This window comes from Oryctolagus cuniculus, chromosome 6 (assembly GCF_051225735.1).
Source record: "Oryctolagus cuniculus isolate XC-2025 breed Fujian yellow rabbit chromosome 6, ASM5122573v1, whole genome shotgun sequence".
Taxonomy (NCBI): Eukaryota; Metazoa; Chordata; class Mammalia; order Lagomorpha; family Leporidae; genus Oryctolagus; species Oryctolagus cuniculus.
Genome location: NC_142872.1, coordinates 120,292,930 through 120,397,764, shown reverse-complemented (window position 1 = coordinate 120,397,764; position 104,835 = coordinate 120,292,930). Strand labels below are relative to the sequence as shown.

The window sequence follows — 104,835 nt, the reverse complement described above, 5'->3', positions numbered from 1 at the left end:
GGTTTGTTGGAATTTGTTATACTTGAAAACCTTGAGTGTTAAATGTAATTTAATCTTTAAATTTTTTTTTTTTTAAAGATTCATTTATTTATTTGGAAGGCAGAGTTACAGGGAGAGAGAGAGAGAGAGAATCTTCCATCCACTGGTTCTTTCCCCAAATGGCTGCAATGGTCAGTACTGTGCCAGGCCAAAGCCAGGAGCTTCTTCCGGGTCTCCCACGTGGGTGCAGGGGCCCAAGCACTTGGGCCATCTTCTGCCGCTTTCCCAGGTGCATTAGCAGGGAGCTGAGTTGGAAATGGAGCAGCTGGGACTCAAAGATGCCGGCATTGCAGCTGGCAGCATAACCCAGTATGCTGTGTTGTCAGCCTTGTAATTTAATCTTTAAATTAAAACAATTATGAAAATGTATGAGCTCTTTCACAGCAGTTTAAAAATATTTGGTTGAGACTGGCGCCGCGGCTCACTAGGCTAATCCTCCGCCTAGCAGCGCCGGCACACCGGGTTCTAGTCCCGGTTGGGGCGCCGGATTCTGTCCCGGCTGCCCCTCTTCCAGGCCAGCTCTCTGCTGTGGCCAGGGAGTGCAGTGGAGGATGGCCCAAGTACTTGGGTCCTGCACCCCATGGGAGACCAGGATAAGTACCTGGCTCCCGCCATCGGATCAGCGCAGCGCGCCGGCTGTGGCAGCCATTGGAGGGTGAACCAACAGCAAAGAAAGACCTTTCTCTCTGTCTCTCTCTCTCACTGTCCACTCTGCCTGTAAAAAAAAAAAAAAAAAAAATTGGTTGACATTTTCCTGTCATCCTACTTAGATCCAGAGTATCCAGATCCCAACTGATCTTTTAAAAAAATTTTTACTTATTTTCATTTTCTTTGAAAGTCAGAGAGAGATCTTCCATCTGCTGGTTCATTCCCCAAATGCTTGCAATAGCCAGGGCCAGGCCAGGCTGAAGCCAGGAGGCTGGAGCTCAATCTAGGTCTTCCATCTGGGTGGCAGGGGCCGAAGTACTTGACCCATTACCTGCTACTCCCAGGGTGCACATTAGCAGGAAGCTGGAATTAGGAGCAGAGCCTGGACTCGAACCCGGGTAGTCCAATATGGAACATGGGTGCTATACGCAGCGTCTTAACTGATGCACAAAGTGCCCCCACCCCTTCCCCAACTGATTTTAAAACTAGCGTAATAATGTGATCAAGAAATTCACTGTTATTCAGAAGCCTCATGGGAATGAACCAAAAGTAACATGCTTTCCCATCCACCCCCCCTCCCCTTGGTGTCTTTGGATGGCCTCTGCTTCAAGGACAGAGAGAAGATAGAACCAAATATAGCATTCAGGAGTCAGTGATGGAAACAGAGAGCAATGCATGCGTTTTAAGCACGACGGAGTTTCCTACAGAACCTTCATCAGAAGGGTTGATAAAGATTCCAGGAGTCTACTGCTTAGTTTCCAGGTCTCCCAGGGCTGACAGGGACATTCCAGATGTCAGGTGTGTTAATTTTCTGTTGCTGCCATAACACATTACCAAAACTCAGCCGCTTCATGCAACACACATTGACAGCAGTGTGAGGCCAAAAGCTTGGTCACCATGTGGCTCAGCTGCTTCTCTCCTTAGGGACACAGCGGGCCAGAATCAACGTGCTGGCTCTCGGGGAGGATGTTTTCTTGCTGGTTCACTGGCATTAGCGGAATTCAGTTGCTGCTCATTGTAGGGCCTGTTGCCTTGCTGGCCGTCAGCTGGGGGCCTCTCTCAGCTGCTTAAAGCCACACACACTCCTCCTTTATTGCCTGCTTTGTTCTAGAACCTTCCCCTCTTTCAATCTCTCAGTTGCTTCTTTCTGCTACATTTCTTTAGCCAGATAACATTCTCTTTTTTTTTTGAAGAAGGGCTTATCTGATTAAATTGGGACATCCAGATAATCCAGGATAACATCCCAATTTTAAGAACCATAATCTTAATTACATCTGCAAAGCCCCCTTTGCCCAAGACAGGGATCCAGGGATTAGGGCACACACACACACACACACAGACACATAAGGGGGAGGGCACCCCATGAGGACGCGGGCTTCTCAGGTTTGTCTGAGGCAGGGACCAACTGCCTCTTAATGGTGAGCCATGTCCTTGGGGACATAGCATGGGGTTGGAGTGGGAGCCCACCTTGGTATCCCATCCCTTATCTTTGCTGCTAATTTTCATCTTGATGGAACTATTCGGGACACATAGATGTTTATCCTGTCAGAGAACAGTGGAAGGACGGCTTGCAGTGGATGCGTTTGATCTGATGCATCACCCATACCGTCAGGTTTCTCCAATCACCAGTCACTTCCCAAGGTTCAATAGGCTGCACCCAGCTGGAAGCTCACTTACAAGAAAGCACGAACTGCAAAAGCAGGTTTTTTCATTTGTTTGTTTTTAAAGATTTATTTGAAAGGCAGAGTTACAGAGAAAGAGAACTTCCATGTGCTGGTTCCCTCTCCAAATGGCCACAACTGTCAGGGCTGGGTCAGGCCGGAGCCAGGAGCCAGGAGCCAGGTCTCCCCTGTGGGTGCAGGATCCCAAGCATGTGGGCCATCCTCCGCTGCTTTCCCAGGCCATAAGTAGGAAGCTGGATCAGAAGTGGAGCCGCCGGGACACAAACTGGGGCTCCTTTGGGATGCCGGCATCGCTGGTGGTGGCTTAAAAAACTGTACCACAACACCTACCCTCAGAGCAGAAGCATTACAGCTCCAGGTAAGGACTTTGACTTCCAAATGTCCCAGGCTCACTGAGCTTGGGCTGTGTGTGGTCAGAGGCAGGACAGGACTGAGTGGGGGTGGACATCCTTAGCCGGTAGAGCCCTGCTCCAGGTGTCTTCAGTCTTACTGCTCTGAGGCTGGGAAACAGAGTGAAGATGGAGGACAAAATGTCTCTTCATTATCGCTAACAGCTTGGTTGATGGGCTTGGCTTCACCTCTGGTACCCCGGAGGGCCTGTTAGTTCTGAAAAAGGAGCTGTTTTCCAGGGGGAGCTTAGCGGGCCCAGTCACCGCAGGAAGGAGGTGGTAATGTTTCCTTTTGTCGTGCATCGGCAAATTTTTCAACGAAGATACAGTTCTCCTAACAAAGTTCACCACTTGCAAAATCTACTCAAGAGAAACTTCTAGAACACATCAGTCATTTTAAAGGTAGAGCTCCTGGGCAGTGAGTCTCTGCCGCTTGTTGAGGGGCGGCCACCGCAGCCCTGTTCCAAGCTGTGTCACTGCTCCCAGAGAAGCCTTTGTCCCAGGGCTGGGGTGAGTTGGTACCAACGTGGCCCCTTTCATCTTCTATGTCAGCAGCAAGGGGAGGAGGAGGACCCAACACCTGAAGTCCTGCGGAGGCCACCCTGGGTGCTGCATGGGGATTCTGGGTGCGCTCCCCTCCCCACTGCCAGCTCTGCTTATCAACAAATTCTAGTGGCTCCTGGTGCGGGATGGTTTTATTTATTTATTTATTTATTTATTTATTTATTTATTTGACAGGCAGAGTGGACAGTGAGAGAGAGAGAGACAGAGAGAAAGGTCTTCCTTTGCCGTTGGTTCACCCTCCAATGGCTGCCGCGGCCAGCGCGCTGCGGCCGGCGCACCGCGCTGATCCGATGGCAGGAGCCAGGAGCCAGGTGCTTTTCCTGGTCTCCCATGGGGTGCAGGGCCCAAGCACCTGGGCCATCCTCCACTGCACTCCCTGGCCACAGCAGAGGGCTGGCCTGGAAGAGGGGCAACCGGGACAGAATCCGGCGCCCCGACCGGGACTAGAACCCGGTGTGCCGGCGCCGCTAGGCGGAGGATTAGCCTAGTGAGCCGCGGCGCCGGCCGCGGGATGGTTTTAACACCATTTGTATTAGGGTCCTCCAGAGAAATAGAACCAATGTGAGGCCTCTCCCTATTTTTAAAAAATGATTTAATTTATTATTTATTTGAAAGGCAGAATTACAGAGAGACACAAGGAGAGATAGGGATCTTCCATTGGCTGGTTCACTCCCCAAGTGGTTGCAAGGGCCAGCACTGGGCCAGGCCAAAGCCAGGAGCCAGGAGCTTCTACTGGGTCTCCCACATGGGTGCAGGGGCTCAAGAACCTGGGGCATCCTCTGTTGCTCTCCCAGGCCATTAGCAGGAAGCGGGATTGGAAGCGGAGCAGCCAGGACTTGAACTGGCACCCATAAAGGATGCCAGTGCTGCAGGCAGTGGCTTAACCTGCTGTGCCACTGTGCTGGCCCTTCTCCCCCTCCCCCTTTTAGAAATTTATTTTAAGGAATTGGCTCCTGCGGGGCCCAACAAGTGCAAACTCTGTAGGATGAGCTGGGAGTCAAGAAATGCAGGCTGGGGCGAATGCTGTGCCTCTCTGGATGGGAACCTTGGTCTCGGCCTTAAGGCCCTCAATAAGCTTCCCTTGCAGGCAGCTGCTTGTAAATGGTGATCACATTGGAAACACCTTCACTGCAGCAGGCTAATGGAACAGACACAGACCCGCTCACTGCACCCTTCCTCCCGATGTACCTAGTACACAGCACCTATGTTGCATTCACTATGTGCCTGGGACTTCTTTAGGTCTCCTATGAACGTGAACTCATGGAATGTGTACGGGCTTATTTACAAGGGCCCATTGTGTGCTCCTGAAGACAAATCTTATGGTGTAAATACAAAGCATGAATTGTTGGGTTGGTTCCCCACATCCTCGATTTCTCCCTGTTTGCCTGCCTTCTGCTCGTTCATAATCTCAGTCACTTCACTCTCGTCTTTGGAGTTGTTCCTCTAGCTGTCCCCCAAGGGGACTGTCTTGGGCTGTGCTCTCCCTCCCGGCATCCCCAGATTCCCTGCCGCTATCCTGTGGCTGCCGTTGTCAGAGAACCCCAGGTGTAGGCTTCAAGGAGGCGGAAGCTCGAGTCTCAGGTCAGAGTCTGGCTCAGCAGCCCAGGCTGTGGTGCTCATTTTCATCTGAGTCCCAGGCCCCTGGCTTGTTACTTCTCAGCCCTCATTGAGCGGCTCCCATTGTCCTGTCTAGGCTGCTCCTGCAAGTGTATCTGAAGCCGACAGGATAGGCTCATTCTCAAAAATGCATACCATACTTCCACTTGCTTCCTGTCCATCAGAACTGGTCACCTGCCAAGGTGGAGCTATTGATAATTTACCAATCAGGGGCCAGGCATTTGGCCTAGTGATGAAGACCCTGCTTGGGGCACCTGCATCCCATATCGGAGTGCCTGGGTTTCAGTCCCCAGCTCCACTCATGATTCCAGCTCCCTGTTGATGCACACCTGGGAGGCAGCAAGTGACGACTCAAGGACACGGGTCCCTGCCACCCACTTTGGAGACCTGAATTGAATTCCAGGCTCCTGGCTTCAGCCTGGCCAAGCACCAGCTGTTGTGGGCATTTGGGGGAGTGAACCAGTGGATGGATGATTCCTGCATATCTCTTTCCAATGAATAAAATAAGTAAAAATTTAAAAATTTACTGATAAGTCATTCCTTTCAAGAGAGTCTCTGGGGTGAATGAGGGAGCAAAGAGAGGCCAGGAGTTGTGAGAAGGGAGCTCTCTTCCCCAGAGGGTGGGCAGAAACATGGTCCCGTGAGATTGGAAATCGGCACAATTCTAACAAACATCAGTAGGTTAGAACCATTCCCTGGACAGCTGGTGTAGGTAGGGAGTGGGTACCCAAGAAGCTTTGAAAGGGTGGTTCAAAAGGGGCCTTGGCACAGAAGGCTCATGCGTGCAGGCTGTTTCCGGGGAGGGTTTCTTTCCTGGCGTTGTTAAATACGTTTTCAGGTTTGGACTGCATGTGATTATGACATACATGACTGTTAGCTAATCGGTCATAATGAGAGCAGCGGTAATGCAAATAGCCCATGGCTTAGAGCAGCACTCTGGAGATGTCAGCCCAGCAATGGCTGTTCTCTACCGTTAGCTGTAACTGTCCCATCCCAGTAGGGCTCACGTTGCCCTCTGTCCGCTGAATCCTGTTCAGATTTTTAAATTCATTCACCAACAAGGCGGGCACTGATGGCTTTGTTATACCGAGCCAGCTGCTCTAATCGGTCCCTCTTGAGTCGTTCAAACCCCCTACCCTGGGAGGAGACCACTGAGAAGTAGTGTTGTGCTTTCATCGTGAGGCGTCCTGAACCATGATCAGGATGGAAATGCAGATGGGTTCCCCCCGGGCTGGCTTTGGGGACCAGCAGACGATGCTCTTTGCTGACCTGTGTGCTCCCTTGTACTCAGAGGCCGGGCTCGGTGAAGACAGCTCACAGGTTACACAGGTGCCCTGCAGCATGAGGAGGGGCCACGGCCCTGGCACAGCCCAGGGCGTCCCAGCTGGACTTGGTGCCTTATCGCTCAGAGAAGCCACTGTCCCGCTTAGTTTCAAGATGGATGGGACATTCCTGCGGGGAGAGGTTGGGAAATGACAAGTGGACAAGTGTAAGAAAGCAGAAGGGAGGTGCAGGGCGTGGGCCAGAGCCGCTGCTCAGATCCCAGTCCAGGGGCTCATTTACAAAACCAGGCTCTGGGTGTTTGCAACCTCTGGCCCGATCTCAAGGCGACTGCAGTGGTCTCTGGAAGGCCCGGTGGCCGTGCTCACCGTGACGGATGCAGGGCACCTGGTCCTGGGCTGTCCACTTTAATAATTTGTTAATTTTGCTCTTTACTACCAAAGGAAAAAATTCATTTCCTTTTCTCTCCAGGCTTCCCTCACTTGAAGTGTGCATGCTGACAGCAGCCTGCAGTCCCAACCTGGTCTGGCCCAATGTTTCTGACCTCATCTCTCCCCAGCTAAGTATTCTCCATTACCATGCTCTCCCTTGCTATTCCTTGAGAGCCAAACATGCTCCTGCCTCAGTTTCCTGCTAAGTGTCCTTGAGCCCGGCCCAGGGTGAATAGATGCTCAGCAAGTGGTTGGAGGCTGGTGTTGAAGGAGGCAGTGGCTGATGGTCCTGAACCTTTCTATGGTGACAAAGAGAGAATGTGGGACAGAAAGAGGCATTGGAAGAGTTCCAGGACTTCGTAGTGAGGGCACTACCAAGGGCTGTCGAGATCAGATTCACACATTGTGCCATTGTCTCTGGGGAGAAGATTCTTTTTTTTTTTTTTTCTTTTTTTGACAGGCAGAGTGGACAGAGAGAAAGGTCTTCCTTCCGTTGGTTCACCCCCCAATGGCTGCTGCGGCTGGCGCGCTGCGGCCGGTGCACCACGCTGATCCGAAGCCAGGAGCCAGGTGCTTCTGGTCTCCCATGTGGGTGCAGGGCCCAAGGACTTGGGGTCATCCTTCACTGCCCTCCCTGGCCACAGCAGAGAGCTGGCCTGGAAGAGGGGCAACCGGGACAGAATCCGGCGCCCTGACCGGGACTAGAACCCAGGGTGCTGGCACCGCAGGCGGAGGATTAGCCTATTAAGCCGCGGCGCCGGCAGAGAAGATTCTTAAGTATGTGTTTTATGCAGAGACCACTTCGGTGTCTTCAAATGGGAAGGAAGTTGCTATCAGGTGCTGGATGGACGTCCAGTGGACCTGATGGTTTGTAGAGTTCTGGGCTTAGAAGACAATGATGTAGCAATTTTCTGCCTACCCCTAGGGAGCCAGATCCTTTCTATTAATTAGACAAATAGCGTGTCAGCATCATTACAATGTGATGGTCAAAGCACTTGGCCTGGAATCCGCAGATCTGGAGGTTCTAGGAGAGTTCCCCCACTGATTTGGCTTCTGATGGGATGGAAGTCACTCACGTTTTGCACTTGCTTTTCATAATAATGAATTATCCACTGGCTGCTTACTACATGCCAAACACTCTGCTTACTGCTTTAAATGAGTTACTTTCTTTATTCCTCTTGACAATCGAAAGCTGTGGGTATTATTACCTCCATTTTACAGGGGAGGAAACTGAGGGCTAAAAAGGCTAAGTACTTCCCAAGAACATGATGCTAGCTAATGCCTGGTAGAAAGCCTGGTTGATGTGGCTTTGGAACTTGCTTGTAGGCACCAGCCTTAAACTCACAAATTCAGTGAGAATTGAAGCAAGGACTTAGAGGCTTATAAAGAAAAATGTAGCAACAGAAGACGTGGAGCGAGGTTAGGCCTATTTTTAAAAGAAAAAAATAATTATGTATAGTAGATTTTTACCAGCTAGTTGTTATGGCGGATGCCTATGAAGGAAACTTGTTCTATGTAATTATTTGTCCTGATTAAAGAATTTGGTGGTCCAGAAAAATGCATAGAGGAGTTGGAAACCAAACGGAACTAAAAGGAAGGGGGGGAACACCATTTCGTGAGGCTGACCTGCTGGGGGCAGCAGCGGATCACCACCACGGCATCAGGAATGTGTGTGAGACAGCGCACGGCTTCCTGCTTTATAAGATTCAAATCACAGGCTGCTGTTAGGATAGCTATAAAAATTGGCAAGTCATGTTAGCTATCAATATGGCTGGTAGTAGTATTTTCCGCTACATTTTGTATTACCAGGGATTTGCATGGTGTGTGTGTGTGTGTGTGCATGTGTGTGTGTGTAATTATTTATTAAATGAAGAGCGAGCATACCTTTTAAAATTGTTGACCATTGGTGCTGAATCGGTACCACCTTACTTATCAACTTCTGATTTTCTCGTGAGATGAATGTAGGCTTACTAACCAACTTTTGCTGAAAATGAAGTCTTTGTTATTGTGTTTGAAGAAATCTCCAAGGGCTTTTCAGTTCTTCTCACTAAACATTACTAACGGATTTTTGCCTATCAAAATGGCTTTGAAAATACAAAATCATTAGTGTCTATTCCACAAACAGTAGAAAATGACAGTACGTGTTCTTGTTGCTCTGTTTATGCCCGAGGAATCTTCAGGTGCTGTGTTATCTGAGTCTGGCTGAAGACCAGCTTTTGGGCCCTGCAGGATTTGTTTGATTTTCAGCAGTGGCTGGGAGGCCCGGGTGTGGTAGTCAGACGGGGAAGTTCTACCTGGACCCTGGACATTCATTTCTCTCTGGGTGCCTTGGGCCCCTTTGTGTCTCCACCTCTGAGCCTGGTTTCCGATTCTAGAGTGAGATGAGGATTCTGAGGAAGCGGAGATGGGAGAACCATCCTTTCTAACTGAGCGGTGCCAGGAGACTGCATCTGGGCTCTGCTCATGGATCAAATACTGAGATTTCTAGGGTGCTGGGTACCTTCTAGGTGAAAGGGCATCTGTCCCCAAGCTGGTTGTGGCTGGATCCCTTGTCAGGAGAAAGGTGATCTACCTCCCATGGCAGGTTGATTCTCCTTTCCCTTGGAATGTTGATGGCATCAAGCTGGAATCCAGATGCATTAAGTGGATACATGGACGAGTCAAACAGCTAATATAGTAAAATGCAGGAGCACTCCTTTCATTTCTTCAGTAAGGAGCCCTGTGTCTCATGTCTTAATTTACTCATTCATTGGCCACACTGAAACCAAATCCTACCTACCCCAGTGCCTTTGAAATAGACTTTCTCAGGCCATAGTATCTCTCCCTCAAGCTGCAGCTCCTCTACAAAGAGTAACTCTTTCAGTTAAGGGAGTGACAGAAAGGTAAGGCCAGAACCCAGACCCTGAATCACAGTGACTCAGATTGTCCCTTGCTAATCTCTCTGGTTTGCATTTTGGGTACGGGAATATTAGTATTTTGTTGCCGCACCTGCAGGATAAGTTATGTAGAAAGTGCCTGGGCCAAACTCCATCGTGATGCAGAGAATCTCCTCAGGATAAGCCTGGGATGAAAATGTTCTTAAAGGAGAAATGCCTACAGCTTCCTTCCAGTTTTGAAAATTCCTCTTCCACTCCCTGTCAGTAGGAAGTGGCTAGAATGTAGGTAGCCAGGAAGTGGCTAGAATGATCACTGCTCTGTATACCTCAAGAGTGAGGGGGAATGAAGCTGAGCCCTTCTGCTGGTGCCTTTTTTTCCCCCAAAGATTTATTTATATTTACTTGAAAGGCAATTACAGAGGGAGAGGGTGAGAGAGAGATTGATTGATCTTCCATTTGCTAGTTCACTTGCCAAATGGCTGCAATGGCCAGGGCTGGACAAAGCCAAAGCCAGGAGCCAGCAATTCCATCCAGCTCTCCTACGTGAGTGGCAGGGGCCCAAGCACTTGGGCTGTCATCCATTGCCTTTCCTGATGCATTAGCAGGGACCTGGATCAGAAGAGGAACAGCCAGGAATCGAACTGTTAATTCTTATGGGTGCTGGTATTACAGGTGGTGGCTCAAACTGGTGTGCCACACCACCTGCTCCTCTGCCAGTGCCTTCGGTGTAGACTTTATCAGACTGCTGCTAGCTCTTCCACAACTTGAAGTTCGTCTGTAAAGATTAATCCATAAATTAAAGGAGTGACCCTTGGGTCAAGTCAGTTCCAAGACCATGAACCACAAAAACTCAAATTGCTCCTATAGGTAGCATCTCAATGCCAGCCTACATTCTGAGACTTTCTCAGGCTCTCGTAGGCCCTGAACAAACAAAGTAATTTCCAATCTACCCTTAGACTCAGATATACTGGAGCCCACCTTTTTCATTTTAAAAGAAACAGGCTGGTCACTGTTATTAACCAATCAACAGACGATCACGTGCACTGCTGACCAACCAGAGGTCCACACGTGAGATGGTCCCACACTGCTCACCCCCGCTTTAAACTGTAAGATGTGTGCTCTCGTCGGCAGCACATATACTAAACTGTGGGATGTGCAGCTTTAATCCCTTGGGAAGTCTGGGAATTGAGTGCTAGTCCTTGCCTGGTCCCTCACAGATAAGCTGCTTTCTTCCACCAGCCCAGGGTAACGTGCTTGCTGCACACTGGGTGGGTGGACCCAGCTGTGGTTGTTCTACAACAATTCCTCCAGCCACTCTTGGGGTATTCTAGAACAATGCAGCATTTGAGAACTAATGATTTTTTGGGTTTGTTAAATGTTTATTTAGGAATTTTTAAAAAAATATTCATTCACTTATTTGAAATTCAGAGTTACACACAGAGAGAAGGAGAGGCAGAGAGAGAGAGAGAGAGAGAGAGAGAGAGAGGTCTTCCATCCGCTGGTTCACTACCCAGTTGGCCACAATGGCTGGAGCTGTGTCAATCCGAAGCCAGGAGCCAGGAGCTTCTTCCAGGTCTCCCATGCAGGTGCAGGGGCCCAAGGACCTGAGGCATCTTTTACTGCTTTCCCAGGCCATAGCAGAGAACTGGATCAGAAGTGGAGCAGCCAGGACTCGAACCAGTGCCCATATGGGATGCTTTTTTTATATTTTTAAATCTTTATATAAAGTAAACAAATTTCATGTATTTCATATAGACAATCACACAATGATACTTTCTACCCTATTCTCCCTCCCTCATTCCCACCCTCTATGCTTTTTCCTTTCTTATATTTTCTTTAAATTTTTTTAATTTTTAATTTTTAATTTTTTGACAGAGTGGACAGTGAGAGAGACAGAGAGAAAGGTCCTCCTTTGCCGTTGGTTCACCCTCCAATGACCGCCGCGGCCGGCGCACTGCGGCCAGAGCGCTGCGCTGATCCAATGGCAGGAGCCAGGTACCTATCCTGGTCTCCCATGGGGTGCAGGGCCCAAGCACTTGGGCCATCCTCCACTGCACTCCCTGGCCACAGCAGAGAACTGGACTGGAAGAGGGGCAACCGGGACAGAATCCGGCGCCCCGACCGTGACTAGAACCCGGTGTGCCGGCTCCGCAAGGCGGAGGATTAGCCTAATGAGCCGTGGCGCCGGCCTATTTTCTTTAATTTGTACAATGACATACTTTTTTTTAAAAGTTTTAAAAAGATTTTATTTATTTATTTGAGAGGTAGAGTTACAGACAGTGAGAGGGAGAAACAGAGAGTAATGTCTTCCATCTGTTGGTTCACTCCCCAAGGGTTGCAACAGCCAGAACTGTGCTGATCTGAAGCTAGGAGCCAGGTGCTTCTTCCCGGTCTCCCATGTGGGTGCAGGGGCCCAAGGACTTGGGCCATCTTCTACTGCTTTCCCAGGCCGCAGAAGAGAGCTGGATTGGAAGAGGAGCAGCCAGGACTAGAACCGGCTCCCATATGGGATGCCAGCGCCGCAGGTGGAGGATTAACCTGCGCCACAGTGCCGGTCCCTAAAAGAGATTTAAAAGTATTTATTAGAATCACAGACCTCTATCCAGAGTGGCATGGAGGGGGACTTCCAAGAGAGGAAAACAACAAAAAGCCTCATAGCATTCTTTTTTTTAAAGATTTATTTATTTACTTGAAAGTCAGAGTTACACAGAGAGAAGGAGAGAGCGAGCCAGTGAGCTTCCATCCACTGGTTCACTCCCCAGATGGCCACAATGGCTGGAGCTGTACCAATCCGAAGCCAGGAGCTTCTTCCAGGTCTCCCATATGAGTGCAGGGGCCCAAAGACTTGGGCCAGCATTCAGGTTTTTAAGTACAGTTTTGAAGGAAAAAAACTTGACAATTACATTGGCATTCAGTTACCAGGTGGAGGGGCAAAAACCATCAAAAGACCTCCTTTCCAATTCTCCATCCTGGCTGGCCTGCTCAGGGTAGGATAGGTCACTTGTTTGCACGATGAACTGTGAGCCCAGGAAGAGCTCCCTTGCTGTTCTCATAGTGAATTGGAGATTCTGAAGGAAGGAGAGTGGCCTGTTTGTTTTGCTAAAAACATTTTTGAGAATGAAGCAAATATTTTACACCCCAAATTCCATTGGGATCCCCTGACTACCGATGTACCAATCTGACTCCTCACACCTCCCCCCTTTACATGCATGGACCCTAACATCTGTTGGGGGGACTAGACAATGTTCGCTCTGGCTGCTTCATGCTAGAAAGGGCTGTCTTTGGGAAGGGGAGTCATGATAGGGTTCCAGCAGGGGCTGGCTTCTCCAGGGGCATGCAGTGCCAGCTTGCAGAAACTGCTTCATGTGCATGGCCACCTAGAATTTTACTTTCTTAAGTCTGTAGAAAACGCATCCAACAAGCAGTTTAAACTCACAGGATCTAAAACCAAGGATGGAGTCATTATTAGAGGCCCTAAGAACAGTGTCTAAACCACAAACAGGTTTTTCATTGAGAGGCAGATACACACTGACAGTAAGGGCTTGAGAATAATCAGGTGGGCTTAAGGCCTTGCCAGTTATGAGGCTCGGACCTGTCTATCTCTTCACATGTGGTGCATGATAAGCGAGGTACCCTGTTGACTCTCATTACCTAGCTGGCCTGGGAGGAGAGTTGGCTTAAAGAGAAGGTAGGTGGCATTTCTAGAAGGAAGACATTTTTAGTTAGCATATAGTTCTGCCTGCAATGTTGTTGACTCTACTTGGCCATCCCCTCGACAGCAGTGGTCACTTTGGAAGCTGGGCTGAGTGGAGGGCTTTTCAGCTCAGAGTGAACAAGGTCTATGATTCTGACCTGGAGCCCTTCGACTCCAGGGCAGGTCCATTTCCAGGGACCAACTCTTGGCTGTCAGAGCTGCCAGGGCTCTTCACAAGCTGACTTCTGCTGAAGCCCTGGCTTACCACATCGAAAACCAATGCAGTGGACTGGCCTCCTGTGTCTCCTTGATGGCAGACCACTGTGTAAAGCAGCCATTAACTGGCCTGCCACCTATGGTGTTTTTTTTTTTTTTTTGACAGAGTTAGTGAGAGAGAGAGACAGAGAGAAAGGTCTTCCTTCCATTGGTTCACCCCCCAAATGGTTGCTACGGCTGGAACTACACTGATCCGAAGCCAGGAGCCAGGTGCTTCCTCCTGGTCTCCCATGGGGTGCAGGGCCCAAGCACTTGGGCCATCCTCCACTGCACTCCCGGGCCACAGCAGAGAGGCAATGTTTCCACAGAAGAGGAGCAACCAGGACTAGAACCTGGTGCCCATATGAGATGCCGGTGCCACAGGCAGAGGATTAACCAAGTGAGCCACGGCGCCAGCCCCCTGCCGCCTATCTTGATATTGCTTCTGCAGCTTAGCTTCCTCTTCCTCCTCGTTTTGTTAAAACAGACCAGAGGAAACCTCTAACAGAATGCAAGTCAGGGGGGTGCTCCGACCCTAATCTTTGGTGGCCTAAACTAGGACTCTGTAGTCACAGGCAAGTTCTGATAGTGGTTTTTCTTTGAGGTCGACAATGCCCATGAGGAAAGCTATGTCAAAACTGATGACCAGCTTATTCATTAAATTTTAAGTCATTAGTAAATCTCTCTCCCTTTGTTTGGTTCAAAAAGGGAGGTTTTGCCTATTTACTGTCCCCCTGACAAAGTAAATCTAGCTGTGGAATCATAACTTAAGCTCTCATTTTAGCTATGCAGAAAAGTGTTAAGCCATCCGTTTTATAAGGTCTAAAGATCAAATTGTACATTTTAGAGAATTCTTCAGAATAGAATTAGTTTCCTATCTTAAAGAGAATAGAGAAATGAGGGAACAAGTCAGGCTTCCCAGATTGCTTACTGACAGTAACAGTATCAAATGAAAACTTATCAAACAATTTTGACTTTTTTTTTTTGACAGGCAAAGTTAGACAGTGAGAGAGACAGAGATAAAGGTCTTCCTTCCATTGGTTCACCCCCCAAATGGCCGCTACGGCCGGCGCTGCGCCAATCCAAAGCCAGGAGCCAGGTGCTTTGACCTGGTCTCCCATGCAGGTACAGGGCCCAAGCACTTGGGTCGTAACCACTGCACTCCCGGGCCACAGCAGAGAGCTGGCCTGGAAGAGGGGCAACCGGGACAGAATCTGGCGCCCCAACTGGGACTAGAACCCGGTGTGCCACAGGCGAAGGATTAGCCTAGTGAGCTGCGGCGCCGGCCCAATTTTGGCTGTTAAGTAACAACTTATGAAAACATTTACCTGAAGGTCCAATGCCTTCTATAAATTCAAGAAAATAGTGTGTATGTATTTGGAAACATTGCTTAAACATCTAACACAAGTGTAACTTGTTTGACCAGTAAACCCAAGTGCAAACACATGAATAAATTTAAAACATTTGGTGCCAGCGCCGTGGCTCAATAGGCTAATCCTCCACCTTGCGGCGCCGGCACACCGGGTTCTAGTCCCGGTCGGGGCGCCGGATTCTGTCCCGGTTGCCCCTCTTCCAGGCCAGCTCTCTGCTATGGCCAGGGAGTGCAGTGGAGGATGGCCCAGGTGCTTGGGCCCTGCACCCCATGGGAGACCAGGAAAAGCACCTGGCTCCTGGCTCCTGCCATCGGATCAGCGCGGTGCGCCGGCTGCAGCGGCGGCCATTGGAGGGTGAACCAACGGCAAAGGAAGACCTTTCTCTCTGTCTCTCTCTCTCACTGTCCACTCTGCCTGTCAAAAAACAAAAACAAAACAAAACAAAAAAAACATTTGGTACAGAAATTTAGGATCACATGAACCAAAAAGTTATCTTTGATTAACTTAGCAGTTTGCATTTATGAGGAGTATTTTATGTATAAGCCAATTAAAACAGAGCTCTTATTAAATTTCCCATGTAGATATACAGTATATGCACACATGTACCATAACATGCATGATAGATCAATAAAGCTACTTCAGTAACAGTTTCCTAAAATCTTTAACTTTTTTTTTATTACCATCAATCAATTAGAATTACTTTCTGCTCTTAGCAATCTGAGTTAACCATACTTTTTCTAAGTTGGAACCTGTAGTACATTATTGGTTTTATCTGTTTACAGACTGTCTTAAGAGTATTGAACACATTAGAGGTCAGGGAAAAAGAGGTCCTTTAGAACCTAAAAGGACACATTTAAACACAGAACCAACAGTGTTTTAACTTCATGAGCAGTAAATCTGATTTTCAAGGTTAGGAGAATGCAAAACTGTGGATGAAAAAGGCTTCAAATAGCCATGTTTAAAATTATAAACTCATTAACCAAAAGAATAGGCACTTGCTTATTCCACGCAGTATTTTTGAAGGCACCTGCAGGATTTTATCAAACATTTAATCCTTTTGGCCTCTGGGCCTTTTTCATTAAGATTATCATCCTGTCAGATAACACAAGGTCATTAGACGTTTTAACTTTGGACATTTGTATCAGTAGCATTTTACACTACCATAATAAAATTTACCACTGCTTCACATCTTGACAGTACTTTAATGTAATCCAAATAGCCATATTAGTTGGTATCTCTACAAGATGAGTGATATATCCTTTGACAGTTCCAGAGGTGCAACTGGAAATATCAAAGTCCAAAATTTTGGAACTTCTGGTTTTTTTTTTTTTTTTTTTTTGAATGCCTGTCAAAGATGCCAAGGAGGCTCAAAATACCTGGTTGAAATAAGATCCATTTACATTATGACATAATATGGACCAGATTTGATCATTGATACAAAATGATTGCTCAAATGCTTTAAAATAAGCATATTTAAACAACCCATAACTCATAATAAAAGACTCAGCTATTTTTAAACAATTAGAACCTAACAGAGACATTAAGAGACCACAACAGATTACTTCAACAGAACACAAAATCTGAATTTGGTCATCCCAAGAACTGTAAATAAAACTTAAATTAGTTAGCACATGGAATTATCCCATAACTTAGAACAATTTTAACAGTCAGAGCTAGGGAAGAGAAAATAGCTTACTGGAGCCAGATAGAAAACTGACAGTCACCAATTCAACAAAGCTATTAAAGGAGATGCTGCAGTTGTTTTTTTTTTTTTTTAAACAGATTTTTAACACTACTTTAGAATATTTACCAACATGCATTGCAAAACCCTCATTGCTTTAACAGAGGATCAGTTTCTAATTCTATGTCAAATAGACTAACAGCTTTTGCTTTCTGTCTGCTGATTTCCTTGATTTACATTTTGAAATAACCCTTTAGAAGTCTCCAAATTAAGACATTTCCTAAATAAGATAACACATCAAATTCCAAGCTTAGTTACTTCCAAGTGGTGCTGAACTATTTTCATATGGACAATTTATGAAAACATGTCAGCAAACCGAAATAGCTTTTCCATAGAATATAGAGTTTACATTTAGACACATTTATCTCATTTGCTTTACCCAATTTACATTTAGCAATTACACCTAGATGACTGAAGGTGCTGTTATTAAATCATACCTCTGTCTTAATTAAGGTCAAAGTTACATTTATATAGAATTCTACTCCTTTTTATAAAACTCTAGTTATAAATCAGTGACATTAATCAGATTGTAAACTTCACCTTAGGGGGGCTATAACAAACATTGATTACCCATTGCTATCAGAAACCTGTTAAACCAAATTGTAAAACAAGTTTGGCAAGTTACAAAGCAATATATTTTTTAAAGATTTTTTTTATTTATTTGAAAGACAGTTACAGAGAGAGGTAGAGACAGAGAGACAGAGAGAGAGAGAGAGGTCTTCCATCTGCTGGTTCATTCCCCAGATGACTGCAACAGCTGGAGCTGAGCCGATCCGAAGCCAGGAGCTTCTTCCAGGTCTCCCATGTGGGTGCAGGGGCCCAAGGACTTGGGCCATTTTCTGCTATCCCAGGCCACAGCAGAGAGCTGGATTGGAAGAGGAGCAGCTGGGACTAGAACTGGTGCCCATATGGGATGCTGACGCTTCAGGCCAGGATGTTTAACCCGCTGTGCCACAGTGCCAGCCCCACAAAGCAATATTTTTAAAGGCAGTGATATTCCTAGATTCAAGAGAAATTTCTTTAAATCTGGTGTTCCATTACAGTTGAATCAAATTCTATTTATCAAAGACATCATTTTAGATTCTAATTGAATTTGAGTCTAGTTTCCTTTTACTCAAAGAAAAAAAAATACCTTGGGCCATGGATGCCAGGTCATCAGTCAGCTACTTGGGACGGCCTCTGAAACAGAAGATTTAGTGGCTGCGAGATGGCTCTCAAGGGTGACTGTAGGCTAGGGACCCATGTGCCAGGGACAGGAAGTCTACTGGAGATTGCTCACCATTGTTAGGTTTTAATGGGAGAGGATATCCACCAGAGCTGGTGGGCACCCATTCAGAGATTCCTAAGGAGAATCTGATAGGTGATAGAATAGAGGGCAGGGTAGAGAGAGAGAAAAACTGGAGGCCCTGCAAAGAGACACTAACCGTATCCTTCAAAACCAAAAGCCAATACTGGACGTGTCTAATCGTGAGGCTGTCAGTCAAGCCAGGCTCAGGGATGAGGAGTCCGGTAGGGAGGTGTCTCAAAAAGCCATCATATGGATTAATCCCTATGTATTTAATAGCATCTGAAGCTATTGGGCCTGGATCCTTGCCTGGAAACCTCCAGGCAAATGGGGGCAATTGTCACCTGTTAAAAAAAATTCCTCCACTGGGATTAAAATCTCAGCAGTCACAAGCTTGAACAGAAGAACCCTGGTGGCTCACTGAATAGACCCAGGACCCTGTGACACCCAGGAGAAGAGTTTGATGCATACCGGAGCACATGCAGGGTGACAGAGGCAAGAGGCCTGTTAGGAGAGAGTTCTGAGAAGGGGAGTCAGAGCAGAGGGCTGGCACTTTTTGTAACACACTTAAGCTAACTTCTCCATCCTAGCTTGTAAGCAGGCCAGGTAGTGGTGTGGGAGTGACGAGGCATTTTTCTGTAGGCTCAGGGGCCAAAAAAATAAAATAGATGGTTTGCCTCCTGGCTGGAATGAAAGCATAAAAATGGAAGCGTACTTCAGGTCTTATGTCTCCTGAGTTTGAGGCATCTCTCAAAACTGTCTCACAGCCTGTGGCGTCCAGATGTGCACTGAAGCCCACAGGGAAGGGAGGAAGGTAAGGGTAGGGTTAGCACGTGTCACCCACTCTCGCTCAGCCTTCCATGCCTATAGCCTAGGGTATATACTTGTCAGAAGAGCAATCAGTTCCCTTGCTGGTGGTGTGCTAGATTGGGCCTCCCCTGGTCAAATATATACTGTAGCTTTGTTCTTTTTTTTATATTTTAAAAAAATTTTTTAAATTTATTTATTTATTTTTTGACAGGCAGAGTGGACAGTGAGAGAGAGAGACAGAGAGAAAGGTCTTCCTTTTTCCGTTGGTTCACCCTCCAATGGCCGCCGAGGCCGGTGCACTGCGGCCCTCGCACCGCGCTGATCCGAAGGCAGGAGCCAGGAGCCAGGTGCTTCTCCTGGTCTCCCATGGGGTGCAGGGCCCAAGCACTTGGGCCATCCTCCACTGCACTCCCGGGCCACAGCAGAGAGCTGGCCTGGAAGAGGGGCAACCGGGACTAGAACCTGGTGTGCCGGCAACAGGCTAATCCTCCGCCTTGCAGCGCCGGCACACCGGGTAGGCCGGCTCTGTAGCTTTGTTCTTATACATAAGGAAACAGTTGTTCTACACCTCTCCTTGAGTCTTGTCTAATAGGCCTGATTTTGACAATGAGCTTTCATGGTGAGAGCCTTATCAAAGGTGTTTGTAAGCTGGAGAGCCAGCCCTGGCTATCAACTACATTGGTGACTACGCAGGTGAAGTCACAAAGAAGCAGATTGGGGGGGAGTATAATTCTCCCCAGTAAAACTCCTCTGAGGTAGCTGACAGCGGGGACCCAAAAGAGCGGACTTGAGAAGGAAGGTGGGGGATACCAGAGACATGCTGAGAGTTGCCTACAAAAGTTTGGGTCACATGGGGAGCTGCATCTAATGGGAGTCTAGATCGAGAGACTGCCTGTCTGCGAACGAGATAGTTAGACTTTAACCTAGAACTAATGAACAAAATTTCTAGAAAATACCCACTAATGAGACCAGGAAATCGAGGTTGTAGAAATTGTGGAGACTTTACAAGGTATAGAAAGCATTTAGAGAAGCAGAGAGGGAGAGAGAAGGACACAGAGATCTGTCGAGATCTGGGGTAAAGGGAAAACTCACTGAGGCATGGAGCCCGGAGCCCATGGACTCACTCCAGGCTGTGCCTAGCCTCCCCGACAGGTTAATCTCCAGGAAGGAAGGAAGAAGAGAATGCAGTTTTCAGCCGACATCCTAACGGGCCACTGGGATCTGGTGTCCAGTCAGGGAGTCCTTAAAAAATGCCAGAGAGTGGCCTTGGCCTTAATTTCAAGGTTACTCCAAACCTTTCTCCCAGTCCTGTGTGTCGGGTTGATGCCCACAGAAGGAAGCCGAGTTGGGCCAGACCATCATTCCCAGAGCTGAGACGAGAAGTGTGAAGAGTGGAGCCTCTGGCTTTATGGCTCACGAAGCTCCAAGAGGGCTGGGGACTTGTTCTCTGCCAGAAAGTGCATTTCTCGGCCCAACACCGTTCCGGCAGTCAGAGCCTGGTGCCCAGCCAGGAGACTTCTGAAAACGCTGGAGCGTAGCTCCAGCCAGAATCCATCAGTTGTCTCCAGGCCTTCTTCCAGCCCCATGTGAAGGGCTGAGCCATGCAAGAGAGAGGGGAAGTGTTAGGATAGAGTCCCAGCTCCAGGGGATTGATCTGGCCTTAGTCAGCAAGCCTCACCCCTAAGTCTTAAGCCCAGCAGCTAATCGCTTTTAACTGGCTGACAGGGACCCGGTGCTTTAGGGAAAATGCAAGTTACTATGAAGGAGAGCAAGGCTCTCTGAAAAAAAGCGACAGCAGTCTGCATGCTCACCGGTCCAGCGGGATGCTCTGATGTTGGGTCTGCAACATGTTGGAGTTGCAGTCCGAGTCACAGCACCAAAAATGTTATGGAAAAATGGCAGCAGAGAAATTATTGTTACCTCGGTTCTTTGTCTCACATGGAAGAATTTCCAAGTGGATGGCAAAGAGATTTAAGAGTATTTATTAGAGTTACAGACCTCCAGCCAGAGTGGCATGGAGGGGGGCCCCAGTGACATACTATAAATTTACTTTATATTCACAAGCTTAGCCATCCACTCAAGAAATCAAGAAGTAGTAAATAGAAAAACCACTGTTCCTCGAGAATGTAGACAAGGGCTATAAACAGTAATAAAGTTTCACATGTCAATTTTGCTCATTACTTTTTAAATATACTTTGCATATTATCATAAATCAGGGATAATATATTTTTCTTTTTGGGACTGGCTTATTTTACTGAGCATAATTGCATCCGTTTTGTTATGGAAGACATGATTTCATTCTTTTTAATGGCTGGGTAGTATTCCATTATGTATATATCATAATTTATCCAGCCATCAGTTGATAGACATTTGTATTGATTCCATATCTTAGCTGTTGTGAGTTGAGCTGCTATAAACATGGGGGTACAAATAAATATTTCATATACTTATTTCATTTCCTTTGGATAAATTCCCAAGGAGTAGAATGGCTGGGTCATACAGTAGATCTATTTTGAGATTTCTGACAAAATACCATATGGTCTTCTATAATGGTTGTACTAGTTTACTTTCCTACCAACAGTATACTAGGGTACCTTTCCCCCCACATCCTCACCAGCATTTGTTATTTTTTGATTTTTGGATGACAGTCATTCTAATTGGAGTGAGGTAAAATCTCACTGTGGTTTTGATTTGCATTTCTCTGAAGTCTGGTGATCTTGAGCATCTTTTCATGTATCTGTTGGCCATTTGTATTTCATCCTTCAAAAAAATACCTATTTATATCCTTAGCCCATTGGATTTTTTTGTTGCTGTTGAGTTTTTTGAGCTCTTTATATATCCTGGATATTGATATGTTATCAGATGTATAATTTGCAAATAGTTTCTCCCCTTCTGTCAGCTATCTCTTTACTTTGTTGAGTATTTTCTTTGCAGTGTAGGAGCTTCTTAGCTTGATATAATCTCATTTGTCTAGTTTTGCCTTTATTGTTTGTGCTTCTGGGGTCCTACCCAAGAAGTCTTTGCCTATGCCAATGTCTTACAGTGTTTCCTCCCAGTAATTTGATGCTTTCAGGTCTTAGATTTAAATTCCTGATCCACTGTGAATTGATTTTTATATAAGGTGTATGGTAGGGGTCTTGTTTCATAGTTCTGCATGCAGAGATTCAATTTTCCAAGAACAATTTGTTGGAGAGACTATCCTTTCTCCAGGGACTGATTTTAGTCTGTTGGTCAAAGATTATTTGGTTATGGATGCATGGATTAATTTATGGGGTCTCTAAACTATTTCATTGGTCAACATGTCCATTCTTGTGCCAGTACTAGGCTGTTTTGATTATAACTGCCCTGTAATATGTCATTAAAAAATTTTTAAGCCTAATGCTTCTTCTTCTTCTTCTTCTTCTTTTTTTTTTTTTTTTTTTTACAGGCAGAGTGGACAGTGAGAGAGACAGAGAGAGAAAGGTTTCCCTTTGCCGTTGGTTCACCCTCCAATGGCCGCCACGGCTGGCACGCTGTGGCCGGCGCACCGCGCTGATCCAATGGCAGGAGCCAGGTACTTATCCTGGTCTCCCATGAGGTGCAGGGCCCAAGCACTTGGGCCATCTCCACTGCACTCCTGGGCCACATAAGAGAGCTGGCCTGGAAGAGGGGCAACCGGGACAGAATCCGGCGCCCCGACCGGGACTAGAACCCGGTGTGCCGGTGCCGCTAGGCGGAGGATTAGCCTAGTGAGCTGCGGCGCTGGCCCTAATGCTTCTTTTTAAAAAGATTTATTTTATTTATTTGAAAGAGTTACAGAAAGAAAGAGAGAAAGAGAGACTGACTCTTCCATCCACTGCTTCACTCCCCAAATGGTCACAACAGCAGAAGCTGGGCTGATCCTAAGCCAGGAGCCAGGAGCTTCCTTGGGAGCTACCCCATGTGGGTATAGGGGCCCAAGAATTTGGACCATCCTCCACTGCTTTCCCAGGCCATTAGGAGAGAGCTGAATCAGAATTGGAGCCACCAGGACTTGAACTGGCACCCATACGGGATGCTGGCACTATAGGCAGCACCTTCACCTGCTAACCCACAGTACTGGTCCTCTGTAATGTGTCTTTTTCTTCCCTCAAAGAAATAATTTATTTAATGAGTACAAATTTCATAAATACAATTTTAGGAATATAGTGATTCTTCCCATCACACCTGCCCTCCCACCCCCATTGCCACCCATCTCCTTCTCTCTCTCTCATTTCCAGTCCCATTCTCCATTAAGAAAAAACAAACAAAACCAAGAAACCCTGTTCCTTGACAGTCAAGACAAATGCTGTTCAAGTCATTGCTTCTCAAAGTGTCAATTTTACTTCTACAGATTTCCTTTTAGGTGCTCTATTGGTTATCACAGATCAGGGAGAACATATGGTATTTGTCCCTTTGGGGTTGGCTTATTTCATGAAGTATGATGTTGTGGTGGGGTTCCTTGATCTCTTTGTGGATTCTGGTTATTAATCCTTTATCAGTTGCATAATTGTAAATATTTTCTCCCATTCTGTCGGTTGCCCCTTCACTTTCCTGTTGTTTTTTTTTTTTTTTTGTAGTACAGAAACATCTCAATTTTATGTAATCCTAGTTGTTAATTTTGGCTTTGACTGCCTGTTTCTCTGGGGTCTTCTTTGTCGCTCCCCCTCTTCATGGAGGAACGACACTAAACCTGCCTAGGCTTCATATCCGAGTCACGGCACCATTATGTCGCTCCCCCTCTTCGTGGAGGAACGACACAGGACCCTGCGTTGTTCTTTCGTCTGCTCGGCCCTCCCCGGGTTTGCTGCTGGTTCTTCCCGGGTTGGCTACTGTCCCTTCCACCTCCGTGGAAGGGCGGTTCCCCCTGGCCACTTTCCCCACTTCCGCAGGGGAGCGGCACACCGCCGGCCGGCTCTCTCGGGGGCTGCACAGGTGTTCCTCTTAGATGTTCCCCTTAGATGTTCCTGGTGCATGCCGTCTCTCTCCTCCTTTATAGTCCTCTTCCGCCAATCCCAACTTGGCTGCCCACACGCCGAGTACGCTGCTCTCCTCCAATCAGGAGCAGGATCAGCTCCTGGAGGTCATCACTCAAGTTGGCAAGAGGCAGCTGCGTAGAAGCTGTTTTCTCCTCTCCCAGCGCCATATTGTGGGAGAGCAGATGCACAGAACAAGTCTTAATTCCAGTAACTTAGTCTAGTCCGAGTTGCTCCCAGTTGCTCCCCACACTTCTTCTGTGCCTTTGAGGTCTTTTCCTGTGCCAAAGAATTGTTTGCCTCTGCCTATATCTTGCATAGTTCTCTGATGTTCACTAATAATCTGATGGTGTCAGGTCATAGATTTAGAATGTTAATCCATATTGAGTGGATTTTTGTGTAAGGTGTAAGGTAGGGGTCTTGCTTCATACTTCTGCATTAGGAAATCCAGTTTTCCCAGCACTATTTGTTAAATAGACTATCCTTGCTCCAGGAATTGGTTTTAACTTCTTGATCACATATAAGTTGACTGTAGATGTTTGGATTGATTTCTGGTGTTTCTATTCTATTCCATTGGTCTATCCATCTGTTTCTGTACCAGTACCCTGCTGTTTTGATTATAACTGCCCTGCAGAATGTCTTGAGATCTGGTATTGTGATGCCTCCAGCTTTGTTTTTGTTGTACAAGATTGCTTTAGCTATTTGAGGTCTCCTGTATCTCCATATGAACTTCAGCATCATTTTTTCCAGATCGGAGAAGAATGTCTTTGGTATTTTGATTGATATTGCATTGAATCTATAAATTGCTTTTGCAAGAATAAACATCTTGATGATACTGATTCTTCCAATCCATGAACATGGAAGATTTTTTCATTTTTTGGTATTTTTGCTTCTATTTCTTTCTCCAATGTTTTGTAATTCTCATTGTAGAGATCTTTGACACCCTTGGTTAAGTTTATTCCAAGGAATTTTTTTTTGGTAACTATTGTGAGTGGGATTGATCTCAGAAGTTCTTTCTCAGCCGTGGCATTGCCTGTGTATACAAAGGCTGTTGATTTTTGTGCATTGATTTTATATCCTGCTACTTTGCCAAACTCTTCTATGAGTTCCAATAGTCTCTTAGTAGAATTCATGGATTCCCTATATATAGAATCATGTCATCTGCAAATAGGTATAGTTTGACTTCTTCCTTCCTGATTTATATCCCTTTTATTTCTTTTTCTTGCCTAATGGCTCTGGCTAAAACTTCCAGAACTATATTGAATAGCAGTGGTGAGAGTGGGCATCCCTGTCTGGTACCAGATCTCAATGCGAATGCTTCCAACTTTTCCTCATTCAATAGGATGCCGGCCATGGGTTTGTGATAAATTACCTTGATTGTGTTGAAGAATGCTCCTTCTATACACAATTTGCTTAGAATTTTCATCATGAAAGGGTGTTGTATTTTATCAAATGCTTTCTCTGCATCTATTGAAATAATCATATAGTTTTTGTTGAGAAGTTTGTTAGTGTGGTGTATCACATTGATTGATTTGCGAATGTTGAACCATCCCTGCATACCAGGGATAAATCCCACTTGGTCTGGGTGGATGATCTTTCTGATGTGTTGTTGGATTTGTTTGGCTAGAATTTTGTTGAGGATTTTTGCATCTATGTTCATCATCTATGTTCATCAGGGAAATTGATCTGTAATTCTCTTTCTCTGTTGCATCTTTTTTAGGTTTAGGAATTAAGGTGATGCTGGCTTCATAGAAAGAATTTGGTAGGATTCCCTCTTTCAACTGTTTTGAATAACTTGAGAAGAGTTGGAGCTAGTTCTTCTTTAAGTGTTTGGTAGAATTCAGCCGGGAATCCATCTGGTCCTGGGCTTTTCTTTGTTGGGAGGGCCTTTATTACTGATTCAAATTCTGTTTAGGTTTTCTATGTCTTCATAGTTTAATTTAGGCAGGTTGTATGTGTCTAGGAATTTATCCATTTCTGCTAGGTTTCTCTCTCTCTCTCTCTCTTTTTTTTTTTTTTTTGCATACAGCTCTTTGTAGTAATTTTTGATGATTCATTTTATTTCTGTGGTGTCTGTTGTTACATTTCCTTTTTCATCTCTAATTTTATTGATTATTGTTCAGTCTCCATGTGTTTGCATATGCTCTACAGATTCCTGAGTCGCTGATTTACAGTTTCATTGCATTGTGATCTGTGAAGATGATAGTATGATTTTGATGTTTTTGAATTTGCTGAGATTTGCTTTATGGCCTAGTATGTGGTCAATCCTAGAGAAAGTCCATGCACTGCTGATAAGAATGTGTATTCTGTAACTGTAGCATGAAAAGTTCTGTAGATATCTGTTAGGTACATTTGGTCTACAATGTTTTTAAATCTCTATTTCCTTATTGATTTTATGTCTGGTTAATCTGTCCATTGCTGAAAGTGAAGTATTGAAGCCCCGCAATACTATTGTATTGGAGTCTAAGTCTCCCTGTAAGTCCTTTACCATTTCTTTTAAATAGCCCATTGCCCTGTAATCAGGTATTTATCTGTTTATTTTTTATTTTTATTTTTTGACAGGCAGAGTGGACAGTGAGAGAGAGGCAGAGAGAAAGGTCTTCCTTTGCATTGGTTCACCCTCCAATGGCTGCCGCGCTGCGGCCAGCGCACCGCGCTGATCTGAAGGCAGGAGCCAGGTGCTTCTCCTGGTCTCCCATGGGTGCAGGGCCCAAGCACTTGGGCCATCCTCCACTGCACTCCCTGGCCACAGCAGAGAGCTGGCCTGGAAGAGGGGCAACTGGCACAGAATCCGGTGCCCCGACTGGGACTAGAACCGGGTGTGCCAGCACCGCAAGGTGGAGGATTAGCCTCGTGAACTGTGGCACCGGCCCATATCTGTTTATAATAGTTACATCTTCCTGTTGAATTGATCCCTTAGTCATTATTTAGTGCCCCCCTTTGTCTCTTTTAACAGTTTTGGTGTTAAAGTCTATTTTGTCTAATATTAAGATGCTATAGCAGCTCTTTTTTGGTTTCTGTTAGCATGGAATATCTTTTTCCATTCTTTCACTTTCAGTATGTGTGAGTCTTTGTTGGTGAGATGTGTTTCTTGTAGGCAGCAAATAGATGGGTTTTGTTTTTTAATCCATTAGCCAGTCTGTGTCTTTTAATTGGAGAGTTGAGACCATTTACATTCAAGGTGTCTATTGATGAGTAATGACTTGGCCCTGCCATTTTCCCAAAATTATTTCTAATTTCGACTTTGAACTTCCTTCGATCTTTTACTGAGAGATTTTCTTCCTTTACCTCCCTTCATAGTGGTGACCATGTTTCTGTGTTTCTGTATGCAACACATCCTTAAGCATCTTTCGCAGGGCTCGACAGGTGGTGACAAATTCTTTCAATTTCTGTTGTGGAAGGTATTTATTTCACCTTCATTCACAAATGAGAGCTTTGCAGGGTATAATATTCTGGGATGACAGTTTTTTCTCTTAAGGCCTGAAGTATATCTTACCATTCCCTCCTAGCCTATAGGGTTTCTGATGAGAATTCTGCTGTGAGTCTAATTGCAGGTCCTCTGAAAGTAATCTGGAGTTTCACTTGTGCACATTTTAGAATCTTTTCTTTATCTTTCACTGTGGTGAGTTTGATTACAATGTATTATGGTGAGTATCTTTTCTGATCATGTCTTTTGGGAGTTCTATATGCTTCCTGTATTTGGATGTCCTTTTCTTTCTCCAAACATGGGCAAACATGGGAAGTTTCCTGCTATTATTTCACTATGGGCAAACATGGGAAGTTTCCTGCTATTATTTCACTAAACAGGCCTTCTTTTTTTTTTAAAGATTGATTTTATTTATGTGACAGGCAGAGTTACAGAGAGAGGTAGAGACAGAGAGAGAGGTCTTCCATCTGCTGGTTCACTCCCCAGATGGCCACAATGGCTGGTGCTGCGCCAATCCAAAGCCAGGTGCCAGGAGCTTCTTTCAGGTCTCCCACGTGGGTATGGGGGCCCAGGCACTTAGGCCATTTCTGCTATCCCAGGCCATAGCAGAGAGCTGGATTGGAAGAGGAGCAACCAGGACTAGAACTGGCACTCATGTGGGATGCTGGCGCTTTAGGCTAGTGCGTTAACTCACTGCGCCACAGTGCTGGCCCCTAAACAGGCCTTCTGATCCTTTCTCTTTCTCCATGCCTGAAGGAACTCCTAGAACCCATATTTTTTTTATAGTATCCTGTAGATTCCCAGCAGTGTTTTTTAGTTTTCTAATTTCCTCTTCTTGTCTTTGGTTTGACTATACTTCCCCATGCAATATTCTTTCTTCTGCCTCACTGATTCTGTTTTGAAGGCTCTCCACTGAATTTTTTTATTTATTCTATTGAATTCTTCATTTCATTTTGACCTCTCTTTAAGATCTCAATTTCACATTCTATTGAATTCTTTATTTCATTTTGATTCCTCTTTAGGGTCTCAATTTCATAGGAAAAATTTTCTTTCATGTCCTACATGGATTTCAGTAGTTTGTGCATTTCCTTTGATTACTTCTATGAAATCTTACGATCAATTTTTGAGTTCCATTTCTTTTTTCTTCTATCTCATCGTCTTCACAATCTAGTATTAAAGTGTTGTGTTCTTTGGGGGGTGTCATGTTGTCTTCCTTATTCCTGTTTCTTGGATTTGTGTGTTTGTTGTTTGGCATTTGTGAAGATACCCATTGGTTTCTTCTTTTTACTTTAAAATTTTTGCTGTTCTGGCTCTTATCATTGTACTCTGACTCTGTAAATAAGTGGAATATCTGCCTTCAGTGAGTCATTAGAGGCTTGTAGTGAGTGTGGCCAGAAAGCTCTGTTCAGTTCTCCAGGGTTAAGGGTGTGCATAAAGTAACACACCCAGGTTTAACATGATAAAACCAACCTCCCTCCCCCCTCCCTCCCTCTCTCTCTCTCTTAATCACAATGGGGGTATATTCTGCTCAGCTGAGCTCCTCTCCTCAATGGAAGCTAGCGCCTGAGTGCTAGCCCCAGTAGGTGTAGTATTCATCTGCTCTGTCCCAAGGACCACACAAAGGATCTGCTCAGTCCTCAGTGTAAGCTCAGATTCCCCAGCAATGTCTATCACCAGGTAACCAGGAACCCTGAGCTTGTGGTTTCCCACTGAGACTGCTCAAATCTCAGCAACACTGTGAGTCCTCCCACACACCCTCAGTTTTTTCACAATCCTGGTTTAGAAGCTTCACAAAGTCACAAGCTCCTAGTCTCCTGTTAGTTCTCCACACCAGAGTCAGGAGTCTCCCCTCGGCTGGTTTCTGGCACAATATTCTGTATGTCTAAAATGGCATCCGCTCCATAGGTTTGTTATAGTATGCCATTGTAAAGTGATTGGGGAGAGAGAAACGTGTCCCATCCTTTTTTTTTTCTTCCCTGGTTTGGCTGATACACTTTCCCCCACAGGGCTCTAAGCCTAGTTCCCTCTAGGCTCTTCCTGCTCATTTTTTGCCAGCTGCTTGGGCTACTGGTGTCTGGTCTCACCTCACTTCCCAGCACTCGTGCTTAGTCTCTTGGCCATTGGAGTCCCGAGCCATGGGCGCCCATGCCCTCCACATAGGTCCACTGTGTCCCTCTAATTTTGGTAGAGCTTTCTCTGCTGTTTTTTCCCTAACTCTTCCCTGAGACTACACTATCTGCACTTTTTTAAAACTATCTTCTGGGCTAGAGCAGTAAGCTCCCTCCCAACTCTGCCATCTTGGAATCATGATTATGTAGTTAATTTGACATAGTTCTTAGTTTTTTTTTTTAAATGCAAGCATTTATAGCTGTGAATTTCCCTGTTAGCACTGCTTTCACAGCATTCAATAAATTTGGGTATGCTTGTTTTCATTCTTTTATAATTTATCTTATGATTTTTAATTTGCTCCAGTTGTTTAATTTCCAAAAATTGTGGTCTTCGGGCTTCTAAATTTTGGATAAGAAGTCTACTGATGGTCTGATTGAAGCTCACTAATGTGTGATGAGTCATTTCTCTCTTTCTGCTTTCGAAGTTCTTTTTCTTTTTGAAGTCTGGTCATAATGTGTCTCAGTGTGGGTCTCTCTGAGTTCATATTACTTGGAGTTAGTTGAGGTTGTTGGATATTTATATTCATTTTTTCATCACTTTTGGCAAGTTTTGACCCACAGTTGCTTCAAATATTCTCTTTGGTCTTTTCTTTCTCTTTTATCCTTTCTGAACTCCTATAAAGCATTACAGAGGTTCATTCCTAATAATTATGTTTAGTTGATCGTGTCTAAAATGTCCCTTATACTTTGTTGACTTTTTTCTAGTATTTTTCCTTCTGTTCCTCAAAACAGATCATTTTTATTTTCTTTTCTTCAAGGCACTGAATTCTTTTTTCTGCTTATTCAAATCTGTCTTTAAATTCCTCTGTGATTTTAAAATTTTGGTTATTGTACTTTCTATCTTCAGAATTTTTGTTATCTTTTCAGTTTTTCAATATCTCTTGATATTTTCAGTATGTTTATATATCATTTTCATGACTTTGTCCATATCTACCTTTGAGATATCTTTTAGACATTTGTTTTAAAATCTTTGTCTGTAGATCCATCAACAGGTCTTTTTTTTAAACTTTTATTTAGTAGATATAAATTTCCAAAGTACAGTTTATGGATTACAGTGGCTTTTCCCCCCCATAACTTCCCACCCACCCACAACCCTCCCATCTCCCGCTCCTTCTCCCATTCCATTCACATCAAGATTCATTTTCGATTATCTTTATATACAGAAGATCAATTTAGTATATATTAAGTAAAGATTTCAACAGTTTGCCCCCACATGGAACACAAAGTGCCAAATACTATTTGAGCACTAGTCATACCATTAATTCACATTGAACTACACATTAAGGACAGAGATCCTACATGGGGAGTAAGTGCACAGTGACTCCTGTTGTTGACTTAACAAATTGACATTCTTGTTTAAGGCATCAGCAATCTCCCCAGGCTCTAGTCATGAGTTGCCAAGGCCATGGAAGTCCCCTGAGCTTGCCGACTTTGACCTTATTTCGACAAGGCCATAGTCAAAGTGGAAGTTTTCTCCTCCCTTCAGAGAAAGGTACCTCCTTCTTTGATGGCCCATTGTTTCCACTGGGATCTCACTCGCAGAGATCTTTCATTTAGGTCTGTCTTGTCTTGTCTTTTCTTTCTTTTTTGCCAGAGTGTCTTGGCTTTCCATGCCTAAACTACTCTCATGGGCTCTTCAGCCAGATCCGAATGCCTGAAGGGCTGATTCTGAGGCCAGAGTGCTGTTTAGGACAACTGCCATTCTATGAGTCTGCTGTGTATCCCACTTCCTATCAACAGGTCTTTTTAAAGACATTCCTGTTGATTTTTTTCCCATGGTGTGTATCATCTCTTCCTATTTTTGTGTATGTCTTGTGATTTGTTGTTGCTGTAACCTAAACATTTGAATCTAATAATATGGTAATTCCACAAATTATATTCTTTGCCTTTCCCAGGATTTGCTGTTTGTAAGTTATATTTATTTATTTATTATTGTAGACTGTCTCTGGGCCAAGGATTGTACTGAGCTGTAAACTTCAGGTCTTCTCAGTTCTTTTCTGAACGTACTCCTTTTTCTGGTCATATGTTGTCATTTTCTGGTTTTCTCCACATTGCAGTTGGTTTGGAATGTCCCAGTCTTGAATGGGGAAAAAGAGAAAAATGAGAGGGGAAAAATAGGAGACTGACCTTTTAAATCTGCTGGAAGTCATTCCAGCCTAATGGGCCAAGACTTGGAATAGTGAGGAGTGGTACAACAACAAGAGTCATCCACCTCTTTGCCTGTAACTTCTGTGATCAGAAGCAGCAACCAGGGATCAAAACAGACATCCTTGTGTTTGATGAACATATGTAACTCTAGTTCTTTGATTTTTTTTTCTCCAAAGACCTTTTATTTAAGGTATACAAGCTTCATGCATTTCATAAATATAACTTTTGGAACAGTGATTATTCCTACCATATCTGCCCTCCTGCCTGCATTCTCACCCTTATTCCTCCTCCCTCTCTTATTCCCAGTCTTATTTTTTACTAAGATCTATTTTCAATTAACTTTATACACATACAGTTAACTCTATACTAAGTAAAGAGTTCAAAAAATAGTATGAGGAAAAAAAACTGTTTAACTGTTGAGACAAGGCTGTTCAAAGTCATTGCATCTCAAACTATCAATTTCACTTCTATAGATTATCTTTCAGTTGCTCTATTAGTTTCCACAGATAAGGGAGAACATATGATATTTGTCCTTTTGGGACTGGCTTATTTTGCAAAGAATGATGTTTTCTGATGTTTTCCAGATTTATCCATTGTGTTGCAAATGACAGGATTCCATTTTTTTTAACCAATGTGCAGTATTCCTTGGTGTACATATTCCACAATTTCCTTATCCTCTCTTAAGTTGATGGACATTTGGGTTGATTATATATCTTAGCTAATGTGAACTGAGCTGCAATAAACATGGGGATACAGATAACCGTTTCATACACTGATTTCATTTCCCTTGGTTAAATTTCCCAGGAGTGGGATGGCTGGGTCATATGATAGGTGTATATTCAGATTTCTGATGTATCACCATACTGTCTTCCACAGTGGTCATACCAGTTTAAATTTCCACCAACAGTGGATTAAGATACCTTTTCCCCCACATCCTCTCTGGCATCTGTTGTTTGTTGATTTCTGCATGATATCCATTCTACATCTACATTCTACATTCTACATTCTACATCTGCATGATATACATTCTACTCGGGGTGAGTTGAAACCTCATTGTGGTTTTGATTTGCATGTCCCTGATGGCTAGTGATCCTGAGCATATATTCATGTGTCTGTTGGCCATTTGGATTTCTTCTTTTGAAAAATGCTTAAGTCTTTGCCCATTTCTTCACTATGTTGTTTGTTTTGTAGTTGTTGAGTTTCTTGATCTCTTTATATATTCTGGTTATTAATCCTTTATCAGTTGCAGAATTCTTCCATTCTGTCAGTTGTCTCTTCACTTTGCTGAGATTTTATTTGCAGAGCAAAAGCTTTTCAATTTGATGTAAGCCCATTTGTCAATTTTGGCTTTGATTGCCTATGCCTCTGGTGTATTTCCCAAGAACTATCTGCCTATGCCAATATCTTGCAGGTTTTACCCAATGTTATCTAATAATTTGATGGTATTGGATCATAGACTAAGGTCTTTGATCCATTTTGAATGGATTTTTCTATAAGGTGTAAGGGGTCTGGTTTCATACTTCTGCATGTGGAGATCCAGTTTTCCCAGCATCATTTATTAAAGAGACTGTGCTCCAGGGATTGATTTTTAGCTCTGTTGTCAAAGATAATTTGGTTGTAGATGCGTGGGTTGATTTCTGGAGTTTATGTTCTGTTGCATTGGTCTTTCCATCTCTTTTTATATCAGTACCAGGCTGTTTTGGTGACATACTGCCCTGTATGTCTTGGCATCTGGTATTGTGATGCTTCTGGCTTTGTTTTTGTTGTATAAGATTGCTTTAGCTATTCAGGGTCTCTTCTGTGTTTCCATATGAATTTAAACATAATTTTTTCTATATCTGAGTAGAATGTCCTAGGTATTTTGATTGGTATTGCATTGAATCTGTAAATTGCTTTTGGTAGTATGGACATTTTGATGATAATGATTCTTATAATCCATGAACTTGGAAGATTTTTCCATTTTGGGGGGCCTTCTATTCCTTTAGTGTTTTTGCAATTCTCATATTATGGATCTTTGATGTCTTTGGTTAAATTTATTCTAAGGCATTTGATTTTTTTGAGGCTTTTGTGAATGAGATTGATCTTAGAAGTTCTCTCTCAGCCATGGCATTGTCTGGGTATACAAAGGCTATTGATTTTTGTGTGTTTATGTTATAACCTGCCACTTTACCAAACTCTTCTATGAGTTCCAATAGTCTCTCAGTGGAGTCTTTTGGATCCCTTTTATATAGAATCATGTCATCTGCAAATAGAGATAGTTTGACTTCCTCCTTCCCAATGTGTGTCCTTTTGAGTTCTTTTTCTTGCCTAATGGCTCTGGCTAAAACTTCCAGGACTATATTAAATAGAAATGGTGAGAGTAGGCATCTTTGTCTGGTTCTGGATCTCAGTGGGAATGCTTCCAATTTTTCCCCATTCAATAGGATGCTGGCCATGGGTTTGTGATTGTGGGGAGCAATCCGGACTGGACTGAGTTACTGGAATTAAGACTTATTCTATGCATCTGCTCTCCCACAATATGGCGCTGGGAGAGAAGTAAACAGCTTCCGCACAGCTGCCTCCAGTTCAACTAATAAACTGTAGGACTTGCTCCTGATTGGAGGAGAGCAGCGTACTCGGCGTGTGGGCAGCCGAGTTGGGATTGGCGGAGGAGGACTATAAAGGAGGAGAGAGACGGCATGCACCAGGAACATCTATGGGGAACATCTAAGGGGAACACCTGTGCAGCCCCCCGAGAAAGCCGGCCGGCGGTGTGCCACTCCCCTGCGGAAGTGGGGAATGTGGCCAGGGGAACTGCCCTTCCACGGAGGTGGAAGGGATAGTAGCCAACCCGGGAAGAACCAGCAGCAAACCCGGGGAGGGCCGAGCAGACGAAAGAACAGCGCAGGGTCCTGTGTCGTTCCTCCACGAAGAGGGGGAGCGACAGTGATAAATTGCTTTGATTCTTTTGAGGACTGTTCCTTCTATACCCAATTTGCTGAAAGGCTGTTGTATTTTCTCAAATGCTTTTTCTGTATCTATTGAGATAATCATATGGTTTTTCTTCTGCAGTTTGTTAATGTGGTGTATCACATTGATTTGTGAATGTTGAACCATCTCTTTATAGCAGGGATAAATCCCACTTGGTCTGCGTGAATGATCTTTCTGATGTGTTGTTGGATTTGATTGACTAGTATTTTGATGAGGATTTTTGGATCTATGCTCATCAGGGAAATTGGTCTGTAGTTCTCTTTGTTGTATCTTTTTCAGGTTTAGGAATTAAGGTGATGCTGGCTTCATAGAAAGAATTTTGGGGGATTCCCTTCCTTTCAATTGTTTTGAATAACTTGAGAAGAAGTGGAGTTAGTTGTCCTTTAAATGTCTGGTAGAATTCAGCAGTGAAGCCATACGGTCCTGGGTTTTCTTTGTTGGGAAAGTTTTTATTATTGTTTTAATTTCCATCTTCGTTACTGATCTGTTTAGATTTTCTATGTCTTCGTGGCTCAACTTAGGTAGATTGCATGTGCCCAGGAATCTGTCCATTCTTCTAAGTTCCCGATATTTTGGCATACAGCTCTTTGTCGTAATTTCTGATGATTTGTTTTTTTCTGTGGTGTCTGTTGTTACATTTTACATTTCCTTTTTCTTCTCTAATTTTATTGATTAGGGTCTTCTCCCCTTACCTCCTTTTTTGGTTAGTTGGGCCAATGGTATATCAATTTTGCTCATTTTTAAAAAAATGACCAGCTTTTCAGGTCTGGCACTGTGGCACAGCAGGTTAATGCCCTGGTCTAAAGCACCGGCATCCCATATGGGCACTGGTTCGAGACTCAGCTGCTTCATTTCCAATCCAGCTCTCTGCTATGGCCTGGAAAGCAGTAGAATATGGCCCAAGTCCTTGGGCCTCTGCACCCACATGGGAGATCTGGAGGAAGCTCCTGGCTCCTGGCTTCAGATTGGTGCAGCTGTGGCCATTGAGGCCAATTGGGGAGTGAACTATTGGATGGAAGACCTCTCTCTCTCTGACTCTCCTTTTTCTGTGTAACTCTGACTTTCAAATAAATAAATCTATAAAAAAAGACCAACTTTTTATTTTGCTGATTTTTTTGTATTTTTCTTGTTTCAATTTTTTATTCTCTAATTTTGATTATTTTTACCCCTAATTTTGGGTTTGGTTTGATGTTGTTTTTTCCAGGTTCTTGGAATGTATCTTGCCATTCTCTCCTAGCCTGTAGGGTTTCTGATGAGAAGTCTGCTGTGAGTCTAATTGGAGATCCTCTGAAAGTAATCTGGCATTTCTCTCATGTACTTTTTAGAATCTTTTCTCTATGTTTTACTGTGGAATGTTTTACTACAATGTGTCATGGAGAAGATCTTTTCTGGTCATGTCTATTAGAAGTTTTATGTGCTTTCTGTACTTGGACATCTCTTTGATTCTCTTTTCTGTTAATTATTTTACTAAAAAGGCCTTCTAATTCATTCTCTCTTTCCATACCTTCAGAAACTCCTATGTCCTGTATGTTGGGTTATTTGATAATATCCCAAAAATCTCCAACACTGTTTTTTAGTTTTCTGATTTCTTCTTTTTTTTTGATCTGACTGTAAAATTTTTAGAGATTTTCTTAACTTTCATATCCTTTTTTTTTAGCTCATTGTGTCTGTACTCAAGGCTTTCCACTGCATTTTTTCTTATCTATTTAATACTTCATTTCTAATATTTCATTTTGATTTATCTTTAATACCTCTGTTTTGTGGGAAAAATTTTCATTCATGTCATGTATGGATTTCTTTAATACATGGATTTGCTTCTGGTTACCTCTAAGTAATCCTATGATCAAATTTTTGAAGTTCGTTTCCAGCATTTCTTCAGTCTCTTCATAGTCACATTCTAGTGTTGAAGTGTTGTTGTGTTCTTTTGGGGGCATCATGTTGTGTACCTTATTTTGGATATACTTCTTGTTTTTTTTTCCCCCCCCGTGATGGCTTTTATCTTTGGACTGTGCCTCAGTGAAGTGCCTGGTCTTTCAGTGAATACTCAGAGACGTGTGCTGGGTGTGGCCAGAGAGCTCTGTTCAGTGCTCCACAGTGAGGGGAGTGTCCGAGGTGGGGTAAATCTTCTTCTTCTTTTTTTAATCAGAGGGGAGCATTTGATCAGCTCTGTGGTTGGCATTGTCTCACATTCACCTCTTCTCCTCCAAGGAGACCAATGCCTGGGCATTAGCCCCAGTGGATACAATATTCGTCCACACTGCCACAAGAACCACACAAAGGATCCATGCAGTCCTTGTTGTGAGCATGGATCCTGCAGCATTGATCCTCACCAGGGAATCAGGGAGCCCTGAGCATGTAGAGCCATGCACAATGACTGCCCAAAGTTCCAGACACACCCTATGCTCTCCCACACCGTCGCAGTGTCTTCACAATCCCAGCACAAAAGGCTCCCTCAGTCATGAGCACCCAGCCCCCTGTCAGTTCTCCCAGCCGGACTCGGGCATCTCTTCTCGGCTGGTTGCTGGGCACACAGGCACAGTCTGGCACAGCTGTTACGTATGTTCAAAATGGTGCCCTCCCTTTCTTGGCTAGTTACCAAATGCTGGTGTTGTGTGGTCGGTGAGAGAGAAACATGACCCTTTTTTCCTTCTAGGTTGGCAATTTCACTGTCCCCCACAGGACTCCAAGCCAGGCTCCTGTCATGCTCTTCCTGCAGCCTTATCGCCAATGGCTTTGGCTGCTGAAGTCTGGTCTCACCTCTGTCTCCAAAGCTGGTGTTGAGGCTCTCGGCTGCTGGGGTCCCAAGTTGAGAGTGTCCACACCCTCCACATAAATCCACAGTGTCCCTCTAATTTGTGTGAAGTTTCCTTTGCCATTGTCTCCTTAACTCTTCCCCGAGATTGTACTCTCTCCACTTTTTTTTCTTCTTCTTCTTCTCTTTTTTTTTTTTGACAGGCAGAGTGGACAGTGAGAGAGAGAGACAGAGAGAAAGGTCTTCCTTTTGCCGTTGGTTCACCCTCCAATGGCTGCCGTGGCCGGAGCACTGTGGCCGGCGCACTGCGCTGATCCGAAGCCAGGAGCCAGGTGCTTCTCCTGGTCTCCCATGGGGTGCAGGGCCCAAGGACTTGGGCCATCCTCCACTGCACTCCCTGGCCACAGCAGAGAGCTGGCCTGGAAGAGGGGCAACCAGGACAGAATCTGGCGCCCCAACCGGGACTAGAACCCAGTGTGCTGGCGCCGCAATGTGGAGGATTAGCCTAGTGAGCCACGGCGCTGGCCTCTCTCCACTTTTTAAAATAATTATCTTCCCCTAGACTAGAGCAGTGAGCTCTCTCCCTATTCCACCATCTTGAAATTTCCTTTCATTTTTAAATTGAGTTAATAAATCACAATTTATCTTGTTGGTTGACATCTAGATTATTTGCAGTTCTTCAGTTATATACACTGTTACATTGAAAACACTAGCATGTGTTAGAAGGGGACAGATTGTGGGCCTTGTTTTTATCACAAGTTGCTGGATTGCTTTGTACAGTGGATACACCCCAGCGAAATGTGAGATCTCTTGATGTTCCACATGCTTAGCACTGGGAGATTGTGAAGTTCCCAAGATGATGAATGTAAAAGGAGATTATATTTTTGAATTTTCCTGGTCATTAATTGGGATAAGTATATTTTCTTTTTGATTTATTTATTTATTTGAAAGGCAGAGTTACACATACACATACACACAGAGGAAGACAGAGAGCGAGGCCTTCCATCTGCTGGTTCATTCCCCAGATGGCTGCAAAGGCCAGTGCTGGCCCAATCTGAAGTCTGCAGCCAGGAGCTTCTTCTGGTCTCCCACATGGGTACAGGAAACCAAGCACTTGGGCCATCTTCTGCTACTTTCTGAGGTGCATTAACAGGGAGCTGGATTAGAAGTGGAGCAGCTGGGACTCGAACTAGTGGCCGTATGGGATGCTGACACTGCAGGCTGTGGCTTTATCTGCTATGCCACAGCACCAAATAAATCATTTATTTATTTGAAAGACAGAGTTAGAGAAAGGCAAAGGCAGAGGGGGAGAGAGAGAAAGAGAGAGAGAGATTGATTTTCCATTTGCTCGTTCACTCTTCAAATGGCTGCTATGGCCAGAACTGGGCCAGGATGAAGCCAGGATCCAGGAGCTTTTCCAGGTCTCCCATGAGGGTACAGGGGCACAAGCACATTGGACCATCTTCTGCTGCTTTTCCAGACAGATTATCAGGAAGCTGGATTGGAAGTGGCGCAGACGGGAATTGAACTGGTGCCCAGGTAGGATGCCTGCATGGCTTAACCCACTGTGCCACAGTGCCAGACCTAGGATAAGTGTGTGTGTGTGTGTGTGTGTGTGTGTATTTTAAAGATTTATTTATTTATTTGAAAGTCAGAGTTACACAGGAGAGAAGAGGCAGAGAGAGACAGAGAGAGAGACATCGGTCTTCCATCCAATGGTTCACTCCCCAGATGGCCGCAATGGCTAGAGCTGTGCTGATCAGAAGCCAGGAGCCAGGAGCCTCCTCTGGGTCTCCCTTGCAGGTGTAGGGCTCTAAGGACTCGGGCCATCTTCTGCTGCTTTCCCAGGCCATAGCAAAGAGCTGGATCAGAAGTGGAGCAGGCGAGTCTCGAACGGGCACCCATATGGGATGCCGACGCTTTAGACCAGGGCGTTAACCCACTGTGCCACAGTGCCAGCCCTGGATAGTATATTTTAATGTCCTCTCTCTCTGCCTCTCTCTGTAGCTCTGCCTTTCAAATAAATAAATCTTAATAAAAGGTGAGGGGTGCTGCTGCTGTGGTGTACCGGTTAAAGCTGCCACCTGTGGTGCTGGCACTCCATATGGGCACTGGTTCAAGTCCCAGGTGCTCCACTTCCAATCCAGCTCTCTGCTATGGCCTGGAAAAGCTGTAGAAGATGGCCCAAGTCCTTGGGCCCCTGCACCCATGTGGGAGACCTGGAAGAAACTCCTGGCTTTGGATCAGCACAACTATGGCTGTTGTAACCATTCGGACAGTGGGCCAGCGTATGGAAGACTTCTCTCTCTCTCTCTTTCTGCCTCTGCCTCTCTGTAACTATGCCTTTCAAATAAAAAAATAAATCTTTTAGAAAAAAGAAAAGCATATTTTAACGCATTTGATAGACCATTTGGATTTCCTTTTCTATGAATTGCCTACCTCTTTATTGTTTCTTCTCTTGATACATAAAATAAAAATTTTAATATAGTTTAAATATTTAGTACTAATTTTAATATATCATATTTTATCTAGTTACCATTGTAGTTACTACATCTTTTTTCAGAATTCTGTGCTTTTTAATGTATAGAAATCTTAAATTTTAATATTAAATTTATATTTCTCACTATTGATTTGCTTATATATTTATTAAGAAATACTTTATTGTCATAAAGAAGCTCTATAACTTATTCTAAAAGTTTTAAGTCTTGTAAAAAGATTCATTTACTTATTCAAAAGGCAGAGAAACAGATGGAAGGGGGGGAGATATCTTCCATTCACAGGTTCACACTCTAGATAGCTAGATCTGGCCCGCCTGAAGCCAGGGGCCAGGCACTCCATCCTGGTCTCCCACAAGTGTGGCAGGGATCCAAGTACTTTGCTCATCTTCCACCGCCCTCCTAGGTGTATTAACAGGAAGCTAGATTGGAAGCAGAGAAGCCAGAACTTGAATGGGCATCTGATATGGGATGTTGGCCTCACACCAGCGGCGTAACCACTGTGCCATAACACTGGACCCTAAAAGTTTAAAGTTACATGCTTTACATTTAGTTCTATATTCACCTGGAATTTATCTTTGCAAGTGACATGAGATAGGCATCAGTATTTTTTTTCTCCTTGCATGATGAATTGTCCTAGTAATGTTTGTTGAACAAATCATCCCTGGTCTCAAGCCTGAATGCAATGCTGCCTCTTCCACTCAGTCCCACACAGCTGCTGGGATAAGTCCTCAATCCGTGTATGTTTAAAAACTGTAACTGAAACATAAAATGGCCCATATTTATAAGGTACCACGTGATGATTCAATACTTATATGCATTGTGTAATATTCACATTAAGATGTGTCTATCTCCTCAAATATTCATCACTACTTTATGATGTACATTGTTTTTAAAAAGATTTATTTATTTAAAAGTCAAAGTCACAGGGGGCCGGCACTGTGGCGTAGCGGGTAAAGCCACTGTCTGCAGGCCTGGCATCTCATATGGATGCCGGTTAGAGTCCCGGCTGCTCCACTTCTGATCTAGCTCTCAGCTGTGGCCTGGGAAAGCAGTAGAGGATGACCCAAGTCCTTGGGCCCTGGTGCTCATTTTTTATTCTTTTACCTTGTTTCGGTAGCCTCACTGTGAAGAAAGACCACGCTGTCTTAATGCTCCTTGTATTCATTGGTGCATTTTCATGCATTCGTGACTTGATCATTTGCATCACTGTCTATGACTTTATTTACTTTATTTATTACTGTCTATGTCCCCAAGACTACTGCTGTCACTAGACAAGTCCTCAGTGTCTGTGTACACAGTTCTTTCTCTTAAAAAAAAAAAAAAACTTTAAACACACACAAAAGTATCTTATGCAGTGGTTACAGAGGGAATTACTCAAGAACATGCTGCCCCAAGGTGTGTTGTTGGCATACTGACCATTTTGAGTTAATGCACATGAAAAACAGCAGATGCCCGAAGATCACTCTGACCTTCCATTTCTTAAAAGTGGGAGATAAAATTCCCCCGGGAGAGACAGCCTCCCTTCAGCAGGAGAAAGGCAACAGTCTTATCAAGGATGGAGTTGAGAAAAAGGGAAATTAGGACAAATTTTGTTAGATTAACCCTTATCTTGCCAGTTCCTTCTTTACCCAGCTGTTGGTGACAATGAACTCCCTTTTGTCTGTTCAGTAGATGAGGGGTTTCCTGGAGTCTGTGGCTTCTGGGAGACAGAGGTGGTGTGGATTTCCCACACGCTGGCTGTGAACCCCTCTGGTAACTTGTTCAGCTCAGACTGTGTCTGTGGGTCTTCACTGCCTTGCGAAGGCTCCTGTGCCAGGTGGAAATTGTAGTAATAAAGGGTTTGCTCTTCTCCTACTGGCCTCACAGAGTGGAGGTTTGGTTTTGTCTCCCCTACCCAACCTAGGAACAAACGACATGACTTTTCATAATCATAACATCTTGCTGGGCTTACATTAGATCTATCTATCTTTCTTTCTTTCTTTCTTTCTTTTTTTTTTTTTACTAAAAATTATTAAGAAATAAAATCGGGGTGGGCATTTGGTCTACTGATAAGACACCCACATCCCATATCAGAGTGCCTGAGTCTAGCTTTTTGATAATTCAGACCCAGGGCAAACAGTTGATGGCTCAAGAAATTGGGTCCCTACTACCCATTTGGAAGTCCTGGTTTGAGTTTTTCAGACCTGGCCCAATCCTGACTGTTGTTGCCATTTGGGGAGAGAACCAGCAGATGGGATATATGTATGTTTCTTGAAATAAATAAAGTCAGCAAGACAAATGAAATCTAGCAAATACAGTAAAACCCACTCTGGCCCCATTCCTAAAAGCATTTCTAACCTAAGTTGGTACTTACTATCTCCATGCTTGTATTTATCCTATTACTAATATGTGTTTGTCCATGAAGCTTTTTTAAAAAAGACTTACTTATTTTATTTGAAAGGCAGAGTTACAGAGAGGCAGAGAGAGAGAGAGAGAGAGAGAGGTGTTTAATCTGTTGGTTAACTCCTCAGTTGGCTGCAATGGCTAGCACTGAGCTGATCTGAAGCCAAGAAGCCAGGAGTGTCTTCTGGGTCTCCCATGTGGGTGCCGGAGCCCAAAGACCTGGGCCATCTTCCACTGCTTTACCAGGCCACAGCAGAGAGGTAGATTGGAAGAGGAGCAGCCGGGACTTGAACCTGTGCCCATATGGGATGCTGGCACTGCAGGCAGCAGTTTTACCTGCTATGCCACAGCCCCGGCCCCCATAAAGTTTTATTTATTTCTTTATTTTTTATTAGGTAGAGTTACAGACAGAGACAGAGAAAGGTCTTCCATCCGCTGGTTCACTCCCCAAATGGCTGCTATGGCCAGCGATGCGCAGACCTGAAGCCAGGAGCCAGGTGCTTCTTCCTGGTCTCCCATGCGGGTGCAGGGCCCAAGGACTTGGACCATCCTCCACTGCCCTCCTGGGACAGCAGAGAGCTGGACTGGAAGAGGAGCAACTGGGACTAGAACCCAGCACCCATATGGGATGCCAGTGCCGCAGGTGGGGGATTAACCAAGTGAGCCATGGTGCTGACCCTTTTTTTAATTTTTAATTTTTAATTATTTATTTATTTATTTATTTTGCCAGGCAGAGTTAGAGAGACAGACAGAAAGGTCTTCCTTCCGTTGGTTCACCCCCAAAATGGCCGCTACGGCCGGCGCTGCACTCATCAGAAGCCAGGAGCCAGGTGCTTCTCCTGGTCTCCCATGGGGTGCAGGGCCCAAGCACTTGGGCCATCCTCCACTGCCTTCCCGGGCCACAGCAGAGAGCTGGCCTGGAAGAGGAGCAACCAGGACAGAATCCAGTGCCCCGACCAGGACTAGAACCTGGTGTGCCGGCGCTGCTAGGTGGAGGATTAGCCTAGTGAGCCGCGGCGCCGGCTCCAGTGCTTTCAAGTAGACTCATTTTGCTGAGATACATGATTGAGGTCATCTCTGAAAATATTGTGGAGATAGTTATTGAGGTAGAGTTTCACAAGCAGTAAACTGCCTATGTATATTATATGTATATTTTAAATTTGATTTATTTATTTGAAATGCAGAGCAACAGGTGGAGAGGGGAGACAGACAGACAGAGAGAGCAAGATCAAGCTCTTCCATTTGCTGGCTCACTCCCCAAGTGGCCACAACAGCCAGGTCTGGGCCATACTGAAATCAGGAGTCAGGAACCCCACCCAGGTGACAGGGGCCCAAGTACCAGTCATCCTCCACCGCTTTCCCGAGAGCACTGGCAGGGAGCTGGATCAGAAGGGAAGCAGCCAGCCCCTGAATCAGCACTCTGACATGGGACGCTGGCATTGCAAGCAGTAGCTACTGTCCGTGTAGAAAGTGAATGATGTGATGCATTTTGATGCATGAATTTAACTGTGAAACCAACATCATAATCACAACAGTGAAAACATCCATCACTCCCCAAAGTGTCCTTCTAGCCCTTGGTAATCTCTTTCCCTGCCCTCTGTCCAGTCCTGACTCCTCATCCTGAGCACACCACTGGTTTAGCTTCTGCCATGATCATCTAGTTTGCATTTTCTAGAATTTTACATAAATGAAAGCATCACCTATTTATTCTTTCTTGTTTGGCTTCCTTCTCAGGGTAATTGTCTTTTTAAAAAGATTTATTTATTTATTTATTTGAAAAGCGGAGTTACAGAGAGGCAGAGGCAGAGAGAGAGAGAGAGAGAGAGAGAGAGAGAACGAGTGCACATGAGGAGTGAGCTCTCCCCTCTGCTGGTTTACTCCCAAAATGGCCACAACAGCTGATCTGAAGCCAAGAGCCAGGAGCTTCCTCCAGGTCTCCCACACTGGTGCAGGGGCCCCAAGGACTTGGGCCATTTTCTACTGCTTTCCCAGACCATAGCAGAGAGCTGGATCAGAAATGGAACATCCGAGACTTGAAATGCACCCATATGGGATGCCAGCTCTGTAGACGGTGGCTTTACCCATGGCATCAGCCCCAGATAATTATCTTAACATTCATCTGTTTTGTTGCATATGTCGATAGTTCACATTTTTTAGTACTGAGTAGCATTGCATCGACAATTTTTTTAAAAAAGTATTTATTTGAAAGACAGAGTTACAGAGAGAGAAAGAGAGGGAGATATAGAGAGATCTTTGATCTGCTAGTTCACTCCCCAAATGGCCACACTCTCTGGGATTAGGCCAAGACAAAGCCAGGAGCCAGGAGCTTCTTCTGGGTCTCTCAATTTGGTGCAGGGGCCCATGCACTTAGGCCATCCTCTGCTGATTTTCCTAGGCGCATTAGCAGGGAGCTGGATTAGAAGTAGAGCAGCTGGGCCATGAACCAGTGCCCATATGGGATGCCAGCATTGCAAGCAGTGGCTTAACTCACTACGCTACAGTGCTGGCCCTTCCATAATGTTTTTTATTCATTCACCTGTTAGTGGGCGTTTGGATTATTACTAGTTTTCAGCAGTTAAAAATAAAAATTATATGAATAAATTTGTATAGAAATATCTATGTGAACATACATTTTTATTTCCTTGGGTAAATACCCAGGAATGGAATAGTTGATCATGCGGTAGGTGTATGTATGTTGAAAATATTGTGTGTTGGGCCAGCGCCATGGCTCACTTGGCTGATCTTGCACTTGCGATGCCAGCATCCCATATGGGCACCGGGTTCTAGTCCCGGTTGCTCCTCTTCCAGTCCAGCTCTCTGCTGTGGCCCGGGAGGGCAGTGGAGGCTGGCTCAAGTGCTTGGGTGCCTGCACCCATGTGGGAGACCAGGAGGAAGCACCTGGCTCCTGGATTCAGATCGGCTCAGTGCTGGCCGTAGCGGCCATTTGGGGAGGTGAACTAACGAAAGAAAGACCTTTCTCTCTCTCTCTCTCTCTCTCTCTCTCTCTCTCTCTCTCTCACTGTCTAACTCTACCTGTCAAATAAGTTAAAAAAAAATTGTGTGTTGTACTTTGTTCCAGCAGTAGGGTTGGTTGAACCACTTATTCTACTATTTCAAGAAGTTTCTGATATTTTTTCTTATAATTAAAATTTTTTTTCTTTTTAAGTCTCTGATTCTGTTGAAATTAATTGTATTTTTAAGGAATAAGATATCTAACATGTCTTTTTCTTCAGATGTGCAGTCAATTTTCCCAATACTGTTACCCCCATACATTTGACAGCAATGTAAATAAATCGATCCTGAAAGTATATTCTTTAAACTCATCAGAAGATGGAGCGAAGGTTTGGAAATGTTTTTAACCAAAATAAATAGAATTGTATAATTCTTTCCAAAGTCAGCAGGGAAGTGAGCCATTACCAACTGAAATATTAACTGTGATTATTTTGAGGACTTTTTTAGTGCCATACTTAATAGAAGAACAGAAAGCAAAAGATTTTTTAACCTCAGATATTTATCTCAGACAGTAACTTTATGTAGTCTGTATTTTTTCTCAATAATTATGTAACTTTAAGAAAACAAAATTGTCTTATTTTGAATTTTAATCATTTTTTAAATGTGAAATGGGGATTAAAAAATACAATAATATCTTTCAAGGTGACCAATGTGAAAACATATAAAGCATAGTTAGTGCAGTTCTCCCATATGATTCACAGTTTAGAAACAAACATTTTTCATTTTTGATTTTCCAGTGATTTCTCAAGTAAATCAAACATGAAGGGGCAGAATTTGTATTTGTATTTGTGTAAATGTAAAAAAGAGTAACCACATTCTTCTCAGATCTGGAAAAATTGGTGCTGAAGTTCATGTGGAGGCACAGGAGACCTCGAATAGCTAAAGCAATCTTGTACAACAAAAACAAAGCCCCAGGCATCACAATACCAGATTTCAGGACATACTACAGGGCAGTTGTAATCAAAACAGCATGGTACTGGTACAGAAACAGATGGATAGACCAATGGAACAGAATAGAAACACCAGAAATCAATCCAAACATCTACAGCCAACTTATATTTGATCAAGGATCCAAAACCAATCCCTGGAGTAAGGACAGTCTATTCAACAAATGGTGCTGGGAAAACTGGATTTCCACGTGCAAAAGCATGAAGCAAGACCCCTTCCTTACACCTTACACAAAAATCCACTCAACATGGATAAGACCTAAATCTATGACCCGACACCATCAAATTATTACAGAACATTGGAGAAACCCTGCAAGATATTGGCACCAGCAAAGACTTCTTGGAAAAGACCCCAGAGGCACAGGCAGTCAAAGCCAAAATTAACTATTGGGATTGCATCAAATTGAGAAGTTTCTGCACTGCAAAAGAAGCAGTCAGGAAAGTGAAGAGGCAACCGACAGAATGGGAAAAAATATTTGCAAGCTATGCAACTGATAAAGGATTAATAACCTGAATCTACAAAGAGATCAAGAAACTCCCCAACAACAAAACAAGCAACCCACTTAAGAGATGGGCCAAGGACCTCAATAGACATTTTTCGAAAGAGGAAATCCAAATGGCCAACAGACACATGAAAAAATGTTGAGGATCACTAGCAATCAGGGAAATGCAAATCAAACCACAATGAGGTTTCACCTCACCCTGGTTAGAATGGCTCACATTCAGAAATCTACCAACAACAGATGCTGGCGAGGATGTGGGGAAAAAGGGACACTAACCCACTGTTGGTGGGAATGCAAACCAGTAAAGCCACTATGGAAGTCAGTCTGGAGATTCCTCAGAAACCTGAGCATAACCCTACCTTTCAGCCCAGCCATCCCACTACTTGGAATTTACCCAAAGGAAATTAAATTGGCAAACAAAAATGCTGTCTGCACATTAATGCTTATTGCAGCTCAACTCACAATAGCTCAGACCTGGAATCAACCTAAATGCCCATCAACGGTAGACTGGATAAAGAAATTATGGGACATGTACTGTATAGAATACTATACAGCAGTAAAAAACAATGAAATCCAGTCATTTGAAACAAAATGGAGGAATCTGGGAAACATCATGCTGAGTGAACTAAGCCAGTCCCAAAGGGACAAATATCATATGTTCTCCCTGATCGGTGATGACTGAGCACCAAAGGGGAAACCTGTTGAAGTGAAATGGACACTATGAGAAACGGTGACTTGATCAGCTCTTGTCCTGACTGTTGATGAACAACTTAATACTTTATCCCTTTTAGTATTTTTTCGTTCTAGTACTATTGGTTGAACTCTGTAATTAATGCATAATTATTCTTAGGTATTTAAATTTAACTGAAAAGTGATCCCTGTTAAATATAAGAGTGGGAATAAGAGAGGGAGGAGATGTACAATTTGGGACATGCTCAATCTGACTTGCCCCAAATGGTAGAGTTAGAAACATGCCAGGGGATTCCAATCCAATCCCATCAAGGTGGCATGTACCAATGCCATCTCACTATTCCAAGTGATCAATTTCTGTTCACAATTGATCATAATGATAGGATTAAGAGTCAAAGGGATCACACAAACAAGACTAGTGTCTGCTAATACTAACTGATAGAATTAAGAAGGAGAGAACAATCCAACAAGGGAAGCAGGATACACAGCAGACTCATAGAATGGCAGATGTCCTAAAGAGCACTCTGGCCTCAGAATTAGTCCTTAAGGCATTCAGATCTGGCTGAAGAGCCCATGAGAGTATTTTAGGCATGGAAAGCCAAGACACTGTGGTAAAAAAAAAAAAAAGAAAACAAAAGACCTAAATGAAAGATCTCTGTGAATGAGATCCCAGCGGAAAGAACCGGCCATCAAAGGAGGAGGTACCTTTCTCTGAAGGGAGGAGAGAACTTCCACTTTGACCATGGCCTTGTTTAAATATGATCAGAGTCGGTGAACTCAGGGGGGCTTCCATAGCCTTGGAAACTCATGACTGGAGCATAGGGTGATTACTGATGCCATAAACAAGAGTGTCAATTGTTAAGTCAACAACAGGAGTCACTGTGCACTTACTCCTCATGTAGGATCTCTGTCCTTAATGTGTTGTACATTGTGAATTAATGCTATAACTAGTACTGAAACAGTATTTTACACTTTGTGTTTCTACGTGGGTGCAAACTGTTGAAATCTTTACTTAATATATATTAAATTGATCTTCTGTATATAAGGAGAATTGAAAATGAAAAAAAAAAAGAGTAACCACTGGAAAAAAGAAGCTACCCCTATAATCTTTTTAAAAAGTCATATCTTCCTTTTTTTCCTTAAATTTTACTTATTTTAAAGATGGAGTGGTAGAGAGAGACAGGGACATACATACTGATCGTCCGGCTGCTGGTTCATTCCTCAAATGCCTATAACGACCAAAGCCAAGATCCTGCAACTCAGTCCAGGTCTCCCACTTGTGTGGCAGGGACCCATGTACTTGAACCATCATCTGCTTCTTCCCAGGGTGTGCATTAGCACAGAGCTGGGTCAGAAGCCGAGGAACTGGGACTCAAACTAGACTGTGATATGGGATGCAGGTGTCCAAAGCTACGACTAAACCCTGCGCCAAATGCCACCCCAACAAAGAGCGTTTTGTTTTGAACAAAAATTTTGGGATAGGCTATTGACACTGAGCCTGCAGTGGTTGTGAATAAATTAAGGATAGGAGGCAGGGAAGGTTTGGGGTAGGAGCGTGGTGCTGAAGAGAACTGTTGCTTCTGGGTTGGTTGGGTTAGCAGTCTGGAAGGCTAATGCTTGAAAATGGCACAATGGCCCTAGTTGTTCATGATGGAGTCGAGGTGGTTTTTTTTTTTTTTTGTTGTTGTTGTTTTGACAGGCAGAGTAGACAGTGAGAAAGAGAGACAGAGAGAGAAAGGTCTTCCTTCCGTTGGTTCACCCCCCCAATTGCTGCTACGGCCAGCGCACTGTGCCAATCCGAAGCCAGGAGCCAGGTGCTTCCTCCTGGTCTCCCATGCAGGTGCAGGGCCCAAGCACTTGGGCCATCCTCCACTGCACTCCCTGGCCACAGCAGAGAGCTGGACTGGAAGAGGAGCAGCCGGGACAGAACTGGTGCCCCAACTTGGACTAGAACCTGGGGTGCTGGTGCCGCAGGCGGAGGATTAGCCTAGTGAGCCACGGTGCCAGCTGGAGTTGAGGTTTTAACATGTGTTCAGGAATAAAAAGACACAAACATTCTCTGGTTTTGCTTGCAGCTGTTAACTGATTAATCTTCTCCTCCACCCTGTGGCTCTTGTAGTTAAATTTGGGACATTCAGAATTTTTTGTTAATCAGACACTAGAATATAGAATGGTATAAAGATTGGGAATATGAGCACTAAAGTTAGATAAACCTATTAAACTGTGGTTCTGTACTTTATTTGCTGTGTGACTTTCAGCTAGTTACTTAACTTCTATGTGCCTCATATTACTAATTTGTAAAATGCAGATGATACTGGCTACCTGCAAGATCTGTTCTGGTAACACAGCACCTGGTACTTGAAGAATCTTCAGTGGCATGGAGGTCTATAAACTTGAGAAACTCTTGCACATAAGCAAATGAGGCCTGTCAAAGAATGTCCGTTACTTCTTTGTTTGCAATGGAGAAAAAGCTAGCAACAGCTCAATTTTATTTCTTTTTGGAAATCTTTTATTTAATGAATACAAATTTCATAGATGCAATTTTAGGAATAGAGTGGTTCTTCCCCCCATACCCACCCTCCCACCCCTCCACTTCTGTCCCACCTCCTACTCCCTCTCCCTCTCTATTCTTCATTAAGATTCATTTTAATTATCTTTATATACAGAAGACCAACTCTGTACTAAGTAAAGATTTTAACAGTTTGCACCCACACGAAGTGTAAAATACTATTTGAAGACAAGTTTTACAGTTAATTCTCATAGTACAACTCATTAAGGATAGAGGTCCTACATGGGGACTAGGTGCACAGTGACTCCTGTTGTTGATTTAACAATTGACACTCTTATTTATGATGTCAGTGATCATGCAAAACTCTTGTCATGAGCTGCCAAGGCTATGGAAGCCTTTTGAGTTCACAAACTCCATCAGTATTTAGACAAGGCCGTAAGCAAAGTGGAAAAGACTAATATCATGTTTTTTTGTGATACATGGTAAGTAATAGAGAATACAAAAATATATAGGAATGAAAAGGACACCTTGTTATTTGATTGTTTTATCTCTTGGTTATACTCCTGTGGAACTGTTGTCTCTAGTTTTTCTTGTTGAATATTATTGTTAGTGATGTATTCAGGCTATTTTTATAGAGTGGATTGAGATTATCTTTTTTGCAAAAATTAAAGAAGGGGGGGTTTGTGGTTACGTATGGTTATATTAGAATTTTAACTATGAAATACATTAATCTGGTCTCTTTACATTAATAAAAATTTAAAATCAAAACTATAAAGCAATGCTTGCAAAGCAGCCAATTGAAACTCTTCCAGATTTAAGCCCCCACTTTGACTCCTGAGTGGACTCTCCAAGCAGACTCCTGATTTCCAGTAGACGGCGCGACACTGGATGCGCTGTGGTGGGATGGTGAGAGCAAACGTGATCACACTTGTTCAGCTCCTTCACGGTTTCCCTTTATCATTGAAGGAGAGTACACTGCAGCACTGCAGGGGCTGGGGGTGTCCACCGGGCTGTTACAGGTGTGGAGATAAGGGCTGCAAACATCAGTGAAAGCTGCGGGAGACGTGTGCTGTAGTCAGCCCTAGGTGACTGGTATATTTGGACAAGCGGACCAGATGGCTCGGGTTTCAAGGGGTCAGAGAAATGTCTTTGGAGAGTGGAAATCCAAAGGTCTTTAAGAAAAGCCTCCTGGAGTGTTGAAGAGTCATATAAACCTTTGAACAACAGCAAGTAATTTGAAATTGCATCTGATTGAAACATCAGGTTTTTACTGAAAAAAAATTGCAAGCTTTGACTCTGTTACTAGTCTATTTCATATTCCAACTGGCTAAGGCTTTGGCCCTAAAGCCACGAGAAGAGAAAGCATTTCTTTCATTTTGGCACCAAACCCTTGGGTCACAGTCTGAGAAGTGACTTAGTCAGTCGTGACTTGCCCAAACAATTCAGACTGGGCTGACTCACGGATGGCCTGTTTTATTAAGCATGGTTATGTAGCTAACCCAAAGGGAATACTTCCTGGGTGATGTCAGAGTCTCATAAGCTGCTGTCATGGGCCTTGCGTACCTGAAGGTTGGGACGGTAACTGTGCACAGTGGAGAGGACACCCACACGCTCCAGGCAGGTGGGGGCAGCAGGTGCTGCACTCCCAGACGAGGGAGTGGGAAGCTTTAGCAGGGAAGTGGAGGGAGTTGAAACAGTAGCTAATGCTTCACCAGAGACATCCCACTGAAAGAGGGTCTTGTTTGTACTCATGTCCTGCTGTCCAACACAGGCCTGGGGCAGCCTTGAGGCCGCTCGTGACTTAACACTTAGTAAAGAATGGACAAGGAGGACAGGGATCAGATCAGTGCCAACAATGTGTGCAGCCGAGGTGGGGGAACCATGTCCCATGTTGGGGTCTGAGGCCATTTATACATAGTTTTTATATGGGTAGTGAAGTTAAAATGACGTGATAATATCCGATTATAACAAAGTAGCAGGGGCTGGTGCTGCGGTGTAGCTGGTGAAGCCGCCACTGTGTCACTCGTGTCCCCTTATGGGTGACCATTTGGTTTGAATCCAGCTGCTCCACTTCTGATCCAGCTCCCTGCTAATGCGCATGGGAAAGCAGTGGAAGAAGGCCCATGTGCTTGGGCCCCCTGACCCATGTGGGAGACCCAGAAGCTCCTGGCTCCTGGCTTTGGCCTGGCCCAGCTCCAGCTGTTGTGGTCATTTTGGGAGTAAACCAGCAGATGGAAGATTCTTTGTCTCTGTCTCTTCCTCTCTCTCTAACTCTGCCTTTTTATTGGAAGTGGAGCGTCTGGGACTTGAACTGATGCTAATATGGGATGCTGGCCCTGTAAATCTTTTTTCTTTCATTCATTCATTTTTTTTTTTTTTGAAAACAAATTGTGACCTTAAATACAGGATTAAAGTCAATGATCTCTAAACATTTTTGGTTGTGTAAGGAATAACTCCATCACCATCTTAGATCTTCTAAAAGTACCCGTAATGTATAGAATTTTTGAATTTATAAACTATACATGTATAGTGTGCAAACTGAATTAAAATTCTAATGTTGTCTTTCTATGCCTCAGTGGATCAACTTGTACATATTTTGGACTGCATGCTTCCTTCGCCTGCTACCAAACCCCTAAAACTTTATTTATTGATTAAAAATGCTATGAAATTAAGGAAAGACATTTTTAGATATTCTCGTCATTCTAATCACAGGAAAGGACATCAACTATAATTTTCTTCATTCAATCTTTGCAATCTTCCGCATAGAGCACGAGTATTGCATTCTCCCCAGGAAGTTTCTGGATATAAAAGGCTGCATTTAAGCATGGTGGCAGCCTGCCTCCTTAGAGCAGTGGGCAGTCTGAAGAAGGATGGTCAGGGGTCGCCTGCGTCTAACCAACGTGCTCTTGACTTTCCTGATTGTCTCTGACCCTCACTGGCGCTCAGGCTGACGGAGACCCCTCTGCCCAGATCTCCTGCACCTTTCTGGAAGGCTGATGTGAACAGAATTTATTTCTGGCCTGTACTTGACACTTGCTGTCCCCGTTCATCCTCATTATCTTCTGAGTCATCTCACCTGAAGGTCTGGGAGACCTGCTTCATTTCGGGAACTGCGCACAATTGCACATAGGTAAATAATGCTTTTATTCTCCTCTGATCTCATAAAAGTAGAATTGTGACTCAGTTACATTCTCCAGAGAACCAAAGTTATACTCACACGTGTCCAAGCAAGGAGTCAGTGGGATAAACAGTGTGGGGTTGCTAAGCAACGCAGTACACATTTCATTAGTCGCACCCAAGGCACTGTTTGCTCTTAGCGCGTCTGATAAATGGGGGGTGTCAGATTGAAATCCCTGGGAGTTGGGGACAGTGAGGTCCACCAGGGGCATATGTGGGATCTTTGGGTTTCAACCTCTTACTCCCCTTTCTCCTTTCAAATCCCTTTGGATCTATTTCACACTTGTGGGTTAGGAGAGCAGTAATTAAAAGTGAGAAGGGGAGAGGGGCCTGAGGCTGTTGAGCTGCTGAGCTCTGAGCGTGTCAGTCAACTGAGACAGGGACATATTTGAATTTTACTTGTGTGTGTGTGCCCGCAAATAATTCAGCTCTACCAACACCTGCAGCTGAGTTCTCCTGCTTCTTTGGGTTCTGGCTTAAATGGCACTTTTTGTCAAAAGCCACCCAAGACTGGATTCTTTCTCGCCCACCCCCTAGCAGCTCAAGTCTTATTCAATCAGATTATGCTTGCTGGGATTTTGGGTTGTGAGCGGCTGACACAAAGACCAGAGGTGGCTGGAATTCAATTCCTGTTTGCAGAGGCAGGGGCTGTTGCCTCTCCGAAGGCTTGTTCTTTCTACTTGGTGTCTGGAGTCTTTTAGGGGGGTTCCTTCCTATTTTCTGAGCTTCTTCCTCCAGCCTTTCTTGTGCCTGAGTCCCCGTGGGCTTTCCCCACCCCAACAATACTCTTTCAGGTACTCCTTTTTGTCCAAATTAGAACTAGGTCCTGGGCTTCACCAAGAATCATGAATGAACCATTCCAGCCAGGTCTAGTACCGTTAGCTTATTCCTGTGTCGCTCTGGTGGCTGCTTTACTAGTCTGTCCCTAGTAGACTGAACCCCTGGAGCTCAGCAGCAATTTTCCTGGCCTCTCATTTAGCCCCAAAGCTATGCTTCTGGTGGGCACACAGTGATGCTCACTGAGTCAGTCCATCAACAAATTGAAGGTGCAATTATTATTGAGTATTTTTTTTTTTCAGAACAAGTTCTGAAATTTAAAAATTAGGGACAAATCTTATGGGCATGCTGCTAGCAACACCATCTCTGCTTCATAGAGTCAGTCTGCTTTTGAACTTCTAATGACTCTGGTTTGCTGGAGGACGAAGTCAGCAGTCATGAAGCCCAAGGACCACTATCCACCTCTGAGGGCAGCTCCGCTGTTTTTTTTTCTCATTTTAGCCCAAGCACTGCTTAGATTCCCTGACGTGGGACTCGAGGCAGCTGCCACCTGTTCAGTGAGGATGACCTACAAGATAAAAATTTTTATCTCATCGCGGTCAGAAGGTAAGACACCAGGCTCCGCAGTGTGCTCCCAGCGTGTGTAGCCACTTTCTCTTGCCTTATTTCCGATGCTAACTCTTCAATTGGGGTGAAGCACATCACATTTCTGCATTCCAAGTTCACGCTGTTCTTCCTTCTCTCCTACGCCGGAAGGAGCCCCCATCAGGTTCCAAAGCAAGTCTCCACTTCAAACAGAAGAGATTTTTCTTTAACCTTGACACATATAATCACTTCTTTTCACGCTGCCAAGTACAATTTGTTTTCTTCCCAGATCTCCAATTATAATCAGCATCTACTTACCCCAGTAAGGTTTCTTTTCTTACTCCACCATTGACATTTGATTTATTATCATCTCTCCCCAAAATATAATACGTTAAATCTTTCAGTTCTTTTCTGAGTTTCAAAAGGAGATTCATGACTGCATCCAGTGGCTCCCTCAATTGCTGAAGGTGCTACTATGTACGCACTCCCTCCATTATGTCTGGCGAGGGAGACTGCTCCAGGTGTGCCTGCCTGATCGGCTGTAACCTGAACTCCATCTCTGGGCCGAGCTGGAAGGGTCCACAAGCCTCTGACCTCTGTCTTCCCCACAAGGTGATTTCAATGGCAACGCGAGTGACAACCGTTGTGATGAAAAGAGCTTAGTCACCATCGGTACACTCGCTCTTTGCTTTCAGTGTGGGAATGCAGCACAGGCTTCCTTACGTGTCGTCTGCTGCTTTATGTGCCACTGAGCCCACCTAACCTTGGAGAAATGACAGTAGAAGGAAATCACAAAGCTATCATCTGGGTTTAGGCATGGCTTGCGGTTGTGAGATACATAGTATTCAACAGCTCATACTGTAAGTCTGCTTGTGAAACGAACACTTTTTTTATTGAAGAGGGAGATACACACACACACACACACACACACAACTTCCATCTGCTGCTTCACTCTCCAAATACCTGCAACACCCAGGGCTTGGCCACCCCAGAATCAAAAGCGTGCATCTCAGTCTGGGTCTCCCATACATGTAATGGGGACCCAAGTACTTGAACTATCAACCTTCTAGGGTGTGCATGAGCAGGAAGCTGGAATGGGAAGTGGAGCTGGGTCCTGAACCAGGCACTATAGTGTGGGATGGAGGCGTCCCGAGTGACATCTGTCACAGCAGGCATGTTTTGATTGTATGTTAGACATCACCCAAGGCTGCTGTAGTTCGAGTGTGTTTTTTTCTTGTAATTGCTGATTTCTCTGGGTTTGATTCTGCAGCTTTAACATAACATAACATATTCATAGTGACGTGTCAAAGATGGGGTAGTCAGACTCTGACAGAAGTGGCTGTAACGGTTGATGATGGGAATCTAGGCTGTGAGGACTCTCATTCATCCAAAGGTGCAGTTTTAGTGTGTGTTTCTTCACATTGTAGGAGGTAGGATCAGGGTCATGAGAGGTACACCATGTCCTTTTCATGGCATGTGGAATCTATCACGAGGGCCTTAAGGCATTGGGAACAGCCTCGTGTGACATCCCATAGACTGTCCCCTGGGTCAGCCTGTCCCACCCCGAGCCCCTCTGCTCCCTCCCTTCCCCTTTGCCGGTGTGTCTCTAGATCTTCGGTCTGAGGACGCCACATCTCTCACATCAACCACAAGTAAGGTAACATATGATAACATTTTCACATATTTGCAGATTTTAGAAAAATCCTTTATACTTCCCAATGTTGGAAAGACTGAGTGAATGATCTTTTTTTATTAATGCCTGGAGTATTCATTTTTTTTTTAAAGAACTGGAGGCGAAATTCATCTGTCACTTTTTATCAAATCCCCTGGTGAGTTCAACTTCTCTAACACACGGACAAGTTTCACGTGACAGTGAAAATATTGTCAACTCCTGTCTCCAGACCTCCAGAGGAACAGAGACCAACCTGGCTTTTGTCATCTTCCTTTTCTCTCACTCTTCTTTTGAAGGCAGTGTTGATGAGGAAAAAAACTGAGTATATCCATGGGATCAAAGAAAGGCATGCACGACCCTGGGCTGGAAGCCACTGTGGGTAACAGCGCAGGCCAGACCTCCTTAAATGACTTGTGTCCGAAGACAGACCAGAGCATAAGACTTTCTAAGCAATGCTGTTGCTCAGAGATGGCAAAAAACTCTAACATAATCAAAATAATGTTTTAAAGTAAAACTGTTTTAAAGCAAAAATGGCAAAGAAAATCTCCCTGATGTAGATACTTGAGTGAATGTTCAGTGCCCCCATCTTCTGGGGGGTGGGGAAGGCTTAGCTTCTGCAGGTACCCTCCCCACACCAGCTTCCAAGGCATAAACGCTGCTTGTCCACCAGGCCAGAATTGGATCCATTAGAAATCAGATCCCTGCTCTATTATGTGCCTTGCAGTGTGAAAATATGACCCCATTGCTGGTGCGTAGGTTGTTCTCTAGTGCACAGTGCCAATCATGTGACATTTGTGCTGAGTTTACGGACAGAAATGCTGAGGGGGCAGCTTCCCATCAGCACAGATCGTGGCAAGGCCTCTCGCTCCAGCAAGTGGCCACTTAGGTTCTCTAGGGCCCATCTGGATAGGGTGCTGAGCGCTGCAGTCCTCGGATGCCTGGTGTGTCACTCTTGGTTGCAGCCACACACAAACATCTGGTCGAGGCTTGGAGGCCAGCTGGGAGCACTGACGGTTGTGGTTTAGAACCAATAACAGATGCCCTTAAGTTGAAAAAAAAAAAAAAAAAGCTATTTCGCATAGCCCCCCGCCCCCATTATGTGGTTTCAGGAAGGGATGACTGTTCTCAGACAAAAACTTCTTCCTGTCAAATGTTGGATTTGTAAAGAAGGTGTGACAAGAGAAGAGACCTTGGGGCCTCGGGGTCTGACTTCCCACAGGCCCCAGTGGCTGAGTGATGCCAGCAAAGACTGTTCTTTGAGGAGCAAGGGTTAGTGGTGGTTCATGTGTGGGGGCAGGGCAAGTACACATGAGCACAAGTACATGTAAGTACCCATAAACTGGAGGAAATTCTTTCAGAATACCCAATCCTCCTTTCTCACCAGAGTAATAACAATGGGGGCAATCAGGAGCATATGATTAAAAAAAAAAAAACAACGATTTAGGGGCCGGCACCATGGCTCACTTGGTTAATCCTCTGCCTATGGCGCCAGCATCACATATGGGCATTGGGTTCTAGTCCTAGTTGCTCCTCTTCCATTCTAGCTCTCTGCTGTGGCCTGGGAAGGCAGGGGAGGATGGCCCAAGTGCTTGGGCCCTGCACCCACATGGGAGACCAGGAGGAAGCACCTGGCTCCTGGCTTCGGATCGGCGCAATGCTGGCCGTAGCGGCCATTTGGGGGGTGAACCAACAGAAAGAAGACCTTTCTGTCTCTCTCTCTCTCTCATTGTCTGTCAAATAATAATAAAAGAAAATACAATTTATTTATTTAACAGGCAGAGTAACAGTGAGAACTTCCATCCCCTGGTTCACTCCCCAAATGGCCTTAACAACCAAGACTGTTCCAGGCTGACGCCAAGAGCCTGGAATTCCCTGGGCCACCTTCTGTTGCATTCCCAGGCATATTAGCAGGAAGCTGAATCAGAAGTTGAGTAGCCAGGACTTGAACCAGCGTTCTCATATGGGATGCTGTTGTTGCATGTGGTAGCTTAACCCCCTGTGCCACAACACTGGCCCTGGGGCATGTAGTTCTTTAAAAGCTTTATTGAGGCGTCATTTACATATCAAAAACCCACCCATTTTAAGTGCACACACAATTCAATGAATATGAGTACTTGTGCAGCTACCATCACAGTCTTATTCTAAATGATTTCCAGCACCTTGTACCAATTTTGCCTCTCTCCTGGTTCCCACTTCTGAAGCTGTAAGCTACTTAATCTAGGGTTGATCTCTATAGATTTGTCTTTTCTGGGCCTTTCGGATAAACGGAATCACGCAGCGTGTGGTCTTTAACGGCTGGGTTCTTCCACTTAGCGTGTTGTTCTTGAGATTCATGCACGTCGTAGTATGTCTGAGTCCTTTGTTCCTTTTCGTGGCCTTTAAACAGCTGCTCAGCCTCCTGGTTGAAGACTACCACACGTTAGTTAGTTTAGAAATGGTCAGCTTCGGGGTCAGCGCTGCAGCGTAGCAGGTGAAGCCGCCGCCTGCGACACCAGCATCCCATTTGGGCACTCATTTTAGTCCCGGCTGCTCCACTTCTGATCTGGCTCTCTGCTAACGTGCCTGGGAAAGCAGCAGAAGATGGCCCCAGTATCTGGGTCCCGACCACCCACATGGGAGACCCAGAAGCAGCTCTGGGCTCCTTGCTTTGGGCTGGCCTAGTGCTGGACATTGTGGCCATCTGGGGAGTGAACCAGTGGATGGAAAATCTCTCTCTCTCTCTCTGTAACTTTGTCTTTCAAATAAATCAGCAAATAAATAAAACTTAAAAAGAGAACACACTTCCAACTGCAAAAAGACCTAGTAAAGGGATCTTAGCTTTGACTGAAGTCCGCAGACAAGGGACGACGTGTGCTGAGTGCCACATCTCCCCACGGTGCAGCCAGCCCAGCAGTGCCGCCTCCCCCAGGCCGACCCTTCTCTCCCCACCGCTCCACGCCAGTCTGTCCTGGGAACTCTGGCTTGGGTGAGTGGGCTTGCCTGCTGCCACCTCTTTCGGGGGCCTGTGATTTGTCTTTGGTCCGGGCATCCCAGGCCCTTGTCATACAGATTGCCGTAGTCTTTTTCAACTCTTCTCTCCCTCTGCATCTGTGTCTTTACCCATTTCTCAGAGTGGCACTCCCAGCTTCCCAGAGGGTACAAGAGGCTGTGACTAGATTTTTCGCCTTCCTGTCCTGTCCCACGTGTGTTGGGCTAGCACAGCCTACCTTCTGAAGAGGCTTCTAGAGCACCAGGCCTTCCAGCTGGGAGGGAAAGGATCCAGCCTTCTCCTCACCTCACCCAATCGAATAGATTCCCTCCGGCCCTGGACAGAGATGGGCTGTTTTCCTGGCATCCACATGGCCTACGCATGGCCTGTGCACTGCTTCCTGCTTTAAGCTTCCTTTTCCTTTTTTTAAATATGAAGGTCTGGGTGCTTAGAATCTCAGGATCCCAGAAAGACACAGCGGGAAGGCTCCTTAGGGCTTCTCTTCTTCAGCATCGTCCTTTTCCAGGTGCCGAAACACCCCCGGGGGCTGGAGTGTCTTCTGACTGATGTGAGCCCCTCCCCACCTGCCCCGTGTGTGTGTGTGTGTGTGTGTGTGTGTGTGTGACCTCGACCTTGTAGGAGAAACAGAAGTGCAGGAGTGAAAGAGCATCGAACCTGCAGAACGCCGAGAGCCACCAGCGGTGTAGTGAGAGCCGGGAGGAGAGCATCAGGTGCGGTGGCAGTGGATGCCCGGCCGGCCCCTGGCGCACGCTCACCTGGCTCAGAGGAGCGACGAGCGGGAGACAGGTGGTCGCACGCCACCGGTGCAAAGGAAGAAAAGATGCTGGGTGGCTTCTGGACACTGTGTCTGATGCAGTCCTGGCACACGGCGAGTTCTCAATAAACATTTGTTGATGGACTCAAGTGGGATTGCAACAGGGAGGCAGGCTCCAAAGCAGGCTGCGACGTGTGGGTTTGTGGCACATTTCCCTGGGTCCTGGTGCGCAGGCCTCCCTGTGCAGGGCTGTGTGCTTCCCGTCAGTGAAGAAGCAGTAAACGCCCACCTGCCGCACAGACAGCTGAGTTCAGTTCCGCAGTCCAGACACCCTGAGTGCACCCTCCTTAAGCTTCCTCGCGAGACAGTGGAGTCCAATGGGAACACCGCGTCTCGGGGGTCTGGCGTCTAATCTTTGTGGAACTGGAGCGAGGAGTCGCGCTAGTGCTTCACAGCTTGTAGAACAACCTCACAGCGCCTTCTCCTGTGGTTCCCTCAGCAACCCTGTCAACCCCGGGCTCCCGAGAACAAACATCAGGCGGCCCGCGCCCAGGTCTGCGTCTGGTTTCTGCCTGCTCTGAGCTCTCACAGGCCTGGCCAGCCTGTGACATGTCCAGGGCGCCCTGAACAATTTACAGCGGCATTGCCAGCAGGGCCTCTCCTGGGTGCTGCTGCTTGGTCACTGTCTCCCCTGAAGGAGGTTCCCCTGGGGTTTGGGCCCCCCGCTGCCGCCGCCCTGCCTTCCCTGGGGAGATGTTCTGTGCCCAGAGGCCGTGACTCATGAGCTACAGGAAGTTCTTGGCATGCTCCCTGCAGGCCGAGAGACAACAAATGGCTCAGAAGCTGTGCTCGGGGGAAGGAGAAGGGCACAGGGAGTGGCAGTGAAGTGCCCAGGTGGAAAACACCTTTCCAGCCCCTGCGGAGGTCCGCCCTGGTCTGGCAGACCCGGGGACCCCATGTGGAACTGTGGGCCAGCCGGAGTGCACGTGGGGTCTCAGATGCCCGTCTGCCTTCTGGTATTCGCATCTTCCTGTCTGGGCTAAGTGTCCAGACTTCTGCATCCCCAGTGGGTTGCTTTTTTTTTTTTTTTTTTTTTAATGTATTTATTTATTTCAAGGCAGAGAGAGAGAGAGAGAGAGAGAGAGAGATCGCTCCTATCTGCTGGTTCACTCCACATTGGGTGAAACAACCGGGGCTGGGCCAGGTTGTAGCCAGGAATTGGGAACTGCATCTGGGTCTCTCACACAAGTGGACTGGACTGATGACTACTTGAGCCATCAGTGCTGCCCCCCAGGGTGCGCGTTAGCAGGACACTGGAGTCGGGAGCAGAGGCAGGACTCAAACCCAGGCGTGTCCCAAGTGGCGTGTTGACCACCACGCCAGACCCCCAACATGCCCTGCACGCGGGCCCAGGCTTCTCGCCTCAGTCTGTCCTCTCCAAATGCTGCTGTGGATTTGCTCCTCGTGGCACAACACACGGTCCCCGTGCCCTCGTGGGCTCGATCTCGGCCAGCACCGAGCAGGAAAGCAGCTGGCCCTGCCCAGCCGAGTGGTCTTCCCAGAGCTGTTCTTTGAGGGGCCGTTTACCATGCGTTCACGTTTCCCAGACAGTGTTCTGAGCACAGCATGGGCGGGGCTCTGGGGCACAGTGCAAGCGAGCAATGATTGTTCTCTACGCTCGTGGGGCTTCCGAGGGGGGCTGTTTAGGGGGCAGGGTGATTGCCTTCTCCCCCACTGTTCCCAGAGTACTAATCATGATTCCAAGTGCAGACGCACTTTCTAACGTCGGTGGATGACAGAGAACATGCGATAGTTTTCCGTGTCAGGCTTATTTCCCTTAACGTGGTGATTTTCGGTCCCATCCATTTTCCTGCAGATGTCAGGATTTCATTCATGTATTAGGACTGAATATTCTGTCGTGTCATTTTCTTTCTTCATCTGTTGGTGGACACCTGGGTTGATTCCATGCCTCGGCTGTTGTGCACAGTGTAGCAGTGAAAAGGGGAGTACAGAGGTCCCTCTGGTTCTGTTTCCTTCATGGTGATTTCATTTCCTGCCGATGCATACCTAGGAGGGGGAGGGCTGGGTCACATGTGGATCCATTTTTAGTTTTTTGAGGTACACCCATAATATTCTCCATAAAAGCTGTACTAATTTGAATTTCCATCAGTAATGGATAAGGATTCCTTTTTCTCCACATCCAGTCCAGTGTTTGTTATTTTTTGTCTTTTTGATAATAGCCATTTAATTTCACTGGAATGAAATGATACCTCATTGGGATTTTGGGTTACATTTCCCTGATGTCTACTGATACTAGGCATTTTTTCCATGTATTTGTTGACTCTATTTCTTCTTTTAAGAACTGTCTGTTCAGCTTTTGCCCATTTCTTAGCTGGATTGCTATTTTGTTGTTGCTGAACTCTTTGCATTCCTTGTATATTCTAGATATTAATCCCTCACCAGATACATAGTTTGCAAATATTTTCCTCATTTGGTCAGTTGTCTCTTCACTCTTGTTTCCTTTGCTGTATTGAAGATTCTTTCTTTTTTTAAGAGATTTATTTATTTATTTGAAATTCAGAGTTACATAGAGAAGGAGAGGTAGAGAGAAAGAGAGGTAGAGAGGCAGAGAGAGAGAGGTAGAGGTAGAGAGATAGAGAGAGAGGTAGAGAGGTCCTTCATCTGCTGGTTCACTCCCCAATTGGTTGCAATGGCTGGAGCTGTGCAGATCCAAAGGCAGGAGCCAGGAGCTTTTTCTGGGTCTCCCACATGGGTGCAGGGGCCCAAGGACTTGGGTCATCTTCTACTGCTTTCCCAGGCCACAGCAGAGAGCTGGATCAGAAGTGGAGCAGCCGGGGCCAGCACAGTGGGGCAGTAGGTTAATCCTCCACCTGTGGCACTGGCATCCCATATGGGCATTGGTTCTGGTCCTGGCTGCTCCTCTTCTGATCCAGTTCTCTGCTGTGGCCTGGGAAAGCAGTAGAAGATGGCCCAAGTCCCTGGGGCCCTGCACCCACATGGGAGTTTGGGAAGAAGCACCTGGCTCCTGGCTTTGGATCGGCTCAGCTCCAGCCGTTGTGGCAATTTGGGGAGTGAACCAAAGGAAGGAAGACGTTTCTCTCTGTCTCTCCCTCTCACTGTCTGTAATTCTACCTCTCAAATAAATAAATAAAATCTTAAAAAAAAAAAAAAAGTGGAGTAGCCGGGTCTCGAACCGGTGCCCATATGGGATACCGGCATTACACATGGCGGCTTAGCTACACCACAGTGCTGCCCATGGAAACTTCTTAGTTTTGTATATTCCCATTTGTCTAGTTTTGCTTTTGTTGCTTGTGCTTCTGGGGGTCTTATCTGAAATATACTTGCCTATACCAATGTCTTGAAGTGTTTTCTTTTAGTAAGTCCTAGTTTTAGGTCTTACATTTAGATCTTTGATCAATTTTGAATTGGTTTTTGTGTAGGGTAAGAAATTGGGGGAGGATTTGATCTGCACATGAGGATATCCAGTTTTCCCAGCATTTTTCAGAGTACGTTTTTGGCACCTTCCTTGAGAATCAGTTGGTTGTAGATGTGTAGGTGGATTTCTGGAATCTCTGTTCTTTGGACTGTGTCTGTTTTTATGTCAGTACCATTCTTTCTTGGTTACAGTAGCTCTGTCATATGTCTTGAGATCAAGACTGTGCACTGTGATGCCTCCAGCTTTGTTCTTTCTGTTCAAGAGTGCTTTGGCTTTTTGGGATCTCCTGTGCTTCCACGTGAATGTTACAATTTTTCCCCCTAGTTCTGGAGAGAATGTCTTGGCATGTCGATGGGGGTCACACTGGGCCCATGGATCTCTCTATTTGGGAGGAAACAGCCTTTCCAGAAACCCCTCAGCACCTGCTTCCCCAGCAGCCTTCCCCTCAGGACCCCCTCTCAGGGCTGGGGAGGGCCAGGGCCAGGGCTTGCTCTCCCGGGAGGCTGCAGCGGTGTCAGGTGAGTTCAGCCATGGCTCTGGGGTGGCAAAATGACCGCATGCACAAGCTGCCCCATCTGCCTCCCTAACATCAAGGCGGCCTCGGTCCTGACTTTTTCACCTCAATATTCCAATCCCGACCTCCCATGTTTCTTCCGGGACAAGGCTGGGTTTCTTTTTAGTATAAGACACATAAAGTTTAAACTCTCTACTGAAGAGAGCTCTCTTGTAGCCTGGAGCTTCTGTAACGGTGGCACATGTGGACCCCAGTTTGAAAGACCTAGGACAGGTGCTCAATAAATGTTAAGTAATATTTCTGTTAAAATACATTGCAGGATTCATGGAAGAGCTTTTTGAAAAGCAGAAGGGCTCCGACAGAAAACTGTGACCTCCCCAGCTTTCTTGGCTAGAGCTGGGGGCGGCAGCCGTGGTCACGGAGCCGGGGTCTTCCTGGGATGTGGAGTGTGATGGGCACAGGCAGAGTCTGATTATCAGTAACCACCACCCCGACCCCACTCTGCCCCAGGCAGTGAGCAGCGACGACACCCCTCACGCCGCTTCTGAGTGGGGGACTCCATGCCTTGAAGCCTCCTGGGTAGCTATCTCATGATGGAGTCCTTTAAAGATTTAAAAATTGCTTTTACTGAGCCCTCACCGTGCCTTGAGCTCTGACCCTAGCAGGGACCCTGGGAGATGCTATTACAAAGGTTTCTCTCATTTTACGTGAGGGGGAAGTTCAAAGCTAATTAGGATGAGCATCCTGACTCAGGTCACTCCCCTTGTAAGGGGCAGAGCTAGAGGCGGGCCTCGGTGTGGCTCTGGAGCCCCCTGATCCCCAGAAAGGCCCCCCACCCCACCGCACAGCTCCCCTCCTCCTCTTTGGTTGCCCACCGTGCCTCCATCTTGGAATGGCCACCACACTGTCTCTGCTGATTTGATTACAGGCACCCTTGGACAGCCTGTGGTTTTATTCTTGTTGCATGAACGAGGCCTTGTACAAGACCTTTCCCATCTAGGGTCGTGGGACAAAGGCACCATAGCCTCTCTTTCCCCCGTGTGCTCCTGCTGTCTGGGCTGCCATGCTATGGGTAAGCCCTGGCTTTCCCCCTCAGTGCTCCCCACAGGGAGAAGGAAGGAGACAGAGAGCTCTGACTGTGCCCACTTCCGGTGCCAAGCCCTGGACTGGGCTGCCCCCATCAGCACAAGCTGTTACACCTACTACCGCAGTGTCTCAGTAGGCTCTTCCCAGGCAAGCAGCCCAGGAAGCTTCATCAGGGTTTTGTGGGTTTTGCCCACGCTTCTTGGAAATGCCCCCAGCTAGGTGTGGTGATCCCTTTACAGCGACAGAGTGGGAGCCCCTGACTCAGAGCCCCAGGTCCTGCTCTGGCCTTGGGGAGGCAGGGTAGGGGTGGGTATGTCTGGGAAGGCCTGTTTGTTCTTTGCGGACCAGAGAAGTCTGCAGTGCCCATCTGGATTCAATCAGCTGTCACTGGTTGCTAAACACCAGACAGCCATGAGGACGTCTTTGGACTTGCCAGGTCTCAGCCTGGTGGGGGGCAGAGTGCTTCACCACCCGGGCCTGCATTTAACCAGAGTGGGGTTTGCTTCTCATCCCCGAGGTTGGCTGGAAGTTAGTTTTCCAGGGCAGAACTTTTTTTTTTTTTGGACTTGGAATCAACAGGTTACTTTTTTCTTCTCTTCTCTTCTCCTCTTCTCTTCTCTTCTCTTCTCTTCTCTTCTCTTCTCTTCTCTTCTCTTCTCTTCTCTTCTCTTCTCTTCTCTTCTCTTCTCTTCTCTTCTCTTCTCTTCTCTTTCTTTCTTTCTTTCTTTCTTTCTTTCTTTCTTTCTTTCTTTCTTTCTTTCTTTCTGACAGGTGGCGGAGCTGGGCTGGCGGCTCTCTGGAGGGCTTTCTGTGCTGCACTTTGCACACTTATTGCTTTCCTGCAGCTGGTGCGAGCCAAGCTGCACAAGTATGACTATTTCTCAGGGGCCTTTGGCTGGGTAATCCCCTGGCAGGGTTTTCTGGAGCGTGGAGCAGGCCTCATCCCCAGGGATCCCAAGAGCAGAAGACAGCATCCCTGGGGCCAGCGTTGTGGCCCAGCAGGTTGATCTGTCTCCTGCAGCACCGGCATCTCCTGTGAGCACCAGTTCTAGCTCCTGCTGCTCTGCTTCTGCTCCAGCTCCCTGCTAGTGCACCTGAAAAGCAGAAGATGGCTCAAAGGCTTGGACCCCTACCACCCATGTAGGAGACTTGGATGGGATTCTAGCCTGCTGGCTTTAGCCTGGCCCAACCCCGGCCATTGCAACTATTTCGGAAGAAGACCAGCAGATGGAAGCACTCTCTCTGTCTTTGTCTTTCCCTCTCTCTCTCTCCTCTGCCTTTCAGATAAATAAATAAAAGCAAAACTAAGACACACATTCCGTCATGCAGCTAGTGACAGGGGATCTAAGGTGTAAACAGAAGAGAGAGTCCACTTCCAAAGTCTCTGCTTTTCTTGTCTCGTGATAGTCGGGAGATAATTCCCCATCTGCCTCTTATGTTTCTGGATGTCTTGTGAGTGAGCACCAGCTTCGTTTGTTCAAAGATGTTTGTATGGTGAAAAAGCTTAGAAGATACGGGTATATCTTCCCCTGAACAAGGGAAGGCGTGCTCACTGCTTATCATAAAAGGTACTTGTTCCCCAAGCACTGGGTTCCTTTGCTGTAATGTAGTCCTACTTCACAAACACATGCCAACTGGCCTTTTTTTTTTTTTTGACAGGCAGAGTTAGACAGTGAGAGAGAGAGAAACAGAGAGAAAGGTCTTCCTTTTTCCATTGGTTCACCCCCCAAGTGGCTGCTACGGCCAGTGCTGCGCCGATCCGAAGGCAGGAGCCAGGTGCCTCCTCCTGGTCTCCCATGCGGGTGCAGGGCCCAAGCACTTGGGCCATCCTCCACTGTCCTCCCGGGCCACAGCAGAGAGCTGGACTGGAAGAGGAGCAACCGGACAGAATCCGGCGCCCCAACCGGGACTAGAACCCTGGGTTCTGGCACCGCAGGTGGAGAATTAGTTTACTAGCCACGGCGCCAGCCCAACTGGTCCTTTTCACGTTGACTCATGGGAATCCGAGCTTGGGAAGCCGGCGCCAAATATGCCGATGCTGATGCAGGTTGCTGTGCTGTGAGAACGAAGCCCTTTGTCTCTGACCCGGGAGTCCTGTGTCTTCTGCCAGCATCCATGAGAGCGTGGCGAACTGAGCTGTTATTTTTGTAAGTAGGAAAAAATTTCAGACACTTCATAACCCTTGGCTCGTGTGTGTGTGTGTGTGTGCATGAGTATTTGTACAGATGGTGTGAGGATAGGGAGAGAGACTGGGAAGGGGTGGCAATCTGAGATGAGGGAGGCAGGAACTGGAAGCCTTTGTTGATCACTGTGTCCCTGGGTTTGCCCAGCATGGAGCACTTGTGGGAGGGTCAAGTGAGAGACGGAGATGAAGGAATAAATTATGGATAGTTCACAAACTCCCTACAGACTGACAGCAAGAGTGTTATGAGGGAAATCTGCCAGAGACAGGACTGGAACCTGGAACATTGCTTCAACATCCTACAGGAATGAATTTCAATGTGGTCCGCGGCCACTTCTGACAATATAGTCTAGGTTCTTGGCTCCAAGGACCCCGGGAGCCCACACCTCCATCCTGCTGTACCCCTCTGCCTCTTGCTGTGTAGACCAGCTGCTGCCCGGATTTTTCCCACTTCACGCTGGCCCATTGCTCTGTTCCCAGATGTATGCAGGCTTCAGCGGAAAGTGCCGAAGCAGCCTCTGTTTCCCAGCGCCTGACACAGAACTGGTATTTGAAATGCTGTGCTTTGTCTAGACTGTTAGCCTGCACTGTAGCTGAAGGTGTGGCCTGCGGGCCACACCTTGTCTTGTGTACCTGCCTGTATGTACCTTGTCCGTCTGACTCCTGCTTTAACTTCTTCCGCCCTGTATTTTGAGTCCAGTCATTCCGAGCGGCTGTGTTTGCCTGCCCAGTCTGGGGTGTAACCTGCTAAGCTTCAGGATAGACAGAGATGAGGATGGAGAAGCCCTCAGGTGGCTGGGCATCCAGCAAGAGGATTTGTTACCCGGCCTTCCCCACGGCTCGGCTCACCCAGGAATGTCTCCTCTTTTCCTTTCTGTCTGCTTTGTGGATGTGCCCCTGCCACAAACTCAAGGCTGTGATTCTTTGTCTGATGGGGAGCTAAACCTGGACCCTCAGCTGACTATGAAGTTGGGGAGCCTGGAAGAGTTAAGGGCAGGGTTGAGACAGGAGCAGCTGTTGGTGCTCTGAGTCTCTCTGGCCCTCAGCACTTGTGTTCAGCCCTACGCTGCTTCCAATCATCAGGACTGGAACTCGCAGCCCCAGGACCTGCTCTGGCTGCCAGGGCTCACTTTTCTTATGTGCTGGGTAGGATAGAAATGCCAGGTCATTAATAGCTTTAGGAAATACAGAAAAAAGTGAACAAAGAAGCAGATATTTGGTTTCTCAGTTGAGATGGCTGCATTCCACACTGGAGCACCTGGGTTTCATTTCTGTCTCTGGCTCCTTACTTGAGCTTCCTGCTAGAGCAGACCTTGCAAGGCAGCAGTGAAGGCCCAAGAAACTGGGTTCTTGCAACCCATGTGGGATATTGGTATGGAGTTCCCAGCTCCTGGCTTCTGCCTTTCCAATCCTGGCTGTTTCAGGCATTTGGATGGAAGCTCACTCTGTCTCTGTATCTCAAATAAATAAATAAAAATAATAAAAAAACAGTGAGTTTAAAAAACTTCTAAAAAAAAGAGTAAGTAAAAAAGAGAACTAAGTACCAGCGAATTTTGGCACAGCTCAAGTGGTCTATAATATACATCCAACTAGGAGCCCTGAATCAGGTGGGGGCCAGGGCAGAAAAATACTTGAAGAAATGACTGCTTTTCATTTCATTGTATTAATGAGGTGTCAGTTATTTAGCCATTTCCTGCTGTTGAGCGTTTAGATTATTTCTGATTCTTGACCACTAGAACACTAGAAATAACCTTTTTTTTTTTTATTGTTTTCTTCCTTTTTTTTAAAACTTTTATTTAATGAATATAAATTTCCAAAGTACAGCTTATGGATTACAATGGCTTCCCCCCCACAACGTCCCTCCCACCCACAACCCTCCCCTCTCCCACTCCCTCTCCCCTTCCATTCACATCAAGATTCATTTTCCATTCTCTTTATCTACAGAAGATCAGTTTAGCATACATTAAGTAAAGATAGAAATAACCTTCTAATACACACTGTTGTGCAGTAAGACATTTTGAGTCTTTCTATTTCCTTGGGATATATGCTCACAAGTATGTAGGCTGGGTCAGAGGGTATAAACATTTTAAGGTACTGATATTTGTTTTTTAATGACCTTGAAGAACGTTAACTCAGCTTACACTCTTACAGCAGCCCATGAGGTGCCCAGCACCCTGTAGCCACACACATTCGTTCACTGGTTGATCTTCACCTGTTCTACAGCCAGTGTGTTCCTTCGATGATGACTGATGTTGGATCCCACTTTTATTTCTCATTTATGGAGCTGTCTGCTTATGTCCATTGCCCATTAAACAGTGTGTTATCCATTTTTTTCCTCACTGATGTATGAATTTTTTTCTATATGTTAACTTTTGTCTTCATAGGTTTGAAAATATTTCTCCCAGCTTTTCATATTTGTCTTTGGTCATTTGTGTTAATTCCCATCGTGCTCCATGTCTACTCATTTTTTGAACTGCTGGTCTGAAAACAGTATTTTCCAGCACCTGGGACATATATTGCTTTTTATCGATGTTGCTAGTGTTAAAAGATCTTTATTCAGTAACGATGTGTGCATGAAGCAGGTGGGCATGGCTGTTGTGTCTCATCCCAAGGATGCCAGGAGTCCCCCTCTCTTGTCTAGCGGGAGCCTGCATCACCCCAGGGATGACTTCTTTTAATTCTCAAAAAAGTGTGGTATTTTTTTTCTCCTTATGTGGCTTTTATTGAACAATTGAAACTCCTTTGGGATGCTAGGCAGGATACCTTTGTTAATAACCATAAGAGTACATAAAAATACCAAGCAGCAAACATCACAAACTGCCCTTCTCCAGTCTCTCCTGCCCTTTTGGTTGGTGCCTTCTGAGCAGGAAGGGGATACCAAAGACAACACATATTAAGGGGCTGGAAGTCTTGAGTCAAATCCTGGTGTGCCACCCCATCACTGTGCAACCTTGGACAAGCCACCTAACCGTCCTAAGCACATTTCCTCAGCTGTGAGCTGTGAAAGAGGAAGGGCTGTCCACAGCGGTTACAGAATAAACATCTGAGCACACGTAGCACAGGCGCCAGCATATAGGTATTCTCTGAGTATTTAGAGTCGTCATACCCATTGTTCTCAGCTTCTCTAACATGACTCTGTAACCCTGACCCTGACCTTGCAAACGTAAAGGAGATAAACCATGGTAAATCCAGCCTCTCAAAGGATGCACCCAATCGACACAGTGAGAAAGCAGCATGGTATAAATCATATTTGCTCAGCAGTAAGGAAGACGTGGTATTAGGCAGTGTTCTCCAGAGAGTCAGAGTAAGTAGGACATGCATTTTCAAATATGGAGACAGAATGATGACTAGGCTCCCAGGATTATGAGTGGCTGGCAGGCCCAGTCTGCAGTGTGGGCCAGCAGGTGACGGACCCTGGTGAAGGCCAGCTGGCAAGAAGAGCAGATATTCAGACTTGGCTCAAGGCAGTCTGCTGGAGAATTCTTCCTTGCTTGGGGGAAGGTCAATCTTTTTGTTGTACTCAGACTTTCCACTGATTAAATGAGGTCCACCCAGAATAATGTTTGACTAGATATATGAGCAACTAATGGCCCAACCAACTTAATACATGACATTAACCATCATGGGCACATAGGGGCCAGCTGTCTCCAGTGAGGGAAGAGGACCGATTTGAGCCTTGACCTCTGAGTAAACAACTATAATCCTAAAAGTACTTGTCTTTAAGAGCCTTTAAATGAAATGAGAGCAAACTGCCCCTAAAAAGTCTGCAAAACATTCAGCAGAAACACCTGCTGAGACTTAGCTGCAGACTGGGTGGACAGAGCTAGTCATCTTATCAGGTCAATTTGACTTGGGTGACGTGCACACAGGGTCTGTTTTGTCTTAGCTGTCTGGAGCAACCTTGAGCAATCCTTTGTTCTTTATCCATGCATTCCTTATCTATTCCCAGAAATGCCCTCTTTAAAATGAATCAGCAGCCTTCTTTTCAATAGCCTCTTTCCAGAGACACACCTTCCCTCTGTCTACTAGTGCTTGCCGACAGTCCTACTCCAATGACAGCAATCTCCAACCAGTGAACAACTCTTCCTCCATCCCTTGGCAAAGGCCCAGTGTTTATGGGCTTGGCCAATAGAAGCTCACTGTGTAATACATGAATTCAGACTACAATTTGAGCACTTTGGAATGCTTCTCAAGACTCATTCAAAGTCACTGGGCTTGTGTCTCCCGGGCCCAGGCCACTTATATGTTGCCCTGACTAAAACTTATCTTAACCTTTTTACAGATCCTCTTTATTCTGTCAACAAGAATCACTGGGCAAGTGTTCCGTATGTGCTGCGATGGGACATGGATTTGTCTGGATGAAGTCTCCATTGTTACAAAGATGCATAGATGGGGAGAATATAGTTTGAACATCGACTGACGCCAAAGCAGGGAAGTGGTTTGCTCCCATCTTGATTTCAGATGAGTGCAGGTGGGAATGTACAGGTTTGTGCGGGAATTTTCTTCAGTATCTTAGAGTAAATGGATTTGAGTCTCTTCTCAAAACTCATTAATGGTTATTTTCATACTTAACACTTGTAACAGTTTTGTAGGGGAGATGGGCAGATACCACCATTCCTTATACTCATCTGAATCTCAAACTCTAATTATTTGCTTACTGTCTTCTAGATTCTTGTCTTACTTTCTACTACACCTGTACTATTAATTGTTCTAAATCTACTCAACATTTTAAATGTAGTTCCATTTAATACATTTTAAAAACAAAATTTTGGATCATTTATTTATTTGTAAGAATCAAAATGAACTGCCATAAATATAAGGTACCCATAACAATAAATACAACAAAAATACACTAAAATTTTAGCTATTGTTGTCTGCAGAATACAATAAATGCAATATTTACTAAAAATTTAAAACTTTTACCTATTTTCTGTGCTAGAGGCCTTTTTTTTTTTTTAAAGATTTATTTATTTATTTGAAAGAGTTACACACACACACGGGGGGAGGGGGGAGAGGTGTCTTTCACTCACTGGTTCACTCACCAATTGGCTGCAATGGCTGGAGCTGTGCCAATCTGAAGCTAGGATCCAGGAGCTTCTTCTGGGTCTCCCATGTGGATGCAAGGGCCCAAGGACTTGGGCCATCTTGTACTGCTTTCTCAGGCCATAGCAGAGAGCTGGATCGGAAGTGGAGCAACCAGGACTTGGACCGGTGCCCATATGGGATGTTGGCACTGTAGGCAGCGGCTTTACCCGTTATGCCACAGTGTCGGCCCCTAGAGGTCTGTTTTTTTTTTTTTTAATTTTTATTTATTTGAAAGGCAGAATTAGAGAAAGAGGCAAAGACAAGAGAGAAAGAGATCTTCTATCTGCTGGTTCACTTCCCAAATGTTTGCAAAGGCTGAGGCTGGGCCAGGCTGAAGCTTGGAGCCTGGAAATCCATCCTACATGGATAGCAGGGGGCCAAGCACTTGGGCCAATCTCTGCTGCTTTCCTAGGCACATTAGCAGGGAGCTGGATTGGAAGTGGAGCAACCAGCACTCAACCCAGGCTCATTTGGGATGCTGGTGTCACAGGTGGTAGCTTAACCCACTGAGCCACAATGCCAGCCCTGGCCTGCTCTTTTTTGAAAAGGAAATAAGCAAGTATTTGAGGCTTGTTCAAGGCTGGCACTGAATAGAAACTGTCTCCTTGACATCTCAGAAGGTTTGAAAGAGATCTGAAAAGAGAATCCTCTCTTCTCTCTCTGCCTTTTACTCATTCAGGTTGCAAGCCCTGAAACGTCTGCTATGGTCTGAATGTTTGCATCCCCTTTGCCAAATTCATGTATTGAAACCCAATTCCACGGTGCAGGTGTTAGGAGGTAGAATTTGGGGAAGTGATTAGGCCATGGCGGTAGAGCCCTCAGGAGTGGGATTAACCCCTTGTGAAGGAGGCTCCGGAGCTACCCCTCCTCCCTTCCAACAGGTGAGGACGCAGCAGAAGGTGTGCCAGTGTCTTGATGTTGGATTTCACAACTATGAGAATTACCCACATACTGGGTGGTTTATGGCATTTATAGCCACGGCCTGAACAGACCAAGGCAATAGCTCTCATTCCACCTGCTTCTCACCCAGGGGACGTTGCTGCCCACCCATAGTGCGTGTGTGATCTAGACGTTAAGTCTTTACTCATCTCTCCTCACATTTCTGGCACTTTGTATGGTGGGTGAACAACAGATATGGAATGAATGATGATTCATTGAAAATGCTCAGACCCTTTGGTGCCCAAATTAGGATTAGAATTTATAGCCCCTGAATTCAAGCCCTGTGTGTTCTCTGCAGGACTGATCAACATCTGGGTGGACAGGGACAATCATCTCCCTCAGAGCTGAAGCTTGGTCCTTCAGGAAAGCAGGTGTTGATGGGTTGGCCCCAGAAATCTTCCCCTTCCCAGCATGGATACCTTGCTTAACTGACTCGTGACTGGACACTGCTTCCACGTTTTAGGGCTGTTTATAAAGCAAAGAATCATCCCTTAAACAGTCTCTTCTATGGCCGGTGCCACGGCTCACTAGGCTAATCCTCCGCCTGCGGCACCAGCACTCTGGGTTCTAGTCCCGGTCGGGGCGCCGGATTCTGTCCCGGTTGCCCCTCTTCCAGGCCAGCTCTCTGCTGTGGCCAGGGAGTGCAGTGGAGGATGGCCCAGGTGCTTGGGCCCTGCACCCCATGGGAGACCAGGAGAAGCACCTGGCTCCTGGCTTCAGATTATCGCAGTGCGCCGGCCACAGCGGCCCTTGAAGGGGTGAACCAACGGAAAAGGAAGACCTTTCTCTCTCTCTCTCTCTCTCTCTCTCTCTCTCTCTCACTCTCTCACTCACTGTCCACTCTGCCTGTCAAAAAACAAAACAAAAACAAAACCAAAAAACAAAACAAAACAAAAAACCCAGTCTCTTCTTTGAAAACTTTGGAATGATTAACTACAGAGAAGCTACTGCTAGGTTTCCTTTGGTAGAAGAACAAAAATCTTAGAGGGCTGTGCTTGGACTTGCCTGCCCCAAAGTCTCATGGAACAGAAGATTGCCAAGACCTGGGACCAAAGTCAGAGTAATGAAAGAAAATCTTCCTAAGGAACAAAACGCTTTTCAGAAGGGACGAGCGGTTGGGAAATCTTTAGGTGCTGTGCAAGTCTTAGTAGCTGGTTGAAATTGGCCAGGGCCATTTTCCTTAACAGCTTCACTATTTTATTTATTTTTTATTTATTTTTATTTTATTTTATTTATTTTATTTTTTATTTTTTAATTTTATTTATTTTTTTGACAGGCAGAATGGGCAGAGAGAGAGACAGAGAGAAAGGTCTTCCTTTTGCTCTTGGTTCACCCTCCAATGGCCACTGTGGCTGGCACACTGCGCTGATCCGAAGGCAGGAGTCAGATGTTTCTCCTGGTCTCCCATGGGGTGCAGGGCCCAAGCATTTGGACCATCCTCCACTGCACTCCCTGGCCACAGCAGAGAGCTGGCCTGGAAGAGGGGCAACCGGGACAGAATCCGGCACCCCAGCCGGGACTAGAACCCCGGGTGCCGGCGCCGCAAGGATTAGCCTACTGAGCCGTGGCGCTGGCCAACAGCTTCACTTTAAACATTTTGACATTTTATTGATGTCTATGCTCCTGTCCTATTTTTTTTTTTCCTTAAATCTACAATACCTACAGCTGATCTCCTCCATTACGGTTTTACTGATGCTGATGAATACATGAAATATAAGTTGTGGCTTCATCCTCAGTGTCATGAAGATAAGAACACAGAACTTAACGTTTTTCCAGGCAATGTTCTGATCATTTTATATGCATTATTTAATCTCCTTCTTACAATGCCCTTAGGAAGTAGTACTCCTGTGGTTTCCATTTACAGAGGGAGAAACTGGCCGTCGCCGCGGCTCACTAGGCTAATCCTCCGCCTTGCGGCGCCGGTGGGTTCTAGTCCCGGGAGTGCAGTGGAGGATGGCCCAGGTGCTTGGGCCCTGCACCCCATGGGAGACCAGGATAAGTACCTGGCTCCTGCCATCGGATCAGCGTGGTGAGCTGGCTGCAGCGCGCCGGCCATGGCGGCCATTGGAGGGTGAACCAATGGCAAAGGAAGACCTTTCTCTCTGTCCCTCTCTCTCACTGTCCACTCTGCCTGTCAAAAAAAAAAAAAAGAAATACAGAGGGAGAAACTGAGTTCGGGGTCCAGTAACCTGCCTGGGTCACACAGCCAGGATGCAAGAACACATTGGATTGCCCTCTCGTGACCCATCTGATGATTTTTGCAGTGAAACTCATGGCTACAAAATCTTTAGAACACAAAAAGGTTGCACAACGAAGTGCTAAAATAACATATAAATCCACAATCGAGGATTTACAACTGTGTATATATATAAATACAAAGTTTTTGCTTTCATTTCAAATTATCAGTATTTTAAGAGTAATTCAGGACATTTCTTTCACCTTTTTTTCAAACAGTCTTGAAAGGTGTAAGACGATAAGCAAGTCTTCTGTCTACGTTGTGTATTTGCTGCATTATTTGAGAATATTCAATTCTGCTATCAAAGAAAACAAAGCGAATGAGAATACATGAGCTTAGAAGAAGGATTTTGGACAGATAGTGAGGAAGCAAGTAGCTTGTGGGACACAGGCAGAACTCATGAGGCATGTTCACTACATAGTTGGCTGGTGACCTGGATGACCTGTAGGTGGTAAGAGAATGGAACAAACAGGAGTGACACCCACTGGAAACACCCAGTTTGCCCCCTTTGTGGCCCCGTATGTGTTGTGTCACGCATGGCGTGAGTCAATGAAACTCGAGGCAGAGGGCAGTTGGTGAGGTACAGCTGCGGCTGGGAATTCTTGTATCTGCCTCTCTCCACTGGAACAAGAGTGTGAGCTGGCCCTGCTGCAGACCCCTTCCTCCAGCCTCAACTCTGGTCCCGTGAGGAAGACCAACGCCATAGAGAGGGGGCGGTGCCTGGATCCTGGGAGCCACAGAGCAGGTCGTACCCTTTGCTGTGTTTCGGCAGACCCAAGGTGCTACCCTATCCCATCTCCTGCCCCTTTCAGAATGTGAGCTTTCAATTGGTTTAGTTTGCTCTTTCTGTCCACTGACCTTTGGAACAGCTTGTGTAGTAGAGTTCTTGGAAGCTACCAAAGTTGCATCAGGGTAATTTTCTAAATGACGCAACCCTATTCCTTCTTAGCCCTGGTTTCCCAGTAGAGCAATTCCTTTTAACTTTCCCTGGTTTTTTTTTTTTTTTTTTGTATACATTCTTTTGGTCCTCTATGTATCAACATTAAAATTATAGCAGCTGACACTCCATTATAAAAGACATTAACTATTCTCTCACTTCTTTCCTTTTCTTAAATAAAAGATTTATTTATTGATTTGAAACACAGAGTTATCTTTAGAGAGAGGGAGAGAGAGAAAGATTTCCCATCTACTGGTTCACTCCCCAAACGGCCACATTGGCCAGGGCTGAGCCAGGTCACAGCCAGGAGCCTGGAACTCCTTTGTGGCCTCCCATGTGGGTGGCAGGGCCCAAGCACTTGGGACATCCTCTGCTGCTTTCTCAGGTACATTAGCCAGGAGCTGGATTGGAAGCAGAGCAGCCAGGACTCAAACCAGTGCTCATGTGTGATGCTGGCGTCACAGGTGGCAGCTTTACCTGCTACGCCACTACACTGGCCCCCTAAAATGCATTCACTTTAGATGCACGATTTGATAGATTAACAATGTGGCTACCAGCCCAATCATGCGATGACACATTCCCAGAACCTCTACAAAGCTCCATCTGCTCCTTAACCTTCCACTCCTGGCCCCAGCTAACCACTGAGCTGCCTTCTCTCACTATTAAATCTTTGATCTGCTTGGAATTTATTTCAATACAAGGGAAAAGTCTAGCGTTGCTTTCTTCTAAGTGGATAACCACTGGTCCCAACCTTACTTATTGAGTAACCTATCTTCTCCCATTGTTTTGAAATCCTACCTTTATCTTGTATAAAATTCCCCTATCTATTTGGAATTTCGTGAGATGTCTTTCCTTCTTGTGCTAACTAGTTTAAAACATGTCATAGGATAATTCTTCCAGCACCTGTGGTCATTCTTTTTTAAAAAATGTATTTATGTATTTGAAAGGCAGAAAGAGCAACAGGTCTCCCATCCACTGGTTTACTCCCCAGTGCCTATAATAATTGGGATCGGGCCAGGCCAAAGCCAGGAACCAGGAACCTCATTTGGGTCTCCCACATGGATGCAGGGGCCCAAGCACTTGAACCACCACCTGAGCCTCCTAGGGTGTGCATTAGAGTGAACTGGGATCAGGAGTGGAACTGGAATTCAAACCCAAGCGCTTGGGCATGCGACGTGAGCATCTCAAGTGGTGTCTTAACCACCGCGCTGAGCGCCTACCCCCTCTTTTAATGTCTTCCATTTTCTTTTCATAGGACACTCACCCTTGTTTCCTTTAGAACCAGTTTGTCTAGTTCTCCTGATATTTTTATTTTTTGAAAAACTGAAATCAGATTAAATATAGAGGTAATTGAACAATTCAGGGATTAAACAAAAATTTAGATATAATTGAGTTGCTATCTTTACATTGTTGACTTTCCTATTTAAGATTACATACATAGGCTGGCACCGGGGCTCACTAGGCTAATCCTCTGCCTTGAGGCGCCGGCACACCGGGTTCTAGTGCTGGTCAGGGCACCGGATTCTGTCCCGGTTGCCCCTCTTCCAGGCCAGCTCTCTGCTGTGGCCAGGGAGTGCAGTGGAGGATGGCCCAAGTGCTTGGGCCCTGCACCCGCATGGGTGACCAGGAGAAGCACCTGGCTCCTGGCTTCGGATCAGCGCGGTGCGCCGGCGTCTCCCAAGTAGGTGCAGGGGCCCAAGCACTTGGGCTGTTTTCCGCTGCTTTCTTAGGAGCATCAGCAGGGAGCTGGATCAGAGGTGGAGCAGCCAGGACTCGTTCGGGCACCCATATGGGATGCCAGCCCCTCAGGCAGCAGCTTTACCCGCTATGCCACAGCACCAGCTCCCCTCCCCCATGTATGTACCATTATTAACAACAGAAAACAGGGCAAGAGTGGGAGAACATAAGCCAAAAAAGATTAACTGTTTTCAATATTGTGGCAGTAATATCAGTACTGTTTTTCTGACACTGTTGGGTATATGCAGAGTCATGGCAAAAACACTCAGGAGCCAACCTGAAGAAGCTCCTACTGGCAAAAGATGGGACAATTTGAGCTTGAAAAAAGAATGCTAGTTGGACTCAAAGCCTTCCAAATATATTCAAATCCACTCTTTCTTTATATATTATACTTGTATATTCCTTTTTAAAATATTTGTTCATTTGAAAGGCAAAGATAGAGGGAAAGAGGGAGAGAAAGAGAGAGAGAGAGATCCTACATCTGCTGCTTTACTCTCCAAATATCTGCAATGGCAAGGGTTGGGCCAGGCCAAAGCCAGAAGCCGGGAGCTTATTTTTGGTCTCCCATGTTGGTAGCTGAGCTCCAAGGACTAGGGCCATCCTCCACTACCTTCTTAGGAGCACTAAAGCAGGGGGCTGGATCAGAAGTGGAGCAGCCAGGACCCGAACTGGCACTCACATGGGATGCCAGAACCCTCTACACCACAGCAGCAGCCCTCATGTATGTATATAAACATATATATATTTAAACATGATGGATTACATGGGAGGATGAGAGACAATTAGTTTGGTATCCTGAAAGTTCATCAGCAATGGGAAAGGATCAAGCATGTATCCTGCTTTCCCTACTTGAACTTTACTACTAGAAAACCACATCGTAAAAGAGGGGGAGTAACTTTCTGGAAGCGGTTGAGCTGATAAATGTGAAAGAAATGACACAGTTAGAATATCACCATTTTGCAACCCCTGATGAATGAATAACTCCAGGCCTTGGGACTCAACATCCTTTAACATCAGAAAAGGGCAGAAAGCTGATGTTTAGTGACTCCTGATGAAGGAATTCCTCGCCACCTTGAAAACATCGTGTGTATGCAAAGAAGCCAGTTAGCAAAGACTACACTTTGTACAGTTCCCTTCACTGTAAGTTAAGCATGCATGATGGGCAACTCCATAGAGACAGCGAGTAGATGAGTGGTTGCCTAGGACTGGCGGGGAAAGGCTGAGGATTGGAGGGTGATGGCTAGAGGGCTTGGGGTTTCTTTTTGAGATGAGAAAATGGTTCTAAAATTGGCTACAGAACACATGCACAACTCTGAGTATACTACAACATTTGAAGTGTACACAGTAGGTGAGTCAATTGCAAGGAATGTGACTTTCATCTCAATAAAGCAGTTACAATTCAAAAAGGGAAGGGGAACACATTATTTTCTGTCTCCTTTGGTCCTAGAACCTGTGCCTGACCGTGGCTGGCCCTGGGTCCAAATGCCCATTTACTAGGATACGGAGATGACAAATGTGCAGAGGTGTATCATGGGTGTACCCTCAGCAAGGCCCAGAGTGCAAAAAACCTTTGATAGAGTGTAAGAAAAAGAAAGGAGGGGCCAGCACTGTGACATAGCAGGTAAAACTGCCCGTGATGCCAGGGTTCCATATGGGTGCCATTCAAATTCTAGGTGCTCCACTTGCGATCCAGCTCTCTGCTGTGGCCTGGGAAAGCAGCAGAGGATGACCCAAGTCTCGGACCCCTGCATGCACGTAGGAGACCTAGATGAAGCTCCTGGCTCCTGGCTTCGATCTGGCCCAGCCCCAGCCTTGCAGCCATTTAGGGAATGAACCGACATGTGGAGGATCTCTGTCTTTCCCTCTCTCTCTGTAACTCTGTCTTTGATAAAATAAAAAGAGAAAAATAAAAATGAGAAAAAAAGAAAAAGGGATGTAGGTAAACCTGTAAGTAATATTTAGCAAAGCATTGAAAGACATCAACTTAAAAAATCATCACGACGGTTATCAGCTGTAATGGCTAGAGATGTCCTCTTGGGTGGTAAAATGACAAAGTGGCCAAGGAAATGATTAGCATAAGAGTCAAGAGGGCTGGGGTTGCAATTTTACAGATTTGAGGGGCTTTGTGGAACGGGGGACAAAGTTGTATTCCTTGAACTACAGTGTAGAAATAGGTGCTTTCCTGAGACTAAGTCACCACGCTGGACTTCATGTCTGTGGGTTTCTAGTGTATTTCTGTTGACTTTTCATGATTGGAACATTTATAACAACACTTACGTTTACAATATTATGAGTCATGGAACTATTTCACGTAGAACATCAACATACAATGGGAAAGAAATGTCATATGGCACAAAACTTAACTACACCACGTAGAGTGTTCCAAGAATCAAGGTCAAAAGGATTTCCTTTTGTTTCCTTTTCTTTTCACTCTCTCGATGACTCAAAGTCATGCTGCATTTTAGCTTCATTTGGGTTTGTCATTTTTCTGAACCCTTCTACATTTTTCCCCCTAGGGTTCTATTTGTCCTTTTCTCTTGTGGGAGAACGAAGCATCTAATTTCACACCGTCACCAAGACAGTTCACATGCTTAGTCTGACTACTGATGTGACCTTACTTCCTGAGGACTTACTTTCAAATCTCTCTGAAATATCATTTTATGTTGTACCAGCTCTTTCCTAAGCTTTTGCATAATTGTTATCCTGAACTTGTTTTTTTTTTTTTTTTCCTTAATGGAGCTACTGAATTGGGTTCCCTGCTTATTGAATCCCATGCTTCCCTTTTATTCTTGGATTCCTTATTGTCTTTTGATTTGCTGGTTAATTTTAAAGGAATTTATTTTCCAAAGGATTGAGTGGGAAGTAATTTTTTGAATTCTTTTATGTGAGACAGTGTCACCCTTTTAACCTCATCGTTCATTGAGAGTTTGGCTGTGTGCGGAGTATGAGGTTCAAATTGTTTTTCCTTAGAATGCTGAGAGCTGTTTCCTAACATCCATTGTCGCTGATACATGTGACACCAGTATGATTCTTACTCCTTCATAGTTAACCTTCATTTTTAATTTTTTGTCTCAGGACAAATAGATCTTCCCTTTGTCCTTGGTATTCAGAAATTTCACAAAGATGCATGCTTGTGTAGGGCTTTTCCATTTCTTTGCACCGTACTTGCTGAATCTTTGTAATCTAAAAAGCCATATATCTTTCTCAGCTCTGGGAGATTTTATTTTGCTATTTATTTCCTATTCTTCTCTCTTGTATTTTCACTGTTTTCTCTTTCTGAAACTCAGATGCAGAATATTTTCTGGACAAGTTCCCTGTAGGACTCTTAATATTTTGCTTACATTTCTCATTTCTTTGGCTTTTCTTTCTATACTCTTGGAGATCTCCTTGACTATTTCGTGTAGACTTTTAAAAATATTTAGTTATCATATTTTTGATCTTGTTTTATTGAAGGCTGCCCCAGGTTTCAAAAGCCTTATTGTATTAACTCTCTCTGGATGTATTAATTAAAGTTCCTTTTTAGGTCATGTTCTTGTCATTTAGCGGGGTGTTTTTGAGATTGGATAGTTTGTTTGGTCATCTTGGTCTTGACATTTTGTGCCATTGCTTTTCCACTGTTGTGCAGGTCCTTGGCTCCTTTGAATGGAAGCTTTCTTTGTCAGCCTGGAGCCAGTGGGTGTGGATGGGCAGCTTTGGCTATAGACAAGGAAGAGGCAATTACTAAACAGTAAGAGCACAACTCTTGGTCTTTGTATCAATCATGTGTCTTTGGATGCACGAGAACCTTAACAGGAAAGGTAATGGGTAGTATATAAAATCTAGGGAAAAACAGAGGAGCCAGGCTCGGGGCAGGATGGGAACTAGGGCTCACAGGACCCAGAACCCTCCAGGGACTTGCCTCCAGGCAGCAACCATGGATTATGACCCAACAGTTTTTTCAGAGCAATTGGATTGGAGAGAGAATAAACTTTGGTCAGTCCATTAGAGCGAGGATGTGGTTGCCCCCACTTGAGTTAGGTGTCCACTCTTGGCTATGACAGGAAGGCCCTTTGGCCCACAATTCTTGACTGACTGAACTGTAATCAATGCAATATGAGTGTTCCCCAGAGCAAAAAAATGAGGTTCCAAAAGAAAGGAAGGAATGCAAGGCAGGCCAAAGGGCGGGGGCTCGCTGCAGGTCTAGCGCGCAGCCGCAGGCTTGGTCCTCCTGTAGCTGATTGCCCTCTTCCTCCAGCAAGTGTAGCTCTGTTCGTGCCCAGGAGCGATGGTCTAGCTGAGAGCTGTCCTCCGAGGTAACGTGAGGACGCAGCCTGGCTCCCCAGCTGCTCCTGCAGGGCTTCAACATTCCGCTTTCTGCGCCTCTCCCCATTCCCGTTCTGTGTTCCTGCTGGCTTTGAACCTGGAGCCCCTCAGAAGGGTTCCAGCCTTAGCTATAACTTTTCCTGATACACATTCTGAGCTGCTCTGTTTTGTCCACCAGTACAATCTATCTACTTACTCCCTTTAATCCCAGAAATCCATGAGATTTCTAACCTAAAGAGGCTTCTTTTACATCATAGATCACCTTTCCTTTTTTGGAAGGTGGGGAGGTAAAGACCTCTATTCTGCTGGCTTGGATCAGAAACCTCAGTCATGGATGTTTGCTTGATTTCTTTGAATATTTCCATGGACGTATTGATTTTGAAGGCTTCCTTGTTCTTGGCAAATAGTCCACATTGGTTGTAAGTTACATGGGAAGCCCCTGGCATGTCTGACTTTTCCTGCTCACTGTTTATTTAAAGCCACACTCAGGTTTTATCAGTGAGCACTCCACAGATGCAGGCATGAGGCACCGTATTATCTCAGATGGCCTCTGCCAGATGGACTGGGCTCATGGCTGACAGAACTCTCCCTATTTGTCTTCTCCCTTGACTGTTGCACTTGCCTAGATGCTAAATTTAAGGAAAAATTCATCGTCCCCCAAAAGAGACTACAATGATGATCTGCTCAGCAGCCAAAGGCTTAAAGTCCCTTTATTTTGATAACCTACCATCTGAATGAGACTTTATCTCATTCAGAAGGGAGAGAGCTTGGAACAGGAACAGGTTTTTTTTTTTTTTTTTTTTTTTTTTAAAGATTTTATTTATTTATTTGAGAGAGTTACAGACAGTGAGAAGGAGAAACAGAAAGAAAGGTCTACCGTCCACTGGTTCACTCACCAAATGGCTGCTACGGCCGGAGCTACACCGATCTGAAGCCAGGAGCCAGGAGCTTCCTCTGGTCTCCCACACGGGTGCAGGGGCCCAAGGATTGGGTCATCTTCTACTGCTTTCCCAGGCCATAGCAGAGAGCTGGATTGGAAGTGGAGCAGCTGGGACTAGAACCGGCACTCATATGGGATGCCAGCGCTTCAGGCCAGGGCATTAACCCACTGCGGGAACAGATTTTTAAAAGTAGAAACCAGAGGGGCCAGTGCTGTGGCATAGTGGGTTAAGCTGCTGCCTGCAGTGTCAGCATCACATAGGGGCATCAGTTCCAGTCTCAGCTGCTCCACTTCCAATCCAGCTCTCTGCTAATGTGTCTGTGATTGCAGCAGCAGGTGGCCCAAGTCATTGGGACCCTGCACCCCTGTGGGAGACCTGGAAGAAGCTCCTGGCTCCTGACTTTGGATCAGCACAGTTCCAGTCATTGTGGCCAGTTGGAGAGTAAACCAGCGGATGGAAGACCTCTCTCTCTCTCTCTCTCTCTCTCTGCCTCTCCTCCCTCTGTGTAATTCTGTCTTTAAAATAAATAAATAAATCTTTAAAAACAAAATGAAACAGGAAATCCAAAGGGCCAACAGACATTTGAGGAGATGCTCTGGATCAGTAGCCTTCAGAGAAATGCGAATCAGAAACATGATGAGGTTTCACCTCACTTCAGTTAGAATGGCTCTCATACAGAAATTAACAAATGAAAAATGCTGGCAAGGATGTGGGGAAAAAGATACCCTGGCCCACTGTCGGTGGGAATGTAAACTGGTGCAGCCACTGTGGAAGACACTATGGAGATACCTCAGAAATCTGAATATAGACCTACCATATGATCCAGCCTTCCCACTCTTGGGAATTTGCCCAAACCAAAAGAAATCAGCATCTGAAAGAGTTATCTGTACCCCCATGTTCATTGCAGCACAATTCACTATATCTAAGATGTCCATCTACTGTTGACTGGATAAAGAAATTATGGTATATATACACTATGGAGTACTATTCAGCTGTAAAGAAAAAATAATGAAATCCTGTCTTTTACAACAAGATGGATGCAACTGGAAACCAGTATACTTAGTGAAACAAGCTTGTCCCAAGAAGACATATATCATATGTTTTCCCTGATCTAAGGTAACTAGTAGAGTATCTACTCTTTAAAAAAAAAGATTTATTTATTTATTTGAAAGGCAGAGTTATAGAAAGCAAGAGAGAGAGATGGAGAATCAGAGAGAAAGATCTTCCATCCACTGATTCACTCCCAAAATGGCTGCAATGGTCAGAGCTGGGCCCATCCAAAGCTAGGAGTCAGGAGCTTCTTTACAGACCTTCTTCACAGTGCTGGCCCTGGATTTCCTGTTTTGAAAAATGCCAGTTCAAGTCCTTTGCTCATTTCTTAACTGGATTGTTTGCTTTGTTGTTGAATTTCTTGAGCTCTTCATAGATTCTTGATGTTAACCCTTTGTAAGTTGCATAGTTTGCAAATATTTCCTCCCATTCTGTCAGTCACCTCTGCACTTTGCTGAGTGTCTCTTTTGCAGTGCAAAAGCTTCTCAGCTTGACATAATCCAACTTGTCAATTTTGGCTTTGATTGCCTGTGTTTCTGGGGCCTTTTCCAAGAAATCTTTGCCTATTTCAATGTCTTACAGAGTTTCCCCAATATTCTCTAATAATCTGATTGTATCAGGTTGTAGATGTAGGTAACTGATTCATTTTGAGTAGATTATTGTGTAAGGTATGGGTCTAGTTTCATACTTCTGAATGTGGAGATCAGTTTGCCCAGCACCATCTCGTGAAGAGATTTCCCTTGCTCCAGGGATTGATTTTAGCTCCATTGTCAAGGATAAGATGGAAATAGATGCATAAATGGATTTTTCTGGCTGGCGCCGCGGCTCAATAGGCTAATCCTCCGCCTTGTGGCGCCGGCACACTGGGTTCTAGTCCCGGTCGGGGCGCTGGATTCTGTCCCGGTTGCCCCTCTTCCAGGCCAGCTCTCTGCTGTGGCCAGGGAGTGCAGTGGAGGATGGCCCAAGTGCTTGGGCCCTGCACCCCATGGGAGACCAGGAGAAACACCTGGCTCCTGCCATCGGATCATCGCGGTGCACTGGCCGCAGCACGCTGGCCACAGCGGCCATTGGAGGGTGAACCAACGGCAAAAGGAAGACCTTTCTCTCTGTCTCTCTCTCTCACTGTCCACTCTGCCTGTCAAAAAAAAAAAAAAAGAAAAAAAAAAAAAAACACCAAAAAAAAACGGATTTTTCTATTCTGTTCCATTGGTCACTCTTTTTTTTTTTCCTTCTTAATACTATTTAGTGAACTCTTTTACTTAATGTAGGGTAACTATATGATCATTAGATAAGCTGAAAATAGATCCTTATAAAAACTAAGAGTAGGAATGTGAGAGGGAGGAGGAGGAAGAGTTGGAGCATTGGTGGGCGGGAAAGTGAGGGGGGGAGTGTCACCATGTTCCTAAATCTCCATTTATGAAATACATGAACCTTGTATAACAAATAAAATTTTTTGAAAAGTAGCAACCAGGAGAATCACCAAAAAACCAAAACAAACAAATAAAAACCAGAAAAGAAAGAAGAAACAAGACTCAAGGCATTAGCCTTTATGTTGTCACTTGCTAGCGTGTGACTTTCAGAAGGTCTCTGAGCCTTGGTTTCCACATCTGAAAAATGTGGCCAGGAGGGGCTGGTGCCATGGCTCACTTGGTTAATCCTCTGCCTTGCGGCACTGGCATCCCACATGGGTGCCGGATTCTGTCCCGGTTGCTCCTCTTCCAGTCCAGCTCTCTGCTGTGGCCCGGAAAGGCAATGGAGGATGGCCCAAGTGCTTGGGCCCTGCACCCGCATGGGAGACCAGGAGGAAGCACCTGGCTTCTGGCTTCGGATCGGCGCAGTGCTGGCCATAGCAGCTGTTTAGGGAGTGAACCAACGGAAGGAAGACCTTCTTCTCTGTCTCTCTCTTACTGTCTGTGACTCTACCTGTCAAATAAAAAAAATGTGGCCAGGAATGCCACCTCTGTTTCTTTTGTCTGGATGTCATATATACCATTTAAGAAAGGGCTCTGCAAATCATTCTGTGAATAAGCTATTTTCCCAAAGGGTCAGCACTGTTGAAACAAGCTTTACCCTTGCCTGAAGCCCTTGAAAAAGTGTGTCCTGGGGCAGAGACCACATGTGAGTGGTGAAGTGTGATTGTTTTATAGGAAATGTTGGCTGTGAAGGAACATTTGTTCAACAGATATTTACTGAGCATCGACTCAGTGCCTGGCATGTGGAAGGTGTTGGGATGGAACAGTGTGTAGATCTGCATGTGCCTGCCCCCATGGAACCTCTCGAGTAGAGGGGAAATGGACATTATCCAACAATTACCTAGGCTAATACAGGGGAATTTAAATTGCATGATAGTGGGAACTATTTTGTAATTGCTACATCCTTAATACCTCGAATAGCCAATGAATCCTCAATAAATATGTGTTGACCTTGATACAGAAATCCCTGGGTATACATCAGGGGCCCCAGCTTTGCCTTGGGGACTGTGGTTTTTTGGCTAGGACACCCTCATCCTATATTGTAATACCTGAGTTCAAGTCCTGGTTCCACTTCCAATTTCAGGTTCCTGCTGATGTGCACCCTGGGAAGCAGCAGGTGATGGCTGAACTACTTGGGTTCCTGCCACCCACATGGGAGACACGGATTGATTTCTGGACTCTTGACTTTCGCCCAGCCCTTACTTTTGTGGGCATTTGGGAAATACACCAGTGGATGGAAGATTTTGACCTCTTTCTCTCTGTTTGTCTGTGCCTTGAAAATAAATTAAAAAATAAATTAAGTTGGAGGAGGTGGGAAAGGAGTGTGAAAGTAAAAGGATGCTGAAAGTGAAGGTGGAAAGACCGTGATGTGATCTGTAATTGAAGGGAGGTCTGAGGACTTGAGCCAGACTGAAAGAGAGGCAGCAGGAACCTGGAGGGACACGGGACTGGAAAGAGGGGCGTCATGGGGACTCAGGGAACTTTGAAACTGTTGTGGTCTTCATCCTGACGGCAAAGGGAGCCAGCAAACAGCTCAGAGCCAGGGAAGGCCAAGATGGAATTTATGTTTCAAAACAACTCTGTGGTCTGGGAAATCAGAGAGACTCATCAGGAGCATTTGCTAAGACTCAGAGGGGAGAGGGAAGAGGTTTGGAGTAGGGACATTAAGGGAAAATAGAGGTGCAAAAAGTCAAGACCTATTATTTTTTAAAAAATGTATTTATTTAAAATGTAGCATGAGAGGGGAGAGAGAGATTGAGATTGAGATTGAGATTGAAAATGCATAGAAGCACTTTTATTTGTTGGTTCACTCCCCAAATGACTGACATAGTCAGGCCTGGTCAAACCTATGTAGGTGGCAAGAACTGAAATAGCTGGGCCATCATCCGCCGCTTCCCAGGCACATTAGCAGGGAGCTGGATCAGAAGCAGAGATGTGATACAGGGATTTGAACCAGCACTCTGATACGGGATGGCAGTGTCACAGGTGGTGACTGAACCCACTGTGGCACAATGCTGACCCCAAGATCTATTTTTTGATATGAGTGTGTATTTGGCCCAAGTGCTTGGGCCCTGCACCCCATGGGAGACCAGGATAAGCACCTGGCTCCTGCCATCAGATCAGCGTGGTGCACTGGCCACAGCGCGCTGGCCGCGGTGGCCATTGGAGGGTGAACCAACGGCAAAAGGAAGACCTTTCTCTCTGTCTTTCTCTATCTCACTGTCCACTCTGCCTGTCAAAAAAATTAAAAAAAAATATTTTAAATAAAAACATACTTTTATGTGACTATTTGGGAGGCAGAGAGAGATGGAGATAGAAAGATAGTACAAGCTCCCATCCACTGGTCACTCTGCAAACATCCTTGATGACCACGGCTGAATGTGGCCTGAAGCCACATCTAATTACTTGAGCCATTATCACTGTCTCCAGGTTTGCACAAGCAGGAAGCCAGAGTTAGGAGCCAGAGCTGGGTATTGAACCCAAGCACTCTGACATGGGACACGGTTGTCTTAATTGCTTGGTGAAGCACCTGCCCCTCAAGGTGCCATCCAGAGGACTTTGTTATTCATCAAATGTGAGGAAGGAAGGAGAGGGGAGAGTCAAGCTTGCTTTCTGATTTGCTCTTTGTGGCTGAATAGAAGTATAGCCATTGAGGGAGGGAATTCAAGTGCCGACCTCAGTCTTAAAAGTTCCCTTCTGACAGTAGGAGCCCTTGGATTCAGCCCAGGGATCTCTCCATCTGAGGGTTCTCCCTTACCATCCCCCTTCCTGCCACCTCTTTATCTCCTATATGATTTTATTCTGTTGTACAATAATTACCTCCAAGAACAACACCAACCAAGCTATCCCAGAGCCTGGAAAGACTCATGGAATGAATTATGATACTCAACTCACAAAGTTTATGAAATATATCTAATAAATGTAATAACATGGAAAGAAACACAGGGAAACAGACGGGGCTGGCTGCACACTCAGGATAGGGTACAAGGACTGCCCGCCCTGCTGGAACCCTGCGTTGTGCACTGTTTCTGTACCTTTCAGCCACATTAGTGTTCCTACTGCTGATGTGGCTACAATGACCAAGTTGGAGTTTGAGTAGCAATCGGAGAAAAGCACTTGGTGCCAATATACACCCTTGTTTTATCAGCAAGGCACAGGGACGGTTACACCTGACCACGGAGGGAGTGTACCATCTTGCCAACCAGTCAGCTAAGGATTTGATGTGTGTTTCCTATTGAAAGCATAACTGGGACCAGGTTGGATGCATTATGGGTACCACCAAGGAGTGGTCAGTTTTGGGGTTCTATAGCTGCCAGCTCAATGATAGCATAATCAAGCCTTAAGACTTGGTTTTTCCAACCTTTTAAAACCTGCAAGTGAGACTACTGCTTGCTCCACCACGCATCCCACTTATCCTGTTTTTACAGCTCTGACAGGCTACTGACTTACTCTTTATAGTGAACATATCTTAAGAATCTTCCTAATTTTCACAAGCTGTTCATGACTCATCATCTGTGACTCTGAGTACATCTCATACAGCTCTCTTACATTTGAGGGTTTCAGCAACCCTACTTGTTTCTCTTGCTGCTTCTTGCAGAATTGAGTGTTCCTAGTAATAAAGAGACATTTATTATGTACTCTATGAAGAACAATATTTTGAATTTTGTACAACAGCAAAGTCTATTGTCTCACACATTCAAAAATAAAGAGCAGATATGTAATATGTTTATATTTTATACTGATGTCCTACTTTGTTAAAACTGTGTAAAAATCCATATTAAAAATGGTATGTTAGGTGATACGTATTATGCACTTTATAAAATGCTGCTCCCTTTACAGATGCTTATCCATACTAGGTTCTTCCTGTGTATTTAAAGCATAATCAGTTTATAGTAGTTATCATTATGCATACGATCTCAGGTAATTCTTTTCTCTTTTAAGATATATTATTTGAGAGGCAGAATTACAGATAGAGAGAGAGACAGAGAGGGAAGTCTTCCATCCATTGGTTCACTCCCCAAATGACTGCAAAGGCCAGAGCTGGGCCAATCTGAAGCCAGGAGCCAAGAGCTTCTTCCAGGTCTACATGTGAGTGCAGGGGCCCAAGTACTTGGACCATCCTCCACTGTTTTCCCAGGCCATTAGAAGGGAGCTGGATTGGAAGTGGAGCAGCTAGGACTCAAACTGGTGCCCATATGGGATGCCGGCACTGCAGGCAGAGGCTTAGCCTACTACGACACAGCATTGGCCCCTCAGGTAATTCTTATATAAAGTGAGGTATAAGTAGATTATGTCGGGCACTGTTTATTATCTCTCTTTCTCAGTGTTCTTTTACCTTGTCCTGCCCTTTGGCTAGTACTTTAACAAGGCAGGACCTGTTACTACTCAAAACATAAAGCTGACAAGGGGATTGTGTTCGTTAGGAAAACAATTTGGCTGTCATTGCTACGACCGGAATAATAGCTTACCCAGAGTAGAAGTTTCTTGCTGTGGTAGCGGGTAACAGCTTCCCAGAAGCATCTATGTCCCAGTCCCCAGAACCTGTGAACACGTTCCCTTATGAAGCACAAAGGACTTGGCAGGTGGTTTTCAGGGTATAGACCTTGAGATGGGAAGATTACCTGGCTGTGGCCCGAGAGAGAGGCTAGGGAGATGCAATGTGAAAAAGACTGGACCCGCTGCTGCCGGCTGGGCAGGCGGAGGAAGGAACCCCAAGTGAAGGGCTGGGGAGTGGCCTTGAGGAGCGGGGAGAAGCAAGGAAGCAGACACCCCAAGAGCATTCAGAAGGAAGCAGCTCTTCCAACACCTCAGGACACTCAGACTTGTGACCAGTAGAACTGTGCAATAATAAACTCGTGTTGTCAGCAGCCCCTCCATTTCTGGTGATGTGCAGGGACTGGGAAGGTCTGGCCCGTGGGTTGTCTGGAGGCTGAGATGTGATTTGGTCTGGCCCTGCCAAGGCAACCACACGTGGGACTGGAAGTTCAATAAATCTATAGCAGGCTAATTTCTAAGCTGACGATTTTGTATGGCCCACACATGATGTTATAGGTATCCGGATGGCCTTTGGGAGAAAATAAAAACTTCCCCACCCCTATGCAGAGCCTCACCAGAAAACGGATAGAGATTTTGGTAGCTGAAAGTCAGGGGCTGCTGTCGCCAATATAATGTGGCTGAGAATGTTGAAGTGGCTCTATGTTGACAGACCCCAAAGCTGCTGGACTGCCTTAAACAGACTGAGGGTAGGACATGGACGCTAAAGCCTTTGCTGGCAGGAGCGGGTGTTTAGCCTGGTGCCCTGTTCCATGTCTGAGTGCCTGGGCTGAAGTTCTGGCTCTGGCTCCTGACTCCAGCTTCCCACTAATGCAGTCTCTGGGAGCAGTCCCCACATCCAGATCCCAGCTTCAGCCCTGGCTACTCGGGGCACAGGGGAGTAAACCAGAGGACGGGAGCTCTGTCTGTCTTTCTCTCTGCTTCTCACTGAAAAAGAAAGGAAAGGGAAAGGGAAAGGGAAGGAAAGGAGGAAGGAAGGAAGGAAGGAAGGAAGGAAGGAAGGAAGGAAGGAAGGAAGGAAGGAAGGAAGGAAGGAAGGAAGGAAGGAAGAAAGAAAGAAAGAAAGAAAGAAAGAAAGAAAGAAAGAAAGAGGAGAGGAGAGGAGAGGAGAGGGGAGGAGAGGGGAGGGGAGAGGGGAGGGGAGAGGAGAGGGGAGGGGAGAGGGGAGAGGGGAGGGGAGAGGAGAGGATAGGAGAGGGGAGAGGAGAGGGGAGGGGAGAGGAGAGGGGAGAGGAGAGAGGAGAGGGGAGGGGAGAGGGGAGAGGAGAGGGGAGAGGAGAGGGGAGAGGAGAGGGGAGAGGGGAGGGGAGAGGGGAGAGGGGAGGGGAGAGGGGAGAGGAGAGGAGAGAGGGGAGGGGAGAGGAGAGAGGGGAGGGGAGGGGAGAGGGGAGAGGAGAGGAGAGAGGGGAGGGGAGGGGAGAGAGAGGAGAGAGAGGAGAGAAAATTTCTGCCAGTGAGGGATCAGACAAGGCATCTAGGAGAATATCTAAATAGTTATGAACAGACTTTTAATAGAAATCTAGATCTAAGAAATTATTTATTTACTTATTTGAAAGAGGGATGGGGCAGGAGGCAGGGGTAGAGAGAGATTCCCTTTGCTGATTTACTCCCCAAGTGGCTGCAACAGCCAGTGCTGGGCCAGGACAAAGCCAGGAGCCAGAAACACACACACTCAGAGAGAGAGAGCGAGAGAGAGAGAGAGAGAGAGAGTGTTAATCTTCCCTCTGATTCACTCCCTAGATAGTTGCAACAACTGGGGCTGGGCCAAGCCAAAGCCAGGAGCCAGGAGCTTCTTCCAGGTCTCCCACATGGGTGCATGGGCCCAAATACTTGGGCTGTCTTCCACTGTTTTCCCAGGTACATCAGCAGGGAGCTGAATTGGAAGTGGAGCAGCTGGGACTTAGACCAGTGCCCATATAAGTTGCTGGCATAACAGTCAGTGGCTTTATACATTAAACCACAATGCACTTCTAATGAGATTAAGGGCACTTCTAATGAGGATTCAGAAGGAAATGAGGAATTTGTTATTGTAAGTGGAAGGAAAATGGAAATGTATTATATAGTGGAGGGGGGTTTGCAGAATTGTGACTTGTGCTTATATAGAAAGTAGAGCTGGTATACAATGAACTTGGAGGTTTAGCTGAGGATATTTCCAAGCAAAGTGTTGAAGGTGTGGCCTGTTTTTTTTTTTTTTTTTTTTTTTTTTTTTTTTTTTTTTTTTTAAGCTTATAGTAAAACACAAGTGAAGCAACATAATTGTTCAACAAAAAGCAACAAGGAGTTGATGATTTGGGAACTCCACCACCTACGCAGATTGCATCAGGGACTAAAATGGAGAGGTTGATTGTTAGGAGAGTATGCCCTGACAGACAAAGCATACTGTCAGGGTGGGGCTGTACAATCCTTTTCGGATCCCTTAGGAAGATCAAAAGGTCTGAGAATGCAATCACAAAACAGCCACTTTGGAGGGTGTAGCACACAGATCCCTCAATCAACGCAGAGAGAGGAAGGCCCTTAAGGGTGTGTCCCTCGGCCAGCTCAGTGAAAGCAAAAATAGAGATGGGATTACCTGCGAGATCTGTGGATGAACCTCTTGCCGAAGGGAGCAAATCCCTCCGACAAGCAGCAGGCTCACAGGCTCGTGAGCATTTTGTACTGGCAGAGCTGTTGCCAGCTTGGACCGCATGGGACAGAACGTGAAACGCAGCACGGCTGTCAGACCCCTCAGCCTAGAGGTGAGAAAAAGGCTGAGAAGCCACTGAGCTGCAGACATGTGCTACTTGTCATGCAAGGAGGGGAGTGTGCTGATGGGGACGGAAGAGGAAGAGCTTATGCAGTGGGCATTTCTGGGGGCTTTTCCTAGACAGATTCTGCAGAAGATGGCTCCCCAGTTTGTGGATACTGTGAATAACCCTGTATTCTTTCTGGTGGTGGATTGTGGTTGAGTGAGTGGATTGCGACTGTGCATACTTCCATATGTTGTCGAATATCAGGGTTATGTTCGTGTGCAGTTTATAGAATCATATCTACTATGTTCGGTGTTACTAGGTGATAATAGAAGCTGTTTTGGAGAACTAGCACAATTTTTCAAGAGGTGTCAAAATTAGCCTCATCCCAGCTGAGTTATTTGGAGAAACAAGTTTTCATGCCAATGTGAGCGGAGAAAAAGGCAAGGATAGTGGTGTTAACTGTGGAGCTGATTAAGATGTCAGTAGCCTAATTTTAAAAGAAGCACTGGCAGTTTGAATTTTGAAATTCCTCTTTTATCTAGTTGGCAACCAAAGGCTTGCGTATTCATTTATTCATTTAACAATGGACTAGAAATATCCTCTCTGCATGCCAAGGCCTATACTAGGTGCTAGGGAGGATGGTGCTCATTAAGATGTTTCTGTGCTTGTGTAGATTGCAGTAAATGGCCACAAATTCCTCCCACCCCCAGTCACAGGAGCAAGGCCGTTGTGCATTATCCAGTCCCTGCTGAACTGCTAGCTGGTAGTTGCCTTGTGAGCAAGCAACAGATGAGAACAGGACAAAGAACCCTTATTTGTGCCTAGCTTGCGTTGATGCCCCATAGCGTCATAAGCTAATAAATTGCCATTTTAAGTCATTAAGTTTTGGAGAAGATCTTTTTAAATTAATTATATCTTAAACATTTATTTGAAAGACAAAGACATAGAGATAGACAGAGTGCTCTCCCATTCACTGATTTACTTCTTAAATGTCTCCAGCAGCCAATGTTGGGCCTGGCTGAACCCAGGAGCCTGGAATTCAATCCAGGTCTCCCATATGGGTGGCAGGGACAAAGCCACTTGAGCAATCACCTGCTACTTCCCAGGGTTTGTATTAGCAGGAAGTTAGAATGGACAGTAGGGCCAGGATGTGAGGCCAGGTACTCCAGCGTGGGGTTTGGGTGTCCGAGGAGGCAACCTAATTGCTTCACCAAATGCCTGCCCATGGAATGGGTTGTTCTACCACCAATACACAATTGCTATTGAGGGGCTCAGGATCTAATTAGCATACTTCCATAGTTTATTCAAAAGATAACCTAGAAATTCTGAGTTTAATTTATAGTAATTAATTAGTTGGTTTTTCCCACTTTTTTTTTTTCTTGGTTTTTCCCACTTTTATGTATTCTACTTCTTTATCCCCATAGTCCAGATTTTCTGGATATCATGTGCTACGTTTGGACTTTGCTAACAATGCTTTTTTCAGCTTTACATCTCAAGAGAAATTATCTTGGGGTTTATGTTGGACTCCTGCTTGGCAAGAGCTGTTTTGTACACTAGATGGGAGGGAAGGACCTGTGGCAGCAGGGGTCTCTGAACTGGGTTTGCATTCACTGCAAGAACTAGGCTGACAGTTCTTCTCGGATAGGTTACTTTCCTGCTTGATTTCTGAGCCTGGATGCTCCGGGGTGCTTCCTCTGGGCCTGACCAGGAGAGTGATTCCGACCAGTGCTCTTGCTTACGGAAAGAGCTTATGATGCTGGAGCACCCTCTGGGCTTCCTTTCCATTTAAAATAAAATTTTACATTGCAGGTGTGCAAATGAGCCCCCAAGGCAGATCTTTATGAGGCAGCATGCAGGAGAGATTTCTCTTCTGTGGCTGTCAGCCAGAGCAAAGCCACCAGAATTCTCATGGAGTTTTCCCTCGCCAAGGAGCCCCATCATGTCTCTATCCGTACATGAAGGAAGCTCCCGTGGATTCTGTGGCTTGGAGGAGCTGCACCTCCAGCGTAGGCCCATGCTCACTTGCGACTAGATGGTCTAGGTGACAAATGAGTTGGAAGCTCATCACTAGGAGATCCAAATATTTAGGATCTTTTGTGTAACATGATGTGTGTGTCTTTTTCTAAAACTCCCATTGGTTTTCCGTGATATATTCTTTTGTTGTCTGTAAAGTATTCTTTCCTCTTACTTAATGTTTATGTATTACATTTCTCCTTAATTTATGATGAGAATTGAGGCCTTATAATATTTCATCTTAAGTAGCACATACTTCTTGGTGTGGAGCAGGAGAGAGAGTAGATATTTGTGTACTGCTTGTCTCTGGTGTTTACATAAGTAATTTATAGAGGATTTTACAGGAAGAATCATAATTTTAGCACCAGAATTATAATTGTAAGGCCTTAGTCACCAAGAAGTTATATTGAGATCTTAATGATTTTTTGATGTGTGAGCAATTTTTTCCCTCTAATCTATCAACTGTCTATTTTACTTTAGGATTCTCAGAAGTGAGCATTTGAAAAGAATAGATTTATTAAAATGACAGTTGAGAGTTTAATAGTACATTGAACAGTACTGCATTAATTTTATTCAATGTATACAGAATGCTTAACTAGCCATTATTCAAAAACAAAGCTCATAGAGATTCCTGAGGAGCTGATTTTGGGTCCAGAGATTAACTGGAGGACTGAGTTGGTCTTTCACAGCCTGAGTGCTAGAGGTTCATGGTTCCTTTCAAGGAAAACTGCCAAACTGCTTTCTTCCGGGCAAAGCGAAGTGGACAGTGCTTTACTTGTAGCTTCTGATCTGCACCCTTGTCACCTTACTACCCTTTGCCATAGCCAATGGGACCAGGGGATTGATGCACTGATGAGCTGATGACTGACGCACAGGGAGCTACATGCCAGTTGGGGTTGACAAACCATCCACTCCAAACTTCCGGGGAGAGTGGAGTCCATTCGCTCAGAGGCCAGCAGTAAAGTGACACAGAAGCAAAGTGACACAGGGACAGGAGGTGAGTAGAAGGCATCACTCATTGGTACTCACAGAGAAGAAGTCGGAGGAAGGGAGTTAAAGAAGAGAGAAAGTTGGTGAGTGCGATAGAGACTGTCAGTAGCTGGGCCACCCTAACGCAGAGCCTAGGACAAGGAGCGGGGAAGCCTACAGTCAGAGGACGACAGAAAGCCAAAGATCAGCAGATCCCTCAAGTGGCGTTTACCCAGGTCACAGCAATCCTCTTCTCCCGAGAACACTCTTCTCTCACACTCTAGGACTCCCCTGTGGCAGCCATGTTGTTTCACTGGCTCCGCCTTCCAGGCTTCAAGGGATTGGACCAAAGGGTAGCAGTTTCATTCAAGCTGAGCCAATCAGATGTCTTTTTTTTTCCCCCTGGGACTATGGAATTGGGACTGAGAGAGAGTCAGTTTGTGCTTCTGGCTGGAATAAGGGACATGGAGCTATGGAGTGAGAAGACGAAGCTGGTGCGTGGAGAGAAAAGAAGCAAACAAGTACGCGGCAAGGAGAAGACCTGGAGAGGCCACGTGGAAAGGAGGAGGAGAAGGCATGAGTCAGCCTCTGAGAGCTTTCTCTTTCCTAACTCTGATCCCACCACAAGATCCCATAGAGTCTCAAGACACCTGCACTTAAGACAGAACATCCAGCACCATTTAAAAAGAAATAGATTTAAATGGCTTGAGACAGTTTCCAATCTTGGCAGCCGACCCTCAATGAAGATGTAGGCCTTGTATGTTAACCTGTGTGAAATCTGTGTTTTCTTTGAAGCCCAGAAAGACAGCTGTCAAGATAGTTCATTGCCTCTCTTACAATAGTTTCTAGTCTCAGTGTCTTGTAACCTAAAAGGAACTAACAACCATACCTAGGGGATATGACATTGATGGAATCATCACTTAATAATGGAATAAAGGTTTGTAGAGCGGACAGAGTTCTAAACATCAAATACTAACTGCTGTTTGGGGATTTGTCTGTTGTGTTCTGGTTACCTTTTCCTTTAGAAAAAATTCTATTTATTTATTTAACAGTAGTGGGAAAGACAGAGAAGGAGGGAAGGAGAGAGACAAAGAGCTCCCATCTGTTAGGTCTGGGCTGAGGCTGAAGTTGGGAACCAGGAGGAGAATTTCCCATTTGGGTGGCATGGGCCCAGTTACTTGAGCCATCATTGCTGCTTCCCAAGGTCTGCATTGGCAGGAAACAGGAGTCAGGAGCTTGAGCTGGAAATTGAACCCAGGCACTCTGTTATGGAACGTGGGCCTCTTAGCTGCTAGGCTAAATGCCTACAGCTACCCTTTCCTTTATATATTCCTTTGTGTTGGAGGGCGGGTGGGGAATGGGGGACTCTCATGCCTAGTTTCTCAGGTTCAGAGATGCCCCTGTCCCCAGCTGAAGTACTAATAAGATCTCGCCCATCTGTGCTGGCAGGAATTGGCCTCGATGAGCAAACTTCAGTACTAAATGTGATTATGACTTTATTAAGGGCATGGATTCTGCGACTTTCATGTGTGTTCCCCAGAGCCTAGCATTGGTTCCATTCCTAATAAATCCTTCCACACGATTTATTGAGTAAAAGACTGAATAAATAGTTTTCTCATGGACATTTGAAGGTATAAAAACAAAACATAAAACTTGACACCAAATCACGTATTAAGTTGTATAATCCAAGCATACCAATGGATGGATGCCTACTAAAATTCTGCAGGGTGATAATTATGATGATAGTGTCTTCGCTCTGAATTTCTGAGCTCAAGGCCTGAATTCTGTAGTGTGGGAAACAAGATTATAGAGTCTACACATCATTTGCAAAGGACTTGCTTTTGTCTGTCTGGGTTTGTGTTTTCAATTCGAAACCAAAATGGCAAACCCTGTTGCCACTGGGCATCAGTCCTGCTGAATTCCTCAGGACGATGACTTCAGGTTTTCAGAGGCTTCTATGATTTCATTTGTCAGAAAGACATTTATGGTTTTCATATAAATTTTAATGGGCGGGAGCATCTGTTCCCCATCTGACTGTGATGCCTCACATTGGGTGTAGATGACAATCCCTTGGCTGAGCACAAGCCGTATTTACTGTATATTGGGCACTCAGAAAAATAATGTAGACAAGGAAGAAGCTATGGAGAGAGAGGAGGAGAGGACAAGGACACACGGGGTCGAGGGCGGGGGAGAGGAAGTGGAAGTGGTGACTAGATGCGTGTTTGGGCAGGAAACCTCTCCCTGCTCCAGGGAGCGCTGTGTGAGGACTTTGTCTCTCCTGGCTGGTCCTGGTGGATGTCATCCCCCATGAATGCAGCCAGTGGGCCTCTTAGCTCCATTTTTTAGTGTCATTCCCTCATCAAAATGGTGGCCACTTCCTGGCCCTTATAAGGGAAAGGGTGGATGTGCACCTGCATCTCATGGTTTCTGCACCCACTCGAACCTCATGGCTGGTGGAGCTGGCTGCTCCTGGTTTGCTCCTGGATGGTGAGCGCCTGCTCCTCACTTGCCAGCCCCTGAGCTCCTGGCTGAACTTTAAGTCAGGGGTGTAGACTAAGCAGAGCACTGGGCCTATTCTTCCATAGGCCAGGGTTGGCTGCAGATGGTTGACCACCTTTCTGTCTCTGCATCATTGTCGCCACACTCACCCTGTTCTCCAGCCATCCCAATAGCCTTTGCATATGCTATTATTTTTGCACCTGCAAATCCTGTTCTCACAGTGATATGCACACATGGATAGAACACACACCCCACCACTACAACACATGCACACACAAATACTGTTGATTTCTCTCCATACTTCAGAACACATGGATGACTGAAGCTCCCAAGTTCATTACCCTCCTCATGCAGTGGCCCCCATTCTGAACACGCACCTCTGTGATGGTGTCTGCCGTGGCACTTGGCAATGGTGATCTTGGATGTAATGGCTCCAGCTTTGAAGTCAAGTTATTGGAGTACAAGCTTTGTCACGGGGCTGTGTGATCCTGTATGTGTTGTTTCACTTTCATAATATGTAAAATAGGGAGAGTATTCAGAAGGAACACAAAGAGGTGTTGACAACATTAAATGAGATATGGGTCTGGGATGGGGGCCCATGGCCTATAAATCACTTAGTAAAACACTTAGCTCGAATAAAGGAGGGCTGTTAATATTGCCAGCTGCTTAGTTTTTCTTCCCCATCATCTTATGCAGGGACTGGCTCTATGCTTCCTTGTATTTCTGGAGCCTGGTATGTAATGCATGTTTCCTGTATGTTTATTGAGTGGAATTGTTGAATTGATGGCTCTTACTACTGAATTAAGTCCATGTTCTTTGGAATCAAAATTGAGGTCCAAAATACCATTTTCTAACTGAGGGACACTGAGTAAGTTAATTATGCTTTCTGTGTTTCCATTTATTCATGTGTAAAATGGTAGTTGTGAAAATACCCAGCTCATAGGGTTGTTGTGTGGATTATAAGAGATAATCCACATTCACAATGCTTGGAATATGGGGGGAGGATCTCAATAAATGTTATTATTTTCATTAATTTTATAAGTATGATTGCATTTAAAGGAACATGTTAATTTTCACTAAATGACATCTTTTTCAAAAATTTTCTAGGTGGAAGTACTCTCATTCTTTATTCCATCATCTAATTTAATTGTTAAATGTCAGCTATGAGCCAGGGGCCATGCTAGACCCTGACTGTGCATGGTACCTAAGTCAGATATGATCCCTACCTTCATCTGAGCTGGGCTTTGAGGGAACAGCCCACCTCCAAGTTCTCAACCTTTAGACCTGGGAGACGGGAAGAGGCAGGTGGCCAAGGAGGGCTTTCTTTTCATTAGTGAGGGCACTGGGTCCCTGGAGTTTCAGAGAGACATCTTTTTACATGCTATTGGCTGGAACAGGATCACATGCTCCTGTTTGGACCAGTCGCTAGCAATGGGGATGAGCTTGCCTTGACCAGGGTGTTCCAATCATGACCCTTCCCCTGACACCAGAGGTTCTCTGTCTACCACGAGCTGATCTCTGTGGGAAGGAGGGGAGGGAGGGGCAGGCCTCCCGCAGGGATTGTGATACTGGTTAAGGCAGCTGCTGGCTTCTCCCCAGCACAGCTCTGCGCTCCTCAAGGCCAGCAGGACGACAGGAAAGCGCGGGCCTACAGGCAGCTTGATTTCCCCTGCTGTGTATCTTCCCTGATCTCACCTGCCAGGAAGGTCAGCCCTGCTCCCTTGGGAGGAATGTGTCTGGGAGGGGACCAGGGCAGAGGGTTCCCAAAGCTGTTCTTCCCAAGGGAGGGGAGAGTGTAATTTCCACAGTGTGTACATGGGCACCCACAGGCCTGCCCGAGGGGGAGGGAGTCTCTGCAGGACAAAGTCTGCGTGGTCTCAGGCCTTCCTCTCATTCCTGCTAACGGCTGCCATCTCTCCATTAGAGGCAGCGGACCAATTCCACCTGTGCACATCTCTCCTGTGGGCCCCAAGCTCCTCCCATGTTGGTCCTTGCTGGACCCTGGCTGTGTACCCTGCACAGCATCTCACATACATCTTTGCACAGAGTGAGGGCACAGCACACGGTTGATGGATCAGTCAGCAGGTCAAGGTCATCCTCCGTCACAGGTCTGGGCGCTGCTGGCAGCAGGACTCTGTCATGTCCATCTTTCTCCCTGCTCTTAGGAGTAGCCCTGCCAAAGGGTTACTGTGTGATGCTGGAGCTCAGGAGTTTTGAATACGCGATTGGGTAAGGTGAGACATGCCATTCATTTAGTCACCCTTCTACACACACGTGTTGAGCCCCACTGTGTGCCAGATTTTAAAATCTGAGAAAATTTTTGATTAACAAACCCATTTGCCATTGTTCTAGGGGGCAGAGGCAGTGTCAGTGTCTGTCATTAAGAGCTATGGAGAATCTCAGCACGACCAGAACCGTAGACAGACACCAGAATTTGCCAACTGCTGGCTGTGACTTTCTCCATAGTCTCATCTCCTTGTCTGTAAAATGGCAATACAAGTGGCATGCACTTCATGGACCTGTTGTGAGGATTAAGTTAGGTGACACATGTCAGTGCTTGGCACTAGCTAGCCACTGCTACCATTGTCCCATCTACTAGCTATACCACCTCCAGGAAATGTGCCATTTTGGGTTTTAAATGACACCCTGCATATAAAAAGAACACAGAATGACACAGGTTGTTAATCAAAGATTGTTGCCAGGTTTTAAGTGGATAATGAAGGAATCTTTAAAAAATGCCAGAAATTTAACATAATATTTTTAAGATTCATAATCATTAATGGTTTGATTCATTTTCATTAAAAAATTCTGGATGATACCCATTGCAGAAATGAATTAAATGCATTCTACCAAAGCCAAAAAATCTGGCTGCCTTTAAGAATTTTTATGTATGTATTTATTGGAAAGGCTGAAAGAGAGAAACAAACACAGAGAAAGTATCCATCTGTTGGTTCACTCCTCAAAATGCTCACAATAGCTGGGGCTAGGCAAGGCTGATGCCAGGAGCCAAGAACTCAGTTCTGGTCTCCTACAAGCGTGGCAGGGACCCAAGCCCTTGAACCACCACCTGCTGCCTTCCAAGGTGTGCGTTAACAGGAAGCTGAATTGGAAGTGGAGCCAGGACTCAAACCAGACACTCCAACAAGCTGCCTGTGTCCCAGGTGGTGCCTTAACTGCTGTGCCAAATGCCTGTGTCTTTTGGTTGTCTCTGAGGAGCCTGCTAACCATCAAGTTGTCATCCCTTGTTCCCCACAGGTCATTGTATTCTGAAGCTGGCATCTATTTTTCTTTTTGAAGGACTTTGTCATCTTATTGGAAAGGTACAGTTACAGAGAGGGAGAGAGAGAAAGAGAGATCTTCACTCCTCAAAAGGCTGCAACAGCCAGGGCTGGGCCAGGAACTCCAAATAGGTCTCCCATGTGGATGGCAGGGGCCCAAGTATTTGGGCCATCTTCTGCTGCTTTCCCAGGTGTGTAGTAGGGAGCTGGATTGAAAGTAGAACAGCCAGGGCTCAAACTGGTGCTCATATGGGATGCTAGCATTGCGGGTGGTGGCTTAACCTGCTGTGCCACAGTGCTGGCCTCTGGTGTGTATTTTTCTTATACATGTTATTATACTTTTATTAGATATGTATTTAACCATAAAATATTAATGTGGTGTTTAAAAATTATATAACACTGTTGATATCCTGCATTTCTCAAGCCACGGGCTTAAAATTTATCCATGTTGATACAAGTAGAGCTGCTTCATTTATTTTCACTGCTGTGTAATGTTCTATTACGTAAACCTACTAAATGTACTTCCTCATTTGTGACCATCAGTGGTTTCTGATTTCCCCTATTGCTGAGTGCTCTTGTGAGCTGCCTGTTTGTCTCTTTATGCAATGCATTAGATGCACATTTCAAAGGAGAACCTCTGGGTCACAAAGCATATACACACATCTTAGATATTGGTACTTGACCAATACGTACACTCCCTCCAGCCGGGCAAGAGGACCCCCCTTCCACTCATCACTAATCTGAGTGTCTGCAGACTGCTGGCTGGACGTGTCCTGATCCCTACTACGTGCCTCCTCTCCAGTACCCCCTCTTTTGCAGATGAGGTTAAAGAGTGGTATGCTTGGAGAAAGAATCAGTCAATGAATAAATGAAGTGGTGAGATTTTGTGTGCTGTCTTACCTACTTTTGGTTTCTCTTATCAGAATAGAAATACTGCGGGTGTAAGAACCTTGTCTCTGGGCCCTAGATCAGGCCCTTACATAAAAAGTAGACGCTTAACAGTCATTTGTTGTTGAGTGAATGCGTGAATGGAGGGACCTGGGTAGAAGCGCTCAGCTGTCTCCAGGGGCCCCCTCAGCCTTGTGGGACACATTCAGCTTCCCGGTGCAGGACCTCAGTGGGCGGGCTCTAGCTGGCTCTGCCACTGGGGGAGTCAGGGCTGCAGCAGGCTGGCTCAGGGAGTGGAGGAGGGTGCTGGCCAGGAATTTTTCAATGGAAAATTAAATCTGCTCAGCAGGAGTCTGATGAGCAGCTGGGGGCCGTTCTGAGGGAGGTGCAGCTGGAGGGGCCGTCCATCTGGTTCTCACAGGCCTCTGGGTGCTGAGAGGTTATTCTTAGCCATCTTTTGCTCTTAATCAGGGCTCTCTTGATTTTGCAATTGGAATCTGTTTTTTCCCCTCTTCTGTAAAGCAATGATTTTCCATATAGTAATTCTTTCCTTCTTTAGACTTCCCAGAGTGGGTGGGTGGTTCTTTTTGTGCTCAGACACTCTGCCGGTCGCCGCCCACCCAGCTCCTCCTCCGAGTGCTTGTGTGGCCGGTGGAAATCTATTCTGTGTGCTGGGTATTTGACCTCCGTCATCTTGTTTATTTACAAAGGACTTAACCATATCACTCTCCTTGCTAATTAAGCCTTCCTAGTGCCATCCAATAGGAGCCCATTTCCCGCCCTTCCTCGTTCCACCTCATGTGTCCTGAATTCTGCTGGACTGATCTAACTGGAGCCTGAAGAGGCAGCAGGACGGAGGGCAGGTGGCCGAGCTCCAGTCCTTGGCTCCTGCGTCATAACCGTAATCGCTGGCATTGGCGCCATGCTCTGTGGTTAACAGGCTCTTCCACAATCACTTGCCCTTTCGTCTTCAGAATGACAGAAGCCAAGCCCTCTGGGCTTTGATGACGACCTCAGCTAAGAAACAGCAGCACCTGGGTTTTGAGCTTGCTCCTCTGATGTTAAATCCCCGGCTGTTTCTTTCAGCCCACATAGGGATCACCTAACCAATGTCCTTGGGGCCAGGTAGTGATAACGAATGAGAGATGCTGGTTGGAGTAAGGTTATTGGGGATTAGTAAGGAGAGTGGGCAGTTAGAAAGTGTGCCTTGTTTCAGGGTGTTCAAATACCAAACACTGAAGAGCAATAGAAAAACCCCATTTATTTTATCACCTACTCAATGCCTAGTCTACAATCTACCTCTTCAGCAGAGGAAAACATTTGCATGTTGCCACCTTTACCGATTGAGTAAAGTAGCATTTACTCAATGGCAAGAGTCAGGACTCCCCTGATTGCATTAATATAATGCAGATGAGGCAGTGTGGCATCTTAAGGATTAAGTATGCGCTTCTGCTGCTTCCAGATCAGATCCTGGGATTTTCAAATCTGGGAGCTACCCTTCATCTCTCCTCTCCAAGAGTTTTCAAGGTTTGATATTGAATTGACATTACAGTAATGGTCATGCTTGTCCCCAGTGCCCTTATTCACAACCTTGGTCAAAGGTTCTGCTCCTCGTTCACTACCTCTTTCTTCCTTCTCTCAGCCCAGTTGAGGTTATGGCACCTGGTTGATCAAGTCTACATGCTGACATGACAGTGACAATGACAGAGGACCCCAAGTTCAGCTTCTCACCCAGGGCCGGGGGCCTGGAGAAGAGCCTGTAGGTGGCATAACCCTGCCCACTAGGGTTATGACCAGTGAAAGGCATGGGCTTTGGCCAACCAGACAAACCAGCCCCTCTTTGGAGAGGGGTTAGGGAGCAGGTGGGCGCCGGTGGGGGGGCTAGCCTGGGACCAGGGGCTGAAGCCAATCTACTGTTCTAAATGGAACAGTGCTCCAGACAATGCAGCTCAGCCTGCCATCCACCAGCTCTGTGACCCCTGGCTAGTTAGTTAGCCTTATCCCTCAGCAACTCCCTTTGGAAAATATGGTAACTGCCGGGGTGATGAAGATGAGCCGAGCCAAGGCCTGTTGGTTGCTCGGTGACTGTTCTTTGATTGCTCTGAGTTCTGCCTCCCAGCTGTACTCCTGAGCTGCTCATTCTCGCTAGAACCCGAGGTAGCCTTCAGAGGCTGCAGAAAGAACATAGAATAATTCACAGACCAAGAAACCACGATACGCTGCCAATTTTTCCTCTGCTGAACTCGCCACTTGCCCAAATGCCCTGGTTCCACCTTCTTCCCCTAAGCTCCACACCCTCAGATGCTCCCGGAGCTGGATGCCTGGACAAGGTAGCTGCGACTCTGCTGG

At 45.6% G+C, this 104,835-nt stretch overlaps 1 long non-coding RNA gene across 1 annotated transcript; it reads left to right on the top strand.

Moving 5' to 3' along the window:
- The first annotated feature begins 2,001 nt into the window (after positions 1 to 2,001).
- On the top strand, positions 2,002 to 71,552 carry LOC149126277 (uncharacterized). Its single transcript, XR_016235824.1, has 4 exons — positions 2,002 to 2,727; positions 52,611 to 52,794; positions 54,120 to 54,224; positions 71,140 to 71,552. It is a non-coding gene; the product is annotated as an uncharacterized LOC149126277 (long non-coding RNA).
- The last annotated feature ends 33,283 nt before the right edge of the window (positions 71,553 to 104,835 follow it).